The sequence below is a fragment of the Panthera pardus genome, unplaced genomic scaffold, assembly GCF_024362965.1.
Source record: "Panthera pardus isolate Hobbes unplaced genomic scaffold, ASM2436296v1 HiC_scaffold_20, whole genome shotgun sequence".
NCBI lineage: Eukaryota > Metazoa > Chordata > Mammalia > Carnivora > Felidae > Panthera > Panthera pardus.
Window position 1 is genome coordinate 39,712,286 of NW_026526766.1, and position 102,097 is coordinate 39,814,382.

A 102,097-nucleotide genomic window follows, 5' to 3' on the forward strand; every position below is an offset into this window, starting at 1 on the left:
CTTTAGCCAGACTTATCAGGAAAAAAAAGAGAAAGGACTCAAATAAAATCACAAATGAGAGGAGGAAAAACAATCAACACCACAGAAATACAACAATTATAAGAGATTATGAAAAACTGTATACCAAAAATTAGACAACCTAGAATAAATGGATAAATTCCTAGCAACATATAAACTACCAAAATGGAAACAGGAAGAAAAAGAAAATTTGAACACACTGAGAACCAGCAAACAAATTGATTCAGTAATCAAAAAACTCCCAACAAACAAAAGCCCAGGATCAGATGGCTTCACAGGCAAGTTTTACCAAACATTTAAAGAAGAGTTAATACATATTCTTCTCAAACTATTCCAAAAAACAGAAGAGAAGGACAACTTCCAAGTTAATTCTATGAAGCCAGCATTACCCTGATACCAAAACCAGATAAAAAAACACCACAAAAGCAAAAGAGAGAGAGAGAGAGAGAGAGAACGAGAGAGAGAGAACGAGAGAGAGAGAACGAGAGAGAGAGAACGAGAACTACAGGACAATATCTTTTATGAACATGGATGCAAAAATCCTCAACAAAATACTAGCAAACTGAATACAACAATACATTTTAAAAAACAATTCATCACGATCAAGTGGGATTTATTCCTGGGTTGCAAGGGTGGTTCAATATACAAAAATCAATCAATGTGATACCTCACATCAATAAGCAAAGGATAAGAACCATATGATTATTTCAATAGATGCCAAAAAAGCATTTGACAAAGTACAACATCCACTCTTGATAAAAACCCTCAACAAAGTAGGTTTAGAGGAAACATACCTCAACATAATAAAGGCCATATAGGAAAAATCTACAACTAATATCATCCTTAATGTGGAAAAACTGAGAGAGATTTTCACCTAAGGTCAGGAATAAGGTAAGAATGTCCACTCTCACTTTTATTCAACATAGTACTGGGAGTCCTAGCTACGGAAAGAAGACAACAAAAAGAAATAAAAGGCATCCAATCCAGTAAGGAAGAAGTAAAATATTCACTATTTGCAGATGACATGACACTCTGTAGAGAAAACCCAAAAGACTCCACCAAAAAACTGCTAGAATAAATTAATTCAGTAAAGTCGCAGGATACAAAATCAATGTCTCTTCCATTTGTATGCACCAATAATGAAGCATTAGAAAGAGAAATTAAAAAAAAAAAATCCCAATTACAGCTGCACCAAAAATAGTAAGATGCTGAGAACAAACCTAACCAAAGAGGTGAAAGACCTATACTCTGAAAATTATGAAACACTAATGAAAGAAACTAAAGATGAAACAAAGGAATGGAAAGACATTCCATGCTCACGGATTGGCAGAACAAATATTGTTGAATATCTATACTACTCAAAACAACCGGCACATTTAATGCAATCCCTATCAAATACCAACCGCATTTTTCACAGAACTAGAACAATTTGTATGAAACCACAGAAGACCCCTAATAGCCAAAGCAATCTTGAAAAAGAAAGGCAAAGCTGGAGGCATCACACACAATTCCAGACTTCATGTTATATTACCAAGCGGTAGTAATCAAAACAGTATAGGACTAGCACAGAAAAAGACACATAGATCAATAGAACAGAACAGAAAACTCAGAAATAAACCCACAATTATATGGTCAATTAACCTTCAACAAAGCAGGAAAGAATATCCTATGGGAAAAAGACTGTCTCTACAACAAATGGTGTCGGAAAAAGTAGAGACAACTTGCAAAAGAATGAAACTGGACCACTTTCTTACACCATACACAAAAATAAATTCAAAATGGATTAAAGACCTAAATGTGAGACCTGAAGCCATAAAAATCCTAGAAGAGAGTATAGGCAGTAACTTCTCTGACATCAGCCATAGCAACATTTTTCTAGTTATGTCTCCAGAGCCTGGGAAACACAAACAAAAACGAACTATTAAATAAAAAGCTTCTGCACAGCAAAGAAAATAATCAACAAAGCTAAAAGGCAACCGACAGAATGGGAGAAAATATTTGCAAATGACATACCTGATAAAGGATTAGTATCCAAAGTACATAAAGGAGTTATAAAACACTCAAAAAATAATCCAGTTCAAAATGGACAGAAGACATGAACAGACATTTCTCCAAAGAAGACCGCGAATACACACATGAAAAGATGCTCAACATCACTTATCGTCAGGGAAATGCAAATCAAAACTACAATGAGATATCACACCTGTCAGAATGGTGAAAATCAACAGTACAAAAAAACAATAGGTGTTGGCGAGGACATGGAGAAAAAGGAGCCTTCTTGCACTGTTGGTGGGAATGCAAACTGTCGCAGCCACTGTGGAAAAGCTATGGAAGGCCTCAAAGAGTTAAAAATAGAACTACCCTATGATCCAATAATCGCACTACTGGGTATTTACCCAAAAAATACATGTACACTAATTCAAAGGGATCCATGCACCCCTATGTTTATAACAGCATTATTTACAATAGCTAAGCAGCTCAAGTGTCCACCAACTGGTGAATAGATAAAGATGTGGTATAGGGGCACCTAGATGGCTCAGTCAGGTAAGCATCCAACTCTTGATCTCGGCTCAGATCATGATCTCGTGGTTTGTGAATTCAAGCCTCACTTTGGGCTCCTCGCTGACAGCACAGAGCCTGCTTGGGATTCTGTTTCTCCCTTTCTCTGCCCCTCCCCTGCTTGCTCTCAGAAAAACTTAAAAAAGAGGATATGTGTGTGTGTGTGTGTGTGTGTGTGTGTGTGTGTGTGTACACATATACATACACACACACAGACCATGCAATATTATTCAGCTATAAAAAGAATGAAATCTTGCCATTTGTGACGACATGGATGGAGCTAGAGAGTACAATGCTAAGTGAAACAAGTCAGAGAAAGACAAATACCATATGATGTTAAGAAACAACTGAACAAAGGAAAAGAGAGAGGCAAATCAAGAAACAGACTCCTTTAACTATGGAGAACACACCGCTGGTTACCAGAGGGGAGGTAAGTGGGGGAATGGATTAAATAGGTGATGGGCATTAAGGAGTGCACTTGTGATGAACACGGCGTGTTGTATGGACGTGTTCAATCACCTTGCATCGTACACCTGCAAGTAATATTACACTGCGTGTTAACTAACTGGAATTAAAATTAAAAACTTTAAAAACGTTTCTTGGTATTGTTTCTGGTTCCACGTTGCAAGTTCAGGAAACCAATACTTGCTGAGTTTTTGTGTAGTATTAAAGATTATGAACAGCCACTTGAAAACATTATTCTTTTTCACAACTACACTATTTGCATAAGACCAGATTTCTCTAGATACTTCAACCAAAATAACAATGCAACAGATTAAATGCAGAAACAGTATGAGATTTCAAATTTCTTTTATGAAGGCAGATACTAGAACTTTGCAAAAAAAAACAACCAAAACTCTTGAGTCTCTAAATAAAAATACATTACTTATGTTAACATGCAATCAGCTTATTATTGCTATTCCAATGAATAAATAAGCATTTAAAATACTTCTCAGTTTTAATTTTTTAATACAGCCAATAGTAATTAAGACGACCTACATAATAAGCAAAAACTCTTTGGGGCCTGCAGTAATTTTTATGAATGTAAAGGAGTCCTATAACCTAAGAGATATAGAATCATTGTAATTGATCATCACTAAGGAAGTACAATTATTGTAAATGTTGCCTAGAATCAGAGCAAAGGAAACAAAATGAAACAAGATTAAAGTTTTAGAATCCTTCAGTTGGTCAGAATGCAACTGAACTTGCTTTCATTCACCAACACAGTAAGTTTGTAGTTTTATCTACAATTCTACCAAGTCATTTAAGTGTTAATCCAGGATATTTATCAACATAATTTTTATGACAATAAAAACTTAAGAATTTTAAAACTAAAGTTAAGCCTGTATCTTTCCATCTCAGGGCAGTTCATAGTCCTTCACGGTTTCTAAGACGTATGGATTTTCAGATGGTATTTTTGACCAATTTATATTCACGAATATACTTTCTCCTTTGTGACTTCTTGCATGGCCAAGTAAAGCGGTTAGTTGAGACTTTGGAAATTTGTCAACAAAAAGCTATCCAGAAACTCCTAGAATATAACTCCATGAGAGCAAAGGCTTTAAGGAATTCAGTATCCCTAGCTCTAAAATGTCTAGTTGTATACCTGAATATTCTGCATTTTACGTAAATTATTCCTCAAAAAAAAAATATTTCTATAAAAGTGTCTGGCACAATAAATGGGAAATAAACTGGAGGACTGAATCTAGCCATATGGGTCATCTCTAAGACAAAAATGTCTGACTGCAAATATTGTGTTTGTCAATGTCAACCCTAGTATGTGTACCTAGTTCTTCTTGATGTGTGATGAATTATGGGATTACGGTAGAACAGTATCCTAAAAAGGCTATTAATCATGAATAACCATCCAAATTGCGTAAAACTAAAAAAAGTGGCCTATCATCTCTTGGTCCTGAAATCTAGAATTTGGGTTGATTTTAATAAATAAAAAGGTGGGGGAGAAAAACAGTCTTATGTTTTTGAAAAATATTTATTTAAAAATAAGATTTCTAAAAATACAGTACATAATACATTTCAAGAGAAGTAAAAATTCCACAATTTAAATTAAAAACAATCTGCAAAGAAAAACAAATATTACAGGAATAAAAACTAAATCACTGAAATAAATAAAAAAAAAAAACCCACAAAACATTGTTCTTAAGGTAGATACATGGTTTTCCATTTTAAGAACCAGTGTAGATCTTTCACTTAAACAAAGGTATCTCAGATACATGGCTTCCTCTCTCTTTTCAGTCTGGTCTCAGCTCTCAGCTATTATTTTCCCTATTACCATTAGCACTAGAAATGTTAGTGAAGATCTTCTTTAAATGCTCTTGAGGGACCAGACAAGGTAAAACAGACAATGCAGCCAAACAGCACTCAGATTTAAACATATGCACTGAATGAAAAAACGCCTGACACATTCGAAAACAGGATCTTTATGGCACTTGGAACACCCCACTATTAAAAGACTTTTATTTTAAGGATAGAACATTAGACACAGTTTGAGGTGGACACAAAATTTTAGGAGCCCCAAAATGTCACAGATTTTGCCCATTCAACTTGCCAGTCAGAGTTTTAAAAAGACTGCTTCGGGGACACACGGTTCACACAAGCGTGGTTATCTGTGCTCAGGCCTCCGAACGGCTATCGTGCACCCCCTGTGTTAGACTCGCAACTTACTGGTCTCGGATTGTGGAGGAATTTCTTCCTATCGGATCATCGTAGTTGTTCCGTTCTGCCTACACTAAAGAAGAACTTCTTTTTAATGTTCATCTCTGGAGGACAACAAATAGTGGTGAACTATCCACTACCAATAACTTGAACAAGCAACTGCATTCACCCACAGTACTTTAAATAATAAACAAGCCAAATAACTCAGAACCGATACTGCAGCAACAGAACCTGGGAAATATATTGTTGACAATTAGAGACACAATGTTGCTTCTTCCCATTTTGATTACAAGTAAATTGCCCTGTTACCTCTAATGGCATGTACATCCGTATTTCTATATATAATTCAAATGATCCTATGTCATATTCCATTTAAGTTTCAGACTTGACTCTTTTTTTCCATTCAGAAATCACTGCAAAACCATATACTGTATCTACATTCAAGGAGAAATTTGATTTCGGTTGACTGAAAATAATGTAAAACATTCTCAAATGTGATTGTCAACTTTTCCAATACACGAACAGTTATCTTCTTGCCAGAAATTTTAACCACTTCAGTTGCAGTTTTAAGGACACTAAATAAGTGTTTTGAAAATTTATGGAAAAAGAAAAAACAGGGAACCGGCAGAGTGTACCCCGACAGCCGTACTACATTTGGACAATTACAAGTATTTCTAAAGGGCATTTCCCCCCATTTTTTGGCAAAATGAATCACTAAGCAGAAGTAGTTCTGAAAATAATCTTACGCTAAGTTTCATGGAAAGTGAGTAGCAATATCCAGACACCTTTTGTGGGTGTGTGTGTTGGTGAAGTTCAATTTTCTATGATCGTTTTGCTTAAATCAAGGTACATTTGCATTTCCTCTTGGGGAGCGCGTGTGCGCGTGGTGTGTGTGTATAGATATATATATTTTTTTAAAGGTGTTCTTTAATTGTATTTTTATTTGGAAAATAATCCCCCCAAACCCATACATAGACAGATGCAGAATTCTTCATTTATAATCAGAATGAGCCCGTTACAACTTTTCATTTTAGCATTTTGTTTCAGCATTCACTAAAAGGGCTCAATAGGATGTATAGCTCATTTATAGAAATAAAAGGAGTTCTTATTATTTTTCATTTATTCCTGCAGAAATAAAATACAATCTTGTGAAAAGTGTTCAATTATCTTTTGTAACCTCAACCTATTAAACTACCTTTTAAAGTAGCCAATCTATATTAAAATACAGACTGAAAAACCATACTAATATGCCTAAAAAAAAAAAAAAAAAGTCCAAAGGAGAGACATTTAAAACCAATTAAACTGAGGCAGAAGTGTGCAAAAACTCAAATGTGTTCATCAGAATTGTTCTTAGGGACATTATTTAGAAGGATGAGAGAAGCAAAGTCCCAGTCAACCAAAAAAAAAAACAAACAAAAAACCTAAATAAATAATTCTTTGGTACAGGAATTAAAAATGTCACTCAATGCTAAAGTGAGTAGCACCAGTATGTTTTAGTTGTTGAGGCTGTAAAACACTAACTTCAGGCACCAGTAGGTTGAAAGATCACCCAGTGCACACTGGCAAGAACACAGAGCTGGCGATATGCGGACAACCTTTCCCTTTAGTTAACAGCCTATGCAATGAAACCCTGTACGAAGTCAAACAGGCAAGCGAAGCCACAAAAAGAAGCATAACTTTTGTTGTTGCTGTTTTGTCCATACCTTTGCTCATATATAAAGCTATCGATACCAAAAAGATCCAGGTGTCGAACAACTGTGGCAAGTGCTACATTACATGTTACAGGTGTTCACAATACCAATAGATATAGTGACCTTGGAGGGACCAAAATAGCCCAAATTTTAAAGTGAAAATCACCTTTTATACACAAATTGCTAATTTTCCCTCTAGTGGCAAATTTACTATAATATTTTGTATCCTTTATTTGCAATAGGTGGCTTGTAAAAAAAAAAGGTCCCAATTTTTCCAATCAAACTTTCAATAACCTATTCATTTCCCAAGTCTCCATTAAATAGCCGTAGCTTTCACATTATTTGTAACACATCAGGTTAGCATACGCTACATAATTATAATGTTTAAAATTTAAAATAATTTTTCAAAGGCATCTGGCCAACTCATGAGAATCAGCAATATAAATAACTCTAACTAAATGCTCCCATGCATTAACAACTCTTACATTAAAATGATTATCAACAAGAGATAAGGCTAAAATGACTACAGCTGGGGATTTCCTGATGTCACAGAGACTATCTCCCGTCAACCCTGTTGCTGAGATGCTGCTTATACATGTCCCGTCTAGCCTTCTTCCCATCTTCGAAAGTTTCCCTAATATCTTTATCCAATTTTGGCTACTCACTGCTCATTTGTATCTGCCCTCTATGGTGGATGAGGGAAAAGGACATATAATAGTAAAAATATATATAGTGAGAATGGAAAATACTGGTAATATCAACACCTTAAGAACCATAAATGCCACTGTTATTTCTGTTGCAAATTAGCACTAGCAGGAAGTATTACAACATCTGAAGAACAGACAAAAATGCAGTAAATTTCGTTGTTAAAAACTGCACAATGATGATGAAAGGAGACATCAGAGAAAACACTTTCCTGAAATTAAACCATCATTATCTCAAAGGCAGCGGAAATGCTAAATACTGACTGATATATAAAACAACAACATTGGTTCAAAATACTTTAAATAAGTTGCTTCTATTACTTTCTCACATTCTACTGCAGAATATTCTAGAATTCAATTGAAAATGGCTAAATTCAGAGCACAGTGCCATTGTTGATTTATAGATAAAATCTGAGGATGATTCTTAGAGTAGAAGGTAACAAAGGACATTAAATAATACACTCGTTCAGCTGTTAATTATATGGCTAATAACACTAGCAAATAGAACATACTAAATGTGCATGACTACATCTGCCAATACATACATTTTCAAAAGCAAGAACAGGTTGGGTAAAAAAAAGCTAAACCTTGTATCTATTAGTAAACTATCTGATGTTTGTACATATAAGCTTTCCCAAATAAATTCTAGGTATATCTACTTACATTTGAGGTGATGTCAAAAATTTGTTTAATGAAGCAGCACTCGTTTAGTAAACTTGAGCTAGATAATCTATTCATACATGAAGCACGAGGGAAGTAGTTAGAGACTAGAGAAAAGTCCAGAGAGAGACTAGCAGCTCTGTTAACATTAATGCCATTGTACACCAGGGCCGGACACACCGCGATTTTACAGCAACACACGCGAGAACACACGAACTGCCCTGTGATCTAATACATAGGAAACCGTGTGGTCATACTCTAAATGACTTCACACTTCCCAGTCGGAAGTGTCCTCCTAACCTAAGTCTTTCTGATTAGCATTCAGAAATAATACACCCTTCTGAGCGAATCACACCTTCAACTTTTATGGAAGTGACTTAAAAGTGTGACAATGAATAGCTGTAATTAGCCAGCATCCGCAGAGAAAAATACCTCCAAGCATTGGCAAAAAGTCACTGCTGTTCAGTCCGACAGAAGTTTTAACTTAGTTGTCATATGGAGCATTATGTCTGATTATGCTCCGTACTTCCATTACTATTAAAAGTAAACTATGCTTTCTTCTGTTAAAAGAGGTTAAAACGTTAACTAAAATTTTAAATATGGTTACCTCTTACATGAAGTACTTTTAATACAATTCTTAAGCAAAACAGTATTTTTCTTATAATGGAACACCAGTTAACTTTGTATTTTTAAACTAGAAGTCTTGGTTACAAAGTACCAAAAGCTCTTTAAACTGAGGCTTGCTGTCTGGGGGATTCTGAACTCAGTCCATTTTTGCCTACAATCTTGGGCCCATAAGCGTTTTTGTTTACAGAAGAGAACAACAACAAATATAACTGGTAACTCAGAATATCTGGCTAAAAATCTTTCACTTCCAGAGCCCAATTAAGAATTGCTGATGCAAAGCATCCTTTAACATATATTTTGCTTAAAACAAAATGGAATGTTTATAAGGAAATACTTCATCCAACAAATAGATTATATCAGTAATTTCACTGCTTGTAATTATTTTCTAATAAGGCTCAACATTAGTCATTTTCACAGTTATCCAAAACCCATAATATGATGACTACTAAAGTTATAGCTATAATTCTGAATGGGAGTTATAAGAGTATAACTTACACTCTTAAAAAGAATGAAGTATAGAAAGAATTATTAATCTATTATTCTATTAATACAATAAAATCAGTAAAAAAAAATCATTCTGAAACTGAGATTAAAAAATCTAAATGTATTTTTTTAGATATTCATTAAAACACATTAGATACTTGCTTGCCAATGTAACTACAGTTAAGTTTCTGTGTTTTGTAATGAATTGGTAATTTTAGGTAATGGCTTTCCTAATTCTAAGCACTTAATTCGCCGAAATAAGGTTTAAAATATTATTCATGAAATGGTTTACATTTGTTTACCCTGATCTGATATAAATTTCTAATGGATAGTAAAAAAGTATAACAATATACACAGATGAAGCAAAGTAGTTATCATATTTGTACGATCCACACACTGCCATCATAAACGGGAATGCACTGGTTTTCATAAACTCTTACGTTTTTGTACTTAACACTTCCCCTAAGTTTGCACCTCTGGCATGCTCAGAATTAGGCCATACAAATAATGAACTGTGGGGCAATAAATCTCTAGAACCAGTATAATTACATTAGCTGGCCAAAAGAGGGCGCAGAGAGAACACAACTAGATTCCATGCGTCCCAGGAAACTGCCGGTTGGCTTCGTTCAAGTCATCGCTCGAGAATTGTAAACACAGTTAGGTGTGCTGACTTGAGCACACTGAAAATTACAGCAAAAGTGTATACAGATAGGCCTTAATATAGATTCTTATATAGATTGATACGTAGCATTTCTGCCATTCAAACAAAATAAATATATGCCTTGTCTAGTGTATCAGTTTGTACCCCAATGACTGTGAGCAATCAGGTAGAGGGAACAGGACAGGGAGGTTAAAGAGAAAAGAGGGAGGAAAATGTGCCCAGAAGTGGTAAATCTAAGAAAAACAAAAACCCTCAGGGCGGGGAAAGGACCATCTCTGGCTCCCATTACTGAGACAGAGATCGGCAATGGGGATCTCCCAGGTATATACCTTTCAAGGCAGCTACTGCTACTACGTGAAGCGTAAATACGTCCATAAAGCTCTTTAGCGGGTCTACAGTTGGCTATGTTTTTTCTCAAGGTTCTCATTTGACAGAAATGTACACAGCATGAGGCATTTGACTGATATATATCTACATATCTACACGTTACTTCCCTTTAACAGTTCTGTCAACAGACCAAATGTGGTCACTATGTTAGCTTGCCCAAAACCCAACCCAGGTGCCGGACACAAACAAACATACCAATTTTGTGGTTCACTAAGCTCTATAAATATACTCCTCATATTACATTTACTATGCATCTTATCAGCACCAATAAATATTTTCATCTGCCACTTCCAAATTTTTAAATAATAAAGCACTGTAGTCAGAACATGAAAGACATGGTATTTGTATCTCTGAGAACAGCTTATTCAGTTATTTTAGAAGATATTTACAATTCCTGAAAGAACTAACTACAGTAGAGTTCACTGGCTGACAATGGAAATCTTCTGTTTCATGATTTCTCAGGTTTGACTCCTTCCTCTCAACACTAACTAAAAGGAAAATACTGGTATGTTCCAAGAACAGCGGACCCCTTTAATCTTCTCTTCAAGGGAAAGACTGTGAGGACATAAATTGTTGACAAGGATATATGGATTTTGCAGTATTCTAATGGAAAAAAGTGTAAAAGCTGAATTTTTCTCAAAGCATGCTAAAATGTCTTTTCACACAAATCTTCTATGCTCTCCAAGAGACCATCACCATTAGCAATTTAAATTTGTAGAAGCTAATCATGTAGATCATTACGTTTTCTTATTTTAAGGTCATTTCCTAACATTAGGTACTAAGTACAAAAGGTCTCTCAATCCAAACTTATAGTTGGCCAATTGCAATTTGGGTGATTACAGGTACACAAAAATTAACTTACTTTTACTAGCAACTTCCTATAACGAAGATTTCATTCTTAGTTGGCCAATATCTATTACATACAAACCTTGAGTGTGTCATTTTAGATCTACTAGTAGGTAAGTAAAAGTAAAAAGTATATATTTGTTTTTCAAAAGCACAATATTCCTCTTTATACTGTACATTATATATTATCTAGTTATACTAGCACTTTAAAAACATACGCATTGTAATATAACCGTACTAGAAAAGGTGTCTGTGGAATTATTGCAAATTCTCTACCCTTTTTGCTCATCAAAATCTTAGGGTAAAATAGAATATACATGCCCGCTTGGTCAAAAATTTCACCTTGGAGTAATTATTTGAACAACAACCAACAATTACATCAGTATAGGGAAAAGAAATGGAAAAGTTAATATGGAAAAAAAATTAATCTTGCCTTGAAAACAAGGTAGGTAGTTGGTGTTTTATTTTAGTGGCGCTTTTATTTTGCTTTTGGTGAAGAGAAAAACAGAAAACATTCGAAAGCTACTTCTAAGAAAACACTGCCCTTTTTCTGTTGTTGTTTTATTGTTCGATTCTATGCTGCATTAAAAAAAAAAATCCTGCAGCATATAAAAAAGGCAGTATTATTTAAATTATTATGCATTTGAAAAAGAAAATTTGCATATACTATAAGGTGTATCAACTTTTATAAACCTGAAGAATTAAATTCAGATTTGGTTAGTACTGTTTGAGAGTGAAAAATTTAAATAAACATCTGAAATTTCCCATAAATTAAAATCGGCAACATTGTCAGTACTAAAAAAAAAGAAAAAAAATTATGTACAATTATTTTATCTCAATCACTGCCTTTTGGGTTTAATAACAAAAGCATTTCAAGAAATCCCCGTGGAAAGCTAATTTGAAAGTAAACATGCTTTAAAACTTAAATATAGATCTTGTATTAGTCCCACAACAGGATTCAAGATCACTATTAAAATAAAGCCTGGGGCACATTATGACGCCTAAGATTGGTGGGTGGATTTTAATTGACTTGAAGACTGTCATAGTTCTATTATCAGAAAACCTGTAACGCATTTCCAGCATGGAGGACCCATCTGTGCCCACCATCCATCTGTTTAGACGTGATTGGCAAAGTGGTAGGGAACTCGCAGTGGTTGCCTCTGCCTGAAAGGAATAAACCACAGGATCTTCCAACGAGTGCCAAAAACTTCTGAGAAGGTCTGCTGCCATGGCTTTCGGGGCCTCGATCTACAGAAGACAGCATTATTAGTGAAAGACAGCACTCCCATGGTGCACTTCAGTCAGCTAAAACAATGCAGGTTGGCTGGGGATCCATTACTGGACTCTGATGAATTGTGTCCCAGCATCACAAATACAGCTTTTCTTTCATTATGGCATGCAGCTGAGTTTTAACTCTGGATAGCAGATATTGTATCTGTGTCGTCAATCAACCTAGGGGAACTTTTGAAGCAGAGGAGAATCTCAGGATTAACAGAGCGTGTGTCAACGACACAGTAGCAAATCTCTTTTGATTTACTTTCGGGACAAATAATTTAACTTACTTTAGTGAGACAAGGAACAAGAACGACCAGTACTTATTTTGTTGGGAAACTCTCATGGCTTGAAGACCCCTACTGTAAGGCTGGATTATGCTTGTCTAGCTCAGGCCTTAGACAAGGCACCGAGAAAAAGCCATCATTATGTTATCTTTCCATCACATGCACACATTTTTCAAATGTGGCCAGCTGTTTCCATTTTTAAATAAGAGCACTACAGATTTCATTTTTATACTTACATTTCTTCACAACAGTTTGACATCTTTTCAATAGATGTTGTATCCTATTAAAAATTAAAGAAAAATTATACTCAGATGTAACAAGGTTATCAAGACTCTATTCTGTATCTACTTTATGATGCTTTTCATCATATTCAGAGACTATTCCGAAGACTTCAACAGTTTACATATGGGTACTAAGAATTTTAAATTAACTGCATACATTGCTGAAATTCCCTTGACAAAAACAGAACGAACATTACATTGTGCCAAAAAAATGTATTCAGTTACAAAACCTCACAAAAATTGTAGGAGTCTCACTTTATTAAAATATAACCTATTACATTTGCTTTCTTTGATAATTCTTTTAAAAGTCTACGATCTATTTTTAATTCAACTGCCAGGGAATATGCGCTACAAAATAAATACCAAAGTGACAAATGAAAGGCACTTAATAAACAGAAAGCTGCCAAGAGCCAGAGTGCTACTGGGTCTGGATTTCTATAAACAAACACAAATTCAACAAGGCAATCTATGCATTTGCCATATTACGGCATCTATTACCTTGAAAGGTAAAGCGAAACTATTTCTTTTTTTCAACAGAAAAACCAGTATCTTCCTAATAATACAATTTCTCATTCTATGTTTTCCATAAAGCTCTAATATTACAAATATGTATTACATATTATCTAATATTGCAAATATGTAAGCAAAGGAAGTCAACAAAGAGAAGAGAGCTTCTAGACATGCTGGTTCCATTCATATATACAGAAATCCTATCACTAGACTGAGAAACTGCGATAAATAATAGCCAAATGCTCAGAACACAAATTACACGATCTTCTTTCAAATATAATGTTTCAGACACATTTCAAAGTAGTACAAAAGGAAATATGTTCTTTTAAATATGCAAAAGAGGTAGCGAACTTTCCCTCTTATCCTCTGATAGCTTGCTCACATATGGCAGGTGAACTGGACTGTTATTAAGCAGCACTATGCATGCACAATCTGGGACGGCAACTCCAATTCCAGGAACATCTAGTTGTAGAACTCTCTCCCAACGATACTGGTAAAAAAACACTTTGACTTTAAAAATCTCTTTGTAGAAGTTACATCAACATCTCACAATATTAAGTCCTTAACGTATGAACCGTTGAAGAACTACGGTTGGCCCACATACGAGAAAGTGAACCTATTTTTTTTTTAGATGACAGAGTAACCAATAGCAGTGTTCCGTTTCCATATTTCCCAGGGATTTGTGACAAGATGGTAGATTAGCCACATATTCCATATTCATCAGTTTTCCTATCATGCTTTGAAATTCATGGTATCCAATGACAAGCCTATTTATAACTAACTTTTCTCAGTTCTGTTGCATAATTTCCTCAAAATAATGTTTTACTTTGTGACAACACAGTCTGCAAATATATGAGAACCTTGATCACGGGCTTAGAGGAAGGCTGGGCCTCCGCTTCCACATCTGTAGAGAACGTGAAGGCGGTCATTCTAACGGTTTCCTGGCACGGATGGGTGACGGGATGCCCCAAAAGACTGAAGGCAACTTGTGCAAAAATGCAAAGGAAACGACGGGACAGAAATCTGTCAGGGTTCTTAGGACAGGTAAATAAACGGATGCAAAGGGATAATACTTAAAAACCATTTCGAGAGAGGGAAGGCAATTACAAAGTCAGACTACCATAGCTAGTATTGTATGAAATTTTTTACTATGCATAAATTTACAATTTGATTAAGACTCCGAGGAACTTATTTGTGGCGATAAAAGATTCATCTTCAAAGATTCTGGATTTAGACTTCATGTGGGAAAAGCTTTTATTTGCAAGTGCTTTTGACACCTTCCCAGAAACTGGTTCAAGTAATAAGTAGAATACTACCTCTTAAGTGATCATAAACAGACGGTCATTCTATCCACGAATGTGACATTTGCCGTGACTTTTCCAACAGGATTTGTGAGGCTAGACAAAGAAGGCCACTCTTTTCCCTCTAGAAATAGCAAATGCATAACTCTCTGAAACCCAGCTATCGAGCATACGGTTGTAAGAAAAATGTGCAATTTGTACTTGAACAGCCAAACAGGTCACAAACATGTCACTGGCACTTCTAGAGCGTACTCAGAACAACACAAGTTATCACACCATCATATTCGTAAACACAGCAGGAACTGCAAACTTAGAGGAGCAGAGAGGTTACTACCGGCAGGAACACTGAAGCCGTAAGTTATTTCCAAAAGTGCCAAATGAGGTTTGATATAGCTTTTAGGTTTATTTTTGAGAGCGAGCAGGCGTGCACGAGTGGGGGAGGGGCAGAGAGAGAGAACCCTAAGCAGGCTCCACGCTCTCAGTGCATTTCGAGCGGGGCAAAACCTCAGCAACAGTGAGATCATGGCCTGAGCTGAAAGCAAGAGTCAGACGCTTAACTGACAGCGATCCAGATGCCCCTAATATACTTTTTGTTTTATGAAGCTGGGAAATAAAACCAACGTTTTTAGTGCATTTAAAATAGATTTTGGTGCAGACAGTTTAATTCAATATAAAAGATTCAATACCTTTAGTGACCATCAGGAAATGACCAATAAGAAAATCGCCAATGACCTGTAAGATAATCTTCAAGGAGTATAATTTATAAATTCTTAGTGCTTTATAAAACTAGCTAGCTATCCAGAAAAATTCATTCTTCAAGGAATGATAAGACACAAGTTTTTATAGTAGGTCATCTTCAATCAGGATATCTTATCTTCAGAAAAATATTTATGTCACATTGATGGTCTAATGATCAAAATATCTAAGACTCGGGGCGCCTGGGTGGCTCAGTCGGTTAAGCGGCCGACTTCGGCTCAGGTCATGATCTCGCGGTCCGTGAGTTCGAGCCCCGCGTCGGGCTCTGTGCTGACAGCTCAGAGCCTGGAGCCTGTTTCGGATTCTGTGTCTCCCTCTCTCTGACCCTCCCCCATTCATGCTTTGTCTCTCTCTGTCTCAAAAATAATAAATAAACATTAAAAAAAAATTAAAAAAAATATCTAAGACTTCCAACAGTCTGCATAACTAAGAGACATATGAGAATGCTTTCCTATATTTAAAAACTGAAAGTTTATTTTCTAAAAAGGAATAAATTAGGAACAGCAGGACTTCTATGGACCTTACCTATTTCATCAACCGATCCTTTATCTTCTCCTGCTGGCTGATGTTACCCTAACGATCAGGTTCAGTCTAAGATACTAGTAAGATTATATCTGGAATAGGGCGGGGGGGGGGGGGGGGGGTTCCTAACAGAAAGGGATAGGAAAGTATTTACTGTCTGTTGGAAAAATTAGTAGTAAGAGTGGAGGACAAAGAGCAAGAATTTATCACCAGACAACTAGCCCTCTCGGAACAGACAGCTTGACGATCCGATCCATTCAACTGACTCATCCTGCTTTGGGTTCATTTTCACCAAGCAACGCTGCCACGTACGTTGTTGTGCAGGACAAGGAATATGCCGAAAGTCCTCTGGCACACCTGACAATTCCACATGAGGGAACAAACAATCTGGTTTATACGACCAACGCTTTTGAGTCTGGAAGGCACAGTCGCGATCTCTGGGCCTAACTCTGGAAACATTTCCAAAATGGAGTTTCTAGACATGCCGAACTGCCAACTCGATGAAAGTTAAGAGCATTCTATCACAAAGACGTGAAGACAGCTCAGTGTAACCTCGATGATCACCTGAACACTTTATTCTTCCTTTGGTCTGCTGCACATACCTAATTCAATGACTGTTGACTGAATCTGGAGTTAAAAACCACTCAGGAACTTTCTTCACAACAAGAGATTATATACCTGTTTTATCTATTACTACTACTACTAATTCTAAGACAGACTTTGGCTTGACTTCCTAGCACCTCTCATCAATGAACGGACAGGAGCTCAGTTAACTTCACGTCTTTCACAGCACCTAGCAGCATACGTGGTTCCAAGTGGGTACCCGATGTATGTTTCCAGCACTAAACTAACTGAACATGGACAGAAACAGCGTGATTCCTTAGTTTTTTCCTTTGGAATTCAAAGAGAGAACATTTCCCGTGAATCATAGCTCTCTCTCCTCCTGTGAAGCCAGAACTCACTATATTCTTCATTTGAAATAACCGGTACTTTAAGCATTTATCCACCAAGAGAGGACCAGCTATATCTCTCATTAGAGATCTGAAGTTCACAGAAACATTTAATCAATCACGGAACCAAAGGAGAAGGTGGTAGATCTTACATGTGTAGTCACTGAAAATTTCTTTCCAATAGGATTCCTGTACTTCATCAAGCTACTTTCTGGCTGTATAAAACCTTAGGAAAGTGACTAAAACTCAGTATCGTAATTTTCAAATAATAATTCCTTATTCATAGATTTTTGTAGGGATTAAATGAGTCGGTATATGTTAGAACCCTTAACTCCTCAATAAACAGCAGTCCTACCTTTTACTGATGTTGCCTACTATGCTGTTTTTGAGAGGGCTTAGAGATATAATCTCAATTACATCAGAATATAACTTAAAAAAACATGTTTAAGTAAAAAAAAAAGTGGGTTTTATAACAAACAATAAAATGACTGGGCCTATTTTACACAGATAAAATCCAATGTCCACAAGGGGCTTACAATCCAGCTGAGAAAATGAGTACTATGTAACATACACCACGACTCATTTACTCATCTATCCATTTATCAAAAATCTACTAAGGACCTATTACAACACGGTCCTTAGCATCAAGGAGCTTGACAGTCTACTGAAAGTGGTCAAGTATACAGGATAACTATACAAGAAAATACAGAGAATGCCAGAGAGAACGGTTATATGCAATAACATACTATATAAGTAAGCTCTATAACTGAATATTTGAAACAGCTGGAAACTATGTTTGCAATCAACACTCCCTGTCAACTACTCCTACATTTTTAATACAAAATTATACTTTCAAAAAGATTTTTGGTTACCAGCATAATAAGTAAGATGGGCTAATGGTAATGGGCCTCTCTGGCTGAGATTTAGGGAGTAACTAACGTATTGACAGAATGTGACAGAAGCATATGAATCATTGTGGAAAAGATCTACAAATTAACCGTAAATACAGGATTCAGTGTTTTCTCCAATTCTACAGTAATGTTTTAAATCAGATTTAAAAAAATGCATGTAGATTCAGAACATGAGAAAATAAAGTGAACGTGGAAAATTGCAAGTAAAATGAAAACTCATAAATGTTTAACTTTTTCACCAAAAAAAAAAAAAAAGCATTGAGTTAATCACTCAAGCAATTAGTAATGCTTTGAGAAAATTAAAATGCAGTATTCCTATGGAAGAAATTCTAGAAATAGATTTAAATAGTTTTAATTACTTTTAACGTTATCAGATATACAGGGAAGTTATGACACTGAGCAGACAGATGATGCAATATATATACATTTTTCACACAGGAACATATTATGCTAAAGAGCAATATAATTCCACACATAATAATTTTGATGCTAGCAGGCATTTTTTAAAAGAATGCTTTTTATATACCATGCAATGTGACTTAGTATGTATTTAAACTAATTCTTTGGCACAGGGGAACCCAGGTTCTAGAGTTTTCTATGTATTCCAGTTCAAAGAAATAATACTTAGCCAATATTAGTATGTAATATTAAAAAGCATAAAAGAAATGACATTTTAAATTGTAATGACTTTTCTAGGTTTTTAAAGCTACTGAGAAGATATGTCATATAATATTACAAGTAGAGGTATTCTATTAAATACACTTTGTTTTTATTAAACAAAAAATATAATTCAGAAAGGAAAACAAAATGCTATACAGAGCGTCCTTTGTAGAAATGTAAGTGAGTTGGGTTCTGCATAATTAGCAATAATTTCCATATTTGCAATGCTGATTTAGAGCTGAGTAAACCAAACATAATTTGTACACAGATTGTACCGAATGCCGCTAATTCACCACATTGATTCAGTGGGATACTTGGCAAAATTTAATTATAAGGATTAATAATCTCAGGACACATTTCTGGATACATAGTAAAAGGCAGGTAAGCCCACTAATTGTCTGATTAAGGAGAATGCTATTTAATAGATAATCTCATTTAAACTAATTTAACATTTTGAACATAAGATACTTTTCACTGCATAAGATAACCCAGTTAAACTGAAATCACCCTGCGTTTGTGATTCTTTCTGTATTTATTTAAGGAACCATGGGTCAGTATTTGGGGTGGGGGGGGGGTGGGCGTGGGGGAGCATTTTCCCTCTTAATTTGAAAAGCTTTCCTTTAAGCTAGCTCTAGTAATTCAAGTAGAGTCCCACAAGAGTACCTACGAACAAATGCAAGAGCTCACTTTTTCTTCTTTGAGAGTTTAAAAGCTCAAAACCACGGCTAAATACATCTTCCCTGCCCTACCCTCAACCTCACCGCAACTGAGAAAAGCACTATGCTCCAGAGACGCCATCAAAAGCTTAAGCTATTATATACACTCCACGGTGCCCAGAAAACAAAAATGCTTGTATACAAAATGTAGATAAACTGTCAGAGCAGTGTCACGGTATACAATAGCTCACTGTCAGAACCTCACCAGAAGGCGCTGTACCAGCTGTTCTAGCGTTTCTTGATGAACTCTCTCCAAGCCTGGTGACTGAAAACATGACTGACACAATCACCCAGCACTGGTAGGATTGGTGCTCATCAGAACGGACATTATTCTTGGCTGTGTGCGAACTACTGCTCAATAAGAAATTCTGACAACATCAATTACATTAATAACAACATCACTATCCATTTCATTCGGAAACAGAAACAGAAAAAGGCTAACCAGGCTAAGTAAGGAATAATTAGAATAATCTGTTCCCTAAATAAAGAACGCTTCAAAGCAGATTGCTTTGAAAACGGTTTAATTTCAATATTGATTTTACTAAAAATTTACCAACTTATAAACATATGCCTACAGTTAAATCTAAAAATAATCAAAGGTAATCCCTTAAAATTGGGTTTAAGATTAGTCTATTCCACAGAAACATCTGGTTGTGTTGAGATCTTTTAACCTTGGAAATGAGATTAGAAACCCACTGTTTTTAAATTTAATTTCTAGTTATTTTATCTGGGTCACAGATAATCTGCTCTTGCTAAATCTAACATGACATCAGATTATCATTACTGTGATTATCCTGTTACCTTCTACTGTCAATAAGAAGACAGGATTTTCCCTCTTACATGGAGAGAAATGATGTATTTATTCCAAGTAAGAACAAATAATGGGAAAAAAATTACTGAAAACTGAGGTACCGCTTCCTGAAAATCTCAACCTAAACCTCAAAAAGATAGCATATGTCTTGTGTATTTGTTGTCCAACAGGCCTACGTTCAAGCTACGTAATGACAGTTCATATGACGAAATAATACTCCTACCAGTGTTTTCCCAAAATGCCTCTTGGTCTCTGGGGTGCAGGAATAGGGGAAGGAGGAAGACTTTAGCGGAAGGATTAAATTTACTGTAACTTCTCCTCCTCCTCTTCTTTCTTATACTACTTGACAAATTCATCACCTTCTTTCCCATTGTGAGAGATGCACGGATTCAAATTACGACAAAAACACCCAGGTGTGACATTTCCTGTGGGTAGTCTCAAATTTTTCATAAGATGAAAACAGCAAGCATACTGTATTTTAAAAAGTAAGCATTGGGGCGCCTGGGTGGCGCAGTCGGTTAAGCGTCCGACTTCAGCCAGGTCACGATCTCGCGGTCCGTGAGTTCGAGCCCCGCGTCAGGCTCTGGGCTGATGGCTCGGAGCCTGGAGCCTGTTTCCGATTCTGTGTCTCCCTCTCTCTCTGCCCCTCCCCCGTTCATGCTCTGTCTCTCTCTGTCCCAAAAATAAATTTAAAAAAAAAAAAAAAAAATGTTGAAAAAAAATAAAAAGTAAGCATGATCTCTGTATGTTAACTTTAATTAAAATATTAGATTCTACTTTATTTAAATACTAATTATTCATTAGATTTAAAATGAATACTGAGGTTAAATGACCTTAAATAATGAAGCCTTAAAGAGCCTTAAATCAATGTGAGGAGGAATGCATTCTGGAAACCTTAAAAAAAAAAAAAAAATGTTTTTCATCCAAAAACAGTGATGCTAGAAGTTCACTATGAAAGCCCAGGTAAATGGAGTTAAAATTTACTGTAATTGTTTAAAGTACTGGGATTCAAGAGGAAGTACAGTGAGTGGTGAGTAAAGACTAGACTAGCAAATACAGTGTATTCTCTTAACGCTGCATTCTTTTTTGAATGTTTCACAAATGTCGAACTTCTACAGACATCAGAACTGTCCAGTACAGAGTATTCTGAGAGGGTACTATACATATACGGAAAGAAATGAAACTTTTGGAGGAAGCATTATATATAAAAACAAAACAAAACAAAACACCGTGGTTTCTACTTAGTTTTAGAAACATCACATCAGAACCAACCTCTCTAAAGACAATGTTGTTCAGTTTTATAGCAAAAGAAAAAAATCATACAATTTGAAAAACATTAACATGTTGGCAATACAGAATAGAGTCAGAACAGAATTTGATATTACACATCCTTCAAACACCAACAAATTCAGTAAATAACTTTATGGCCAACTCAGAAGTGAACGCTAAAATTTTAAAGTAGGGATTCTTAAAAGATTTTGAAGGCTTTCTGCCAAACCCTCCCCTCTGAAGCTTCTGGGGCTGCTAGGTAAGAAAGAAATTGCTGCCCTCGGCTATAAACCCCTGACGGCCCTCATAAGTAGCTTGTACTCTTAGCAGCAATGTCCCAAATGTCCATTTTCAGTCATTCATCATAAGAAATTGGAAAAATCTGAGAATTCTCCTTCCAGGGGATAAAAATATACACCAGTGATTTCGGTAAATCCAAAAGTGAAAATTCAAACAATGCACGTACAATCTGGCAATTCTGACGTGACTGATGAACAGACTATAAAGTAATTGGGAATTAATATAAAAGTAGAGAAAAAAGAATTTAGGCAAAGACCTACTTTCATCCTCACCACTGTTATTAATACCATGTTATTTATCACCATCATTAGAAAAATCACAAGAGGTATTAGAAAATATTTCAAGCTGAATAATAGTAAAAATATATTTAAACAGACATTACCCGATCCATGAACAACCAATAAGCACAGGAAGAAGTGTTCAGTATCATCAGTCGTCAGGGAAATATAAATGAACACAAGATGCTATCAAAACCTACCAGAATGGCTGCAGTTAAAGCCTGATGACAACAAATGTTGACAAGGATGTGGAACAACCAGAATTCTCATATATTGTTGGGGAGAGGGCAAATGGTACTTGGGGAAAAGATCTGGCTGTTGCTTATGAAATAAAAGGTAAGCCTCTCCTAAGTGACAAAGCCGTTCTTCTCCCAGACACTGATCCAAGAAAATGAAGTAGGTTTCCACAAAAAGACTTGAGCAAAAATATTCAGAGCTTTATTCGTAACTGCCACAATCTAGAAGCAAGCCAGCCCTCTTTCAATAGAATAGAGAGACAACTCGTGGCCTAGTCATACAGTGGAATACTACTCAGCAACAAAAAGGAATTACCAACACATGCAACAGTATGGATGAAAACAGTATTATTTTGAGCACAAGAAGATCTACATAAATGGATACATATGAAATTCTCCAACCAGTACTAATCTATGGTGGGGAACAAAATAACATCACTGATGTGAGGCAGGAGGGAACTCCTGTGAGGTGATGGTAATATTCTGTGTTGTGAAAAGGCTTTGGGTTGCGCTGTGCGCCTCTGTCAGTGCTCATCCAATAGTAACACTTACTGTATGCCTCTCACTGTATGGAAATTTGGCCTCATAGGAAAAACATGTAAACAAGCATTGAGCTCTAGTGGATGATTTGCATGGTGAACAATTTGATGCCTGTGATTTATTCGGATATGTATTAAAACATATAACAGATTGACAGATGGTATGAAATGAGGTAAAGTATTCTAACATGTTAATTGTGGTTGGGTATTCACTGTAAAATTCCTTAGAAGTTCCCGTGTGTTTAAAAATGTTTCCTATAGGGGCGCCTGGGTGGCTCAGTCGGTTAAGCGTCCGACTTCAGCTCAGGTCACGATCTCACGGTCCGTGAGTTCGAGCCCCGCGTCGGGCTCTGGGCTGATGGCTCAGAGCCTGGAGCCTGCTTCCGATTCTGTGTCTCCCTCTCTCTCTGCCCCTCCCCCGTTCATGCTCTGTCTCTCTCTGTCTCAAAAATAAATAAATGTTAAAAAAAAAAAAATTAAAAATGTTTCCTATAAAACCCAGGGAAAAAAGGTTACTATGAGTACCTTATAAAATACGCAAACACAGGTTATACAGTAAATGTTTTCCTTCCATATCTGACTGCATCCTTCCCGTTCAGAGGCCACTACCAGAACTGCTATCTAATGTGCCTTTCCAAAGGAGTCTGAATACAGCCAGTAGGACAGAGAGAGACAGCGCTCTCCTGCACTATTTCTTTTTTTTGAAAGTTAACTTTTTTATTAACCTTTCTTAGCGATCAGTGAGAAAAGGACACCTTAAGAAAACAAAGGACATCAACAAACCATATACAAAATGAATAAAATTAACATTTAACTTATGCTAGAAATAGGCTTTTTTTGGAAAGAGCTATATTGACATATAATTCACACACTATACAGCTGACCCATTTAAAGTGTACATTTCAACTTTTTTTTTTTTTTTAGTATGTTCATAGAGTCACGCAGCCATCACCACAATTTTAGAACATGTTCATCATCCCGTACAAGAAACCCTGAACCGTTTAGCTATCATCTCCAGCCCCGCTAGCTCTCCACCCCCAGGTAACCACTAATCTCCTTTCATCTCTACGGACTTGCTCATTCTGGACAGTTCATATAAATGGAATTATACAAATACATGGCCTTTTGTGACTGGTCTCTTTCACTTCACATAGTGTTTTCAAGGCTCATCCATGTTAATATCATGTATCAGCACTTGACTTCTTTTTATGGCTAAATAATATCCACTGTATGGATATACAAAATGTTATTAGCAATAGATACCTGAATTGCTTTTGGTTGGGGCTACTATGAATAATGTTGCTATGAATATTCACCTATAATTTTTTGCATGGACATAGATTTCATTTCTCTTGGGTATATACCTAGGAGTGGAATGATAAGAGAAATGATAACTGTGTTTAACTTTTAAAACAACTATCAGACTGTTATCTGCACTGTTTCACATCCCCACTAGCAGTGTGTGAGGGTTCTGATTCCTCCACATCCTTACCAACCTTATTTTCTTTAATGTCAATTTATCTATTTTTGAGAAAGAGAGAGAGCACAAGCAGGGGAGGGGCAGAGAGAGAGACAGAGAGAGAGATTGAGAGAAACAGAATCCGAACCAGGCTCCAAGCTGTCAGCACAAAGCCCGACGCGGGGCTCAAACCCATGAACCGTGAGACTATGACCTGAGCTGAAGTCAGACGCTTAACGGACTGAACCACTTAGGCACCCCTCCTTTTTTATTATAGCCATCCTAGCGTGTGTGAAGTGGTACCTCGTTATGGTTCTGATTTTAATTTCCCTGATGACTAATGATGTTGAGCATCTTTTCATGTATTTGTTGTCCACTGGATAACTTCTTTGAATAAATCTCCATTCACAACCTTTCACCATGTTTTAATTAGGCTTTTTATTATTTATAGGAGCTCTTTATTCTAGATATAAAACCCCCTTAGCAGATAGATGATTTATAAATTATTTTCTCCCATTCTATGACCTGCCTTTTCACTTTTTTCATAGTGTCCTTTGAAGCAGAAAAGTTTATGGTTTTTTATTTATCCATTTTTTTCTTTGGTTGTCTGCACTTTTGATATCATGTCTAAGATACTATTTCCTATTCCAAAATTTCCTCCTATGTTTTCTCCTAAGTGTTCTATAATTTTAGATCTTACTATTTAGGTCTATACCCCATTTTGAACTAATATATGTATATGTATATGTATATGTATATGTATATGTATATATATGTATATGAGGTAAGGGTCCAACTTTATGCTTTTGCATGTGGATATCTAATTATCCCAGCAGCATTTGTTCAAAAGACTTTTCCTTTCCTCACTGAATAGTTTTGGCACCCTTCTTGATAATCAACTGACCACAGATATACAGCTCTGGTCTCTCAATTCTATGTCATTTATCTATATGTGTATCCTCGTGCCAGGACCACAGTTTCTTGATTACTGTTACTTTATAGTAAGTCTTGATACATTTTTTTTACTATACATTTTTTTCACTGAACGTATCTGGTAAACACTTTTCATACACAATACATATGTTATGCATAATGGAGATCTTTTTTAACATACATGTTTATTACACATAGTATTAAGGAGATCTTTTTAACATACATGTTTATGTACACACATATGAATAAAATAGCTTCTACAAAATAAACATGTAAAGGTTGATCAAAAGGACTATGCATTTTAAAGTATGATACACAATGACAATTTACCTTTCAAAAAGGTTACACGAATTTACATCACCACCAACAATGTATGAGAAAACCTTAACCCACATCTTCTACAATACAGTGTATTACCAAACTCAAATCCTTACTCAGTATAATTTTTCTCACTTCTTGAACTTTTCTGCTGTGATAAATCCTATATGGTTAATCAATGCATGCAAAAAAATAAGACTTAATTATTAATAAAATGTTTCTACCAGCAACTCCATTTTTTGGAATTTACCGTAAATAAATAGTTTGAAGAGGAAAAGAATCAAAGGAATGTTTGGAATACAGAAAAAAATGATCATACACTAGATGCTGACCAACAGGAAAACTATTCATTAAAATATTGTATATTCACTAAACAGAGTATATCCAACTACTAAAAACAATAAACACGAAGTCTGTAGCCACACAGAACTACGTTAATTTTTAAAACCAGGATACAAATTGCATATGTCCTCTACAGACTGATTGTAACTACTTTAAAATTACATAGGCATATGGAAATGAAAACATATAAATGTGAGTAATTTTCTCCTTTAATTGCTAAACTTTTTGTAGCTTCTTGGAATTAAGTTCATAAGTAGGGAATATGTTCATAAATACATTAAAAAATAGATACTTACTGTGATGATGCCAATTAGTTGAGTATAAAAAAGTCCAGTTATTCCAACTAACATAGTAATGCCCATAAAGGCAGCGAGTCTCATTATGGCCAATTCATGCCTAACCACAAAGAGGTCCTATAGGAAGAAGAAAAAAGGAGGCCTTAAAAACAAATTGAAAAGTTATTTATTGTTGCAGTAACAGTCAAGAATTAACAACGAATTAACTTATTATCTTAACAATATTCTCCCCTGAGTTTATTCCACTTTCTATATAAATATTTGAAAATTTCAAAAATAATTGTTTTAACTCATAGTAGCAAGTTGAAAAAAATAGGATTTTTACTACTCTTGTGCCAAAAAACCTCAAACCTAAAGTTGCAAATTAGTCACACTCATTTACTATTTGCAGCAAAAAAACACAAAACCATGTTGTACAATCTTTGGTTATACAAAAGAAAATTTTATTATTATACTGCTAAAAAGCTTGAATGCACAAGCCTGATTCATAGTATTAAAATTCAAGTGACCAAGACACCTAGAGGTGATGTCACTTAGGCAAAATAAGGGGAAACACAAGTGATAGGATCATGTGGACCAGCTCTTAAGCCCACTTCATTCATTCATCCATCCATTCACCCGACCCCCACTGCCGAGCAATGCACTGTGTAATAGAAAAGCCAAAATGAGAAAGATAGGTCCGTGCCCGGAAGAAGCTGCAGCTTATTTAGAGACAGAACCCAACTTTGCAAAATTCCAAAGCAATGTGATACATGCTATAACGGGGGTGCATGCAGAAGACTACAGAAACACCTTGCAATGTCTAGACAGAAAGGAGAAATGGAAATGCTGTGAGGGACCATGGATTTTCTGGCTCAGGGCATAAAATAAGGGTGAACCCAAGAAAGTGGTGGAAAGACAGGAAAACAAGAAGCATTTCATGCACTCTGATACCAAGCAGACAGACCAGAGGAGTGAAAGGGAGGGAAGGAACAAAGACTTCTAGAAACATACTGCTGCTGCTAAGCTCTGGTATAATACTGTCACAGTGGATAGAAGCAACAGAAGAATGGAACGACCCCCAAAACCTATACCCACGTGCTTTTTAAAACCTGATTCAGGTTAAGGCTTAAAGGTATCCTGGTAGCAACATCAAAAAGAGGGAGGTCACCGAACGTAACGAGCTTGCTTGACACAAAAGAACTGATGCTTTTCTGTGCATCACAGTGACCACCCACCAGACTCAAGCAAAAGTCTGATTCCACACCCAAACCAACATTTAACTCATTAGCCTGGAGAAACTTAAATTCACCAAGACATTTTAGGTGCCGTGTAGCAGTCACATGTTAGGCAGTCATTTCAAAAGCACGGTGAAAAAGGCCTCATGTAGAGTCCTTACAAAACAGACAAAGATGAAAAGGTAGAGCCATGCAAGATCTAAAAACATTAAGTGCAGTGAATTCTGCTATAATGCTGTTGGAAAACACAAATTTGTTCCAACACGGTTGATACATGAAGCGACAACGAGAGCACAGCAAGAATTCTGGTTTTGCTTATGTGTGATTTCATCTGGGAGGAACCCCTAGATGAGCAGGAAAACTGCACCCAGCTAAATCACGGCATATGGGAACACACAAAATACACGCGCACACCCGAACACCTACCATCTACCTCAGTTGTTTGTGTTACGGGACACATTCATCCACATCCGGTGTTACAACTTTCCCTCCAACTCCAGATGATTCCCCTTCTGTCAGTACTGATGCCCACCTCCACAACAACATGGCAGGTCCTTAAAAGGGACCTTGCCATGTTCAATATAGTACTTACGTATTTCTTAACTATTTAATGTGTGTGAAACTGTGCTGCTGTTTTTATCAGGCTCTGACCCTTTTGAGTGTCACTGACAAAGTTTCTGGGTGCTGTGCCTCCATTTTCCCATAAGCCTTTTGGTCTCCATTGTATACTTCTGCATAGTAAAGTGAGCTTTTAAAAAATTTCAGCCAACTACAATTGATAAATGTTGGGGATGATGAAACTGAAAGATGTAATTCTAACATTACATTTACTACTTACTTCATTGCACACTTACATTTAAGAGTATCTGTGTGAAACAGTAAGATATTTGGAGAAATTTCTTTTTAGCACTCTTAACATTTTCAAAATACAATAGCATTCTAAGTTTACATACACGTAATTAACATCTTCAGTACTAAACCCAGATTGTAGTCATTTAGCACAGTTCTTCAGAACACAACATCTTTACTTAGTTTTTTTGTTTTTTGGTTTTTTTTTTTTTTTGATGAAGCACTTCTGAGATTTAAAAATTGGCTTAGGAAACTTTATCCAAATCACAAGAGCCCATCTGCTATTCAAGACCTTTACTACACAGTCAGTGTTATGGCTGAATAGGTCTCCCCCCAAATTCCTATCCTGAAGTCCTAATCCCTAGTGCCTCAGAACAGGACAGTATTTGGAGACAGAGCCTTTAAAGAGGTGACTAAGTTAAAACAAGTCCCTTACACTAGACACTAATCCAATCTGACTGGTGTCCTCATAAGAGGAAATATAGAAACCCGGACACACACCAGGGAACGCCTGAGCACAGAGGAAAGACCCTGTGAGGACATAGCGACAAGATGGTCCATCTGCAAGCCAAGGAGAGAGGCCTCCAGAGACCCCAAACTTGCTGACTTCTTGCTCTTCGACTTCTAGCCTCCAGAACTGTGAGAGAATGACATTCTGTGGGGTTTTGTTATGGTAGCCCTAGCAAACTGATATAGTAACTGTGTTTGTTAATTGTTTTCATTTCTCCCATTTTTTTTGTTAAGAAATGTGGCTAGATCCAGAAAACGCCCAAGGTGTAAGTTCAGTTTAGAGAAAGGTAAGAGCACCCTCTCAGGAAAGAGGACATTTGAAACCATACAGAGCTTTCATCTACGCATTCCTTCCCCGTCACATTCTCTCCCTCATCCCTACCCTGAAGGTCAAGTTTACGGACTCACTCTTCATACCATTTGGATACTACCATGTTTTAGTTGTAGAGTGCACATATCTTCTTCTACTCTGAGTCCACCTTTTCACTTTCTTTATGGCGTGTTTTGGTAACTCCAAGTGCTTCAATTTAGTCCAATTTATCAGTCTTTCCCTTTAGTGCTTTTTATTCCCTGTTTAAGAAGCCTTTCCCAACCCCAAGGTCATAATGACATTCTCCTATATTATCATCCAAAGCCTTAAAGCTTTATAGTCTTGCCTTTCACATTTAGGTCGCTAATCACTTGATGTCTATTCTTTTGTGCACAGTGAAATACAGGGGTCTGAATTTACTTTTACTATATGAATATCCAATTGTGCCAGGACGGTTTATTTATTTAAAAAACTCTCCCTTCCTCAGTGATCAGAGGTCAAGTGTCCATACATGCAGGCGTCTGCCGTGGCCTCTCTATTCTGGTCTCTCGTTTTGTTTGTCCCTGTACCAGTGCCGCATATTTTAGTTCCCATGGCTATCTAAGTCTCCATACCTAATGGACCAAGTCATCCCTTCTTGTTCTTTTTCAAAAATGTCTCGGTTATTCTAGTATTTCCAGAAAATTTTTTAAATTAGTTTTTCAAGTTACAATACACAATCACACACAGACACACATATATTGTCTTCACTAAGCTTCTTAATTTTCCCCCTAGAGGTCTTGTACTTTTTTGGTCATATTTAATTTGGGAACTTCCAGTTTCTCGATTCTATTATTAATGATTTTGCATTAATTTCATTGTCTAAAGGATTATCTGCATACACATGATTTTTTTTCTGTTAATGTAATGAAAATACTGACTGATTTTCTAATGTAAAACTACCTTTCATTTTTAAGATAAACCCAACTTGATCAGGTTTATTACACAGAATCAGATTCAGTTTGCTAATATTTTGTGTAGAAGTTGTTCACCTATGGTCATAATCAGACTAGCCTATTATTTTCTTTCTTTATTGTCCTTGCTACGTTCTGTATTCAACATATGTTACCCACATAAAATGAGTTGGGGAGAGTTTTAACTCTCTTTTAACAGAGTTGGTGTAAGACTGGAATTATTGTTTCCCTTCATATTTGACAGAGCTGGAACTCACTGGTAAATCTGTGAATATTCTTTGCAAAAGTTTTAACTACTCACTCATGGTTATAGAACTCCCCCTGTTTCCCATTTCTTCTCAAAGCAATTTTCTTCTTAGAGCTATACTATGCTTATAATCAGGAAACTCAGTACTGTTAAAGGTGTCAACTATCCAAACCGATGTATAAAATTAATACGATCCCAATAAAAATCCCCACCAGCAGAGCACATAGTCTACTGGTGGCAGCTTTTTAAAAATTTTGTTTTGATCTGTACAAATTACTCAGTAAGCTGTTTCTAAATTTCACAGGAACAAACAACGAATCCCATACCACTCCTATATAGAAAGAAAAAGGTGGGAGGGTTTGGTTGACTGCATACATTCTCAATATAGGTCATATTGCCCCCAAGGAGGGAGAAAATTGGTTCTTGCAGGGGGGAGGATCGCCTTATTTCAATAGTTTTGTGGCCATACACAAATCTATCCTACCTGACAAAATCTTATTCCTTAGTATGTGATTTCATAGGGGGAAGTGGAGAAAATGCCATAAAAGGCTCCTGAGGGAGCAAAAATAATGAAAAAAGAGGAGTCATCACTGGATAACAAGATTTGTTATAAAACTATAGTTATGACAGCGGTACAATCACAAGGACAAATACACCAATGGACTAGAAAAGAACCAGAAACAGACACACACACACACACACACACACACACACACACACACACACACACAGCTTGGTTTATGAAAAAGGTGGCACTGCAGAGCAGAGTGGAAAGAATTTTCTTTTTAATAAATGGTGCTAAATCAATTGGCTATCCATCTGTGAAAAAAATGAAACCCTGACTCATACTTCATGAGAAATACAAAAGTCAATTCCAGGTGGAAATATAAAAAATACGATACTTGGAAGACAACGTAGGAGAATTATATTGATGATCTGGGGATAGAAGACGACTTTTTAAATGGAACCCAAAAAACACTAACCAAAAAGGAAAAGATTGATGTTGGAGTACATGAAAATTAAAAACTTCTGTTCATCAAAAAATACCATCAACAGAGAAAAGGCAAGCTACAGGGCAGAAGAGATTTACAACACACATACTCAACAAAGAGCTCAAATCTAAAATGCCCTACAAAAAAAAAAAAAAAAGTCAAATAACCCCAACCACCAAATAGGCAAAACACTTAACTAGGCACACTGCACAAAATAGGCAGTCAGTTAGCATGTGAAAAGGGGCTCAATATCATTAGTCATTGGAGAAACGCAAATTAGAACACAATCAAGTTCCGCGCCATCTCCACCAAAATGGCTAACTTCAGGAAGATCTGAACAAGCATTAGTGAGCCTGTGAAGGACCCTGAACTTACATTCTCTACTAGTGGGGGTTTAAATTCATAGAACCGCTTTGGAAAACTGTTTAACGGTATTTCAAGGACCGTGGATATATCCTTTGAACACTACCACTCCTAGCCATAAGTCCAAGGGAAAGACACACACATCCAAGAGACAGGAACAAGGATGTTTTCCTGCACCATTATTTGTAACAGCCTCAAACTGGAAATAATGTAAATGTCCTTCAATAGAATGGACAAATAAGTTGTCCTATAGGAAATGAAATACAGTTGACCCTTGAACATTGGTTTGAACTGGACCAGTCTACTTGACCCAGATTTTGTTTTTACTACATTATAAATGTATTTTCTTTTCCTTAGGCCTTTATTAATAATATTTTCTTTTGTCTAGCTTATTTCATTGTAAGAATAGAGTATGTAATACATATACAAGGTACAGGTTAATCGACTATATTATCGGTAAGGCTGCCTGTCAACAGTAGACTATTAGGAGCTAAGTTTTGGGGGAGTCAAAGTTATATATGAATTTTCGACTGTGCAGGGGATGGGCTCCCCTAACCCTGCATTGTTCAAGGGTCAACTGCACCATGAATATTTATAGCGATATTCACTGCAATGAAAATGAACTGTATCTAATGTAACAAAAAGAACAAATCTTATAAGCATTGCTCAAAGAGGCTTTGTGATAATTCAGTGAGCTGTATGTTTTTATTTTTGTGTACTCCTCTATATGTGTATTTTGGAATACAGAAAGTTGTGATCATGAAATACGTAACACAAAAATATTATAAAAATACTTTCTTAATTTTAGAAACAGAAACAAAACTTTTAAAATACATACAATAAAATGTGAAATAAAATTTGGTTACATATGGCCTGTAAAAGGAGACACAAAAAAATGTCAAGTAAGTTCTAGAAAAGGATATATTAGGAGACAGAAGGGGAAAGGGAGAGAGCAGGAGTCAGACTGGCTCCCTGATCTCATCCACCACTTTCTTCACTCTGATCCAACCAGACTGATCTCCCTGCTATTCCTCAAACACATCAAGCAAACTCCCATATCAGGGCTGTTAACACTTGTCCTTCCTGGCAAACTCTTTCCCCAGATATCCATGTTTACTGCCTCACTGTCTTCAGGTCTCTCCCTAAACATCACCTTATTTGATAGAGACCCCTACGCTTTTTTTACTAGGGCCTATTTGCTTGTTTTTCCTTGCCCAAACTACAGAAAATCCCAGCATTCCCTATCTCCTTCATATATTTTATTTTTTCCATTAGTACTTAGCTCCATCTGATATATATCTATTTCTTTACATACTGCCTGCCTCTCTCAGTAGTATGTACATTTCTTGAGGATAGGGACTTTTGCCCTTTTTGTTGTTCAATGAGGAGTCCCTGGAACCCAGACCCAGCTCTAGCTCACAGCAGGTACTCAATGAGTATTTATTGAATGAATAAATGAAAATGAGGAAGAAAGCTGACAAAAGAGCAGAATTTCCTCCCCCAACACGTGAAGAGGCAGAGTACCACTTACAGAGACTGTTACACACATCCAATAGCAGAGATAAACACAGAAAAAGAAACACACAGGCAACAAGTACACAGACACACATGTCACAAAAACCAACAGAGGCAGAAGACAGGGGCACTTACATGAACTAATACTCCTATATTCCTATCTGGTAATCTTTTGTAATGATATCATGTAAACTTTCAAAATGTTAACAAAACTAGAAGGTAGTGGGGGCATCACCTCTTGATGCAAGTTATCTGAAAATAAGCCAAGACTCAGATTCGGCCACTTATGATCTAGCATAAGTCTTCTAATATTTGGTCTGTGAGTTCCCTGAACTCATTTCTTCCAATAATCTTATCTTCTATCCTAATCTAGTCTCAATCCAAATTCTATAATTAAATCCGCATCACATCCTTTCCCATAACTGTACCCGTAACATAAATGCAAATTCAAGCGCGGCACACTCCGAAAACCACCTCCCATCTTTCATGCCCAACTCCCTGTAGGCGTCAATGCTAACAAATCCTCAACCTCAGTGGGGCCTCACTCTGTTGACCCAACTACCAAACTATACTGGCCCACTTCTCAACAGTTCCACCACTCCTGTAATCATCTCATGTTTGAACTATACTCCGATCGTCTCGCAACTAGTCCTCCTGCTACTATCCTTGTGCTCCCTCAATCTATTCTTCCTAGCAATCAGTTTTCTTTCTAATATGTAAACGCCTTTGTGCAACCAGGCTCAAGACCCTTCAGTCGTTTCCAAAGTCCCGACCACCAAACATCCTGACAACAAAACACCTCCAACATCCAACTCCATCCCTCACTGCTCTCAATTCGGCTCCTCCTACCCTCTCCCCAATTGGCTCCACTCAAGATACAGTGGCCTTCTGACTGTTCCTTGGAAAGGTCAAATGTGCTCCCACCCCAGGGGGACTTGGCATGGTTCTCTCCTCTCCCTGGAATGTTCTTCCTCCCAGTATCAGTGACTTGCTTGCGTTCCAGGTCTCTGCTCAAGTGTCACTATTGAGAAAGGACTTCTCTGACTGTATTATCAATCATTAATGTCTATCCCTTACCCAACTTTATTCTACATCAGAATATTTATTTTGCATAGCATGTATTTGTTCACTGCCTAGCTCCACCAATTAGAATATAAGCTCCTTAATGCAAGAACTTTGTTTTATTCACTGCATCGTCAGAGCCTAGATCAGGGGCCAGTGTGCACAGAAGACACTCAACAAACATCTGTTAAAGACTAAACGAGTGTTCTTCATAATTTTTGAAAATGAACATCTATGCTCTACAGATACAATTTTACATTATAAAACGATAAATTTTTATATCAATCAGTAGGAAGCAATTTTTATTTATAGGCTATTATTTTAAGTAGTTTTCTGGGTTTTTATGAGACCAGTCTGAAAATGAACAATATTTGAGGTATTTATGATCTTCCTCCTACGAAAAAGTTTCTCAACCTCAGCACAGGTGATCCTTTGGGCCAAATCACTCTTTGTTAGAGGGGACTGTCCTATGCATTGTAGGAGTTTTAGCAGCATCGCTGGCCTCCACCCACTAGATGCCGGAAGCAATCTGTCACAACCCAAAATGTCTCCTGACCTATCCAATGAATGTTCTCTGGATGACAAAATCTCCCTCCTTCGCCCACTATACTGCTCGAAGGGACTTGGTTTTTCCCATTTTCCAAAAATGAAAATGGCTTAGAACACAACTGGGATATCTAAAGCATACAGACTCGAATTTTCAAAATGGCTTCATAACCAATTTCACATGCTGAAGTCGGGTTCATGTGGCAATTACTCTTGCATAAAATAAAATCCTGTTACATCTGAATGGTCATCAGCACTTTTTGGAATAAGCCTTGGCTTAAGTTTTACCATTATATTCCAAAATGCAGGCAAAGAAGTTACAGGACTGTTCTGTACATCCCTCTCTCACCTCCAGCCCCCAAGTAATATGCATCTTTTCAGTTTTGTTAAATCCTAATGGAAATTAATATCTAAAGGAAAAAAATCATTATTCACACATACCTGATGGCTATCACTGAGCATTCAGGATTACACATTAAGTTAAGATATAACTGCAGTTTTGTTAGGGAGCAAACTGCACTGGTACCTGTCAGGTTCATGGCTGAGGGTAAAATAATTTAGAAAAACATTTTATCTGCCTTCCCATATTTTGACAGTAAAAATTCCAGAAAACCTGGAGCAATTTAATAAAAAACAACACAAGAGACCCTATTTTCTTGCTACATTTACCACTTAACTTACGATTTCAAAGATGAACAAGACAATAAAGCTGCTGCCAGGCTGTGACCATTTAAACTCAAAGTGACTGAACCAGTCTTAGGCAGAAATAAAAAAGGGTTAAATCTTCTACTAAATGCTATAATCTTCATAAATAATGAGCTGTATAAAACAAATTTCCTGAGGATATATATTCAGTAGACCGGGTATTGCAGGGCAAGGTCGAGATTTATTAGAAGGTTTCTGTGTTCCACGTAACACTAAAAGCACAGGGCTATACTGACACACAGAACTGACAACTGTTAGGATGACGTGGCATTCTTAAACTGTCTTTTTGTTCCCCCTACAAATATAAACTAATTGTGTATCTGCCACTATAACTTCCAAGACAAAAAAAAAAAAAAAAAAAAAATTACCAAGGGATGAGATCTCCACTACCATTTCAGGGTCCATGAACAAAAATGCCAATTACCATCATATTAGCATTAAAAGTCATTTTCATTTCACTGTATCCTGAATTCCAAAGTATTCTTGGCTATTCTCAACTATTTTCCCCCAAATCCAAAAAGTTAAATACATATTTCAGCAATTTTATCCATTCCAAAGTGACCATATGACTTTATAGACATCAAAAAACAAAGGTTATGGGGCAAATTCTAAAATATTTTTTAAATAGCAATAAAGTATTCAGGACACTTTAAGATTGGTTATATAGAAAGATAAACTATAAAGAGGTTAACCAATATTCGAAGCTACCTGCAATCTAATCTTCTGGCTATTTCTATTCTTTGTTAGCCAAAAGCTAGGCAAATAATCCTGTGGCATTGTTATACCTGACATCAAATCCTTAGCAACGCTACTAGATATGAGCTAATTGGAATAATAATAATGTATCTTCCTCGAAGAGTTAGCTGGACTGCTAAACATTATTTATTTTCCTTCTCTGAATATTGGAAGCATTCACTTTTTGAAATTCTCTCCCTTCCTTCCCCCTTCTGTCACTCTCCCCATACATAGCCTTGAATGTAATTCATAGATTAGTTTCGGGCCTTCGCAAAAAAATAGGTATAAAAGAACCAGTTAGAAATTATGCGAATCTACTTCATCTAAAAAGAATTTAAAAGATGTCACCTTAGAACTAACGTGGTTATGACACAAATTATTAGTTGCAAAATCTCTATACGAATAGCTACAAATTTTTTATTTCAAAAAGAAAACAACCTCTGATTTTCTCACGTAGGCAGACAGTATTGCCTACAATAAGAGACTGCAAGTAGGTACAGATTTTTAAAAATATTTAAACCACTAAAATGCCTTAATAAGGTCTATTTTGACAGTCCTCATATTAGATAAGCTATTAAAAATAGGATATCTCAATGAAAAATGAAACAGCGAAATATGAAGTCACCAATCAGGAGATTTCAATGAGCTTTCTCCATAGAATAGATTTTGTGACACTCCAGCATTTTTTAATCTGTACATTTTTAAATTAATAATGCTACGATAAAATTGTCAGGACAAAAAAATGCCCTTAGGGGAAAATACAAAAAGTACAATAGCACCTGGAAAGAATACTGACTTAGAGACAGCAAGAAATGGGCTGAAATCACACCTGCCAAGTGGTAACTCTCAGACTGGACAAGTTTTAGACTGCTCTGAATCTCAGTCACCTTATCGGTGCAATGGGAACCATGCTACTTATCCTCGCAGGAATATTTTAAAGGAGTTGACATTTGCCACTAATCAAATGCTTACAGCTCCAGAATAACAGCACGTAAAATTCATGAAAAATATGACTAATGATATATTTATGAATCAACGAATAATAAATTGTTTAAAGTATACTAAGTATAGTGATACTTCATATTTAATTATAAAGCTATATTTTTCTAATATTGGTTTTGGTAAGCTAACACACAATAAAATGAAATACACTGTTATAATTTAATAATACACCATATGACAAGTGCTTATATTAAAAACAACTATGTGAAAAAGTCAAATATGAACACTGGTCACAGAAATTTCAATTTAACATCCATCTATTGTATGCATTTAAAATGCCAAATCATTCCCCTCATCTACAGGTTTTGAAATCTTTAAAAATGATTTCATCCCAATCACTAAAGTAAGACATTAGTTTCAAGAGGGGTTTTAAAAGTAAAATTTAACATTATGTTGGCATGATAAGTGCAAATGATGGTCAAACTAATTTGACATCTAACATTTGAAAAACTTGTCCAAAATGTTTAAGATGAAAGCTTATGATCTTCATTGATTTTGGATTCTGTGATTTTAACCAAAATGTTTAATTTATTTTCATTTATTTAGAAAGATACCTATTAAGTTTCTGCAGTTTTTCCAGATAAATGTATTTTTTGTCTATCCAGAGTATTTTGAGATTATTTTAGCTATTATTTACAAAGAAAATAGTAATACTAATTCATTTTAGGTTCTTAGGCCTTCGTTAGTATAAAACTTAGAATATTTATCAATATTTACAGCTTAAAAATATATTCTTATTATGGGCATTGATTCCTGATGAATAAATTATCTCCTTAAGTTCTTACTACCTCCTTCCCTCATTAAAGGATATATTGAAATATTTCCTCAAAGCTTCACATAGTAAAAATATACATTTTTTAAAGTTCATGACACGTGGATATTTTAAAAATAAAGATTAAGAAGAAACCCAAAAAGCACTGTTACTCTAAAAAAACAACAGGGCAAATGCAAAGCAGTTAAAACAATCCAGCACAGAAAGAACTCTCTTGACAGGAGGAGGTTACTAGAAGAGAAATGGAAGAAAACCAGGGTTCCAAGCCCTTCACTTCCCAGAGTTTGTGAACAGCATGCTTTCTCTCTCAAGGCTCTCTTCCTTGAGCTTAACCAAAATGTACCAATTTTCTACTGAATACAGGTGGAGTGCCATTACAACAAAGTTGAAATGACAATTCATTTCTTCTTTTTTTTAATTAATAAACACTCTCGTCTTAAAAACAAACAAACGAAACAAAAACCGAAGGATGAGTCGTTAACACTTTCTTGTCCCACCCAGAGAACCAGCACTCAGCTTTAGAATTTGGCTGGCAAAGATACGATGCTGCCATCTACCAACCCGAAAGGGTATAAAGAAGAACACAGACTAAAGCTTTCACTTCTTTGGCTGACAGAATACAGGGTCAAAGGCTATGGCATGCCTTAATTGTGCTAATATTTCCACAAGAACGATACACAGTGATCATTAATACAAGCTCCAAAGATAATTAGGGACACTGGGGGACGTTTATTCCACATCTCAAATAACTGAAAGGGTCACAATGTGAATTAACCAGGTTTCTGACACTATCTGGCCAGCTTTACACACCAAGTGAAGAGCTGGATATAGTTTGGTTCGTTTGCTTTAGAGAAAAATCAAAAAGACCCATGGGGGAGGGGAAGGAAAAAAAAAAAAAAAAAGATGTTCGAGTGGGAGAGAGCCAAAGCATAAGAGACTCTTAAAAACTGAGAACAAACTGAGGGTTGATGGGGGGTGGGAGGGAGGGGAGGGTGGGTGATGGGTATTGAGGAGGGCACCTTTTGGGATGAGCGCTGGGTGTTGTATGGAAACCAATTTGACGATAAATTTCATATGTTGAAAAAAATAAAAAATAAATAAAATTTTAAAAAAAGACACAGCAAAAACTTAGAAAAAAATTGATGGGGCAGCATTGTCCGAAAAATAGTCCACTACAAAACGTTATTTTTTTTTTTAAATGTCAATGATAATAATGATGACTTTTGCACTGAAATTACTGGTATTTTTCCTACCTTTATTAAAAAAAAAATACAATAAATGTCATCATTAAAAGAAGCGTTGTAGCAAGAACAAGGTTCTATTATTTAGCCTTAGAAACATTTGCTGTACAGTATTATTAGTATTTTAGAGCAGATTTGACCTTAAAACCAATTGTTTCCATTATTGCCTTTAGTTGTCCTCTCATTCAACAAGGACTTCCTTCATGTCCTCGTCTGGTTAATCTCTACCTATGCTGAAAGCCCATCCCAAGTCTCATTCCCTACAGTACAACAGTGCTAGAGCACAGCGGCTAGAGCAGCACTGTTCTGTACAACCCCATAGGACACCTTTCACATAGACTAGGATGTAAGTGTTATCTCCTGGAGTTGCGCAGACAACACTGATAAGAATCACTTGGGAAGAAATTTTTAAACAAAATGCTACTGCCAATGACACCCGTGAGGGAAAACATTTGGGGAAAGAACAAGGAAAAGGTACAATCCACAGTAAACACCTAAGGTTTTCAACTGAGACTCATGAAGGGCTACATCGTAAGAGAGAAGGCAAACTGAAAGTAGTCCTTCGCAAAGACCAAACCCAGCAATTATAAATCCTTACAAAACCTCAATAAATGCAATGTTATCTTCAAAAGAACTGCTGTATTAAGACCAATGTTCTATTATTTAGTCTTAGAAATATTTGTCACACAAACCCTGCGTTGGACCAAGATGAGCCTTCTCTTACTGCCTGTCCAAAAAAAGTGAGTATATCCTATCTTGAAAAAATAAATAAATAAATAAAACAGATCTTCTACAGTTTGTCATATAAAATGGCTGGCATCCAACAAAATTTATCAGATATGCCAGAAGAAAGGACCAAATAATTAGAAACTAAGAGAGACAGAAAAAGAAAGTCAACAGAAACAGACCCACAAGTAGATCTCAATATTGAAATTGTCAGACGTAGACATTAAAATAACTTTAATTAAAATGTGCACAAGTATAGAAGATAAATAGGAGAATTTCACCAAACTAGTAATCTATGAAAAAGGGATCAATGAAAATTTTGAAAGTGAAAAATTCTAAGTGAATGAATAACTCAGTGGAGGGGTTTGACAGAGCAGAAGAGCTGATCAGTAAACCAGAATAAAGGTCAGAAGAAAACAGCCATCTGAAACACAGAGAAAAAAATAAAATACAAAAAAGACTGTGAAAGGTATGCAGTGCAGTGAGACCTCATGTACACAAAATGAGAAAATCAGAAACGTAAAAGCAAAGTTTGGCAGAAGCAACATTTGAAGTGATATAGGCAAAGAAAGGTCTGTAACTTAAGAAAGACATCAAGCCAGAGTTTCAAGAAACTACATAAACTCTCAAATAGGAAAGATGCAAAGAAGACAGTGAAGCACAATACAGAATAACTGAAATACAAAGACCAAAAAAGAAGGGAATGCCAGTCCAAGGTGGTGACATGTGAGGCTTCTGAACTCAACTCTTTTCACAGACACACTGGATCTACTGCTACACATGGAACAATTCTCTTTGAAAGAAACCCAGGAACTAGCTGAGCAATTCCTACCCAACAGTATACAACACAACTACAGAAAATCATCAAATCACAAAGAGAGCAAGAGAAGAAGGGAACAAAGGAATTATAAAATAGAAAACAATTAACAATAGGGAAAAAGTAACTGCATACCTATTAATAATTACTTTAAATGTAAATGGACTAAATACTCCAATCAAAAGATAAAGAATGGCTGAATAGATTTCACAAAAAAAAAAAAAAAAAAAAGCTCAACAATATGGTGCCTATAAGTGACTCACTTTGGCTTTAGGGACACACAGACTGCAAGTAAAGAGATGGAAAAAGATACTTGATGTAAATGGAAACCAAAAGTAAGCAGAAGTAGCTATACTTTTATATCCGACAAAACAGACTTTAAGCCAAAGACTATATTAAGAGACAAGGAAGGTCAATATAATGATAAAGAGATTAATTCAACAGGATATAATATTTGTAAATATTTATGCACACAACATAGGAATACCTAAATGCATAAAGCAAATATCAACAGACCTGAAGGGAGAAACAGACAGCAATACAATAATGGCAGGGACTTCAATATTCCAGTTTCAACAACGGATAGAACATCCAGACAGGAAATTAAGAAAACACTGGACTGAAACTACACATTAGAGCAGACAGACATTTATAGACCATCCCACCCAACAGCAGCAGAATATATAGTCTTCTCAAACATACATAGAACATTCTCCAGGGCAGATCATATGTTAGGCCACAAAACAAGTCTTCATAAAGTTGACTGAAATATATCAAACATCTTCTCCAACCACAATGGTATGAAACTAGAAATCAATTACAAGAAGAAAACTGGAAAATTCACAAATATGTGGAGATGAAACAACATACTACTGAACAACCAATGTGTCAGAGAAGAAATCAAAACAGAAATCAAGAAAACATCTTGAGGAAAATGAAAATAGAAATTGAACACACTACAACTTAGGAGACACAGCAAAAGCAGTTCTGAAAGAAGTTCACAGCAACAAATTCCTAAATTAGGAAAAAAGAAAGATCTCAAACCACCTAACTTAATACCTCGAGGCACTAGAAAAAGAAGAAACTAAGCCAAAAGTTAGGAGAAGGAAAGAAATCATGAAAATAAGAGCAGAAATAAATGAAATAGGGACTAAAAAGACAATAGAGAAGATTAAGGACACTAAAAGCAGATTCTTTGAAAAGATAAAGAAAATGGATTAATCTTCAGCTAGACACACTTAAAAAAGAAAAACAGGACTCAAATCAAATCAGAAACGAAAGAGAAGACATTACAACTGACACCATACAAACATAAGAATCATAAGAGACTACTATTCTATAAAAATGATATAGCAATAAATGGGACAACCGAGAAGAAAACAGATAAATTCCTAGAAACATACAGCCTACCAGAACTGAATCATGAAGAAACAGAAAGTCTGAACAGACCAATTACTAGTAAGGAAACTGAATCAGTAATCAAAAGCCACTCAACAAAGAAAAGTCCAAGACCAGACAGCTTCACTGGTGAATTCTACCAAACACTCAAAGAAGAATTCTCAAACTATTGCAATCCTTCTCAAACTATTACAAAACCTGAAGAAGGCATACTTTCAAAAATCACTCTACAAGGCTTGCATTAACCTGCTACCAAAATCAGACAACATTAGAAGAAAAGAAAAGCAGGGGCACCTGGGTGGCTCAGGCAGTTAAGCACCTGACTTCAGCCCAGGTCATGATCTCGTGGTTCACCAGTTCCAGCCCCACGTCCAGCTCAGTGCTGACAGCTTGGAGCCTGCTTCATATTCTGTGTCTCCCTCTCTCTCTCTCCCTCCCCTGATCCCTGATCTATCTCTTTCTCTCGCTCTCTCTCAAAAATAAACAAACATTAAACAAAAAAAATTTTTTAAAAAGAAAATCACACAACAAAATCCCTGATGAACATAGATGCAAAAATCCTCCACGAAACATAAGCAAAGTGAATTCATCAATACATTAAAAAAATCATACACCATGATCAAGTGGAATTTATTCCAGGAATACAAGGATGGTTCAACATCTGCAAAACAGCATGATACACCACATTAACAGAATGAAAAAAAAAAAAAAATCACGACGATCTTAATAATGCAGAAAAAAAGCATTCTACAAAACTCAACATCCATTCATGATAAAAAGTCTTAAAATCAGGTGTAGAAGGAACATATCTCAACATAATAAAGGCCACATATGACTAGCCCAGAGGAACATCATATTCAATAATGAAAAGCTGAAAGCTTTTGCTCTAAGATCAAAGACAAGGATATCCACTGTTACCACTTATTCAACTTAGTACTGCAAGTTAGAGCAATTAAGCAAGAACAAAAAGTCATCCAAATTAGAAAAGAAGTAAAACTTTCTCTCTTTGCATCTGACATGATATATATAGAAAACCTAAACACTCCACCAAAATCTGTTAGAACTACTAAATGAACTCAGTAAAGTCGCAGGATACAAAATCAATATACAAATATCGGTTGTGTTTCTGTAAACTAATAACTATCAGAAAGAGATTTAAGAAAATAATCCCATTTATAACTGCATCAAAAAATACCTTGGAATAAATGTAACTAATGAAGTAAAAGATCTGTAAAAACAGTAAAAACCAAGACACCAATGAAAAAAATTGAAGAAAACACTAACAAAATGGAAAGCTATTCTGTGCTCATGGATTGGAAGAATGAAATATTCTTAAAATGTCTACTACCCAAGCAATGGATAGATTTCAATGCAAACCCGACCAAAATCCCAATGGCATTTTTTTCACAGAAACAGAACCATCCTAAAATTTGTACAGAATAACAAAAAACTCTGAATAACCAATCCTGAGAAATAAAAAAAAGGCTGGAGGCATCACTTTCTGATTTTAAAATATATTAAAAAGCTTTAGTAGTCAAAACAGTATGACACTGGTGTAAAAACAGACACATAAATCAATGGAACAAAACAGAGAACCGAGAAATAAACCCATGCATATATGGTCAATTAATTTTTGACAAAGGGGCCAAGAATAGTCAATGGGGAAAGGACTATCTCTTCAGTAAACGGTGCTGGGAAAACTGGACAGCCACATGCAAAGAATGAAACCATACCTCTAATCTTATACACAACTCAGCTTCTCTTCACTTTTTCTACTTTCTTCCTACATTTTGTATCTCCTAACAAACATTTACTATTCTGCTGGTCTTTTGTCAACATTCAGTATGCATTTAAATATTTATTTAATAAAATCATGTAACCTATAATATTTATATATATCTAAGGATTCAAATATTAACGCCTATAACCGGTTTTCCCATTTAAAAAAGTGATTTTTTCTCTAATTGGCAGAAATTTTCCAAAGTTTCTACCTTTCATCTGGAGAGGGAAATCAGTTTGTAATTTCAAATGTCTTAATCCTTCCGTTAAACATTACCATTATATTCTTGATTATCGAAATTTCTTCAGTCTATCATTGGTCTCCCAGTAATACTGTTAAATGGTCTGTAAAATTTTCATAAAATTTAACAGGCCAAAGAAAAGCTGTTCCCTCTTTTTGAGAGCTTTTATGAAGTCAAACATAACATAAACTGAATGTCTATTATATATCATACTTTCACATGTGTTATCTCATTTAATCTCCTTATTATTCACATTTTCCAGAAGAGAACGCTGCAATTCAGAAAAGCTAAACATGGTGTCAAAGGTTATACATAAAGTAAGAAAAGTCAGGCTTTGATCTGAAGTGTGTCTGCTCACAAAGCCAAGATCATTCTACTACCAGGGGTTGGCAAACTCAATATAAAGAGCCAAAGAGTTAACATTTCAGGTTTTTTGGGCCAAATGTCTCTGTCACAACTACCCAACTCTGCTGTTGTAGCCCAAAAGCAAATGTAGATAATATGGAAACAAATGTAAATAGGTGTGTTTCAGTAAAACGTTATTAATAAAAACAGGTGAAGGGTCAAATTTAACTCAAGGTCCATAGTTTGCCAATCCCCTCCACTTTCCTACAATGCAAAACCCCTATTGGGTTTTCATTAACACCACTAAATTTTATCTCTCTTTAAAAAAGTATGACCCTAATCTCACTGAGAAACTAAAACAAAATTCTTTTTAATGTTTGTTTATTTTTGAGAGAGAAAGACAGAGTGTAAGCGGGAGTGGGGCAGAGAGAGAGCGGGACACAGGATCCCGAGGCAGGCTCTAGGCTCTGAGCTGTCAGCACACAGCCTGATGCGGAGCTTGAACTCATGAACCCCAAGATCATGACCTGAGCTGAAGTCAGATGCTTAATCAACTGAGCCACCCAGGCACCCCTCACTGGGAAATTTTATTTTAATGCTTTTCTTACGAGGCTCAATTATTTGAGACAGGTCACTCTTGGAGGAATACGTTCAACCTTTTACATAGTCTAACTATAATGCCAATTATACCAGAAATCAATCTATAAATAAGATGAAACATGTCTAAAACTACAGTACTGACATGCACTAAATTCTCAGTGTGAAAAAGTCAAACACCCATAAAGTTCTCCCTTTTGAACTTTTTTCAGTTAGTATCTAATTTTAGTTGCTCAATCTATAGGAAATACACATAATCACAAGGCCCCACTAACATACACAGCCAAGCAACGATAGCAAATATCCTTTTAATTATACAAAATGATCATCTATACTAACATTATCTAAATACGCAGAACTTAAAGACCTTATTCTTTAGAGAGACCTCCCACTCCCTTATTCTAAAACTTAATTAAATGTACCACCACTGAAATTGTTATTATTTAATACAAAAGATTCAAGCAGTATGAAATGACATGAACAGGAAAGAAAAATTCCCCTTCTCCATCAAGGACTGTAGTCTTTCTCCTCTTTCTTCTACCCTACCTTCCTTCTCCACGTGTCCACGTGCACCCACACCCTTGTGCATGCTGTCGTTCTGTTCTGTCTACCTCTTTCTCGGTCTGGTCTGTGTGTGTGTGTGTGTGTGTGTATCTCCCTCTCTCACACACACACACACATACACACACACAATTTCAAAACACAATCCGAGTCCAAATTATGCACAAGATCAGGCTTCAATACCAACCGTATACACAAAACACAGAGGGTAAGATTCAAAAACACAAGATCAGATTCAAATCCCAGTTCTACAACTAAAACCAGCTGAATACTCACTTACTAGCTTTGTGCCTTCAGTAACTACTTAATTAATCTCTATTAGTCTGTTTGCTCATCTACAAAACTGGGGGAAACTGTACCCACCTCACGTGGTTGTTTTGTGCATTAAAGTGAGAATTGGAACAACATGCCCACTGCATGGTGTTGGTACTTGGTCAAGTACTTAAACCGTGTTGCTGCTAACCACCCCAAGCAGCACTATTTGGGGCAAGTCTTACTAAGATCTATCGTTATTCCTGTATACAACGGGAAAAGCACTCCTTCCGATGGTATATACGACAATAACTTTTTACAGAACCTTGCAAATGCTCATCATAATTGTTTAAAGCCAAAGGGAAAAAAGGTCCTTTTTCTCAAAAACTTAACATTCCCTTGAGAAACTTGAAAAAATTAAGTCTGTTTTTATTCCTGAAAAGAAATGAGAAGTTAACATTTTTCACTTTCTCCCTCATTATCGTAGATATTCTTAAACCAAAACATACATATTGAAAGACCTCGTATGTTGCTTTTTAAAGAAAGTCACTCAACACTAATAAATAATCATAAATGGATTTGGTTAAAAGGGAATGTCAGATTAGAGTCTACTTTCTCAATCCCAAGACATTCTCAAATTCACCAAGTTTGGAGTATATTTTTGTTGTTTTTTGTTTCCAATCCTCTGCACTTAAAGGAATGTTAATAACTGTATGCTACAGCTGTTCTAACATCAGTGAACATGAACATTTCTTACCAAGTTACGCTTTTTTAGTGGAAGAAAGTAATAATAGTGGCAGAAAGAAAACATCAGTGCGTAGGAAGTAAGAAGTTCTGTGTAGAAACACAACTGCAGAAAAAGCCAATGATTATCTTCGCCAACACAATTGTTAATCCTGAAGAAAAAAATGAAAACAGAAACAATATTTTAAACTTTAATAAAATGTTAATCTTGGGGCTGGTAAAAATAAACACAAACAACTTCATATTATGCTGGACTTCCCGGAGATATGCTAACATCACCTAAGCCTAAAAGCAAACCGTGCATAGGAAAAGCTACACTACAAATATGCCTCCTCACATTTGTAAAGCACTTTCTACTTGACAAAAAGGAAGTCCGTGGAGATGATCTGCCTTCAAGTCACAACCACCCAGTGTGGCAGGAAGAGCAGATGGCAGTCTCCCCGTTTCACTGATAGGGGAGCAGGAACAAAGGAGTTAAGACACTTGCCAGAGGAAGAGACAGTAGCCAAGAAAACAAGAGCCTTCTATATATCGCTCTTCCATTCCAGCATTCCAGCTGTGGAGAGCAATTCGAACGATTGGAAGCAAAAGAACTTAAAACCTGCCGCTTTGACATTACTGCTAAGCATTTGCAATTTTTCTTACTTTTAAAATCCACCCTTGGTTGCTGGAAATAAACACATATCCAAAAGTATTTACAAATTCTCAGAGCTACACTTCCACCAGGACAATAGTGAACCATAACCAGGAAAAATAATTAATGTTATCATCCTAACATTTTCAAGGCTAATGCAAACTCAATATTTTATTGTTCCAAATTTATTTATCATACCCCAATTTTCAAAATATTTTACAATTCCAGCAGAAAACCCTAGTCCAAAACTATAATTTACTTTTACAAATGTTTTCATTTCACTATAGCATTATACTGCCATTGTTTGGGGGATGGGGGGGAGATACAACAGGTTCAGTTCCTAACAAATTGTTGTTTTAAAGGTGTATCATTGAAACTACTTTTTAAAATCAGACATAGAATGAAATGGAAAACCTGCAGAAGCATTTCCTAAACTTAAGATCTCATGCTTTGTAAACACGAAAATGCCTGGGTTTTGCTACTCGCAAGCAGGGCTTTCTTTCACAAGCGGGAAGTGTGCTTGTGTGTGATCTCAAACACACTCTTCACCAGCTGTTGCTTCCATGACTTCTGCTCACCCCATTCTCCTCGTCCTGCCCAAATTTAAGACATAACTGCTAGGATGATGGCATTCTTCTTAACCGGAGAGCTTTAAGAAACACTAAGGTACGCAGTCTATATGTAAGAGTCCTTTCAGTAACAAGCTATTCAGAAAGAGTAATCAGAGCCTGAAACAGAAAATCTCAAGGTGACCTGAGAACTGACCTCCAAATCTAAAGCTCTTAGGCAGTTATGATAATGCAGTTTCTGAAAATATCAAAAATTCTCTTTGCTTCCAATTTACACTGTCCACTGCCCTTACCCTCTGACTATCTCAGCAATGCTCTACTAAGGAATTCAATCAGGAAAGTCCCTCAGTCTTTTTAAAGCCACTGGTCTGCCCTCCTTTCCTACCTCCAACTCTTTCTACTTCCACTCTTCTTCCCACCAGGACTCTGAGAAGCTGACGAAAACCACAGAAGAAACTGACAGACAGCTCACCCCAATCTCAAAATTTAGGTTAATAGCACATTTTTTTTGTCACCAAGTTCATCTTTATTCCTTAAAATAAGGAATATCGCTAATCTCTACAGGACCAAAACATCTCCTGGTTGATTATTTTAAAGCTTAAAATAATGCATTCCTCTCAAAGGAAGGATCAATATCCAACTGTAATTTGAACATTTATTACATATGTAATTAGTTAATCAGAAACAGTACTCTAAAAAAGGGTATGCAGTTGAGTTTTTCAGTGTGATTACCACTTACCCAATAATACATGTTTTACCTAGCCTTTTCTTTTTAGTCTATTACTATTATAGTTGTAAACAGATCACGGAGGTTTAGAAATTCACTTGAGAATTAATCTGTTTAAATTCAAAGCATATTTTTTAAACATCAACTATATATTAATATACTACACTATCCCGTCAATGGAATCAGACAATTTTAAGCCTTTTTATATAGTAACCAAGTGCTTCTATCTAAAATGTTTTTTTAAAAAATGCTTTTATTTTTTTCCTAATCACAGGAAATACTTTCTATTTAAATAATAGATTTATAGTAAAAACCAAATTTTCACTAAAAGCTTGGTAACCAACCTTAAATGATGCTATCAAAGTAAGTTATCAAAAAATATGGGGAACTCTAAATTGATCAGCATTGTCAAAGCTAAACTCCACCCTTAAGTCAACTATAGATAAATGCAGTTATAAATTTCAAAAGCCCATTGTGCAGTTAACTTTGTATATATGCATGTATGAGTGTACAAACATAAATATATATGTATTTAGATATATTTACAAAGTGCTACGCTATACTAGTTTAAATATTTATACAGAGATCCCATGCTAGGAAAACAGAATTAAATACAATATCTTGCTCACAGATTTTTGTGACAGCTTTGAAATGAGATACAATGCAGAATTCTCACAGCATTTGTTTTCAAAACGCTAGTTCTCAACTGAACCGTTTTTTAAAATATTACAAGAGAGCCCCCTATTGACCAAAAATGTTGGCAGTTCAGCAGAAGCAGTGAACTACCACTTGTACATATCCAGCATGCATGTAATGTGCAAAATGTGCAAAATGTGCAAAAAGGACTTTGAGAGTTGATAGAACCTGATAGAAAAAGGTATCCTTATTGTCCTCACTAAAGGGTTTTTTTTAAAAACTGCATAACTTTAATAACTTTTGTTTAACTGCATAACTTTAATATAACTTTTGTTTAAATATGCTAAGTCCTAAGATTTATTTTTCACTGTTTCTTTCTTTTTTCTTCCTAAAAGTAAATTATCCATTTCTTACCACGGACAGTGATGATCCATTCTCCTCACGCAGTGGCCACAGCGGCTACAGTGATGGGATCGCTTTGGTCTCATCAAATTACATTTGTTACATAATTCCCAGAACTCCCGTTCTAGAGAAGGAAATTAAAATCCATTTACTAAAGGCAAAAGAGTACTGCTGAAATTTAGCAACAACAGTTTAGAAGACTTTATAGGAAGTCCTCCCTCTCTCTCTCTTTCATAGATAGATAGATAGATAGATAGATAGATAGATAGGAAGATAAATCCAAGAAAATATTCTTCTACATCTTCACTGTAAGAGAGTTTGACATAAATATTGCTGCTCTACTCTATTAAAGTCTTATTCTGTACACTTCTAATTTTAAACACTATAATAGTAAGACACTATTAGTAGTCAAACTAAATGATAGAAAGTAATGCATCTGGGTTTCGGATAAATTGCTAGCAGTAAAATTTAATGACAAAACCCTCAAGTATAACCAGTTATTCTATTTCATTTATTTTTCTTAATGTTTGTTTATTTTTGAGAGAGAGACAGCAAGCGGGGGAGGGGCAGAGAGAGAGAGGGAGAGACAGAATCCCAAGCAGGCTCCGGCCTCTGAGCTGTCAGCGCAGAGCCCAACACGGGGCTCAAACTCACGAACCGCGCGATCATGACCTAAGCTGAAGTCGAACACTTAACCGACTAAGCCACCCAGGCACCCCAGCAAATCATTATAGTTAAACAGAATTTTATGTAAACAAATTTATTTCTAGAAATTTTATTAACTAAAAAAGAAATAATGCTGAATCCTGGTTTCATAGACTAAGAAATCAAAATTAATCCTATTAACTCATTAGAAAAACAGAGATAGCATTCCCACCTCCCAAACTTTCTATACTTTAATATCAATAAATTCATTTGGGAGTGTTTATAGGAGAGGGTTGGAGGTATTAGAATGATTTCAGAAGTAAAGAAGATTATAAGATAATTACTATTTAATGGAAATAAGGGAGTTCTTTACAAAACTCTTTCCTACAATCAAGTAGCAATTTCTTTTAAGTTGTAATTAAAGAGCACACATTTAAGTTTTGTGCTAAAAACATTAGGTTTACAGAAATAAAGAGAAAAGTCATTTGTTTTCAGCATATGTCTTTCTAATGAGATCTATAAGAACTATAGGAAAGTCATCTACCAAGACAAATGCTTTATGACACAGAATGTATCTATTTAATATTTGTTAAAAGGGAATTTTACAGAATTCTTAAACCTTTTTTAACGCTTAGGTTCATTTTTTTCCAACCCTATGTTTACACTACACTCTAACCTTGTTAAAAGCCTGGGCATAGTAAAACTAGCCTGACTCCAAATATTCAGAATGAATTATCAGTATATGCAAAGTATGACAAGCACACATATGACTAAATACCTGCTCAAGTATAAAGTTTAAATGTTTAAAAACGAAACATTTTAAATATGAGTAAAAGAAGATAATACCAGGTAGTATTCAATTTTCTAAAAAGATATCCTATTTTAATTTCATTATTTTAGTTTAATGACAAGAGTAAAATCAATATACAAGAATTTTATATAGTGAAGTATTATGAAAAATTCTGCTATAGAAGACATCAATAATAATAGTATCAAATTAATTGTTCCAATAATATTGAAGTTGAGAAAGTATCTTTTGCATCAAAAATTTCATTTTAAAATAAAATCTTTTCACTTCTTACTTACAGTTCTTATTTTAATGAAAACTTATGTGAGAGAGCAACACTAAAGTTTAATTTAGATACACTAGTATTCTTTGTGAGTGAAATGAAAACTAATTTATATAATATCACAAGCAGATCCCTCTTTTCCCACTTAGCCGCTGAAACAGCCAAACATCCTAATATTAAAAAACCCTGAATTCACATATTGCAAAGATTAGAGTCAGAAAGTAGACCCTCCCTGATGAGCCGATTGTCATTAAAAGACAACATAAAAACATTATGTCTTAAACCAGTGCCTTAAAATATAAATATGGTGTATTCATTATTGGTCATTTCAGCATCTGATACTTTAGTAAAATTCTTTCATAATTGAAATGTTGTAACCTCAGAAAAGAAGACAGCATTTGGCTATAGTCCGAGAAAGCCTGTAATTCTGCAGTCCAGACCACCGGTTGGCAAGCTACAGTCCACAGGCAAATCATGAGCTAAGAACGGTTTTTACAATTTTCAGTGATCGGAAAGAACAAGAAGAACTTGTGAAATGTAAAACACATGACATTTGAATTCCAGTGTCCATACATAAAGTTTTATTTGAACACAGCTAAGCCCATTCATTGACACATTATCTATAGCGGCTTTTGGGCTACAGTAGCAGAGCTAAGGGGCTGTATGGTCTATAAAGCTCAAAATATTTACTATCTGGCCCTTTACAGTAAAGAAGAGTTTGCCAATCTATGGTCTGGATCATACATTTGCTTAAAGAGTTGAGCTAAATTGGTTAAATTTAAGAAACTATATTAAGTATCTAAAGTGAGAAATGTCTTTGAAAAACTCATTTTCACACATATACACACCTATGTGTGAGGGGAACAAAGGAAAAAAACGCACTACTGTAAATGTCTAGAAATTTAATTAAAGTATCATCTAGGTTTTGGCCTTGTATAGCAAGGGAAAAAAAAAATCTATCCACCTTAACCTATCCTACATATCTATAAACCATTTCTTGATCTTCTCCCTTTCCTTCTTTAAGGTTTATTCATGTTCAAATGTGACCTTCGTGACTGATATATTCTAAGGTCTGAAGACTTTTGCACTAGCCATCTAATATAAAATAAAAGCCTATGGGAAAGAATCAGAAGGCAAAATACAATTTGTAAGTGATGAAAATAAAAATTTTTAATTAAAAAAAAAGCCTATAGGAGAGAGAATCCAGTTGCTAATTTATGGTAGCTACAGAAAAATTGAAAACTGATTTTTTTCTTAAAGGAAATGTTTAAAGGAAAAAAAAAATTGAAAGTGACTTTTTTAAGGAGAGAAAAATCAAAACATAAAACAAATTAAAGAAAATGAGTAAACCTAAGTAACCTAAGTGAACATTATCACATTGTTTTGCATGGATCCTCGTGTGTGTGTGTGTGTGTGTGTGTGTATGTCCGTTTATTATTTTTTGTTATTTACTTAAGTGCAAGTTAGTTAACATACAGTGTAGTATTGGTTTTAGGGGTAGAATATAGTGACTCCTCACTTATCCCAACAAGTGCTCATCCCAACAAGTGTCCTCCTTAATGCCCACCACCCATTTAGCCCATCCCCCCACCCATCTCCCCTCCAGCAACCCTCAGTTTATCAGGGATCCCCTTAATGCTGTAAATGCATGAATAAATACAAAGGAAGGGGTTTTTTTTGGTGTTTTAATTATCCCTCAGAGAGAGGAATAACCTTCTATTTAAGCCTTTTAAAAGACTTACAGTCATTGAGAGGGCCTAATATGCGTTTCAAACCACAAAGTAATGGTTTAGGGAGAAAAAATACAACTTGAGACTACCAAAATCAATGCAACATTTGGCTCTTCACAGAGGTTCCCTGACACAATCACTTGCCAAAGTAGAAAAGAAATGACGGGAAGTGTCTTGCAGAGCTCCTTCAAAAAGCAATAGAAGAAATGCGAGGGGAGCAAAACTACAAGTGAATTCATAACCCTGAGCATTAATAGCATATGCATCCCTATAGCTCAGGGTAAAATGTCAAGGGACATTATCACACAAACTTTAAATGTGCTACAGTTTGTAAAACTTAGAGGATTTTGCTCTGTAACAGGGCGGCTCTACTCAAAGTGGCTCTACTAACGACAAAAACACTGAAGTCAAACATGTAAGATAAGAACTTGACGATCAAAACGTTTGAGGGGCGACTGGGTGGCTCATTGGGTTAAACATCTGACTTCAGCTCAGGTCATGATCTTGGGGTTTGTGAGTTCAAGCCCCGCATCGGGCTCTGTGCTGACAGCTCAGAGCCTGGAGCCTGCTTCGGATTCTGTGTCTCCTTCTCTCTCTTCACCTCCCCTGCTCATTCTCTGTCTCTGTCTCTCAAAAATAAAAAAACGTTAAAAAAAAAAAAAAAAAGGATTTTTTAAAAGAAAGTGTTCTAAAATTGATTGTGGTGGGGCACCTGGTTGGTTCAGTCAGAAGAGCATGCAACTGTTGATGTCTGGGTTATGAGTTCAAGCCCCACATTGGGCATAGAGCTTACCTACTTATTTACTTACATGCATACATAAAATTGGTTTAGTAATGGTTCCACAACTCTGTGGACGTATTAAAACCACTAAATTGTACACTTTAAATGGGTGAATCACATGGCATGTGAATCATACTCAATAAAGCGGTTTTTTAAAAAGATTGAATAAAATCATTTCATAAAACCTGAAAGTAATATAAAGCAATATTTATATATTTCAAACATGCATGTGATTAATTTAAGTAATAGAAATTGACAATGATTTCATTTGACTATTTCATCTACATACCAAAAAGTTTAAAAGAATCAAATTCTGAGAAATCTTTGCAGAGATAATGCAACATTCTCTTATATTCAAACTGCCTCATGTATTTGGAGGGTTACACTGACACTAAATTCATTCTACTTAAAAAAAAAAAAAGAGAAAGGGATGTAAAATATTTCGGAGTAATTCAATTAAAACATGGTTAAAACTGTAAAAGTTCTGGGGCTTACATTTCCTTTCCTAAAGAAACCATTTATATAAAACTGCTCAACCTTAACACAGCGATGAGTAAATGTCACTTTTTATGGCCCCAACTCGCTGGTCATGCTATATTATTTTTTCACTGTTAAAATTCTGTGTTTTTTAGTAAGTTAAAACCAGATTTACAAAATAATCAGGAAATCACCACAAAGCACATGACGACCTCAATTTTTCCCAGAATCAAAGCCAAGGTGAATAAAGGGCTAAAATTATTCATCTCTCTATAGTTACACGGTAAACAAGATGATGGAGACAAGTGTTGGGATGTCACGGTAGCTCTTTAACAACCTGCTGTGTGACAGTCTACACTCTTGATTATTCGGTCTACCTCCCTCATAAAATTGCCACGAGGATCAGATGAGAGGAGACAGGAAAAGACTCTGGAAACACTGAAATATGACGAATGTATTTTTTTTCAACTGGGCAAAAGATAAGTCTTCGGAACTCAGGGAAGAAAAACAGGCCACACGTCAACCGTGACCAGATAGGACGCAGACATCCAAACAGCAGCAGGATGCCACGCAGTCCTCCATCACTGGGGCCTGTCAGCTAACGGTAACCCAGTGGTTTCACATAGTTTGTTTAGCACTCTTTTAAAACCAGTGTTTTTTAAATTTTTAATTAGCTGTCAATTGTCTTCAAATCCTGAAATTTCTCTTAAAAACCGAGATTCTCTGTTTTCTCTTTTAAAATTCTAAGATCTAAGAATACTGGGCCTACGTGACAATTTCACTGTAGCTGAGTAGTGGCTGCTGTCTGTGGATATGAGATTTTCAAGTTCCTTTTTGGCCCCTTTCTCTGATTTGCAGTATCTGATACATGCAGGCATGTGAGTGACCACTGCAAATTAAAGATTTCCTAGGAAATGGGTCATGGGTTGGGAAAAACCTGCTTCTCTAATTTTCTGGAAACAGTGGGTTTTAGAGTTGAAGTAGGCAACACATTTATCAAGATGTTAGAGAACCTTCGGTATGGGCTGGTTGAGAAAAGAGGTTCTGTACAAACTGCAGACTGTCACCCTCCCCCGCAAACACACGTGCACGTGTGCATGTGTGCCCACAGACCAACTGATGGTGACACTGTTTCTATAAGTTAATAGAAACAAAATATTTGACACAGTTCTCAGAAACTCTCACAGCTATGTAAACGTCAGTGTCATATCATTCCCATTTAATCATCAAACTTGCAAAGCCAAGTATGTCCCTAAATGACGGGCCACAAAAAACAACAACCAGGGACTTCAGGAAGATTTTTTAAGTGACTTGTCACTAATCTAATTTCAGAAGGAATTAATAGGCTCCCCAATTTTTGACACACTGCAATCACCTGGGATCTTTGAAAAATATTGATACCTGGTTCCCACCTCCAGACATTCTGATTAAATTAACATAGGTGATCAGGACATTGAAATTTTTAAAATCTCCCCTGCAGATTCTAATGTGCAGCAAGTTTGGAAATCCCCGAAGTACTAGAAAAAGTATTCTGGCTCTCTAATGTAGAACAAAGTCCTATACATTTCTCATTAGAAGAAAGTATAGAGAGTTCTCAAAGCTCATATGGCAAATGACCAAAGAGTGAAACTGAGGAAAGAAGGTAAGCAAGGGTCACTATCCCTAGCACGCAATAAAACAAGCAACACCATTTTCAATTCATTTTTGTGGTTCGAACAGTTATCATGCAATAAGCTGATCCTAAATTACCTTCAACTGACACTAGAATAAAATCTGTCAAATTTTTCACTGAATTGTTAGAACTTGGAAAAACACAGGCAATAGTATCATTAAACCACAAATATTGACTCTAAGCAATATTCTATTTATAATATCATGCACGAAGTGAGGGACACGATCAAAAAGATCCCTTTATGAAATAAAGATATATCAGGTAATTATATATCACTCACCAGTGTTTACCCAGCATCTACCAAATGACAGAGACGGGCACTAAGGATACAGCACCGAACCGAGGAAGAAAACGAAATAACAAATCTACACCCTCACACAGGCTATACAGATGTAGTGTGGGAGGAGAGAAAAACAAGCAAACAAGTAAACTACACAGAAGAGTCAGAGAGTAGGGGATACAGGAGTCAGCTGGCATTTACAACTATAAAGAAAGAAATCTAGAACAGAGACAGTTGAGAAAAGACTTGAGAGCTCGTAGAGGACATATGTAATTAGTACATACTAAAGGCTATAAAATGCATTCACAACGATAATAATGCAGGTATAGTCAAATTGATAAATCTGAAGAGTATCGTACCTCCATGTGGAATCTTAGGGTTCTCAGGGAGTCTTCCTGGGTCAGTTATTGAGGCCCTCACTAAAGCAACCAGACAAAATATGGCAATGCCATAGAATACTTTGAAATAAATAAGAAAGTTAAGTAAGTAAATGAGGCATTTATTCTTCAAAACATTTTATCAAGAAGCATATTTAAAGTTTAAATGTGTATTTTCATTAATGCCATCAGGATAATTTTCAAAAACTAAAATGGAAAAGTTAAATGATCCATTTCATTTCATTCATCAAATAATACTGCCATGAGAACTTTCTCAAACATATTATCTTTAAATATTATTTTGCATAATAACTGACAAACTTGTTATAAATCAGATGTTTTTATTAACAAATTCCTTGTCAATAATGGCATAAATGAATGGGTTCCCTTTTAATTACTGCATGTACTATATGTGACAGAATCAAAGCAGCATTTTAAAACCTATCCTACAATTAAACTTTTTCATGCCTCCAACTGGCTAGCTTCAAAATTACCTTGAGTTAGTGACATTCGATTGCTCCTTTCACTAGATCTTAAAATATTTACGTAATGTGAAAATAAAGAATCTAGAAATTTTGAGTTTTTAAGAGTAACTAGAAAAATAGCAGTAAGGAAAAACAGATCCATTCATTATAATTCTGCCTTTTAAATGAATAAAAAATAGGCATTTGGCGGAGGTGGGGGCGGGGCTGTGAAGAGAAGGCAATGCACCTGTAATAGGAAACTTGGTCTGAGCGCTAACCCCAGGGCTGACTGCATGGTACCGATCGGTTTTATCCCTTGTACCACAGAGAGCATATCACCCACAGCACTTGTGAGGTTGAAATGACATAATGTACAAGGTAACTGTAAATGCCATCTATGTACATGTAAAATATATCATTTTCAATCTTATTCTTTTAATCATAAGCAAGCCAGCACTAAATGAACTAGAGCAGAAAATCATTATCCAGAAGTTCAAAGCGTTATCATAAACAACATCGTAATAATTTTTGCAACATGAAATTGTCGTTTCTGTAATATATACCATCTTCATTATGAAAACTCCTTCCACATTTGAAATAAGTACATAATAGAAACACATTAAAAATACACAGACACACACAAAATAGCAGTAATGTGCCAGTTTCATTTTAAACAAAATGAACTTCATATGTTTTGCAGAGTTAGATATGGAGATGACCACATTTATCTAACCCTGAAAAATAGAGAAAAGCCAGTCTTTTTAAAACTTCCATAATTTAGTAAATAACATGAATAACACCAATACTAAAAGAAAGGTTATCATAGTGGCACTATACTCCAAATACATTCACAATGAGAAAATTCTTTAATAATAAAAAGAAATAAAGATCAGAAACTTACTTATTATTAATATGCCTGGAATATGTCCTTCTTCATAGTGAGGAAAGAGGACAATTTTGGGAATTAAGACAATATTGTATAACCAGACAAAGACAATCAAACCCATGCAGCACCAACCATGTGGGTCAACAACAAAGTGAATCCGAAGACCCATTTTGCAGTCCTACAACTGCCTGCCAACCCACAAGGAAGACGACCCTAAGGAGAGGTAAGAAAGAAAAAAATTACTTATATAGAAAAAATCATTTGACTAAAACAAAACTACATTCCTGGCAACTATAAAATGACGTGGAGTTTTCTTTGCATATTTTTGACAAAATGAAACACACTGGAAAACAGAGAACTTTCGGACATTCAAGTTTCACCATAAGTTTCACATAATTTAATTCTGGCTCCCACTATGAATCAGCTATCATGGGAGTGTAAACTGGCAATACCTTCTGAAGTTAAACACAAGTCTGTCCTGAACCCCATAATTCCACAGGTTAACCCAAGACAAATGAGATACAGGTCAAAAGACATGTGCCAGATTTTTTAGAACTTTTAATCGTAACACTAACGGATGCTCACACAAGTCAAAATAGTGGTCATGTTGTGGTGGGAGGGGTGTTTACTAACTAGAAAAGGACATAAGGGAAACTTTGAGGGGCTAGTAATGTTCTGTATCTTGACCTAGGTGGTGCTTCAAGGGTACATACACATGTAAAAATTCACGGAGCTGTACACTTAAGATTTGTGCAATTTAGTTTAAGTCACAATATAACGCTTAAAAAATCATTTTAAAAAATTTTAATGAAAAGCGAAAAGGAATTACAAATTGCCAAAAATATTTAAATTCATGGAACGAAGCCCAACTAATCTTATTACTATCAACTCAAGAAGACTCCTGTTTAAAATGCTGGCAAGGATGTGGAGAAAGGGGAACCATCTTGCACCACTGGTGGGAACGCAAACTGGTGCAGACACTCTGGGGAACAGTATGGAGGTTCCTCAAAAAGTTAAAAATAGAACTACCCTATGATTCAGCAATTACACTACTTGGTATTTACCTAAAGGATACAAAAATACAAATTCGAAGGGAGTACATGCACCCCAATGTTTATAGCAGCATTATCAACAACAGCCAAATGATGGAGGGAGCCCAAAAATGTCCATCGACTGAAGAACAGATAAAAAACATGTGGTGTACATACATATACAATGGAATATTACTCAGCCATCAAAAAGAATGAAACCTTGCCATTTGCTACGACATGGATAGAGCTAGAGTGTATTATGTTAAGCGAAATAAGTTAGCCAGAGAAAGACAAATACCATATGATTTCACTCCTATGTGGAATTTAAGAAACAAAACCAAGGAACATGGGCAGGGGGGTGGGGAAGAGAGAGGGCAACAAACCATAAGAGACTCTTAGAGATAGAGAACTGATGGTTGATAAGGGAGATAGGTGGGGGATGGGCTAGAGAGGGGATGGGTATTAAGGGGCACTTGTTGGGATGAGCACCGGGTGTTGTATGTAAGTGATGAACCACTGAATTCTACTCCTGAAACCAATATTGCACTGTATGTTAACTAACAAGAATTAAGTACAAATTTGAAAAGGAAAAAAAAAAAAAAAAAAGGAGACCCCTATTTAAATGGGGCTTTTTTCATATGAGTGTTAAAAATATTTATGGTACCAAAAAAGTGATGTAAAATATATCTCTACCTTAGTAGATATAATTTATAAGCTTAAACAATAAATTACTATATAAGGTCAAGGGGGCACCTTTTATAGAAAATACAATGGAATAACACAATAATAACCAAGACAATGTTTCTCAAACCTGTAAACAAACCAGAATCAACTGAGGAGCTTTTTAAAAATACTTATTCACAAGCCTCATTCCAGATCTACTGAATCATAATTCCTATGGAGTAAAGCTCAAAAACCAATAAAAGGGTTTAAAATGCTCCCCAGGTGTCTCTGATAGAGCTGACCGATCTCGAGGAACAGATGATCCAAAAGCTTCCCTAAGACTTCAACGTTAGGGCAAGGAGTTGAACTCAGTTCAACAAATTTATTCACGGAGCCTCCACTCTATACAAGTTATTATAGGTACAGTGATAAACGAGACATTGTCTTTGCTTAAAGAAACCAATAGCCTAGTGGGGGAAAGAATCATAAGATTTAATAGAACATGCTAAGTTCCAGAGATGTGGACAAGATGTCACCAGAGGCATAGAGGATGGAGACTAGGTAAATTAAGGCAAGACTTCCTGTAACTGGTAAAATATGAGTTCAGTTTTAAAAGATGAGTAAATGTTACTCAGGGGCCCCTGGGTGGCTCAGACGGTTGAGCGTTTGACTCTTGATTTCGGCTCAGGTCCTGATCTCAGGGTCATGGGATTGAGCCCTCGTCAGGCTCCACACTAAGTGTGTGGAACCTGCTTGGGCTTCTCTCTCTCTCCCTCTGCCCCCCTTCCATACTTGCTCACTCTCTCGCGCACTCTCTCTCTCTCAAATAAAAAATTAAGGGGACCCCAGGTGACTCAGTTGGTTGAGTGTCTGACTTTGGCTCAGGTCATGATCTCATGGTTTGTGAGTTCAAGCCCCAGGTCGGGCTCACTGCTGTCAGCCTGTCAGTGCAGAGCCCACTTTGGATCCTCTGTCCCCTTCTCTCTCTGCCCATACCTACTTTACACTCTCTCAAAAAATTAATTAAATTAAAAATTAAAAAAAAGAGAGAGAAGCGACAATACTGCAAACAGAAGGAAGAGCAGGAGGTATAGACGACAAAAATTGTAGGCAGTGTTACAAACTGCCATCACAAATCATAAAGCTCTCAGTGGAGAGTGAGTGATGAGAAGTAAGGGGCTACATCATGGCATAAAGACGCCATGTTACAATGCTGACGCTTCATTCTTAGGCACTGGAAAGCTACTGAAGCAAGGAAGTTAGCATAATGACATTTATACTTAAAAAAAAAATTATCGACGCTCTAGTGTCGAGGATCAAATTAGAGATCAGTGAGGCTAAGAAAGGGCAAAAGCCAAAATTAGGTTTGGAGAAGAGATCAAGTGAGAAAACAGTTACAATCATCCCAGTATGTTTTACTAATTGAATGGATATTAGGAGTTACAGAGGAGAGAGTCCAGAATGACTCCCAGATTTTCATCCCTTACTATCATCAGATGAAGAGACTCAGGGTACCACCCCTTCAGACGTCTTGCCAATGTTCTTTAGGAAAAAAGATTTAGGATTAGCTCATTTTAAAGTAATACCCTGATCCTCTCGTCCTCAGAACATGCAAATACTGGAGCCACAGAAAAAAAGGCAAGAACTCAAATATAACACAACCCAACTGTTTAAATCAGATCTGGTCCTTACGTATGAATTCTAAAATAGGAAAAAGTGTCCAGGCCCTAAAAAAGTAAAAGTTGAACTCCATTACCTTTTAATTAGAAAATTAAAAGACCTATCGGGATCATTAAAGTGAGGAAAGTCACAGAGTACACTGGGTATCGTCATTTTAAAAACCGAAGGAGCTCAAATACAAATGGTATGCTGTCTACGTAGTTAAAATGAGAAACATTAAAAACAATGTTTATTTTTAAAGTCTTGCCAACCATCAAGTGCTAAAAGAAATGACAGAAGGCTCTGTTTCTCAACATGTTCAATATTATTAACTTCATGTACCTTCTTTCTTGCAATGTTTCAGTTCCATTCGGGACTGGAAAACAGACCATGAATTCCAATAATTACAGAGAACAGGATCCTTTCATTACTTATTTCTAAATGTATTAATATTAGAAACGGAAAAGCAGACAAGCCAGCAAAACAACTAGCAGAACTGTTACTCATTCATTTTTTTGAACTGTCTGTAGTCTCCTCTACCAGAAAATAATACATTTTTTCTTGCGAGAGATTTCTCACAACTGAAAATACTAGATACTGAAAAGTATAGTTAAATGTGTCTTTTCTTCCTGCATGTAAAAGATACAGACAACAAGCTCTAAAAGAGTAAGCATCCCCAAGGAAAAGTAAGCCAAGGATAGACAAAGAAAACAATGAATGAGATGGTGAATGTTTTGTTTTGTTTTTTTAAATACCTGATAAGCGAAAATTAGTGCCACATAAGCCTTACAGCCTAGACTGTCCAGAAGCAAACAGCAGTCTTCCCAGAGCTCCAAATCAGGTTACAACCAGAGACACGTAACTGGCAGAGTTGTAGGGTCACTCCACTCGCTTAATATCCACCAGGCGTGGCTTCCGGCTGAACAGAAACTATTACGCATCCTGACCCACAACCGAACTGAACACACTGCTGCTGTTCGGTCTCCAGGGTGGCATTTGTAAAATACTTTCATTAGCTAGAGATTCGAACATGCTAATTGGTACATTAAATGGTGAGCTCATGACTCAAACTTTGATGTAACTTAGTAGACCTACTGGTACTTCAACATTTTTGAAGATTGCTATCTGGTAACTCGACTTGAGTGCCGTGACTAACTTCGATAATGATGTAAATTACTACCGCACAAACTTTTTTAAAAGATATTATAATTCAACTCTAATAAACCAGACTACACAAATATTTACAACACTCAAGCCATTCTAGTAGGAAACCACCTTTCTTTTCTTGCCTTTTCAGGCAACTAAATTTTACCATGTATTTTCCTCGGGAAGAATATTCGAGTCACTTGGAAAAGAAAGGGATTTGGAAAACTATTATATGACAGAAAATGATAACATCAAAATGCACATTTCAGAAAATGATAAAAATTGGCCAAAAGTATTTACAGGAAATCTAGAAATGTGAGCTCGAAACTTCCAGTTTTATAGGACTCTCCGCCTCAGCCACTGGTCTTATGACTGTTCGTGAATATGAAAAAAATATTCCTTCTCTCATTCTTCCTATCCGAAATGGCCCTATTATTTTGCTTACTTCTATTTAAATTCAAGTCATAATTCAAGGTCAATTTGAATCTCACTCTCCCTATGAAATTCTTCCTGTCACCTCAGTTCACGGTGATTTTTCTCTTCCAAATGCCAAATAAAAAGCAAAAGTAGTAGACGAAAACAGCAAGTGGTTTTATAATCTCAGAATGAGTAAGACCTTCACAAACAAGACCCATAAGTGAAGCGTAACCACATGAGGATTAAAATTTGTGAAGCCTAAAACACACCAAAGACGAAGTTAAAAGATACAGCATCCCTTTTAAAAAAACATTACAACAGGGCACCTGGGTGGCTCAGTCAGTTAACTGTCCATCCAACTCTTGGTTTCGGCTCAGGCTATGATCTCACAGTTCGGGAGTTCGAGCCCTGCATGGGGCTCTGCACTATCAGTGCAGAGCCTGCTTGGGATTCTCTCTCTCCCCCTCTCTCTCTCTGCGCCTCCCCTGTGTGTGCCATCTCTCTCTGACTCTCTCAAAATAAATAAATAAACATTAAACAAAAAGATTACAACGTATGACTGGTAAGAGGCATATGAAGTAAATACATAGAGAAGCAATTCACAAAGGAAAAAAATTCAGTCGCTTATCATTACTGATGAGGAAAATGTGAAATAACTAGGCCTATTTTTCATCCCTTGTATTCAAAACCTTTTAGAAAGACGGATTATCCAGTCTTGAGAGAGAGTACAGAAGAGGACACTCTCACCCATTGCTGGTATGCATGTAAACTGATACAATCATCTTCAGAGGGCAATTTAGCAGTCTCTATTAAAATGTCAAACTCTTTGACCCAGTAGTTTATTTCTAGTCATAGCTACCAAGGTACTCATCAGAGTGTAGAGGTAGATATACATTCGCGGTGTTGTACACAGTGCCTTTCGTAATCGTAAAGATATGGCACAACTTCAATGTTCACGAAGAGGGAGGGGGATGGTCAAATAAACTATGAGACCTCCAAGGTGTAGACTATTTCCAAGCTACTGCAATTTTAATTTTTTTTATGTTTATTTTTGAGAGAGAGAGCGCGAGCAAGGGAGGGGCAGAGAGAAGGGGGGAAAAGAGGATCTGAGGCGGGCTTCTTGCTGACAGCAGAGAGCCTGATGCAGGGCTCGAACTCCCGAACCGTGAGATGGTGACCTGAGCCGAAGTCGGATGCTTAACCGACTGAGCCACCCAGGTACCCCCAAGCTACCACAATTTTATAAGAAAAAAAGAAAGGAGAAAAGGAGGTAGATCTAGATCGGCACAGGGCTACCCCCACAAAGTGCTGAATGAAAGAATGCAAGTTATATGAGAAAAAGCTTAACAGGGGTTTCCTGGAGGAGAGGAGGAGAATGATAGACAAGAAAAGGCACAAAGGGAACTTTCTGGTTCCCTCATAAAGATCTCTATCTTGATAGGAGTCTGAGATACACAGGTTATGAATCTGTCAAAAGTCAGCAAATGTACACTTAAGACTGGTGCATTTCATGGTATGTAAATATACCTTTTAAAAAACCCTATAAACCAATACTGAATTCTAGTTAATGATACACAGGCCGAAGTATCGGGGAGGGAGTGGAAGAAATGTACTGATATCTTCAATTTACTATGAAACGGAGCCAAAAAAAAATAATAAAGTGGATTGTCAGATGGACCAAGAGATGGATGAGCATGTGATGAAGCTTAATAAAACATTAGTTATTATCTAGGTGAGGGATATTCAGATGTTACACTATAAAATTTTTTCAACTCTTGTGTTTAAAATTTTTCAAATGTAAATGTTACAGGGGAAAGCAAATTACAGAAAAGTTTGTATGGCATTATTGTTTTTTGTCAAAAAAAAACATAGGGGTGCCTGGGTGGCTCAGGCAGTTAAGCGTCCGACTCTTCATTCCGGCTCAGGTCATGATCTCACAGTTCATGAGTTTGAGCCCCGCATCGGGCACTGCGCTGACAGCATGGGGCCCTCTTGGGTCTGTCTGTCTGTCTGTCTGTCTCTCCCTGTCTCTCTCTCAAAATAAATAAACTATTTAAAAAATAACATGTGTCTGTAAGTAAAAAAGTATAGAAGAAAACACATCCACCAACCTGTTAACACGAGTGGTTATCACTGGGCTTACGAAGGACACAGTAGTGAGAAGAAAGCTCTCACTTTCTATGTATGGATTATGGGTTCTTCTAAGTTTATTAATAAACATATGTACTTATAAATTCTTTTCCACCAACTGAAAAATAAAGAAAGCTGAGGGAGTCTGATTAGACACCACAACCTTATACACAAAATATTTAAGTCTCTCGTTATCACTATACTTATTACCCTTATATTAAGTGGTTTTAAAATTAGTATTTTTTTTAAATGTAGTGCAGAAGCATCAGCTGCAAGCCATATCAGATTTGTAATTCAGAAAATGTTTTTGAAATTCATATTATGTACAAATTACTTTTCTCATGGAAAAAGAAATTTCTTATTTAAGAAAATGTCTAACTAAAATTTAATATGAAATGTTTTAAATAAACATAATGTAACTACAGTTATTTTTAGAAATGAACAATTATTTAATGTATCTAAACATAAGACTTTAAGGATACTAAGACACATAATACAGAAGCATATTCCCGCATAAAATTAAATGTAGACTTACCAATTGGAAATTCACCAAGACGTGTTGTAATTTTTCTGGTACTTGCATTTAGAGGTTTTATCTTGATTCATTCTTTTGTTAATTACATCCCAACAAATGGATCTCTCCTCAATAACCGTTCTCCATGAGAATCTATTAATGATTTAACAAATAATGATCTCTCACAAAAGATAAAAATTATAAGCCGCTAAAATATTCTGACTGTGAAAATGTCAATTACAAAGGTTTTAAAGTCAGAAGTAAGAGAACTCCATGTCACCTGACTTTGTTTTCATTTCCCACCCCATCCCCCCCAAAATCTGCACTTGATTTCCATCATACATGAAAGTTCTCTCTTTTGAAACCACCCAGTTCCCATAAAATCAAATTAGTATCCTGTGTCCAACATTTGGGCTTCATCAAACTCTTGACCACAAAGCACAAAATGACAACAGATTCTGAGATCACTCATGAGACAAGATGCAATGTAATGTCTATCAAGATGTGAGGCTAGAACTATCCAATTGCAACTGATAAACATAAAATGAAGAGTTTAAAATAGAAGCAAGTTTTAGTTTAAAATGCTGTAAGGAAAAGTTATCCTCCTATAATGAACCGCTAAGAGAATCAACCATAAAAGTTAGCTTCTATAGTTCAAGCTTAAATAATAATACTGTAGAGAGTTCTAGATAATATACATACACCAATTCAGTATTTCACTAATTCAATTAACATCTATTGACTATACATTATGCCTCTGCACTGGATGCAGATAAAAAAGAGATGGGCCCCATCCTCAATGGAGACGGACTAGTAAACAGACAAGATCGATACCATGTAAGACAACATAAGATAGGGGGCAAGAGGGCAAGAATGCATCTCACAGAAGATGGGTATTGGCTCATGGAACTTTTTTCAGTTGTGCGAGTATTTATGTGCATACAAGGTGGCAATACAGAATGCATTTCTCATGGTAAGTTGCCATCAGGAAAAGGTTTCTGGAGAGAGTAAACCTGTGACTTAGCTCATCAAAGAACGGAGGCTCTTCTGACCACGGGAGCAAAAGAAGCAAAAGTACAAAAGCAGGCAGAGAAAACCTTAGTAAAGTGAAATGCCTGGTCATTGCACATAGAAGAATGATGTAAAACACGTTTAACCTTCTGAGCACACTCAACTCCAAGAAATATATTTCATTACAACATCAGTACACACAGAAATATAAATGTTTGACACTCTGATTATATGAAATACATGATTGAAAAAGTCTATTTAATATACGTGATGTACTCCGATACTGTTCTTCTATTTTATTCTAGTTCATTTTAAATACATACATAATTCTAGTCACAGCCCACTCAAGTGATTTCATGACCCACAAGAAACGAGTGATCTCAGTGAAAAACACTGTTAAACTATGCCAAGGAGTCTGGACTTTGCACTTAGCAGAGTGGGAAATCACTGTAGGATTTCAGGGAGAAGAATACCATGATGAAGTCTGCACCTTGGAAAGAACAGCCATGCTATGAAGAATGGACTTGGGCAGATGGATAGTGCTCCAAAACTGACTATATAAAATAAGCTACTGGTCACCCAGGTGAGAAAGGAGGGTACATGATAAGGCCACAACAGCAGTTACTTAGAAGGGGGGTGCGGAGAGGAGGGGGTGAAGAAGGAACACTTAAGACAGGGGGCATGTGAAAAAGGGCAGATTAAGAATTTAACGAGTAAAACTAGGGCACCTGGGTGGCTCAGTCAGTTAAGCAGCCAACTCTTGATCTTGGCTCAGGTCCTGATCCCATGATTCGTGAGATCGAGCCCCGCGTCAGGCTCTGTGCTGACAGAGCAGAGACTGCTTGAGATTCTCTCTCTCTCTCTCTCTCTCTCTCTCTCTCCCTCTCTGCCCCTCCCCTGCTCGCATGCTCTCTCTCTGTCTCAAAATAAATACATAAACTTAAAAACATTTAATAAGTAAAACTGATAGAACTTGGTGATCATTTGGAATCAAAGGGCAGACTGTAGGATGGCTCCCAAGTTTTCCGCTTAGGGACTATGTAGAGGGTGGTACCATTCTCCAAAACAGGAAATAAACAAGTTACAAGTTTGTTAAGCATACTGCTTACCAAAGCAAAAGGAAACTGTTACATACTGAGGATGTGAAAAATACACCAAAATCATTATCATTTCCATTCCCTGTATAGATTTTTGTAACTGTATTTTCTCCCAGCATCAATTACTCTGTGGTCCATGATTGTCAGATGGTCAGATATAATTTGTTTCTACTCTAACTTTCTGAACTAAGCTAAGAATGGTTTCCTTGCCTGCACCTTTGATTTTTAGAGACAAAATATGGAATGACAAAGTAGAGGAGCTGCTACTCTAAGAACAAATGGACGTATTCATGTTCCTCTAGAAAAAAATCTCACACAGAATTAAATGTGGCACAAAAAAATGTTCTGAAACATGGCCTAAGTCAATAATGCTGCTATGGCTCGGATTCTAGGGTGGCTTCCTAATGTTTCAGCAAAACAGCACTTCCTGTCAGTATTATTAGGTAATAGCACAAGTCAACCGTCTATGAGTCAAACCGCAGTCATTCACTGGCTTAGACTCCAGGACACCTCCTACATTTACAGTTATTACAGCCACCCTGCAGCCAGAGATAGCATCCAAATGGGATAAACATTTTATCTAATTCAACAGTCTCACTGACATCACGGAATCAAATCTCACCTAAGTGGGACAGAAACAATGCGAGGCTTAAAACTTCAGGTAATTTTGGGATAACAAAGAACGTACCAAAGCTTCATAACTATAAAGGGTCATTAAATATTTTTAACATTGCTATTTCTAAAAGAATACAATAAAACTTCCCACAGAAAGTTCCCAAGAGAGATGGTTAATATGTGAAAATATAAAATTTAAACTTATAATTGCTTTTTTTTAAATTTTTATTTAAAAACATTTTTTAATGTCTATGTATTTTTGAGAGAGACAGAGGCAGGGTGCAAGCAGGGGAGGTACAGAGAGAAGGAGACACAGAATCTGAAGCAGGCTCCAGGCTCTGAGCTGTCAGCACAGTGCCTGATGCGGGGCTCGAATCCACCAACCGTGAGATCATGACCTGAGCCGAAGTTAGACGCTTAACGAACTGAGCCACCCAGGCACCCCTAAACTTATAACTGCTTCTGAAAATAAAGTTACAACTATATACTTTTAAACGTATTTATACAGACATTTAACTTCTGATGTTATCTACTCTGAAAATTGGCCACATTAAATAATTCTACCTAGACTATCAGACTATAGCTGTCTCTAACAATTAGCCAACGATGTAATTCAATTTTTTAAATACACATAGGTATTCAGTTTATTTCAACAGAGTAGGAAATTAACCCTGTGGGGATACGAAAAAGAGAGCCACATTCAAATTCTCACACAGCTTATTAGCTCTCCAGGCTGCAGTTTCTTCTCAAGCTTCAGTTTAGCCATCTGTAAAATGGTGATAAAAATAACTCCTGGAATTGTCATCACGCTTAAATGAGAAACTGCCTGACAACTGATAAGGAACTCTCAAAATAGTCACTTGAAAGGGGAGTGGGGATAGGAGAGGAAGAGAGACAAAAAGAAGTTTTACTTCTAGTCTTGTAAACTCCAGATGTTTCTGGGTCCCCATTTTTAAACATCGAGTGGTGATACAACTTAACCACGCCCCAGCTCTACTTCCTCTAAAGCTAACATCTGGGAACACTTGTCAAAGATGAGAAATCTCAGGAGACCCAGCCGCTCAGCTGGTATCGTACTAGAAGCATAGAGAGAAGTTTTCTTTCCACATGTTGGCATGAGGTCTCTTCAAGCAGAAAACCAAAAACAGAGATCTGATCTCAAACAGAGAGACTGAACTAAAACCTGTAAACCCAATCTCTTTGGGCTGGTAAGTTAAGGACGGAAACATGGGAGCAAATCAGGACCCAATTTCAGAAATTAGTGAAGAATGAGTTAGTGAAGTCAGGAACTTTGACTCAACGCTGAGTTCTCCAAGAAGACTCTGTGAAAATGTGGTGGGCAGAGGTGTCAAAGTAGAACACATTTGCGCCATCAGTGGTCTCACGAACCCGCTTCTAGAACAAGTCTTCAAATCACTCCATTCTAGGCAAAACTGAACATGAGCCATTACTCCTCTGTGTACCTGCTTCATGAGTGAGAAATAAAGGTAAGTTAATATCTCTATTAAAAATACTGCACTACAGGGACACACTTCATCAGAATCTCCTAACAGAAAGTACAAATAGCTCGGAAGGTGTGGACGATACGAATTAAAGAGACCAAACGTTGCTTCAGTCAGTACAAAATGTCGGCATGGGAATCTTCACGTAGGAAGGCAGGGATGCGGGAGAGGGCCAGGAAAGACAAGAAAAGAATTGGAGTTGAGTGCAGAGCAGGGACGGAAGACAACAGATAAGCTTTGGCTCCAAACATGGCACAAGGAAACCCTTCGGATACAGTAAAAGCCAGAAATGAACCTGGCAAGTTCTTCCAAGGGGGAAGGGAAACTAGCTACTTACCCCTAGCACCCACTACACCAAGATAGGTTGAAAAGATAAAAAAACAAAAAACCCTAAATCAGAGGTCTTTCACACCAAGCTTTACCAAAGCAGGCTCAGTTTAAGAATAACACTAAAAGACCAAGTGCCTGGGTGGCTCAGTTCGTCAAGTGTCCAACTTTGGCTCAGGTCGTGATCTCACAGTTTGTGAGTTCAAGCCCTACATCAGGTTCTTCACTGCTGATGGGGAGCCTGCTTGGGATTCTCGCTCTCTCTCCTCTCTCTATGCCCCTCCCCCACTCACGCTTTTTCTCTCTCAAAACTAAAAAAAAAAAAAAAAAACAACACTAAACGAGAAAAAAAAAAAAAAATCACTCCTGACTTGCTTGAAGCTGAACACCCTGCGGTAGGTTAGGTTTCATTCCATAATTATGGGATAAAAGGCTTAAAATCAGAAGCCTGGTTGAGATCACACGGAGCGTGTTGAGTTATAACTACAATAAAATTAATCAGTGAGTGGTAAAATACTAATTTTACCTAACCTGCCCTTTTGTGGAAGCGGTAACAGGTAGATGGAGAGAGCAGATATCTGCTCAGGCTCTTAAATGAGGTTAATCTACCCGAGGGAAAAAGCACAAATGGGAGACCTAAAAGGCCAACGACAAACTTTGGAAAAGTCCCATCTTTTTCCTAAGGTACATCAAAAGAGGGAGAGAAGTAAATAAACTACCATCACACTAATGTATTTTGGGGGAGATAACCCCCAGAGAGAGCAGTGCAGAGAGAGTATGCACATCTGTGAATAACTAGGTTTATTCAATTTACCCAAGATGCTGAACCAAAAAAGTCACTATGCCGCCTACAATAAAAACTGGGGGTTTTCCACCTTTTCTTGTCTTTTACCTGTGTTTTTCATGGATTCAAAATAGTTCAAATATTTTCAACTTCAATAAGAAGCATAAATGCACTAATTATTCTACTGGATGTTAAAATGCCATTTATATTTAGTGCACTCGAAAAACTGAATCTGAGCCCTAATGTTTTACTAAAGCAACATAAAATTCCTTTATGCCTTAATATAAAGTAAAACTGAGCTTGGGGAACAAGTCCCCGGTAATAAAAATGGCTTTTCCTCCGCCTTCCCTGTTATGCCTGTTAATACTGATATGACTATGAAGCGTTCTACGCTGAAAAAGGCTGTATTGACTCACACTCCATTTCGATCCCAGAAAAAAGCTCCATGGAGACAATACTAGACTTCTCAATTAGTTTCTTCACTAACACGTGACGTTATGTTATCCACGCACTCTTCCACAGGTTCGGAATCAATCCCTATGAGTTACAGAAATCGGGCAGTGGGCAAATCAGTAAAAATTTTGTGATTCACTGATTATTACTTCTTTAGAATCTACCTGTTATGCCGGTGGTTACTTGGATGCATCTTAAAATGCATTTATTTTATTAAATAAAATACCCCAGAGATAGGCAGTGTGACAGTTACCATCATTGAAAATACGCTCTGTTTCATTTATTCCAATTATAGCTTCTAAAGTATGTTACGTTTAACAGAAGGGACCTGATATAATCCCATTGTTTTACATCCCCAATGAGGAATTCTAGAACTAGGCCACGTACTATTCCAAAAGTATGGAAATATATATTTAGTTATATTTTGATATAATTTTACCTATACTTCTTCAGGTATATGCTTAAAATGTGCTTTTAACATGCATGTTAAAGGGTTTTAAATTAATTACAAACGTAGCATATGCCAAGTAGTATGGGAAAGCTAAAATAAGCCTTAAAGAATTTAGCCTAACTCCTTAGTTGTATAGCTGAGAAAACAGCATGGGTCACTGGCCTATCCATGACCCCAGAGCTAGATTGTGACAAGCAATGGGACTAGAATGTCGTTTTTCTTTCCACTACACTAAATCTCATTTAGTTCTTTCCTTCCCATTGATTTCTCACCTCATCTCTTCTTCAAAAATCTTTTTGGCCATTAAGAGGTTGCACAACTAAAGCAAAATAAAACACCGCTCTGGACTTCATCTGTAAAATCTAAAGAAATGGAAGGATTTAACAAGACATTACACAAAAAAGCCAGGGACAGCACATACCAGGCGGTCATCAAATGATAACTATTATTATTCGTTGTTATTATTATTACTACTACCACAAGGAAGGTAGTGAATTCTTTTTAAAGGTTACATATTAGCATCCTAGGCTGAGGATCCATTTGACACAACTTGTGCTTAATTATCCTCAGTCGTCTTTCAGGCTGTAACTTTACACTATGATTTATGACCCACCCACAATGACCTTGATTCCCCGCCCCCTCCCCCTTGTGCTTTTATGGACTGCTATGCTGCAATATTTTCGAGTAATAACCGGTCAGGTTCTCTCAGCCCTAGAGATACAGACATCCTCCACTGACTGACTCACAAGGGATTTTAAGATGTGACCCAAATATAGCTTGAGAAACCACAACTTTAAATGGACTCCCCACTTAAAACCCAGCGACCTATTTATTACAGCGAATGGTAACAAGCGCAAACTGCTGCCATCCGTGAGCCATTTTCTCAAAATCACTCTTGGATCCGGGGGAGGGAGGCAGAAGGTCAATAAAGGAGCAAACTATTTCTGCTCCTGCTAGTCCTCTGCAGCCCCACACCAGGGATCTGGAAATGAATGAAAGGCTGTGGTAGCATAAATAAACCCGGGATCCCTGCGCAGGTTTCTGGGCGGGGGTGCAGAGAGGGAAAACTGTAGTTTCCAGGCGATAAACTCGGGACACACATTTAACAAATTAAAAAAAAAAAAAAAAAAAATACTACCCCAAATCACCTCGACCGGAGCAGGAACCCACCCCTACCCCTGCCACCAGTTCTGCGAGGGGGAGCTGGCGGGCGGCTGCGGCTCTGCTGCAGCTGCTGAGAGACCCGCCGGGCCCGCGGCGAGCCGGGTTCGGGGCGGGGGGCAGGTGCGGGGAGGGGCTGGACGCGGGGGCGGGAGCGCGGCCAGGTGAGGGCGGCGGGCGCCGGGCAGCGGCGGCCGGGGCCCTGCGGGGCGAAGGCGGGGGGCGTGGGGGGAGGGCAGCCGCGTCGGCCCCGCGCCTGCACACACTCACCGGCGCCGGCGGGCTCGGCTCTCGCCGCCGGTGCTCTCGCGGCCGCCAGCGGCTCTTCCCCCTCCTCCTCCTCCTCCGGCGCCGCCGCCGTCTCCCAGGCCGGGCCGCGCTCCCCTTCCGCTTCCGGGAGCCGGAGCGCCGGGGCCGGCGGGGTGGGTGTGCGCCCGCCCGCGCGCCGGAGCCACCGGCTGCCGCCGTCGCGGTCTCCGCTCCGCTCCCGGGAGCCGCGATGGGAGCCGCCGAGGGCCGAAAGAGCAGAAATCGCGCCTTGGCCGGGAGGAGGCGCGCCGCGGGCCCCAGGCCGCTTGCCCCGCGGGACCGCCGTCACCGGAACATTCGTACCTGACGCACCTCGCCGCCTCCGCCCTCCCCCGGTGCCACCTTCCCAGCTGTGCCCTGGCCGTCCTTCTCTTTGTCCCCACACCCTCTCCGCCCCCCCTATGTGGGGAACTGCAGAGAGGCCTCCCTTTAAGGATTGCAACTATCCTCATTCCTTCAGGGATAATGGTCAACAGGCCTCTCTTCCCCTAACGCGCTCTGGATGTCCCCTGGTACCTTGTTTCAAAGCGCGGCCCGGCCCGAAGCACCTGCATCCTCTGGGAACCTGTTAGAAATGCACAACCTCAGATCTGCTGACTCAGTATCTGCATTTTAACAAGATCTCCAGGTGATTCCTACACCTGGAATTCCCCCAGCCAACTAAGATGTTTCCTATTCCTGTGGGCGACCTCAGTCCACACCCAAACAAGCTTTTCGCCGTATGTAAGGAGACGTTCAAAAGTTGCCTGATTTCCCATCCCTGCAACCTAGGAAAAATAAGTCGACTCAACATTGTAAATAATCCACCTCCCGGTCTAAGTTAGTATCTTATAGAACATCGGAGATACACTAGAACCTCCCCTCTCTTCCCACACCTAAGCTAAACAGTACTTGGGATACAGTACTGCAATGCCTGCGGGAATGCAGAGAGCCAAGCCTTTGTGTCTGCATGCCACAGGAAGAGACAATGTATGGATAGAAGAATATTACTTGATGCATCAAATCTGAACTTCTTTACAGGATGGTATTGAAAGCCCTTCCCAAGCTTACCCCTCCAGCCCTAGCTCAAACTAACTTGGTTCATTTACCCTTCCTAGGATGCCCTTCATCCTTCTCTCTGATGACCTTGATCTAGATTTGGGAGTCAGTTCAAATCCTGCCAGCCCAGAGACCTCTCCCACCAGCGCACTTCGATCACACACACACTGAATCCTGCTTTGGACCCTTATGTTACCTTCTATCGCTAGGGGTTTTGAAACAGGTGACCTTGCATTGCTAGGTATTTTTACACATGTTCTGTTCTGGTTTGCGAATTGATTACAAACACCTTAGGACCTTCAAGACCTAGATCAGTTGTTATCAAAGTCCTCACCGGCACCAGCACTGGAATGTGAGAGATCCAAATTCTCCAGCTCCATCCCAGATCTACTGTATTAGGAACGTTAGCAGGCGTGAAGCCTAGCAATCCGGTTTCACGAGCCTTCCAGGTGATTCTCATGCACCCTGCAGTTTTAGAACTACTGCCCTGGAATAGTGTCTTCTACCCTCAAAGAAACTCAGTGGTAGGGATTGATTTGACTATACGCAAGTTTTTATCGCCTTTCAGATTAAGAAACCGGCTCTTCCATTTAGGCATAGCAAGGTTGGAAGGCTGTGACGATTGCTCTTGAAAGAATTGTCTTTGATTTTCATAATGCACTTTATGTAGTAGGATTTTTGTGACTTGGTTTGTTTGAAAAGAAATAATACAAATAACTAGTCACTTCAGGAGAAGGGGAAACATGTGGTTTTACTTCCACAATTCAAATACATGAATTGCCTATTATTTTGCTCTCTTTTAGTATTCTGTTGTGAGAGGAATAATATGCGACAAATGATTTCAACAAGTGCCAAAATGGGAATTAGTTGACCAGCACGCAAATGCATGTGACAATGTTAAGTGTATGTATTTTTTGTGCCTTTTTTTTTTTTTCACGTGTTAGCCTGTCTCTTATCAGCCAAATCAATTCCACGGAGGATTTTCTAAGAAAGACATGGAAGGAGAGGACACCTGGCTGGCTCAGTCGGTTAAGCATCTGACTTCGGCACAGATCATGATCTCACAGTTCGAGAGCTTGAGCTCTGCGTCAGGTGAGCTCGAGCCCCGCTTCTCTCTTTCTCTCTCTCTCCCGTTTCTGCCCTTTCCTGGGATTCTCTCTCCCTCTCTCTCTGCCCCTTGCTCACTTGCACTCGAAAGAAAGAAAGAAAGAAAGAAAGAAAGAAAGAAAGAAAGAAAGAAAAGAAAGGAGAAAAGAAAGAAAGGAAGGAAGGAAGAAAAAGAAAGAAAGACATGGAAGGAGAGAAGTGGCAGGAAAAGCATTCTCAAAATCATGAGGCTTCTTAGCATGGGCACTTAAGAAGTATAATCAAGGGCCTATCTATCCCTTATGCTGAAGGTCACCTCATAAACATGACTGTATCATATTGCAACCCACATACTTGACTCCTGTGTTATAATGAGATGGTAAGGGAGATATGGCATCATGTAATCTTTTTGAGGAGATTTTCTATTTCCTGTAAGGATGGGGATAAGATATATGTCCTACACCATATTCTCCCTCCAGAATTGTAGTCTATTTCATCCTTCCTATGACTCACTGGAACATGATTATTAATCAAACTAATATTTATCTGGGAATTGAAAAACGAGACAAGAACAAGCAGCGTTACTGCCACTGCCAACTTAGCTTCTCAACAAAGGCACAGTCAGGGCATTTATGTGGATAAACTCAGCCAACTCCTGTGCTTCTGTGCCGTGACTGGGGAGGACTGGATTTGACTGCAATTTCCAAAAGTCAGTGCAAGCTCAGTCCAGAGTTTAATCAACACTGGCTAATAGCCCTTGGCAGCTTTGGGTGGATGGCGTTCTCCACCTGCCCAGCTGGGTACCATGCCCTAAGCACCCACATTTGATGCACATTCATGATTTCTTGGTTGCTTATAGTCATCTCCCCCATCTGTTTGAGTGGCACAGTGCCCATTCCAGAATAGTCTAATATTCGAATAGTTGTTCTTCACCTCTTTTGGGTTACACATCCCTTTGAGCATCTAATGAAAGCTATGGACCCTCTTCCCAACAGAGTGCGTGCCCACACACACACACGTAATTGTAGAAACATGTACATATATGTTTATAAATAAAGTTCCAGAAGCTGTCCCACCTTCCCATGCCTCCAGTGAAGTCACGAAAACCAGGTTAAGAATTTGCTGTAGGATACAGAGAGTAGGTAAAATAAACTCTTTTTTTTTTTTCAAGTATCAAAGATAACTCTAAAAACCATCACGTGCTTAAGGGGATGGAACAAAAGCAATGCCAAGCAGAGTTACAAGCAAAGTGCTATGGGAATGCTAAAGAAGCAGCTAGTAGTGTCAACAAAGGGGCTTAGGAGTGGCTTCATGGAGAAAGGTTCTTATATCAACCAAATAAGAATAGGATTTCGACCAGGACAAAGGATCCCTCCGTTGAAAGGGAAAGTGTATGCAAAGGCGCGGAGATGCGAAAGTACAGTGATCCATCTGGTGTGGCTCAAACGTAAAATGCATGGAAAGATAGAGAAGAGAATGGAAAGGTAGAACAGAGTCAAATCATGGTGAGCTTCAAATCCCATGCTGTTTCCAACGAGAAGCCAATAAGCTTTTGGAGTAAGATAACCTGGACAGACTTTATTCGTGAGTGCCGTGGCATCATCAAAATGCAGAATGGTAGAACATTTGAAAAAGTTCTACACGTCCCAAACTGGAACCTATTAGCGAAGCCACATGGCTTCATCTCAACTTTTTAGGGTCACTTGGTGTTTGTGCTGGAGGTTTCTGTTACGTTAAATCAAGATGAACTCGAAATTCTTACAGTTGGTTAAGTGCCAGTGTGAAATCATATCCTGGTGAGTGTTCAGTGAATTTAGAATCCAGGACGCTGCAAGAGTTAAAATGTATTTGGAATGAAAAGAATGAAAATCAACTTGGCCTGACAAGAGAGAAGAAGCCCAGCCACTAATTAAGCTGGGAGGAGAGACACAGGTAAAGCCAGCTGCAAAGTTAATAACAAACACCGTTTCTGCCAAGGTCATGCGGTGGATGCAAATTACTATAATGATCCCCTCTTTGGGTGATTACTGACCAATAATGCCCCAGACCACTTGCTATTTTTGTCTATTATTAGAGACACCCAATTTCTTGGCCACCTTCACCTCATGACAGCACCCAATTCCTAATGAATTCCCTCTTTTCCTAATCCCACCTCAAAACAAAAACCAATCTCAAACTGATCCCTGCTTCCCTTAGACCATCTTCAAAATCCTCCAGTGAAAACCCACTGACACTGAGCTCGCCCCGCCTACTTGTCTAATGGCACTTCTTTGAAGGGCCCTCCCTCCTGGAAAGGCAAGAAATCTGATTTTTGTCAGGCTAGGGGCTTGTCCCTGGCAGTCTTGAGCTGATTCAGTTTCAGATTCAGATTCAACCCATTTGATAATGAAAGCTGTCCATTGTCAGAGCTTCAAAAGTCAGGGCTCTTCAGGAAAGAGGTCTCCTTTTCTGTGTCAATGCAGTCAAATAGCTGCCATTGTCAGCAACGAGACTCAGCAGTTTCACACGTGGATTCTTCCAACACGAGGGGAAGTGGTGCTTTGAGTGGGTCACCCTGATTCCTCATCTTTCGGAGAAACGTGGATTGAGGTAGAAAGCAGAAGGAGAATGTGCTTTTAAAATCCATTTTTGTGAGTAGTGTGTTTTTTAGAAAACAGCTAAAGTAACTGGGCTTAACAGAGATCCAAGAGAGAAGTAAAACGGGTCTAGAAAGGTGATGAGAAGTTCTGCCCTAGTTCAATGTAAAGAGCATATTAAAAATAGGGTCATTTTTTTTAAATTTTTTTAACATTTATTTATTTTTGAGACAGAGAGAGAAAGAGCATGAATAGGTGAGGAGCAGAGAGAGAGGGAGACACAGAATCTGAAACAGGCTCCAGGCTCTGAGCTGTCAGCACATAGCCCGACGCGGGGTTCGAACTCACGGACCGTGAGATCATGACCTGAGCTGAAGTCGGACGCTTAACCAACCAAGCCACCCAGGCGCCCCAAAAATAGGGTCATTTTGATGATGCTGACCTCATTGCATGAAGACGAGAGATTGAGATTTTCATTGAGAGATTTTATTATTATAAAGACAAGAGCAAAAGAGATGGGTGGAGGGGGCAGGAAACTGGGTTTGTCTCCAAGACATAAAAATAGAGAAGAAGAAGACAAGTTAGAATTCAGAGTTTAGGGGCGCCTGGTTGGTTCAGTCAAAAGAACATGTGACTCTTGATCCCAAGGTCATGAGTTCGAGCCCCACATTGGGTGTAGAGATTACTAAATAAACAAAATGAAAAAAATGAAAAATAAAAGGATTTAGAGCTTAAATATAGTGTGGGGCCGGGGTGCCAGTAAAATCAAGAGTCTAAATAGGAGATTTCTCTTTGGTAGGAGAAGAAATAGTTACTTAATTCTCAAAGTCAGAAACGAAAGAAGAGCCAGAGGGGGAGCAAGTGGGATATTTTGCAGCATTTTTTAAATTTTATTTTATTTATTTTGAAAGAGAGAGAATCCCAAGCAAGTTCTAAGCTGACAGCACATGGCTTGAACTCACAAACCGTGAGATCATGACCTGAGCTGAAATCAAGAGTCGGATGCTTAACCAACTGAGCCACCCAGGCACCCCACAAAAGGGATATTCTGAAGGGGAGAGAAGGGAAACTGGGAAGCAAAATTCAGCGGCCTCCAGCTTCAAGAGGTGCTGAGCTCTCAGAAAGGGAAAGGACAGAGGGGCATGTTCAGCACCAGGAAAGGAGACGAAGATTTCTGAAAGAGACAGTCCACATGGCTCATGTGGTGGTAACGTTGACCAGTGAAATAAAATAACCTGAGTCCTTCTCGAAAAACCCAGGTACCAGAGGTAATAAAAATAGCACTTTCTGCTATACCTTAGGGCTCTAAAATACTATGGAGAATTAACTTGAGTTGGTTTCTGAATATGCTAACTCAACAGATCTGCTTTGGGTTCATGGTGTCTCCATGCAGTAGATGAAAAAAAAAGGAGGCCACTTGACATTTCATCCTTTGACACCCTGCGGTGCCACAGCAGGAAGCCTCCTCAGACTTAGTTGGTAAAAATGAGGTTGGCAACGCTAAATAAAGATGCCTGAGAAAATTCCACAGGCTCAGAGGGTCATGATGAAGAACAGCATGGGGGAAGCAAACACATAACTGAGGAATTCAGTGGAAGCAATGATGAAAAATTGACCAGCTACCTAGAATGCAGTAGCCATCTCTTGAGTTTATTAAATACCTGTGCTGCTTTGCATAGTGATGCCTACCAAACTCAAAGACACACACACACACACACACACACACACACACTTAATTTCTCTTGATATCTTTGTTTCTTTGCTCTCTTTTTTCAAAAAAAGTAACTTTTTAAAAAATATTGATTTTTGAGGCAGAGCATGTGTGAGCTGGGGAGGGGCAGAGACGGAGACAGAGGATCTGAAGCAGGCTCCGTGCTGTCAGTGCAGAGCCCGGTGTGGGGCTCGAACTCAGGAACCCTGAGATCATGACCTGAGCTGAAGTCGGACTGAGCTACCCAGGTGCCCAGTCAAGGAGTAACTTTCACTGTAACCCTAACAAGGAAAAATGTCACTCCCAAGCTCATACTTGGGATCCAGGCCTGGATCTGTGAAAGCCAGCCTTCTGAGAGACTCTTTTCTAAAGCACTCTGATCACGTTTGTGCTGTCATTCATTAACTGCCACGGGAATCACCACCTGTCATCATGAAGTCTTTTACAGGCACCGTGTAAATGTTCAAAGATCATGTTAAAATGACACCGTGTGCTGCCGCAGCTGATGCTGTTTCACGGAGACAGCGTTGGAAAGCACGGAAAAGTGTCACACTACAACTCCCATGATCCTCTCCCGAAGCAGGACGCAGGGCCACAATTTTAACTCTTTCGTCACAGCAGGGAATCATTCAGCTGATCATTTCCACCGAGGCAAATCTTATCCTCTAAACTAGGTGCGTCATTAATGCTTTAGATGCCTTTTTGTACACTCGCCACGTAACTTTCTATTGTAAAAAATGAGAGCAAGAGGAATTTTTCTTTTCTTTTCTTTTCTTTTTTTTCTTTTTTTTTTTTTGCAGTTTCCCAGGGCAGGAAAGAATATTTCAACTTCCTTATAGTTAAAATTAGTGTGTGGAGGTTCATTCCCACAGCTGTATGACCTGTCTGGCTTCTCGTAGACTCTGTGTCTAGTAGAATAAACATCCTGGCAAGATGAGACATTTTTGTCTGCCCTGATTTGTGAACTCTCAGAACTAACTCCAGACTTATTTGCATGTCCCATAAGTCCTGCTTGCTCCCCAAAGGCATCCTCTGTTAGCCTACCATAATGTCTGAAGCTTCCACGTCTATAATTTTGACACAGAGAACTACATCCAGAAGGTGTTTGTTAAAGTACAAACGACTGGGTGATATTTTGAAAATACTTTTAATTTTCTTAGCAGTGATGATATTCTCCTTACTGTGTAGGAATATGCTCATTCTTCTTTTTTTTTTTTAATGTTTATTTTGTTTCTGAGAGAGAAAGAGAGAGTGAGAGAAAGGCATGGGGGAGGGGCAGAGAGAGGGAGGGAGACAGAGGATCCCAAGCAGGCTCTGCGCTGACAGCAGAGAACCCAATGCAGGGCTCGAACTCACGAACCGTGAGATCATGGCCTGAGCCAAAGTCAGACACTTAACCAAGTGAGCCACACAGGCACCCTGGAATATCCTCATTCTTAAGGGATACATGCTGAAGTACGAAGGGGGAAGGGTCATAATATCTGCAATTTACTTTCAAATGGTTCAACGGTCTAAAACTATGGAGTGAATACACATACACACACATCTGTACAAACTGAAAGGTAAAACAAATAAGGCAAAAACGTCAACAACTGTTGAGTTAAAGTGGAAGTGATGGAGGTATTCTTGGTGCTTTTTCAACGTTTTTGTATTTTTGAACTCCTGAAATTTTTATAACGAACAAATGTTAAAATGCAGATTTCCAAGATTATCTCAAATCCAATGAATCCTACTCCCTAGGTGTGGAACCAAGAAAGCATTGCCTGTGAGCACCAGAAGTAAGTTCTGATATGTAGGAGTTATCGAATTATAGTGCGAAATGCTAATGAAGGAAGAAGTACAATAGGTATGTGATAAAAAGAGCAATTTATTTGGGGGGAGAAAAACCAACTCAATTAAACACCTCTATTTCCTCTGAGCAACAAATGAGGCTTTGTTAACTGGACCAGAGCCATATGACTCATGAGTTGCACAGAAATGAAATGTAAAGAACTTAGAAGAAGGGCTGGGAGAACAGCGTAATGTTCTCCGTCTGGAAGAGATCTGAGCAAATGCTCAGACTTCCTGTGACCAGAATTCTTCAGTGACTCCCACCTCGTCATGATCTGGCCTGCTGGCAAAACCACCTGTGGAGCTTTAAAAATATTTGTAGCAACCAGTGGGGCCCCTGGGTGGCTCAGTCAGTTGAGCACCCGACTCTTGGTTTCGGCTCAGGTCATGATCTCCCGGTTCATGAGTTCCAGCCCCACTCTGGGCTCTGCACTGACAGCGTGAATCTGCTTGGGATTCTCTCTCTCCCTCTCTCTCTGCCCTCCCCCCACTCATGTTCTCTCTTTCAAAATGAATAAATATACTTTTATATATATCAACTATTGCCTGCTGTCCCCGACCCCTACCACCACCCACTGGAACAGAATTCCTATATTTTAGAAGTTCATAGATCCTTGTAACACACAGGCCAAAGTTAAGCTGAAGCCCAAACTCTCCAGCCAGGTAAATTCTGTCTCAAGTGCAGGAAACTCTCATAGCCATCTTGATACCCTGGGGGGTCAGCACAGTGCCCTACACTTAATAGGTTCTAAATAGATGTTAGTTGGATGAATACATTGACAGCCTCGATGGATAAATGGACATGAATTAGGAGCTCTGGTCAATTGTAGATAATTTGAATATCCTGAAGTGAAGATGACAGAGAGAGAGAGAGAGAGAGAGAGAGATCATAGGCAGAAAGGAGGAAAAGTAGACACCAAAGAAAATTCCACCTGTTTTCCAGTTTTCCTTAGAGCTGTGTCTGGGCTCATAAGCTCATTTGCAGACAAGCAGAAGAATGGGGGAAGACAGTCTCTTTGTGTGATATCTGCATATTCAGGAACCTCTTCATTTATAGGTTCTCGCTGTGTTCCTATAGTCCTGAAAATCTCCAGAATATTATTCCCTTATATGCAAAGACACTACTAAATCCTGGGGATCCCAGGCCCCCCGAAGAGGGTATCGTTTGAGTGTCTTACTTGAGCTGGTGCAAGATGTGAAATCTATCCATTTCAATTTTCACCTATTTCTTGCCTGAGGTTTGGGCAGGGTTCCTTTGGGAACCCTTTGGGAAGGATGCAGGGTTCCTTTTAGTAATAGAATTGTGACTTACAAAACAGTGCTTACTAGAAATTCTTGTTCTTTAAATATTGGACGTAAAGGGGTGTGTTTCCCTTAGCTGGTAGACAAGAGGAAGTTGTGATAATTTCTTTGAAAAATATTAACCCGAGTCTCCACCCACAGGTGGATCAGTGGTGATTGTTTCTTTTGGAGGAAAGGAATAGGAACAAAATGAGTCAGGGGGAGGCAGGGACTAAATGACAATCTGAGCTGTCTCCTGGAAATGTGGGTGGATAATTGGGGCCTGGCTTTGGAAAACTAGTATTACAGGAAAGTCCATGCCATTGCTAAGGTATTATTAGTCACACATGTCACCACTGCAAGCTCCTGAATCTGAGCTTTCTCTGAAGCCAGGTGAGGAGGACCCACTGATGTGTATTTAAGATTCATCCTCTGTTCTTAAGATGGAAACCTGACTTTCCTGAGTTCTAGTTGGATGAGGTTTGTGCACATGCTTTCCACGGTTTCTTGTCCAGTGTTTCTAGAAGCCCTCCGTGCTTTCTTTCCATTCCAATTCGTCATACCCACCGTGAAGGTTTCTGGCTCATGGAACTCTTTGGGAAGCTCATTGGAATTCTGGACCTTCTCCCCTGAAGAATGTCCATGGCTGCCACATTTCAGGGGGCTCATGAGCCCCTCTGGAGTGACTATTTTAAACCCATAAGAATCCTTCAAAAACTCCCTATTGCCTACCATATATGTTCTTAAAACTTGTTGGCTGTCATTAGAACTCCCCACAGTATCTATACCTACATATTTTTTCAAGAGCAGCTCCCAAAATCTATTCCTCTAGCTAACATGTACTGAGCATTTATCTCACATAAAAGATTAAAATTATACACTTTACTTGTATGTATATGCTCATGTTTACATGTATATGCACTTATACAAATACTAAAATATAAGTATGTAATATATATAAAATAGTTTCTCAACGTATTTAAAATATATTAAAATAATATACTATATTAAACATAGAACATTATATCAGAAACAGAGGGGTAACAAAGATGTAAAATATACATAACTTGTTATTAGGGAGTTTACAATTTAGAAGTAAGGATAAGTAAATAAATAATTACAACATAAGTTAAAAAGTGGCAAAAGGCTGTGGCAGACACTGCTGTCTACTTGAGGGTCATTTTCTCTTTATTCCTTGCTGTCAGAGCAAAGGTTTTATTCCATTGTTTAAATATCCTCAGTGTAACCGATTTTATTCAGCTTGGAAGGGATGCAAAGTGGGAGATAATCCCTTTTGTCTACTATAGACATTGGTGCGTGAGTGATGAAACGTGATGTCTGGAACTGCAGCAGCCATGTTGTGACTGAGAATAGTTTTAGCTTGTGGAGGACACACTAAGGGTGACAGAGCAGAAAAATGGAAGGAATCCATGTCCTTGACAGAATGGTAGACTTTCCAACTTGACCGACCAGGAAACTAGCTGCCTTCCATGCTTCTTGTTAGTGAAATACTAAATCCCTTTATAATTTAATACATGCTGAGTTGTATTTTCTGGTACATGAGTTGAAAGCATCCTCATTGATTTAGTGTCTTAAGACAGGCATGGATAATGGGCTCTGGGAATCAGAAAAGGAATAGACTAGTGGATGAATCAGGAATTTAACTCAGTATGTATGTGTATGTGTATATAGTCTATGCGTACATGTATATATGTATATGTGTATATATGTGTATGTGTATATATATATACACATATATATGCATATATAGTCTATGCGTACATGTATATATGTATATGTGTATATATATGCATGTGTATATATGTACACATATAAATACACAAATGTTTTATTTTTGATCTTTGTTACCTTGAGACACCATAGCATAGTAGGAAAGATCTGGGACTTTGGAGTCGTTCACCTTCTGCTACTCTTCAGTAAGGCTGCTTTGGGAGAGTTACTTATATGAGCCTCAGCATCTTCATTCACAACATGATACAGTACTCCCTACCTCGTAGAGTTTCATGAGGGTTAAATGAAAGGATATATATGAAGTGGTTGGCCCCGTGTCTGATACATGATATACCTTCAACATATGGCATCTATTGATAATGTTTCTTTTTTGCAGACAAAAAAATATTTATTGAGTACCTACTATGTGCTGGATACTTTCCTAGGCATTGATTATAATGGTAAAAGAAACCCAGTATGATCCCTGTTCTCATGGAGCTTATGATTGACTAATGATGACACAAATAATGGTATAATTATAAACTGAAACGTGCTGAGACGTGAAGGTATAAGGCACCATGCAATTGTGCAAGAGGCAAAGCTGACTTTGTCTAGGGCTTAAGGAAGGCTTCACCGAGAATGTGGAGTTTCAATTTGGGGGTGGGGACGTGGTAGGAAGATCATTACTCTAGCTTTGCAGAAACAAATGCATTTATTTACTTGTTCCCGGACTGTAAACTTTTTACGGTCAGGAATCATAGTCACATAACCATGCATTCCTTTATTCATATTCTTTGTACCCAGCACAGTGACCCGGGTCATCACAGACAACTATAAATGTTGGCGGATTGAATGAATGAAGCTTTCTGACTCTCTCTTTGTCAAAAAAAAAAAAAAAGTGTGTATAAAATGTCTATTTCAGGGAGATAAGGAATAGAAAGCACTTGAACACATAGTCAGGGCTCAATAATATGTAGCTCTTATTATCATTACTATCATTATTGCTTTATAATTTACACATATTATCTCTGCTACTATGTCGTAAGCTCCAGGGCAATGGGAAAAGTGTCTTATTTATCTTTGCTTATCTCGGGGTCTTGCATAGAATAAATTCCTTATAAAAATTAAGAAGATGCACGACTTCCTTAACCAGGAGTTACGTTGACAGTTTAAAGAGACTATGTACATTGAAAAAATAAGTTATCACAGCTAAGTTAACCACTCTCTTTAGGGGATACTTAATGCCAAGTTTCTAGAATCAACATAAGATACACATTAAAAAAAAAAAAAAACCTTTAAAAACGGTTGTGAAAACCAGGCAGAACCCTGTATGGAGGAAAAGTCGCTGTAGCACAATTCATACAGGACACCGCACGTGTAATTAAAACCTCACAGCTTTCATGGCACCCTTTCAGGGGCTATTCAGCCTAAGGTAGCTAACCTCTAGCACAGTTCCCTATGTTAATTCTTTGCCTACCACTTACAGCCACCTGATATTTTGCCTCTGTGGTTGATTCGCTAATGAACTGCCTGATTCTCAAGTTACTTGTCTCCCTCAACTAGACTACAAGCTCTACGGGAGCAGGGATCTTGTCTGACTTATTTTCTTGCTACAGTCACAGCACTCAGACCTGTATCTTGCATACAGCTGGTAGATACATACACACCTGCTGAATAAAGGAACATATATAGAAAAATAATGCTATTTATTATTTATGAATGTATATGTACCTTTGCAAAAATAGAACAGGATATTGGAAATAGAAATGACTATCTTGGGGGGGTGGTTCTTGAGGAGTCAAGGGTGTGGCGGATAAGACAGCATGGTGGTTGGGGGGGCGCTTTACTTATACATGAAATGGTTTACTTCTTTAGCAAAAATAAACAAGCATGAGATGGCAAAATGTTAAATATTCTGGTGGTGAGAATTTGAGTGCTTGCTGTAATATTCTTTGTGCTTTTCTATGTGTTTAAATTTCTCAAAACAGTTAGAAAGAAAGAAAGAAGGAAAGAAAGAAAAAAAGAAAGGAAGAAAGAAAGAAAGAACATCTGAATGGAGAAGAGTGAACTAAACCCTTAGAGTTTTACAGGATCTAAAGCTCTCTGATGTGTTGCTACCTACACTTGATCATCACAATAATTATGAAGTAACTATCATCACCCTCATTTTTTCTGGGCAGAAAATGAAACCAAGATTGAGGAGGGAGTTACCATGACCACCTCTCAAGTTAGGGCAGTGCTTGGCTGAGAACCTGATCTAGGGATGATTTCTCTCTCAAGTGGTAACATCAGTGTCCTTCAAATATGAGAGCTGGGCAAGAGGTAAAAGAAATGAGCTGTCAGGCCTATAGGCAAGAGACCTCAAAGAGATAAATCTAAACTGATGGTCAATGAATGAGTACATATTTTAATCATATTTTTTTCTTTTTTTTAAATTTTTTTTAACGTTTATTTATTTTTGAGACAGAGAGAGACAGAGCATGAACAGGGGAGGGGCAGAGAGAGAGGGAGACACAGAATCTGAAACAGGCTCCAGGCTCTGAGCTGTCAGCACAGAGCCCGACGCGGGGCTCGAACTCACGGACCGTGAGATCATGACCTGAGCCGAAGTCAGACGCTAAACCGACCAAGCCACCCAGGCGCCCCCATATTTTAATACAAATAGAGAATATGATCCAAATGACCTTAGGCTAGTTGCTTCAATTTAAAAAAAAAAAAAAAAGTTTTAATGTTTATTTATTTGTGAGAGAGAGAGAGAGGGAGAGCGTGTGGGGGAGCAGAGAGAGAGAGGGAGACACAGAATCCGAGGCAGGCTCCAGGCTCCGAGCTGTCAGCCCAGAGCCTGACATGGGCTCGAACCCAGAAACCATGAGATCATGACCTAGGCTGAAGTCGGAAACTTAACCGACTGAGCCCCCAGGCGCCCCTAGTTGCTTCAACTTTTTAAGGCTTATTTTCCTTATCTGTAAAATAGGGTATTTACCCACCTCATAAGATTTTTGTGAGGATTGTATAACACATGTATATACGTATTACATAAATTGCATAATTTATAATTTATGCAAGAGACCCAGCATAATATCTGGCACTTAAGATGTTCCATATTTGTGTGTTTCCTCTGGGTTTCCTATGCTCCCATGTGTTATGTTGAACCACTGAGAACTGCGTTGTTTTGTTTTTGCCAGTAAAAATGGACGAATGCGGCCAATTTCATGAGATTCACACTATGACTCTGAACGTAAGCTCGGATACCACTATCCGCTGTCTCATCTTGAATTCACACGAGGGAAGAGCAGAGCAGAGTTTGAATAAGACTGATGATTGTTTGGGGCCTGGGCTTGAGAGTCTATTTGCAAGGATAAATAAAAGGGATTTGCAAGCGAGTAAGGAGGAGAAGGACAGTCCAATTGGCAGAGATAGGTTTACATAATCAGGGTTAGGCAATTGCAAACCAGACAGCTGCTCAATAGCTTTTGGCACCAAAAATATATTGACCAGCTGGGATATCATTAATGCTTAACAGTTTCATCCTTATGACCATATCTTGGCCAATTAGGCTGTCTTTGACCACCGAAGGGTATAATATATTCTGATGTAAATGCCACATGTGTATCCGTATACCACACATTCTACCACTTTAATGTAGAATATACACTAAATATAAATGCATCCGCATCTTTGAAACACCAGGTTAGATGGTGTGACTAAAGAGAACTAGAATTAAAATGTAGATTGATTTCTTTTAAAAAATCAATATTCTAGGAAATGCTTTTTTGTGTGTACTGAAAGTAATAGGATTCAAATAATTGAAATAATTTGAAGATGAGTTTTTAAAAGAATGATTATAGGAAAAGAAATACGACTAGGGAATGCCAGGTCCGTACACGGTATGTATACAAATAAATACCGAAGGAGAAATGGAATCACTAAGTGTCAGAAAAAAGGCTTGAGCCATTGTCATTAGCCCCTGACATCATTTCAGAAATGCTCCTATGCAGGTAATCTCCAGATAGCGCCCTTAAATAATGGGACAGAAAAAAACCATTAAGGATAACATTTAAGATGATTGAATGCCACGAGCTTTCCCAGAATGCTTCACACACTAACATTTAATACATCAAAATACTCAGAATATTTTCAGAAATTGCAAGTGTGGCATTTACAGAACAAAATTTATAATATGAAGTTTTTGTACAGCAGCAAAAACCCCCCAAAAACAAAACAAAAAAAAAAAAAAACAGTCATCCAGACACAGAACTTTAACTTACTACCTAATCCTAAATGCACGTGGATAAAGGATTTCACCAGTAAACTGTTTTCATTTTTAATCCTTTGCCATTTATTTAATTTGCCGTCTACTGGAATTCCTTGGTTACTTTCATTAGCATCTCTGGATTGACCTTTAAGCCTGGTACTGGTTGTATATTTTTATTTCCCCGTAATTTAGGCACTTGCATAGCTACCAATGATTGTTCCATGTCCCTACGTAAACCACTAAAAGTAACATTGCTCTTCCTTCTTCAAAGCCAGAGACCTGACATTAAGAACTTTGTATGGGGAGTATCGAAAATAAAGAGGCAGCCAAGCAAGCTACTCCTTAAATCTATGGAACTAAAATATGCATTTGCTAGAAGAAGACAAATAAAACACCGTCTGAGATGCAAAATCTGCCTACAAGTATGAAGAATCCTTCCCACAAACACTACATACGTGTTTCTGGTGGTGCTTTGACAAGCTATTCAAGAAGCCAATTTTTATGGTCTACCTTCTTTCTTTTCCTACTTCGGATGGAGGGCTTTTACCAGAACTGGAAGACACAAGATCATGGACTCTTAGTAGATGAAAGGCCTCGGGCAAACCTCTTGAATGGACGGTTCAAGTCCGTCATATAGAGATGAAGCCCTCAAGGTGCAGAAAGCTTCTACAAGTCCTTAACACCCTCCTGCCAGTGTGGCAGAGCCAAGACTAGAACCCGAATAGGTACCAATAACTAGATGAATACCATTTGCTCGAGATTGTTCTATCTCACTACTTTTTAAACCTCCTTTCCCTTAAAATAGTATGCACCCACTAACCAGTTGCACACTGAATAACCAGCACCTTTACTATTGTGGTTTTGCTTTTCAAAGGTCCTAGTGGGATCTCTTTTTAAGTGGAAAATCCTGGGATGAAGGGATCCTGCGCATGGAACTCCGCCTGGGAGCCTGCCTGGAGGAGGGGTTCATGCTCATGCTCGGTCTTCGTCTTGCACTGGCACTCCTCCACCAGCATCACCACCTTGACCACGGGGGAAAGGCCAGTGCAGTTCAGCTGCAAGTGCATCGTGGTGAACTTGGCAGGCGAGCAGTGGGAACAGAACGTGTGGGGGTGCTGCGCAGCTCCAGGAAAACGAACAGACCCACATTTCCCAAAGCAGAGGTTGTTCTGTACGACTACTTTCTCACAGTCTTCATGGGTGATCGTCTAAAAGGCAAACACATCTCCATTAAGTTATCATGAGTCATCTCATTAACATCCGCGATACAGAAGCGATAGACTGTAAGCCTGAAGATAATTCAGACTAAAATGTCAAAAACTTTCCAATTTTGGATATTTTACAACATCCAAGTGATGGTTAATCTATAAGGGCAGGGGCACCCGGGTGCCTCAGTCAGTTAAGCGTTCTGACTTCGGCTCAGGTCATGATCTTACAGTCTGTGAGTTCGAGCCCTGCATCAGGCTCTCTGTTGTCAGCACAGAGCCTCCTTCAGATCTTCTGCCTCCGTTTCTCTGTCCTTCCCCCACTCTCAATCTCTCTCTCTTTCTCTCTCTCTCAAAAATAAACATTAAAAAATCTACAAAAGTATAAAGCCACCGTAACTAAATTTCTTGTGTTGAGTATATTGATACATTAGCCTTTAGGAAATCCCTAAGTTAAAAAGAAAATGCTTTGCATCTTAAATGTCAAACTTTAAGGAATTTTGTCTAATTGGATGTTACCAGTTGAAAAAACTCTAATGGCTAACTTCCTATATAAGCAATGTGCCTTATCTTTCTACTTCTCACAATGCATTACACCCAATAGACTCTCCATCCGTGTTTGTTCGGTTGTTCATAGAACAGACCAGAACATCATTAATTCTATTCTATTTTGCAGTGCCTGTGGTACATTCAAACCTACGAAGTTGCACGTGGCCTCGTGATGGCATCTATGTCTGCAAATCATCCTTTGCCTCCTCTAACCCCATCTAACATCACCTTTGCCTCCTCTAACCCCATTCGCCTGGCTTTGTGTGCCCTGTAAGGTATATGGGTCAAACACCTGAATTTTAATTTAATTAGCCCTAGAATTTAAAATGAGAGTTTCAAAGGAAATCTGACTGCACAATTCTTAGGAGCAATTTTGTAATTGCACGTGGCCAACAAAGCCGTCGTTATTATTTGATAATGGACTTACTGCTACATATCCTTGCCTTTTCAGGCAGAATACTTAACTGCCTGACACAGTCAATTACCTTATAATACTGCCTGCTTAATTGGGTAGCATTATTGGACCGTAAAATTTTACTCTACCCTGCGTTGCTTTTGGTTCAGTATCGTCATGTTTAAGGGCTTGATGCAGTTTCTCGATTTCATGTAACATTTGGAGTGTGGGGCTTGCCAGGACTCACTGGAAGCAGCGGATAAGGAGAATGCCCCTTTGTCTCAACAGTGCAGAATCAATCATAATAACCACAAATCAGCCAACACAACACGAAGCAGGAGGTGTTGCTTCTGAGGGCAGCAAATGTGATTTCACGCTGATATCGGTTGTTTGAAAGCTTATGAGAAAATAAGTTAAATCATTTTTTGCTGCGGTAACGTTAGAAACCATGTGGCCACTTCTGCCTGACTGCCTATCAAGTAGTTTGGTGTGAAATACGGGGATTAAGACTGAGATAGTATGAATGAGAGGGTTTGGGGAGGAGTCCAGTGTTTCCCACCTTATCTGTGGGCGGAGTTGAGCAGCTCATCTGCATCCCAAAAGAGTGTTACGGGAACAGCTGGAGACCAGCTCTGGTTACTTCTCTACGTTCCCACTTTTCCTAACCGAGGGTCCAGTCCTACTTATCTCCCTGGATTGATCCCCCCAGCATAAAAATAAAGAGCCCATAAAAAAAAGGTCTGTGCGATCAATATGAATGGTTACTGAGATTGGCAACACCATCGTATCATTCTTACAGAGTTTCCAGAATACCAAGAAACCATGGCAAGTTGGAAGGAAATCTGGGGAGCATGATCATACTTTGCCAATGCCTCTGATGAATGCCCAAGGGCCAAATCTGGGAGTCAGGTGAGGCCCTGGCAGCCTTCCCTCCTCCTTTCCACCTGTCCCAGTTGCCTGCCCCTTTCTTGCAAGCTCCGATCCCCCCCCCCCCGCCCCCTCCAGAACAGATACCTGGCTGAAGGGCACTGTCCTACACGTCTCCTGATGTACTTCATGGCTTTTGATGGGCAGGATGATCCCCTGAGAAGCTGGGCCCGTTCTGAACATGAAGTGGTGCCAGAATCTCTTGGCTTCTTCCCGAAGAGGAGATTTCTCCATTTGCATCCCGTCTCTGGGCTGGGCGAGGGCCCGGGTCCCAGACAGTAAGGGCCCACTGACCAAGTCCCGGGATGGGGGTGCTTCTCGCTCGGGCTTCTTCCAGAACCTGCCAAACCTGGACAGCATCTTCTCCCTCTGCCTCTGGCCTTCCCCGGCACCTATCAGGTGTGGCACTGCAACGAAAAGATCCGGCTTCTCCTCAGCTTCCTCGTGGTTGCCCACGGGGAGCTCTCTGCGACTCCTTTCTAGGAGGGCGGGGGAAACAGAAGTCTGACTCTGGCGGCCATCCCGGTGTGGCGCAGCCTTCCCTAGAGGCAAGAGCACCAGCAGCCGAAGGAAGAGGAGACCCATGCTGGGAAGGCCCAATCTTCTCTCAGATGCGCAGATGGTGAGGTCTAAAGGAAAGGTTCACTCTCTGCAGGAACAAACAAGGAGAGCCTATATATAGATACCTGCCTTGTGGGATGGGAAGGCAGGTGGTCAGGAGCCAGGCAGAGTAAACACATTTACTGTTTGCTCGAATTATGTAGTGCTAATGGTGTCCTGCCTTCTCCTTAGTTGTGTGTGTTTTAGAAGGCCCCAGTGAAAGCCTGGGACCCAGGGGGTAATTAGCTGGCACTTGATTTACAGAGCAGTTATTCCTGAAATCAACACATTCTTTCCCCAACCCCCCTCCCCAACCGCGCCGGATTTCCCATCACTGTTATTAGAAGAAGGACCAGAGTCGATGAACATCTGTGGTGCATCTGCTTTGTACAGGGACAGAGAGGACAAGACATGGTTTTATGACAGAAGTATATCAGATAAAAATTAAAGGCATACATTTAGTAAAAGCCCAAGCCTTTAGGCTTCACACACACACACACACACACACACACACACACAGGCAACCAAAGAAGTATAGCAAAATTATAAGGAAGGAAAAGGAAGAAAGAAAGATGTTAACTTTGTTGAGCAGAGGACTCTCCCTCTGATTTAGATGTGGTTGGGGTTATTGATTTTCATACAATAAGTGAGTAGAAGGAACACATGCTCCTTTTCCACGCGAGGAAACTCACAGTTCCCAAATTAATCCCCTCACTTGCAGAATCAGACACTCGATGCCAAATTTCACAATGGGTCAGCTGTCAGCCATCAGATAAACTTTTCAATTGTTCACAAACTTCTCAACAGGGTCCACTGGAATAGCCTGACTGCTCACCAGTCTTCAGTGAAGACGAGGAAGTGTCTCCCTCCAGCCACCCTATTGATTGTTTTTCTTTCGCTAAACAAAGAGCCAGACTTGAGAACGTGGATTCTGAGAACCAGGTTTGATAGCTCTGGGCCTGAAGCTGGCTCGTCACTTCTTTACTTTACAGAATCCACATCGTCTTCCTTATGCTACAGTAATTGACGAGCAGGTAAAATGCAGATGGAGACAAACACGCATCTTCAGGAATCAAAGGAAAAGTTGCTAGATGCCTATCATTCAAAACTTGTATGAATCACGCAAGGGTATGGGAAAGAAACAGATCCACAACACTGAAGCCCCAAAATTGCATCCAGTTGACCCTGTGCACCATTTGAACAGTATTTCCATTGGAAATGAATCCCATACTTGCTTGTATTTCTTCCCTTTTAACTTAATTACTATATTCCTTGCTTTTAGTAACACACCTCATCCTGGAACATTGTCCCCATTTCCGTACTGATGAAGCTTTGTTTCCAAGAAGTGACCCGTTAGGATCTTTTTTCCAGACATTTGTGTTCCTTTTAATAGCCATGCCTGATTTCTGTGACGTAAAGCCTAAAGGAAGTTCTTTTATTCACAATTATGAACTATTTTTAAATGGACCATCATTTTTCCGAATTCTCTCAGAAGAGATATCTCTTGCCTATACCAAACCTCCACTGGGCTAGTATTAATTAAGGTACAACTGATCCATACTAAATGAACATTGGTATTTGCCATTTCTTTTAAAGTATTTTTAAAAGTTGCCTGCTGTTTGAATTTCTTGATTCCCCTCAGCTATCCAATGAAATAGGCTTTCCAGAGCTAGCCATTCAGCCCCAATTATAAATATAGTCTGGAAGCCAGCTATGTTTCCTGATTTCTTTTAAACTTTACTTTTTGGCGCCTGAAGTTCCAAGGCCATCAATCACAGTGGCTGGCATTTCCCCAAACAGAGGTCAGAGATCACACTCAGAGATCTCAGACTGCCCAGCTCTGCACGTAGGATACAATTCACATAATTACAATTGCATTAAAATTTGTGGAAGATTCGGGGCGCCTGGGTGGCTCAGTCTGTTGAGTGGCTGACTTCGGCTCAGGTCATGATCTCGCGGTCCATGGGTTCGAGCCCCGCGGCGGGCTCTGTGCTGACAGCTCAGAGCCTGGAGCCTGTTTCACATTCTGTGTCTCCCTCTCTCTCTGACCCTCCCCTGTTCATGCTCTGTCTCTCTCCGTCTCAAAAATAAATAAACGTTAAAAAAAATTTGTGGAAGATTTACTTTACGGGCTAAACATCATGTTAGATACGAGCAGAAGACAAAGTGGTAAGAACTTGGTTCCTGCCTTCAAGCAGGTAGGAGAGTCTAGTGGTATTGTGCATTCTGTAATCTAATTACATTAGCTGTAGTGATGTCAGTTATCCATTTTTAACCTTCCTGTAGTCCTAACCCCCTCTTCTTCTGGTCCTAATTTTGGTATTCGGTCATTTGAATAGTACTCATGCAGAATTTGCTTTTGCTGTTCTGTCATACCTGTTGAGAAGATGTACACATATCTTGAAGGATAAAGCTCGCAAAATAAAGCCTTCTGCGGTGAGAGCATAAGTCTGTCTTCAACTCCTATCTTTCACAGCTAAGGGCAGAGATGACATTCGCCTTTGACCTCTGTGTCCTTCGGTCAATTCTAAAACTACGTATGTGATACATTGTAGCTCACTCTTGAGACCATAAACATTTTGTAGCTTTTAACAAAAATACACCGCCTCTGTGGGGATTCAGTGATACAGGCATCTGGTCACCTCCCAGTCTGGATGGAGCCAAGTGGAGGTAGGTCTGGAGGGGGCCTCCAGACTCAGCAGGAAGCAGTAGTGTGGAGAGAGCACCAGAGGTGGTTGGTGTACTTTGGACCAAAGGCCTCAGTGAGAGGCAGGCCTGAGCTTACACGGGCCCCCGCCTGCGAAGTCCACTTCCCGGGACAACCTCAGGCCCGCATGAGAGCCAGAGAGGCTAATCTCATCATTTCATTCGTTCTAATTTGCAGCTCAGCGCTCAACATCATCTGAACTCTGCTTTCAACTTGACCTAGTCTTCCTGGGCACTACGATGCCTTCAGGAAGGTGGAGATCCCAGCGTGCCTGAGAGGACACAGCAGCCACGTTTTTCTGTCCCTCTTACAGACTCTCAGAAGGGAGAACGGTCTAGTGCCCTCTGAGAGGAAACAAAGAGGCTAAGTTCTTTCCTGAAAACCCCAGACCTACAACAAGAGGTGAGAGGCAGTGCTGGGTCACAGATGGGCATTGGAGGTAAACCGGGAGGCAAAAAAGGGAATTTGGGTGGATGGATCAGAGAAAGAAATCTGCTTAGGGTGCATGCCACTGTCTCCTAGCTACCTCTCTTTCCAAAATATGGAAAAGCAATAGGGTTGCGGGCGGTTAGGTTATTTTCAAAGAACTCAAAACAAGGCAGAATCTTCCTCTTTTTTCCCCCAAAGAACAGGGAATAGGGAAAATTAGGGTAAGTGGCTTCTGCTTAAACCTTATCTTGATTTAGTTCAGTAAATTATTCAAAGCATAGACCCCCCTCCCTCCCCCGCCCTGCACGCCCCTCCCTGCCACTTTCTGTGGAAAGAAGACAGTAGGAAGAACCTAATTCCCCGAAGATGGTCTGCTCATTGGAGTCACTGATGCATTCATTCATACGGCGTATCTTTTGAGCAGTAAGTCTGCACGAGGTCCTGGGGATAAAATGGTGAGGGTGTCCTTGCCCAGGCCCACTGGAGTTTGCAATCTGTTGGGGAAAGACTAGCTTATCAAGATAAGTTACAGAAGGAAAACCTTGGCAGGCACCACTCCTGTACTAATCAAGGACTTTCAAGTGGATCCAAATTCCAAAGGCACCGTGGACTGGCACACGGTGTTTATGCTCATTTTAGTCAACAAACAGGTGTTGAGTGCAAGGATGTGCAATACATGTGCACTCGTTCTCTTTTGTTTCTGATGACGTCATGAATATCTGTAGTAACAACACTCAAATTAGACAAAAAATTGTACAACTAAAGAGAAATCTTCCCATGCCTTCCCAGGCTTCCTGTCCTGCCATAGAGGCAATCACTGTGTGCAACTTATCTATATTGCATCTTCTAAAATTGTCACCTGTTGGGGTGCCTGGGTGGCTCAGTCAGTTAAGCTTCTGACTACTGATTTCAGCTCAGGTTATGATCTCACAGTTCGGGAGATCGAGCCCCACTACAGACTCCGTGCTCTCAGTGGAGTGCTTTTATGGTCTCTCTCTCTCTCTCTCTCTCTTTCTCTCAATAAATAAATATTTTTTAAAAATAAAATAAAATTTCATCTGTTATGGGCTGAATTGAGTCCCCTGCCCCCAAATTTACATGCTATAGACTCAATGCCCTTGTACCTCAGAAGATGACCATATTTGACGATAAGGCTTTTAAAATGAAGCCATTTTAAAATGAAGCCATTAGGGTGTGGGCCCTAATCCAATAAGACCGGTGTCCTCGTAAGAAAAGGAGATGAAGGCAAAGACACATAGAGATAACGCTCTGCAAGCCGAGGAGAGAACGCCCAGAAGGAAACAGGTTTACCAACATCCAGATTTGGAACTTCCAGCCTCCAGAACTATGAGAAAATAAGTCTCTGTTGTTTAAGCCACCCAGTCTGTGGAACTTCATTATGTACCCCTCCCCTCCCCCCCCCCCCCAGCAAACTAATACAACATTTAAAGAGAACGAAACGTGTAGCCAATACAAAGGGATAAATATCAAATGGTGTCACGTGCCACAAAAGTTCCCCCTTCCCACTGATCCCGAGTTACTTTTTAGGGTCAGATTATTCCATTTGCAGTTTCAGTGATCTGTTGCTCTCTGTCCCAAACACTCCTGCCCCCATGAAAAAAGCATTTTTTTAATTTATTTTGCAACCGGGGATGTATCTATCACCGTGCACAAGTCATAGACAGTGTGAGTGATCATCCACTTACCCAGATTGTAGACAGAGCACCTGCAAATCTAGAAGGAGGTCAAGGGGGCTGAGGCAACTTCACCGTGTGACCCCCCATCCCCCACACACCCGTCCCCATTGCCAGCCAGGCCAGGATGCCTTCACTGATGCTAAGCCTCTGTCATGCTCCTCTTCCCCATCCTTAGAATTTACCTTGATCACTTTTCCTTCTGCAGAGAGCTGCTCTCAGAGAGTAACAGAAGCAGAAGTTACTCTGGACCGGAAGCCAGAAAACCTTTATCTGATTCCTGATTCTGCCTTACAGCTTGTAAGCTACAGAATCTCAGGTCCTCCAGGTTCCTAAACCTTGCCATGGGCAAAGCCCTTCCTTCCTCATCTGGCTCATTGTCTTTCTTTTCACCGTGGGTAACTTCAGTGTCCATGTGGACACAACTGACCAACAACAGGACATTGGCATTATATGATGTCCCATTCAATACCTGGACTGAAATCTGATGACCCCAGTTCGACTGGCTTCCCCATCCGCCTTACATGTTGACTGCTGTTATGATCAGGGATGGTGAATTTCACATTCCACTCTCATGACAACATTCTGTTGTTTCCGGTCTACACAGTTGTTCCCTGTTTTCTTCTTTGTCTTCATGATCGTACCACCACAGTTGTAGTTAAATGATGACTTCTGTGACCATTTTGTTTAACATTTGTCTCCACTTTAGATTTTAAAGCCCATGAAAGTAGGGCTAGGTCTTTTGTAATCACCGTCTCAGGCCTTAGAACAGTTCCTTCCACATGGTAGGTGCTCAAAAATACTGGTGTAAAAATGAATGAATGAGGGGCTCCTGGGTGGCTCAGTTGGTTAAGCGTCAGACTCTTGGTTTCGGCTGAGGTCATGATCTCGTGGTTTTGTGAGTTCGAGCCCCGTGTCTGGCTCTGTGCTGACAGCTCAGAGCCTACCTGGGATTCTCTGTTTCCCTCTCTCTCTGCCCCTCCCCTGCTTGTGCTCTCTCTTGCTCTCTCTCAAAAGTAAATAAACTTAAAAGAAAAATGAATGAATGACTATCTCTAAGCTCTCTGGTCTTCACTTCCTTCCCTATCCAGGTTGGATTCACGGCTCATCACTTCAAACTTTTGCAATATTCCCAACTTCCCAGCCCCTCTGTCCTCTTATACCTATCTAGTAACGTTCCAACTCTGGAAACATCCAGCTGTCACCTTCCCCGGGCCACATTTGGGTTGTGGAATGCTGGCAGAAACCATGACAGAGTGGCAGCAAATGTTGATTCTTTGGACAGTAACTACCTCCCTTCTTAACCCTCAATTATGCCCAGCAATCTCTCTTATTACTCAACTCTGCCTTCATTTTCCCTATAGATTCCTTAAAAATTTCCCTAATTATCTCAAGCCTCTGATGGCTCTACCTCTTCCATCATTTTCAGCAAATGATCTCAGCCCTTCTTCTGCCACCAGGTAGGGGCGTTCCCTCCCATCTGCCCTCCATACCATACCGATTCATTCCTCCTTTCCACGCTGCTCATGGATGTCATTCTTTCCAACCCACTGTAGTGAAGATTCTCCCCCTCTATCAGCAACCTTCCTCTACGCCACCGGCCGCCTCCCACTTACATTTATACAATCTTTGCTTATTTTGAATCTTTTAAAAGCATCCCTTGGTTTCTTAAAAGTTTTCAGGTTCTGCACTTTGGTGCTGTCTCCTGCCTTCACGGGCAAATTTGGGAAAGAAGTGTGCAAACCCAGTCTCCACGTTCTCACGTCCCCTTGCACGTCAAGCTGCTGTAGTCAGACTTCTGATTCAGCACATCCTTAAATCCTCCTTTCCAGGATCACCCAGGCCTCCTCACAGCTGTTGAAATTCTCTGCAACATTTAGCTCTTTCTCATAAATTTGGTCCGAAATAAAATGGAGAAAGGGAGGTCAGGGCGGGCAAAGCAGCTATGAAAACCCTGAAGCTTTAAGTGTTACAGCAGAACTGCCATCCAGTGGCTACCCAGCTCCCTGGGGGGTGGAACATTGACAAAAAGCCATCTCATCCAGACCACCAGACTTTCTTTGGAATTCTGGAACCAGGTCGCTTCTTTACTCGGCCATTTAGCGGTTCTTCAGACCTGGCTTGATTTCGGTGCACATGTGTCCTAGCCAGGGAGAGAAGGTTCCTCGGAGGCAAGGTCTATGTTTGCTGGAGATGGCATTGAGATGGCGACTTTGGGAACAGGGATTTTGCTAAATGCGTTTTTCTGTTTCCTCTCTGTTCCTGGCCCCTCGTTCTACACCTAAGAGGTTAATGGATGTTTGTTTTAATCTACCGAATCCAATAAAAAGGTGGACAGAGTCTTCTGACACAGGACCTTGCTGGGCTTTACTTTCTCAGAGGTATCTCTTTGTCCTGGAGAACTTATCCTTCATTCTCTGCACTCGGACTCTATTTTAAAATCAAATTTCCACGGAATCTGGGAAGACTCAGAAGAAAACTTTCTTTATTTCCCAGCCTGGCCACAGCCTCTGAGGAGGCCTTTGAACTTCATCAGACCAGCCATACTTTCCCGGCAAGTTTCTCCTGGAGGATAATGACACTCCCAGAAAAGGTAGCTCATGCCAGAGGACTCTGTGTTAGGTGACTTACGCAGCTTGTAAATTGTTTTCCTCCAGTTGGAAGATGGGGGTGGTATGTCACCAACAGAAATGAGTGTAGGGGGCATCTGTTGAAAACCGTTTCCCTCCTGGCTACCTTGCCAGTTTCTGCTTATACAATGCAGGCAGCTTGGGGGAACCATATTGTCCCTATAAGCTCATAACACATGGACAAATGATTAAAAACACATGGAAAACAGTTCCACAGCTAAGCTAAAATTCAGATGGGAATGGAAAATCAACTTGCAAAGCTTTCAACTGACTCGGGGCCAAATGTGGGACAGAATGCTAGGAGAAGTTGCCAAAAGAGAGGGAAGTTGGGGGGAAAAAAAAGCAACTCGTGGATAGGAAACCTAAAACAATGACACCTTGTATTGACAACCCTTTTCTAAGACTCTCCAAGAGTAGGCACCAAAATCAACTCTGGAAATATTAAGACCTTCATTTTGTGAAAGATTTTAGACAGATTTATATTTTCTACCCTCCATAAATAAAGGTTGGCTTGACTATCTTGGCAATACCTATGCGGAAACATAATGTTAAGTATCTGTAACATAAATATTAGAATATTACACATTTTTCCCTTCGAGGTGTGGGAATTAAGCAACAAGGTGACATGAGACAAACTGTGAAAAATCATGACAATAAAATGCAAAGGCAAAGCAGAACTCTCCAGTAAGACTTGCTTTCTGTGGCGTAACTGACCCTGGGCCCAACTTGGCCATAGAGCTGGGCGGGCCTCAGTCACAACTGCAGAAGTTCAATCCTCCGTTCAAATCTGAAACTCCAGGAAGCTTGTTATTTGAGGCTGGCCACTAAAATGACCCAAGGATTCTGGTGGGTAGGGAATCTGTAGGCAAGGAGATTTCCTGGGAGGGGAGCCAGTTTCTGCTGGGTTTTTTTTCTGTCCGTTAACTTCCGGTCCAAATCCTTCCTGACTCCCATACGACCTGAACCACCTTTCTCTCCATTCAGCACCATTTAATTTTTCATGTGCTCTTTGGGGGGCATGATGGATCCTCCATACATACAACAAGTGTGTTCCTTAAATGTTGAATGCAAAAGGAAATTTTGAAAATGTGGCTCCCATGGAGGAGCCATTCTTAGAAAATAACTATCCCTCAAGTCCTTAGCAACAAACAATTCTTTCTGTCATGCGAAAAACCATCTGCTAACGTGTCGCTCTTTATAATGAGATTTGTGTATCATAGATCATGTCTGAAAGCAAAGCATATTGGGGTTTTAAAAAGGGCTTCCCTGGTCATCTGGATTTCTCCAAAAACTGGAAACATTTCCACGTTCAACACAAATGTCCTAACATGTGGGAGAGTTCTCACTTGTCATATGGAACTTTAAAACCCCAAGTTTCCCACCCCCAGATCCTCCTTCCCTGTTTACTGGTAAGCACAAGCACTGCTTAAAATAGTCACTCTCTCCCAGGTACTTTGAATCTCTCTTTCTCTCTCTCTCACAACAATTTTTCCAGGAAGTTATTGTTGTCCCATTTTATCTTTTTTTTTTTAATTTTTATGTTTATTTATTTTTGAGACAGTGTGAGCAGGGGAGCAGAGAGGGAGAGGGAGACACAGAATCCGAAGCAGGCTCCAGGCTCTGAGCTGTCAGCACAGAGCGGCACGGGGCTCGAACCCACAGACTGACAGATCAGGACCTGAGCCGAAGTCGGACGCTTAACTGACTGAGCCACCCAGGTGCCCCCCCCCCCCATTTTTTCCTAAGTTATTTATTTTTGAGAGAGACATAGACAGCACAAGCCGGGGAGGGGCAGAGAGAGGGAGAGACAGAGAATCCCAAGCAGGCTCCGCACCATCAGCACAGAGCCTGATGCAGAGATCGAACTCACAAAACTGTAAGATCATGACCTCAGCCAAAACTGAGCCACCCAGGTGCCCCTGTCCCCATTCTATCGATGAGAAATCTAAGTTTAAAGAATTTCAGGTACATAGCAAGTAAATGATAGAACTATGATATAAACCCACCTCATGTTTTTCCTTCATGTCAGCTTGCTTTTTTCAATGCAGCCATTAAAATGGTGCCCACATTATTTTATATTCTGCTACTTTAAAGTAAC

The 102,097-nt window shown here is 38.5% G+C and overlaps 2 protein-coding genes across 11 annotated transcripts; both read right to left on the reverse strand.

Annotated features, from left to right (window-relative positions):
* Positions 1-4,995: 4,995 nt before the first annotated feature.
* On the reverse strand, positions 4,996-73,893 carry ZDHHC21 (zinc finger DHHC-type palmitoyltransferase 21). Of its 10 annotated transcripts, XM_019415472.2 has the most exons (11): positions 73,318-73,430; positions 72,159-72,248; positions 65,668-65,799; positions 65,114-65,250; positions 58,102-58,299; positions 56,719-56,817; positions 49,717-49,828; positions 46,750-46,888; positions 26,257-26,373; positions 13,105-13,148; positions 4,996-12,557 (listed from the first exon to the last, which is right to left on the reverse strand). In XM_019415472.2, exons 5-11 carry the CDS (start codon positions 58,253-58,255, stop codon positions 12,425-12,427), a joined length of 798 nt encoding a protein of 265 aa, XP_019271017.1. In that variant the 5' UTR covers positions 58,256-58,299; positions 65,114-65,250; positions 65,668-65,799; positions 72,159-72,248; positions 73,318-73,430; the 3' UTR covers positions 4,996-12,424. The 10 variants fall into 10 exon arrangements, with proteins under 10 accessions (XP_019271017.1, XP_019271018.1, XP_053763913.1 ...); XM_019415473.2 differs by lacking the exons at positions 72,159-72,248; positions 73,318-73,430 and adding an exon at positions 73,873-73,893; XM_053907938.1 differs by lacking the exon at positions 72,159-72,248 and having other exon boundaries at positions 58,219-58,299; positions 73,318-73,432.
* Positions 73,894-88,690: 14,797 nt separating this feature from the next.
* CER1 (cerberus 1, DAN family BMP antagonist) lies at positions 88,691-92,841 on the reverse strand. The gene is made up of 2 exons (XM_019415468.2): positions 92,027-92,841; positions 88,691-90,072 (listed from the first exon to the last, which is right to left on the reverse strand). Exons 1-2 carry the CDS (start codon positions 92,522-92,524, stop codon positions 89,758-89,760), a joined length of 813 nt encoding a protein of 270 aa, XP_019271013.2. The 5' UTR covers positions 92,525-92,841; the 3' UTR covers positions 88,691-89,757.
* Between the last annotated feature and the right edge of the window lie 9,256 nt (positions 92,842-102,097).

Excerpts from the sequence above, each read along its gene's own strand:
- CER1 (XM_019415468.2), bottom strand. The coding sequence starts at position 92,524 with ATGGGTCTCCTCTTCCTTCGGCTGCTGGTGCTCTTGCCTCTAGGGAAG. Across the intron at positions 90,073-92,026 it reads GGACAGTGCCCTTCAGCCAG|ACGATCACCCATGAAGACTG; the intron begins GTATCTGTTCTG and ends TTTGCCTTTTAG.
- ZDHHC21 (XM_019415473.2), bottom strand. The coding sequence starts at position 58,255 with ATGGGTCTTCGGATTCACTTTGTTGTTGACCCACATGGTTGGTGCTGC. Across the intron at positions 56,818-58,101 it reads TCCAGGCATATTAATAATAA|TATTCTATGGCATTGCCATA; the intron begins GTAAGTTTCTGA and ends TTTATTTCAAAG. Across the intron at positions 13,149-26,256 it reads AACTAATTGGCATCATCACA|GATACAACATCTATTGAAAA; the intron begins GTAAGTATCTAT and ends AATTTTTAATAG.